Raw genomic sequence first — 144,179 nt, forward strand, 5'->3', positions numbered from 1 at the left:
GAGAGAGATGTCTGGAAATGCATAATAACCTACAAACTCATGAAATCTTCACCACAGGCCATAAGGTAAAAAGGAGAAACAATAACAGAGCTCTGACAGAAGGGGACACCGGTATGTCCTAATTATTCAGCTTGATATTAGGTACTTGGTAGACTATTTGTATTTTGCTGACATTTGGCCAATTCCTAATCAAGTTTTGGTCCATGCTAATGTAGGACTTATTCATGCATTTTTCCTGTGTGCAGAGAATCTCTTATTTTCATGTGCAAGGGATAGAGTTCTAATATGAAAAATTCATTTGTCCAAAGAGCTTTTGCACATGTAAATCCTATCACTTGTATATAGAAGAGATGTCCTCTCATTTAGGCTCATATTGTCATGGTGGAAATGTCCGCAGATGCCATGTTGGACATGGAGATAAGTGAATTATTGGGATCGTAGGGGTAGAGAAATTTCCAATAAGATTAGAGATAAGATGCTGTAGTTGAATTACCTAGGCAGAAAGATTATTCTTTTCTTTGTTACCCATCTGAAATATTAAAGCACCTTCTTCTAAAACAAACAGACAAACAAAAAACTAAACCTATTTTGTGCAGAAACATTCTTTGCCCTTTTCTCATCACTATTTCTAAAATTGGACACCTACACACGTTCCAAAATTACAGTATGATGGAAGGACATTTGTAGAGAACAGTTGTTTAATTGTAGAAAGCTCTTCAGTGATGCTAGTATGCCTATAGTTTAAAAGGGAGTGGGACTCAAGAGGTGCTTATTGGTAGAAAGCAGTCAGTGAAGAGGTCCACCTCCAGGAGCTTAGAGGGATGAGTGAAACCAAGCTGAAACATAATAAAATTAAAATTTTTAACATGCCTGGTCTTTTTGATGGAGGAAGCCTATGAAGGTTGGTTAAAACTAGAGTATTATGTTGCTACTTTATACTGGAGAGAGACCTGAGAATCAGGAAAGGAGCTATTACATAGTAAAAATAATAGTTTTCAAGGGGAAAAAATATTATTGAGAGTTGCAAAAATCAGTTCCTGAAGTAACTATGAATAAGAATTTCGGCTACCTGCCTGATTAAATACTGATGGATGTGAAAGACGTTCCTCCAATAGAAAATATGGAGAAGAGAACTACTGAACTAATAGGATCCATAAAACTTGGTGTGGATTCTATTATGAGTTCAAGACTTTTTACTGCTTTAGAAAATGAAACAGATGTTCCATTGCACAAGAGTCAGAGAAAAGAATACCCAACATATGTAAATATGCTGCTATATCTGTACAAGGTTTCCCTGACCCCAGACTTTAAATATAAGCAGTGTATTCCTACTATTCTTAAGCCCATGGTATAAATTCCATGGTATTCAAATACAGAAGAAATATGTACATTTGTGCACATGAGGTAGTATTGAAGGATGGGTATAGGTTCTGACATTCATCTTGATAATAGACTTGCCACTTGGGATTATTCAAATTAAATAACTCTGTATTCTTTCTTGTAGTACTTGTAATATTTTATGTATTAAAGGGACACTTGAAAATCCCATTTTTATAGGGATTTTACCTTTTTATGGTTACAATGAATACCTGGGCTAAAACTGATTATAGTTCAGTGGAAAAAAATATATTTGTCTCTCTCTTCCCACCTGCTCCCATTTTGTTTACTTTTCACATTCTGACTGTATTTTGTGCATAATTTGATGAATTTGGAGCTGCTCTATAAATTTATGAATACTGTATGTTGACTTGGTTATTCGGATGTTTCCTGTCTGAATACATTGATTTAGCTTAAGAGAGGGCTTTGGGGGTGGGGAGGAGTGTCACAGTTCAGGGCAACTGCACCTATATTTGCTCTCTGGGCCCTTAAGGGCACCCACTCTAAGTTCCTAGCTTCTTAACCATCAATTGTCTTGTTTAGAGACCCAAGTCTCTTCTTCTTGACTGGGGTTTTTCGAGGCTGCACAGCTTACTGCCTACATTATAATATTCCCAGCAAGCCAGACCGCCTAAACAAGGTAGCTTCTGTGCTTTGCTTTCTCTCCAGAGGTTATGAACAGTATAATGGTCCACATGTATAAGTTACCATACAGCTCTTTATAAACCAGCACATCCTTAAAAGCTTAGCAGAAGTCACCCCAGCTCCAAGCGTGGGCTCTTTTAGGTGTCAATCCTTCAAAACCCACAACTGGGTTGATCCTATGGGTACAGTTCATTACTGTCTCAGATTCAGAACCATGACTAGTTCAGTCTTCCTTTTATATAGCTAGAGCCTTTCATCTTGGTCTCATGTAACAGGTGATCAACAGATAATGGTCAACTCCTCAAGGTGTTACACAAAAGGTTGAGTTTTTGAATAATTAGAGGTGGAGAATTTGCATTTGCCTCTCCATTGATATTTCACAAGAAATCAACTTAACACTCTGAGTTCCCCCTGGGATGCCACCTGGAACTGGGGTACCACTGAGCCTTCTGACCCACCAGCCTGGCCTCCCTCTCATACTGTGCTGCTATGATAAGTTGCAAAGCCCTTCAAGCTTGTACTTTGATCACATTCACACAGGTAGGGACACATCCAGCCATCTCACCACCAGCCTCCCAGCCTAGGAACCCAGAGCAGTACCATCCTGCCCTGGTCAAATCTGGCCAGTATATGAATTTAACATCTGGTCCGCCTCTCCCTCAATATGAAGAGGACCATGCACACTTGTGGTAACAAAGCTGAGATTTTCCCTAGACACCTTAGTCAAGTGCATACTGATTTGGAGTAAAACATAAAATAAGTTTATTAACTACAAAAAGATAGATTTTAAATGATTATAAATGATCTTATATGATTTTAAATGATTATAAGTGATAGCAAATAGATCAAAGCAGATTACCTAGTAAATAAACAAAACAACAAACTGAACTTAACATACTAAATATATATGATATTAATTAACAAATTCTTACCCTGAGTGATAAACAGGCTGGCACAAGCTTCCTTGGTTTTGCATCTTGGGTTTCCCAGGTTTTCATACACCGGCAAGAAATCCTTTTTAGCCTGGGACCATCGCTTCCTACTTGTTCAGTCTTTATTCCTCAGGTGTTTCCAGGTGTATTGTTGTAGGGAGAATGAGGTCCCCCTAAAATGTCACTTCCCCCCTTTTATATCTTCTTCCCACTTTCTGGAAAGCTCTTTTGTTGTGACCAGGGTGAAACAGTTCCTATGGTGTAGTGCTATCTCTGAGTTTTCTACAATACACAGTTCCTAGGGTAATCTTTGTGCTTATATGCATTTTCTCAATAAGCCATTAACATTGTTTAGCCTTTTTACTGTTCTACCTGAAAGGCTGCTTGTGAGTCTTTTCAACCTCACAACATGTTTCAGTAACGCGTACATAACCAAACTTCATAATTTAATGTAATACAACAGCACATACAATCCAATGAGATATTAATGTCTAACAGATCAAGACTTTTAGTATGATACCTCACGAAGCATACTTTGTACAAAACATATCCTAATTATATGACAATGGTGAATATTAGGGTGCCAGGGTGTCTCAAACACTTGTTCAACAAGTCCATTCTTGTCTTGCATGTTGTTTGATATAGTCTTCTGAAGCCCCAGGTCTCTCATCTGTCATCTCCTACCTTGAGAAGTTACACACGATCCCAGCCCACAATAATACTTAAACCATGAATTTAATACAGTGGACCCAAGCAACGCTTAAACTTAATTAAACAAGATCTCCCAAGGACATTGCAGGAAATTACCATATCTGTCACAACAAGCAGGAAGGAAAAGAATGGCTCAAGTTGGCCACCCTTTTGCATATGCTTATGGGTTGCCCAAACTGTTCACTTTGAAGATTATCACTTCTCCAGCCAACCTACAGAACTGGTTTTGACTAGAAGGGTTAAGACCCACAAACACAGAAAGACAAAAGAACTGTAGCAGGATTTTAAAGAGATTTTTTTCTCTCTCTCTCTTGAGAGAGAGAGAGAGAGAGAGTTCGGTAGTTATTCAGGAGTACTAGACTAAGAGACAGGACATTGACTGGGTGTCTGAAGAAGATAGGCTGCACTGATGACCACTGTGGTGGCAAGACTTTTTCAGTAAGATGTATGTGTATATAAACTGTTGTTTTAAAATCCTCTTTTTTTTTGTCTAATACTTTCTTCCTTATGCAAAATTAACAATACTTGTATTTTAAGAAGGCTGTCTGATTGCAATATTGCTGCCATAGACTCCCTAAGAGAACTGCAGGTGCCAGCACTCTCTCAGACCTGCAGGGTAAGAATGATGAATATACAGGGTCATGTAGCCCAAGGCCCAATCTAAGAATAGGAGAATTCCACACAAGGATAGGTAAAGAGATGAGCCTAACATCTGAGGATGTGTACTCACTAAGACCAGAAATTAGACATGCTAGCTCTGTAAGCATGACAATTAGATTCACTGTTTCCCTTTATAGTCAGTTGGTTCCTCCTTGCTCAAAAGGCCATTGAAGATTTAGCAGAACATAAAACTTTTATAATAAATGATAAAGAGATTTTAAAGAATATTTATCATTTAGAGTTTCTCTATCAGATATGGATTTTTTTAAAAATTAGTCAACTTTAAAAAAAGAAAATGAAGTTGACTGTTTCACTTCAATCTTTCCAATTTGAAATATGTCCAGTACTGTGTCTTGCATCTGTGCCGAGTGAATACATTATTGAATCACCGCAGAATAAATCATTCCAGATATGTTTTGTAATGATTTTCTGGTTGCATGTAACTATTTGCATGCACAGCTACAACACAAAGTACCAGCAGAGTAAATACCTATTTTAAACTTGCTGAATTGAGACATTTGTCTCAGGAGCGGTTTTGATTTTGATAAACTGACATTTTCTGATGTAAAAATGTTTCTTCAGAAAACTCCTGACCAGCTCTAATTTGAACACATAGGTTCTGCATTTAGATCTCACGTAGTAGCTTTAGACATATTTAACTATGGTGCTATGGCTAGAAATGTGATGATATAAAATGTCACCTGTGATCTCAGTACCTTGTATGTCCTCCTATCACATCTGCTTACTTTATTGTTCAAAATATGTTTTCATTATCTTTTTTTTTCCTCCCAGTCAACACAGCTGTTGGAAAGTGAGCTATGTACTCCCCTCTTTCATAAAACCCAGAATTATTTACTAATGTCCAGTCATAGAATCCTTGACCAGCTAGAGAGACCACAGCTTGACTTTCAGATCCTCAAATGAGTTTGTTGAGCTTGAATAAATTAAAAAATATTACTTTTAAACTCAATGAGACAGTAATGCAGACCATGGGATCCCCCAGGCTTAATTTACATTCTCTAGAAACAGATCCATCCAGCTTCATTCCTAAAATGTCTGATTCTCATTATCTCTAAGCCCTAATACACATTTATGATCACTTCATGCCTTTTTCCACTCTGCCAGAGTAGTGTAATTTAAGATGAGTTTAATGTAAATGAGAATCAGGCCCAAAGAAAATCAGCTAGAGCAGTTGCTGCTAAAGCTCTGACTTGATGAGCAAAAAGGGTGTGTTTTTCAGTCATGGTTGCTCATTCAAGTTAGCACAACCTGACTGAAAGAAGTCCTGCTAATGCTGATTAAGACGCAGGATAACGTATTTGGAGCAGTATTAGTTGGTCATGTTATGTTCGGTGTTTAACACTGATGTACAAAGTCTAACAAGCAGCAAGAGGTACACAGATGGAGGAGAAGGAAGGTGCAAGTAACAGCATCAAGAATGTATTTATATAAGTTAGACAGCTATGTGCATAGCTTAATGGTTACAAACCATGTAATTTAAATATAGATTGGCAATCATGAACGATCCTCTATAGTAGTGGTGGGCAACCTGCAGCTCATCAGGGTAATCTGATTGCAGGCCACGAGACATTTTGCTGATGTTGACCGTCTGCAGGCATGGCCCTGTGCAGCTCCCAGTGGCCATGGTTTGCTGTTCCTAGTCAGTGGGAGCTGTGGGAAGTGGTGGGCTGCAAGATGTGTTGGCTGCCACTTCCCGCAGCTTCCATTGGCTGGGAGCTGTGGGACAGCCATGCCTGCAGATGGTCAATGTCAGCAAAATGTCTCGCAGCCGGCAATCAGATTACCCTGATGGGCTGCATGTGGCCCGCAGGTTGCCCAGTACTGCTCTATAGCTATTATCAGTAGGTGATTTTCTTTAAATTCTTTATGTTCATTAAATACAGATGCAGTCTATACATTAAAATAAAATACCATTGTTACCTCATATGTATCCAAAGTAAAAATATAGGTGGTTACATTTCTGTATATGTTGATGGTTGAGTTTTGTTATCTAAATTGCATGAAAACTGGACATATGTAAGGCTGGTTAGAAAAGTACTGTCATCTCTGACTAGCTTTTTGTGTGTGTTTATTTCCCCTAAATCTGAAATTAAAATGAACCTGTCACAATGAAAAAGGCAGTTATGTCATTGCAGACAATTTTCAATAATGCCCATAGGGCAAAAAGTTCTTGTCAGAATACAGAGAGAACATTCATAATTTGTCTAGCCTCTTCAGGTTTTGTAGGGGAAATCAACCAACCAACCAAAAAAAGCCAGCTCTCAAACTGTGTTGGTTTCCTATTTTGAAATTTATGAATTCTTCACAAATGCAAAATTGAATTTTCTAGTATTGTCTGTACAGAACACACGTCTGTGATTTCTGCTACTCATATTATTCTTTTGTCTCCTGTGAAATTACCGAGAGACTGTTTGACCCTTCTGGATTTGTGTCTCCTAGGCTTCCTTCCAGTTTGTTTCATAGTCTCATAAATTGAGCTCTTAAAAAGCTACCTTAAAAATATATTATTTTCAAGCAGATTTATATTGCTCATTTGTGTTTCCATGTCTCTGGCAGATAGGAGGTCGTTTGCCTGAGGTAAACAGACAGAGGGAATGCAATAGTTTCCTCCTAATATTACAGGAAAACTAAACATGTGTACAAAGAACATAGGGTAAATATAAACTATAAAAGAGAATTGACTGAGTTCCTTTAAACCTTCTATTTTTCTCAGCAATAATATTAAACTTTCATTATGAAAATAGCAGGTGTAGGGCAAATTGTCTCCTGTTTAGCTTTTTCATTATTTTGTCCAACCACTATTCTATTATAATTTCATAAAACACTTTTAGATCCACTTTCTCAGTACCTGAAAGGACGGTGGATGAAGTTGGAGAATAAAGAATGAAAGAATAACTAGGTGATGTAACAGGGATTCTGCATTATTCACATGATGAGTAAGGACTACTTGTTTTTTTTTTTTTTCAGGATCAGACCCCAAATCAATATGTAATATCAAGATTGTAAAAAATATGGCCTGTAATTTAAATCTGGCTCTTACAAGTAGGAAATTCTTTGCTTTGATGTGTTTAAAATTAGAGTTGTATGAGGACCAAGCATACTCAAGTAGCAGATTAGAGCATGGAGGAGATAAGAGTGGATATTCCCAAACACAAATGAACTCAGTACAAAATGAGTTTGTCAAGCCATCCCAAAACCATAAGATCTATACTAACAAAACCATGAGTTTAATGAAGAGAAAGTGAACATCAGTCAGTCAATCAAATCAATTGGTTCCTGTTCAGAGCCTAATCTAGATGACCATAATGAAGATGACTCTATAAATTTAGCCATTCCTCTACGATTGCTTCAAATAACTGTACAAGTTTAATGAATCTGAAGAAAGCCTTTACATAAAGAATGCTCTAGGAATTATATTACTTACAAAATGTCTGAAATGCCCATGGAAAGAATATTGCCTATTCTTTCCCCTAGTTATCATGCAACTAAAGTAAACAAATGCTGATGTATACATGTGTAATATAGAAATATTTCTTTTTGAATCAATTACTGTATGCATATAGCAGCCCAATTAACATTCAGAATAGTACCTTTGAAACATTGAGTAATTCAAAAATAATTGGTCTTATTTAATACATTTGAGCTTCATAGGGACATGACAGACTGTAACAGTTTGACTTCTACATATTTTACCCAAGACTTTATATAAGTTATCATGCTTCCCCCCCCCCCCAATGCTGCAGAATGCTGCTAACTGGTTGGTGAAGCTGCTTCCCCCCCCCCCCCCAATGCTGCAGAATGCTGCTAACTGGTTGGTGAAGCAGGACTTGCAAACTTGAGATGGAATTCAAGTAAGTGAATAAGCCTGAAAAGGAAAAGGTTACAATTTCCAATGGAATAAAAATATTATTTCACCTACCTTGAACTTTGCTATTTAATTAGACCAGAGATGGAAGAATGCAGTTTGGTTTATTCCACCTTACATCTTCTAAAAAGTGTCTATTAGTGAAGACCTTAGCTTTTAACATTTAAATTTCAGTAAATTTCATGGTTGTGAAACGTGTAGATTGAAAGCCCTGGAGAATGAAGGACTCCTTTTATACATCAAATATGTAAGAACAGTACAATATTAGTGCAAGGTACACTGTCAATATGCCTCCATCCATATTCTGGAAGGATCACTGTGACACTTCCTCAGAGTACCCAAGACTGTGTCATCTACCTCCAGTGAGAGATTTGTTTGTGCATAAGTGGGTATCAGTTCCCTGATACCTCCAGTCTGTTAGCCACCCAAACAATCTCCTCTGGACAATATCAGCCCTTACATTTGTCTTGTAGGTTAATGGTAGGTGCACTCCAGTTTTTTGTAAAAAAAACCCTCATAATTTTATCATCAAAGATTAAGATTTAAGAGCTAGTGAGTGAGAGTAATGAGAACGGAGACGTTACACTTAAAAAAGTCATACTTTCTAAAGCATTGGCCTGTTAAACCCAGGGTTGTGAGTTCAATCCTTGAGGCGGCCTTTTAGGGATCTGGGTCAAAAATCTGTCTGGGGATTGGTCCTGCTTTGAGCAGGGGGGTGGACTGAATGACCTCCTGAGATCCCTTCCAATCCTGATATCCTATGATTGGGCAACCCCATGTAGTTCACTCTCCAGTGGTCATGTTTCCTGCTGACTCAGAATGTAAATGGAGCTTCCATTGTGTTGGCTTACAATGCTTAATTTACATGTCAACAGACATACACATTTTACCTGTCTGGACAAAACCTCTTTTTCTCTTTGTTTCTTTAAAACATATTTTCAGTACATATACACCACTCCTTAAATATCATCTATATATACTGATCCTCATAATCATTGCAAGATGTAGGATATAAGCTTTTATTACAGACCTCACATGACATCCATTATGGGTAAATATCATGAAAAAGGTGTGCTAGGTGGAGTGAGTTTGTCAGGCCTATTAGGAGTTCCTGTTACACAATAGTGACCCTTTTGATGGTTGTCACTGAGGTCACAATCTCTAGTAATGAGAGGGCAGTTCAATCTCTTTTTCCATTTGTATTCAATCCTTGCCTTCTCTGCTGAGATAAGGGTGCTAATTAATGTCAAATGCATTGATGACTTAATGGTGTGGATAATTCTCTGCTGGAACTGGACTGCAACTATTAATTTATTTCAGTTAAGCCGACAAGTGTATATCAAATACTAACACATTTTGATCCTGCCTGGGCTATACTTAAACTTCTGACATTCTTTTAAAATGCTCTGTATCCCACTAACCAATCTCCCATGAGTTACTTAATTCTGTTTAATTTTTTTCTCCACCAGTATATTTATATTTATTCAGAAACTAAATGGGTATAGGTGATGTCACACACTGCAGTTTTTGAAAACATCTATTCTTTATAAGTTCTTATACTTCATCATCATCAGAACTTCTGAGTACTTTTCAGTAGTGATGTGACTGGAATCAGTCACATGTGGTTTATTGTCTCACTGTCTCCCCAGGAAGAGAACTGTGTGGGCAGAGTAATTTTTAAATAAATGTACATGCTCCTATGTACATATATTATGTCACGTGGAAGACACTTGGCTACCATAGTGGTGGTTCTAAATGTAAGATCTGAAAAAAGTGCAATGGAGAAGGAAGTTGGGAAGGGGGTGGGAGAAGGAAGAAAGTCATGGACAATGGACCCTGATAATGCATTAGGACCCCAATTCAGCAGGGCACTTAGAATGTGCTAAATTCCACTCCTGATGCACTGCCTAAAGAAAGCACATGAATGCAAATATGCCAGAATTAATTCCTATGACTTACTGTCTTATTGGATATATAACAAATAGTTAGGTTTGCATCTATCTGTGCTTAACAGGTTGAGGAAAAGCTCCACATGTTACACTAATGTTCTGACTTGGAAGGTCCTTTTTTCTCACTAGCTTTGAGCCATATTGCAGGTACACCTGAGGTGTATTTCCCTTTGGTTTTACTTTTTTCTGTATGTGGTTTTGTCTTTGAATGACTTCAGTGGGAGATCACTGTGGATTGAGGGGAGTATAAAGTCCTAAATTACACCCTGGCCTATGGACCATAATTGAACATGGAATTTGTTCTTCTGTGCCAAATGAGTTTGACGATCTTGCACCAGACCATACTGCTTCTTACCTTTTATTTCATTCCGCTGTTAACCTTGGATTGGTTATTATAAAGGGTTCATTTCTCTTGTGTCTTAGTCTTTGCCAGTTTTAAGATGTGCCAGAACAACTAATTTGGGGCTAGTCCTTTCTAATAAATAGTTCTCCCTTGCTAAACTATTAACTCTTTTTTCCCCTTCTATGACCTTCTGGAATGAAGAACAGTCTTAAATACCCTCCTCCATAGTGGTTTAAGTTAGTTTGTTATCAACTAGAATTATCTGATTCAATCTAGATTAAACAGAATGAAGTATATTTATTTGACAAAACTCTGGCTGGGATGATTTAGTAGGGCCTGGTCCTGCTTTGAGCAATGGGTTGGACTAGATGGCCCCCTGAGGTCTCTTCCAACCCTAATTTTCTATGATTCTATGAAGCTTCAACAGAAAAAGTGTGCAGAAAAGCCTTACATTTAAAGATAAAAAACACTTTGCTAATGTGTATGAAAATGTTCTGTGTGAGATCCCCTCTGGATTACAGCAAGAAAAAAAAATTAGATAGTAAGACATCTTCAGTATGATTTAAGCTAGTTCTTACTGACCATATAAACAATATAGTCTGTCCTTCAAAACATCACTCCTCCTCTCTTTTTCCACCCCTCTCCTCCATCCCACTTCTTTCTAGTTGTTGACACTTGTAATCTGTTCACTTAACTTCTTTTTGTTGCTGTTGTTCCTAGAAAATGCCTTGCCTTTCCTCAAATGCCTTATTAGTTTTACAAAATTCATGGATGATTTCTGCTAACCATTCCTGGCTAGCTGCTCTCATCCTGCCTTTCTTTGGGCTTGTATAGTGGGATATGGTCAGCAACAAAGTACCTAAATCAGACCAAAGCATTGTAGTTCCCACTTACCTTTGTTTCATATCCATTATTTTCTCTGAAATATTTGGGCCAGACCCTGACCCCCATGTTGGTGGCATAAAGAGGCTATAAAACTGACCTGATGAGGAGTCAATCAATATAGGACAATCTCCAGGGGATTTAGAATTAGTGTCACCATTAGAGTACAATAGGAAATGATTTTCCCATCCCATTAAAATTTTTGAGATTTCAATTTTTTTTTCTTGTTCTCATCAAAATATCTTGATTTCATCCTGACATATTTTACAAAAAAAAAAAAGCTCCTATTCTCTCATGAATAGCCGATAGCTTAGTGATCATAGCACTTTAACTGAGAACTGTGAGACCCAGGTTCAAATCTCTGCTTTGCCTGATTCAAACCAGGTACTTGATCTTCAGTCTCCCATACCTCAGATGTGTTCCCTAATTTCCAGGCTATTGGGTGTTCCAGGGCACGTCTGTGATACTCTTTCCAGTTGAAAATGTACCACTGGGGAAAGTCTCACTTAATCTTTCCTATTGGAGCTGTTTCACTTTGTATAAATAATTCTGTTTTGGTATAGAGACTTGAAACTGAGTCTCCCAAATCCAAATCCACTGGGTTATTGGCTACTTTGGTCTCTCTCTTATATGTTCTATCTGTTTTTGATTAGAAAGTGCTGGGCCTGAGAATCACTTATTGACTAAATTTTTTGTAGAACCTTTAGTATGTTCCCATAAGAAATTTTGGTTTCAATGATTTGCCATTTTCTGATGAAAAAATGTTTTTTCAGAAAATTCCTGACAAGTTCTAGTTGCTGTACACCCACTCTCTGCCAGTGATGCTGCAGTCATGTATAAGAATAAGTTCTGTTCATTTTTAAAAAAACACAAGAAATTATTCCATGTATGCCTAGAATTGCATGAATTCTGCAAATATTGTCCACTAAAATTGTCAAGATGCTTGAGAAGCTCCAGAGTCTGTGGAGCTAGCTGCTGAAATTTGTTGCCCTGAAACAGTCAGGAATAAGAATATCATTAACTGCAGCAAGAACATACAGGAATGTAGAAACTACCATGATATAGCTGAGCTACAGTCCGTGTTAGTCAAAAGAAAAATTGTGTGGGAATTGATATTTGGTGGGATAACTGGCTCCTCTGCATACACATTATCCTGACATTGAGAATTTCCCCTCTAGGGGAATTATACAAGAATTACACAAGTGTTCTTCCACCTGATTCATTTACTGTAGCTTAAGTGGGGAAGGGAATTTTTGGGTGCCTGTACTTACTGATGGTAATTGCCACCCAGATGGAGATGTGGCAGCGCAAGTGAGGGTGTTGCTGAGGTGCCCAGTGCAAGAAGTTATTGACCTTTGCAGAGGTGACCTCTCTGGAGGTATTTAGTGTTCTATTATCATTGAATTTACTCTTGAGTGGGGCAGGCTTTAGGATAGCTTATTTATTGAACTACTACAATACTGATGATGTAACTGGTCAATGTGTTGTGTCCCCATCTCTGCCTGACTAGAGCCCATTTGAATCTGTTACAGCTCTCTGCAAGATACTGTAGTCTTTAGTTCACGCTACAGAGACTCATGCTTTTAGTCCTCATTTCAGTTCTTGGTGTCAACCAAGATGGCACCATATGATGGCAACCTAGCCTGGCTGTATTCAGTGTTTCAGTGACTGCAATTGGTTTCTGCCTGTGTGTGTGAGACTAAACAGGATATGTGTTACTACATAATTTCATGCAGGATACATGGCAACTTTAAACTTTCTACCAAAGCTTATCCCTTCATTGCACAACTTTTGCATGGGGAAGAGGGCAGTGACCTTGGTATTCTGACGAATTGAGTAAAAGGCTTTCCTTGCCATGTAGAACACTTCTGGAAGAAAGCTTTGGGTCAGGGAGTGGAGGAAAGAATGTCACTCTTGAGCTAGTCTTTCTGCTTGGTTGTCTGCAGATTGCATAGGTAACTGGAGTTTGGAGAAGAGAAGAGAAGTCATAGGAAGTTCTAGCCTCACTCTTTCCCTTAAAATGGGGGGCTGCCTAAATCCAACTGGCCAGTCTGGGTCCTATGAAGGTAAGCCCTTATAGATGATGATGGCAACCACCAGTCCCTTAGGGCTAATGGAGACTGCCAGACAGAGAACCCATGATTGGCTGATATGGGCCCCTTACTCCCCTAGTGGAGCTAGCTAGGATGGAATATATTAGAATTGGCATTCAATATTTCAAAATTAGAACTGAAGAATTATCTTTGATTTTCTCATTGCAATCAGGTTTGTTTAGCAATCTGCATAATGATACACATTGTTGCATGTATTTTTTACAATGACTTTTTCGTCTGTTGTATGTTCTCTATTTGTATAAACATACTTAATTCATCCTAAATGAGCTATCTGAAATAAATTGACAAAGAATGTGAACAGGGGAAATCTAATTTTTGCTTAACTAAACAGCAGAAGTATGTATATATATTTTAAATTTAGCTTTGCATTAGCTCAGCTGCAACTTAAAATCTGAATCCTTTGATAGAGTGGTATTTCAGTATAAACGAGCAATGTTTCCTGCATATGTTTAATGCCATTTTAAAAGCAACTGGATAAATTGGACTGAGCACAATATCCTGCTGAGATGTTAACACTCCTGATGCTCATCTCCTCCAGAAATGAAGTACCAACAATTCTTCATAAGTTTTCATTTACATGTTAGCTTCTATGCACAGTCTTCTGTTTCTGCCTAAACATTCAAATGGCTGAAATCACATGACAGATTATTGCTGTCTCCCAGGTTTGTAGCCTTATTATTTATTCTGGGTTGTTTTCTGTTTCATGACATATATTTTATTACGAATGTCATTGCTTTAGTCAAATTCCTACTAAGCACACTGCTTGGAATGATAGTTTTGTGTTATGTTGTTATAGATGTAGGGGGAAAGGGTTTTAAGTGGCAGACTATTCTTAATGAAGAACTTTTAGAAAAAGAGTTTCAATGTGTCCTTCAGATCATTTTTCTTTTGCCAACTGATCAATTCCATAGCCCCACCGGTATATCTGAGACCTAACCTTGTATTTAGGCACCTACATCAAAGGATCAGAAAATAAGTGCACTTATTTAACTTTAGGCACCCAATTTTGCAAATTATAGTGATGGTGTTTCTCCTGAAGTCTACTATTAATTGAAGTTGACCCAAACATTGGCTAATTCTGAATTATTTTCTACTAATATAGGACCATATTCTAGCCCACCTATGAGCCTGTACATCAGCCACCCTTCCCTTTACCAGCTACCTAACTGCAGGTAGCTGTACTTTAGCAGGGGAGGGGCAGGGGAGTGAGGGGAGTGGTGGTGGAGTCCAGCCTTCTTGGAGACGCTATGCCCCTCCCATGCAGGAGTGTGGGCAGTGGTTCGGGCTTTGGCTTCATTCTCCAATGGACAGGGTAGCACAGTGGTGTCAGTGCATTGAGAGATGATGCAGAGAGAGACTGGATGGCACATATGGGCTCTCTGAGTCACAAGCTGCTTCCTGGGCTGGTCCTGGAGAAGAACATCAATACACTGCCCTGCACCAAGCTCTTGGGAAAGTCATATTTGAGGGTCTGATTCTCATTTATACTCTGGTAGCATGAAATAGTGTTAAAGATTATGTAAATTACATGTGGCATTCCATTTTCACTGCCAGTCTAGTAAATAAGAATCAGTCCTGCACCTGTAATTATTCTATTGTGAGGTTCTTTTATGTTTTTAAAATTCTGCTTGTAAAACACATACATTTCTCTTTTTATTCTTTAGTCCTAAAATACTCAACTTGTTATGCTGTTATAGTCGCATTTCTGTCAGTACGTATCCAGTCATCATCACTGTCATATCTAAGCATATACAGATTAGTTTTCATCCCGCTTCCAAATGCTTTTGAGACAATAAAGAATATAATACTGCACCACTTCCGCCTCACCCCACTGTATGCACTCAGCCTTTAGAAAGTTCCTCCTGAATATCAGGGATGCATCTACCCTCTTCCTTTTCTCATGCTGTGATAATAGTGCAGCTCTGCAGAGAAACTGAATTAGTATATTAGATAAAGACGTTCACATCGGGACATTTTGAAAGGACTACTTTGTAAGTGTCTGCTAGATCATTGTAAAAGAATGATTGATTACATGCCTATCGCACTATAAATCAAATGTGCAACAACATATAGGCAAGAGTTATTAACAGTCATACAAGTCATTGAATAGAATAAAAGCTTTTTATTAAGTTGAATTACAGTTCTTGATCAATTATAATAATGCACCACTTATTATATATTCACAAATGCTATATATCAAAATATGAAAAAAAAATCAGAGAAGCTGATTGATATGTCTTGAGCCATTTTTCACACATTTGAGTCACGCTGAAATCACACAGAGTTTCTGGGAAGCTGATGGTTTTTTTTTTATTTGTTTTTTTAAAGCCAGTTGCAATGTTTAGCTTAAAAAAAAATGTATCTGAAGACAGTAATTCTTATCCTGGCATGAGAAATTCTCACTGCTATGTTAAGCTTTGTATTAGCGACCATGGAATATTTCATAAAAATCCTCCCAATACTTAGGAACAAAGCTGTTGTTTTGGAGACAGCTCCAACTTAGCCTTGCCAGGCTGTAATGCTGCAGTGTTAATGAGAGCAATATTTGGCACAACTTAAGCTGCAACAAGAAATGCTAAGCTAAAAAAGCAGAAGTTATTTTTTACCACAGGGATCTATAAGGTTAAATCTTATGTATGTTCTATTGATCCCTGGAGAATTTACACAAGTTATAGAGATTTTTCTCTTCCTGTATTTATCTTGATAATTGTATAGCTTATTAAGGGATAATTTGACATTTTTTATTCACATAATGGTAATTTATGTCAGTTATTCTCCATTTATGATGTCACTTATCATGGAGGAAAGAATTCTAGCTATGCCCATAAAATCACCTGGACTGTAGTGAACACAAATAAGGGAAAAGGCCCAGGTTTGAATTTAGTGGTAAACATCAGAGGCTGAAATTCCAATATGAAACTTGTGTAACCTGAAAATGTTAAACTTCATCCCACTCCCACTCCTCAGCGTGACTAGGCAGCTATCACAATGTTTGCTGGATGAAATGACTTGAAACTCTTTCACACCAAATGTAGAAGCACAGTTGACTCCATTACACAGACATGGTTGATACAAGGACAGAATGGATAAAATATCAAATTCACTATTTTTGTTTAAAATAGTGATAATATTGCTAAGTGTAGAAGCATAAGCATTTTCTCACAGTAAAAGAGGATGTCCAATATAGAAGGTATGGTAATACAGGTGGCTATTGGTTATGGTAATGGTACATTCTGTTACTATACAAGTTATGTCAATAATCTATTTAAGCAGTTCATAACATTTCATCCATCTTTTTCTTAAATAGTTTATTTTAATATAATACCAGCAATAAGTTGTTCCAGTTCCTTGAATTCTTTCATAATTATTGACAATGTTTCCATAGTGGGTGTCTGGTTTTTGCTCCATCAGAGTGAAAAGATCTGCTCAGATGGATTTCACTGCAGGATCAAGGACATAGGGTCAGATTTTGAAAGATATTTAGGTGCCGTGGCACTTTTGAAAAATCTTATTTGCATCTTTAGGCATCTGAATACCTTTAAAAATCTGGCCTGTGATGATGAAATACATATTTGGGTTCAATCACAAGGATTCCAAAGAGATATCTATTCCTGTTTAATTACAGTAAATTGGTCATTTTTCCTATCATCATAACTATTTCTAAGATATATTGTCTCCCAAATACCTCTAGTACATTTTTGTTTTGTTTTGTTTACATCACTCCCGAAGATAAGAGGATAGCTCCTTACACCATGGTATTACCGCCAGAATTTTATTGTACATTTTCATTTACTGTGTTTTGTAGGACTGGCATGTGAAGATGTCCAGTCATAATTTTTAACTAGTATTCACTCCATGAGGGAAGCTATTTATTATCCTCCTATCCACTGGAGAGACTTGTTGATTCATTTCCTTTCTTCAGCCTAGCCTCACATTATAAATATTGCAATGCAGTTCAGTAAAAAGCTATATATGTAATGGGTTATGTTCAAGGCACACACACACAAAGAGAAGAAAAAGCAGCAAAGAATCCTGTGGCACCTTATAGACTAACAGACGTTTTGGAGCATGAGCTTTCGTGGGTGAATACCCACTTCCTCAGATGCATGTAATGGAAATTTCCAGGGGCAGGTATATATATGGGTATGGCTACATTTGGAATTTCAAAGCGCTGCCCCAGCAGCACTGCGGGAGCGCTGCCGCGGCAGCGCTTTGAAGTGTGAGTGTAGTCAGAGGGGCAGCGCTGGGAGAGAGCTCTCCCAGCGCTGCATGTAAACCACATCCCTTACGGGTGTAGCGTGCAGCGCTGGGAGCCGCGCTCCCAGCGCTGCTGCCCTGATTACACTGACGCTTTACAGCGCTGTATTTTGCAGCGCTCAGGTGGGTGTTTTTTCACACCCCAGTTGCAGCGCTGTAAAGTGTGAGTGTAGCCAAGGCCTATGCTAGCAAGCAAGCTAGAGATAACGAGGTCAGTTCAATCAGGGAGGATGAGGCCCTGTTCTAGCAGTTGAGGTGTGAAAACCAAGAGAGGAGAAACTGGTTCTGTAATTGGCAAGCCATTCACAGTCTTTGTTGAATCATAAATATTTTTGATGGAAGGTTGCAACATACTATTACTTTATTTCTTAGAATTCATAGCGACAACACACAAAAACCCAAAACAGAAAGGAAGGGCTTTTCCCTAATGCTGCAAGACGCAGCTCACCACAGTTTGCTTTATACTGGCTCTTTCCAGAACACCTCTGTAGACTAGACTTTCCTTCAGAGCCCTTTAGCCTGCAAGCAGAACCAAAAAACAGCCCTACTCTTATAGTGATAGCTTGCAATTTCAATACAGTCCTCAGTATATAACATAATGAATGAGGGTTTTAACCAGATTTCATTATTTTCAATTTTTTACATTGTTTACATGAACTTTACTTGCAGTAGAGGTCTATCTTCAGTTCTTATTATGATTTTGTAAAGATCTTAATACTAGCAAGATACAAAAATTCTCTATGTCAATGTCTTTAAATATTCTGTTCATGCACATGTTATCTTTACATCTTTTTGTGAAATTAGGAACAATGAGTGAAATCCTAGCCTCATTTAAGTCAGTGACAAAATTACCATTTGCTTCAATGGGACAGGATTTCTCCCAAACTGTTTTCAGTTATAAGAGAATGTTATGTTGTATGTAGATGTCAAAATATATAATAAAGAGTTCTGACATTTGAAGATTAATTTCTCAGATATACACTACATATTTTATGATGAAGCTATATTTCTAAACCAATAAATCATAAATTATATATTTGATTACTCAGTTATTTTGGTATCTTAGATGCAGTAAAAACCAGACTATTTTCTTTCATTTGGATATCTACTACAAATTAGATCTTCTGGTCATTTGGTCATGAGAAGCTTTCTACCCGAGAAGCAAATTAAAATACATCATAATGAATTGAATAAAAAACCACAAACAATATGTTTGTGAGTCCCTTATGGTAGATTTCTTAATTGCAGCATCTGTATCCCTTTTTTCCATCTGTGCTGAGCCTTCTGTAGGGGCCTAATTCAGACAATACATTGGGAAGAAAAGTTCCAGCAGCAAAGAGCTTGGTGAACATAAGGCCTTTTCAAAGATCTCATTAACCATCAACGGGCTTAGGTGGAGTGGTCCCAAGGGCCATTGGGCTTTCATCTGTACATTCATCTAACCTTATAAATATTGCAAAAAGGACTGAGTTCTGTATTCGGATAAGATAGTTTTTGTAAACATAGTTTAAAGCATTAACTTTCCATTTAACTAGGCACAGCCTAAAACAACGTTTAAAAATATATAAAATAACTACATCATAATAAAAGATTGATCTAGTTTTATCATCTGTTCTTTTAAAGGAGAATAATTCCTGTAAATATTTGTGTATTCTTAATAATTAATAACAAATAGTTCTTCAGGAAACCAAACTAAAGACTAGAGCTAGACAACATGTCGCTGGATACAAGGCTAGAGCTTTACTTTCAGACATAGCAAAATGAATAATGTTGATTCTATAAAACCATAGTAATGTGATAAAGGTCAGATATTGAACTTCTAGAGTTTGGAACACCCCAGTATTTCTTCAAGAAGTCCACTCTTCCAAATAGCTGCTTATAGGAAATAGGTGATCAGATGTCCTGATTTTATAAGGACAGTCCTGATATTCGTGACTTTTTAAAGAGATTTTATAGGAACAGTTCTGACATTGCCTTATTATGGATGCCTATTATCCCGTACCCGCTGTCGTGATGGGGATATGTCTTCAAGCCACATGGCCTCTAGGTCTCCTCCTTGGCTGCCTGTTACTGAAATAGAAAAGAATCACTCAATACACTGTTCACCTCTGGAGTTGAGGAGACACTAAGCATGCTTAATGCTTTCTTTGATATCGTGAAGGATAGAATCACAGACTCTGTCCTTATAGACATAGACTTTATGTCATTGCTTCCAAGGGAGAAGGGATTCTTTAGAATACATACAGCCTTCACAATTCCTATTGATTCTGTAGCTGTGGATCCAGTTCTGCATTGGATAGAGCCTTATAAAAGCTGTTATGCTTGAAAATGGTAGCAGATAGAAAAGCTGCTAAACAAAACACAGTGAACACAGTCAATCCTTACCAGTTCCAAGTGTAGATTACGAATCCTAGGAAATAGACCAAACGAGCCTTAACTGTGTCATTCCAAACAAATGTGGCTCATGAGAACAGAATAATCAAGGGCAGTGGAAAGAGAGACTCAGCTGCCTGTATTTAGCTAACCACTGAAATATTTGAGGAAAGATTAGGCAAATGGGATAAAATGATACAAAACAGATAATTGAATATAACTTGGGTAATATTCTCATGTTTCCATTGACTTCTGTTGGAGTTGCGGGAGATGAGAATCTATGAAAATCCGGTTCTAGATGGCTGCGTCTGGGCAACTAATTTATACAATCAAGGCTAGTGGAGACTTTAGAGAAGGATTAGCTATTGTGATGAACACTTTCTAACATATTTTTAATAGCTATTGTATCTTTAAAAAGTGGAATCATTCTCTCTCTAATTTGGATTTTTTTTTTAATTAGTGAATTGTATATCAAGTCTTTTTTGTTTTCCTTTGGGAAACACTAAGTATTAATTCAGTCACTGTGCCTAAGTTCTCTGTTCTCATGTATAAATGGATATAATTTATCTTGCAGCTGTATTGTTAGTATTAAATACTGTCTCTTATGTTTATAAAGTGCAATGAGATAATCTGATGAAAGATTTTATGTAAGTGCAAAACATTTATATTCTTACTGAAATATGAACCAACAGGGTTTATTTAAGGTTTTCCATCACTGTGGACCCAATGCAGCTGTTAGGTTTTTATGCTTAAACAACCATTGCACAAATATAATCAGCTCCTGTGTACCTAAATTACTAAAGCTAAGTCCATTTTCTTCAAATGACTGAGGGTAGGGTAACAAGGGAGAGCAGAACACACCACAGTTTACGGTATCTATTGACTAGGAAAGCTGCTCAAACCTTAACTTGTAATTTCTCTAATGAAATGTCATTAGAATTACATAGAGGTAAAATTTAAACATTGATTTTTTTTTCTTTTATCCAAAGGTGAATGAATCTTACTACTTAGATTGCTGCTGCATTTTTTTTTAAAGACTTACTAAACCATTGTTAAAAATAACCTGAGCCACTGCAAGTGAGAATTTGTTATAAGAACAGATAAGGTGCTTTACTCCAGTACAATTAGAGTAATTAAAGTATGTTTCAAATCCTATAATCTAAGACACAAGGCAGCTGCACTTTCACTGCTCTGAGCACAGCTTTCTAAACAGGTATGAAGGCTCATTCAATTATGCAGCTGTCAAGTGATATACATGCACATTTATTCTCCCTGGAGCCTCTAGTTTGCACACAGCCCCAGCTGTGCCCCCATTTGTCTGAACTCTATGGATCATATCAGGCACTGAGTTCTACAGAGCCTCTGCACCATGACTTCTACCTGATATCCTTTTATTTCCAATCTGTTCCCATTCCATGTTCAATCTGTGCAGGTGGAAGAATGGAAGCTACACACTCTGTAATCTTTTGCATTACAACTGTTCCTAGATGGTTAGCTAACTAGTTTATTATTTTGTATTTATGGAACTTGTTACTGGCTTATATTTCATGTAAATAGTCTGTTTTCTTAATATTATTAGAAATTAAAATAATAAATAGATGAAGGACTTAGTGGATAAAACGTAATTTGGTCCTGCTGTCATGTTAAAAAAAACCAAACAGTAGATCCACAGTGTCATCTCATCCGGTCTAGTGTCACAAATTATGTTATATACTGATTAGTATTAGCTAGACTGGAAAGTGTATTTCAGCCTTAACTAAGGATCAGCCGTTGTTCTTAATAATAAATATAGAAAGGGGTCAAATTAATTTCAGACAGCCATCATTCTATTACTCAGTAAAAATGTGATTCACAATCTATTTCTAGTAAGCATACAAACAGGTGATAATATAATGGCAGATTAAAGTGTAATAGAATAGTATTGTCAGTTTTCACCCATTATCTTTGAAATTTGTCTTTTTAACTTATTTGAACTATCACTTTTAAGATATTTGATATTGGAAGTACATGAGAGGATATTTAAATCTTTGTAAGAAACCAACTTCTGCTTTTGATACTGGCTAAAAATATCCTGGGATCATTTAATAAAGTCAACTTAAAATGTGATTCAGATTTTGAATTTGAGATATTTTGTCCCTGAAGTGGAAGAGACTGCTTCTATTCACAGGATAGAAGTCAGAGCTTGAACGAGCATGAAAACTTAATAAGGGCCTATAGAGACTATACTAGCATAGATATGGTGGCATAGCCCCATTATATAGATGTAGCCATCACTGACAGAAGAGATAGGAAAACCACCTCCCTGAATGAAGTTAGCTGTCGACGGAAGCCCTCTTCTACGAACATGGGTGCATCTATGCTGGGGGTTTAGTCAGGATAGCAATGTTGGTCAGGGATGTTCTCCTTTTTAGTAGCTGTGCAGATATAACTTTTCATTGTAAACCAGGCCTTGCTCTCTGGTGAGACACGTTAGAAGAATCCTGTATTCCTGCTACCCATGTCATTCTATGGCAAAACCAAAGTCTCTGGCTACAATCTGGCACAGTCATAAGTACTTATAAAATATTACCATGCATATGCTATCTGTTTAAATCCACTACAACATATCTATTATAGGCAATTGAAAGTGGCATGGAAATATTTTGTTTGACAACTTAGCTAATCGTAACTTTAATGTATTGAATGCCCCAAATCTAAATGTTCTGTATACTGTTATTCCTGGTTTAAGGCCCCTGATATTGCAGCTAGAGGGCTTCTAATACGTTCTCATGTTCCAACATGCACTGAAATCTGACATTACAAAATATAATGTATCATGAGGACAGATGATAGGGTGTGGCATGTTCTTACAGTATCACACACAGTTTTGCTAGTTACAAGTATTTGAACGAAAACACTCTTGAAACAGAATAATCACTGTCTGTTCCAGCAGTATTCACCTTTTCCAGTATAGGGAATATCTCTCAAACCACTAGAATCTTTCAAAACAGAGGATATTTAAGTGTGAACTTTGATCTTGCATGCTTCTTTTCAAGGAAAATATAATAACTGCAACACTAGTGAGTGTAGTAAGATGAAAATCTCAAATATGTGGGATATTAGGAGTTTAAAAGAGCCACTAGTCTGCCAATAATTGTCCATTCCTTAACATAACTGGTAGTGCAGTAGCGAAGGGCGCCTTTGTATCATTGTTTTTTCTTTTATCAAACTGACATCTCAGAACCACACTTCAGAAAGTACTTTGGTGATAATTCTGAAGATCTTATACACCATAAGTGCATGAGCTCTGTCCTTTTTTTAGGGTGACCAGAAGTCCCAATTATAAAGGGACAGTACTGATTTTTGGGTCTTTTTCTTATATAGGCTCCTATTACCCCCCTACCCTGTCCCAATTTTTCACATTTGCTGTCTGGTCACCCTACCTTTTTTGACATCAGGCATTCATTTGCCAGTCTAAGAGACAATCGTTTAAAATGCTTGAGAGGCTTAATCAATCAGGTTACCTACATTAATCAAGCAGTTATTCTATAACTGGCTATGGTATCAGAATGTGAATGAGATTCCCCACACTTCATTAGTTGGATAAAATAGTAAAATAAATAACGTCTCAAATCTAGCCTCAACTTTTGTTCTTTACTATGCATAGATTCATGAACATTTTTTTTAAATGCCAATGCGAGAGTATGGCATCGTACACTTCAGTGATGATGTTTGCTTTTGGTGATTTGTGTAGTCTGGGTGTATTTCTGTGTGTGTGTGGTTTTTTTTTTTCATTTCTCAAAATAATTTCCTTTATTCCTTTGTAGCCCAGCCTTACCTTCTCCTATAGTATATTGCTTGGACATAAATGTTCGCAAATACATTTTCAAACATTCCTCCAATCACATATCTTTATATGGATCAACTAAACCAGCTGTTGAGCTTAAACAGATCAATTACACCTTCAAACAACCTCACATCTCCTTGACTTTACTGGGAATTAAGCCAGGCATTTGAGGGCCCAAGCACTGTGCCCTGAATCACATGGCAGCTGCCTCCTTTTCTCTCCCTACTCATCTGCAAATTGAAGATCTATTTTCTGTAATAATAAAGTAGTTTTCCAGATGTTTCCAAACCTGATTTCAAAACAGATATATGAAGCATTAAAAATGGGATAGATTCAAAAGTCCCAGAGAAACTGAACCAGGTTGAGCTCCATGTGCTGCTCATGGTTCTGCATTAATTTTCCTATGGACACCTGTTAATATCAGTATAAATTTTAGAACTTTAGCCCTGCTTTGAAAGTTCTATTAAAGGAAATATAGCATACCACTTTTATACTTACTTATCCAATTTCCAAAGTACCAAGTCATATTAAAAAAAAAAACACTCCTAGGCAAATGAAGGTTCTATGCCAACACAGATTTGTCATCCTTGAGTGTTCAAATATGTAGCAAGAGAGTAATCAATTCATGAATTCAAAGCTGATAAAAATAGACCAGTGAAAACGAGGAATATGCAAACTCACAGAAAATGAATAATTAATTAAAAAAAAACAAAAAAACCTCAACACTGATTCTAAGTGTCTTCATTTTTTTCCTGATTGGCCCCCGAATCAGCAAATTACTTAGGCATATGTCTAACTTGAAGCAAGTAAATGGTCCTGTTGTCATCAGTCTACCTGCATGCTTAAGGGCATTAAATTAGACATATGATGTGGCTGAATCTTTTTGATCTCTGGTAATGTCAGGCAAAGGTATCATGCTACTTCTCTGCCACATTTGTTTGTAGCAATAATGGCATCAAGAGAGAATACATTGGCATCTGTAGTATCCATAGTCAAATGTCAATGTGCTTCCCTTCATACTATGCCAATCAACAAAAGGTATAGAAGTATTATTACTCAGAGTTCAAAGGAACTAGCCAATTTATATGGCAAGATGTACAGTGGTCTCAAAAGTGAGGCATTTCAAAGGCTTTTTTTTGAAATAGCCTTTTAATTTAAAAAAATGTATATATTAAAGTATGAATAATATAGGCAGATTAACCCTACATAATACAACATTTGTATTACATTAACCATACTAACTGAGTAAACACATTAGATAATTCAAACATTTTTCTAGTTCTTAGTCATGATAAAATTCTCATCCTTCAAGTTAAATGAAAATTGTGAACATAGCTTCATCTATATTAGCCTTCCTGGGAGCCAAATTATTTGGAGCAATATAGAAGTGGTGTTTATAATTAATGAGGGCAGGCAAGGAGGGGTGTATTGTAGTTGGTGGAAAAGACACCTTATGTTTATCTGAAGGACACAGTATCAAAGTAGAGAATCTTAAACAAAGGGAAGAATAGAATAGCACCACAGATAGTGAAGAACATATCATGGTAGACTAATTTTAATGTCAGCCTTACTACTACAAAATGTTAATAGCAAATGTTGCTTAATGATTTACAGTTGAGCTTTCATTAGTTTTTCAATGATGCAGCCGAATTTGCCTGACCTACATGAATAAAAGGGGTTATGACTTGCTATTTTAAAATGGTGTATGAGCTACTGGGATCATTTTTGTGAAACACTCCTCTGTCACTGATTTAATTAACTACCAAGGCCTGAGTTTATTACTGTTAATTATATCACCATTGGTCACAAAACATACCTGCGGTTAATTCCATTATGGTTTCAAGCAGCAGCCTCCTTGAAGATCAATATTCCGTTTATATGCCTGATTTTCTGCTGCTGGGTATGCATGATTAATTAACCTCTGTATCACATAATTTTATTTAATGGATTTAAAACAGGACAATTTTGGGTCATGGGGAATAGACAGCAGTTTCACTGTGCAGAGCATGGTATTAACTGAATTCAATTAATATATTAAAATGACTATGTAATAGTAAGGAGTCAGCCTTTGTTAGGCAACTGGCTCACTGTGAACTACATGAAAAATTAGGATTCTAAAAATATGCTAAGATTGAACTGTCAGTTTGGTGATTTCCAGAATAGCCCCCGTTATATATTTATTGTATGTCCTGGACCATCATCTATCACTAAGGCCTAGAGTAATTTCAATTACAGCGGCATTAATCATACTATTATTAAAAGGCAATCACCTTGACTCTTTCAAAATTATCTGACTGCATTTTTGTAGTAAAATGATGCGGTTGTGTGCGTGAACTATGACTTTTTTTAGCTTAATCCTGAAAAGATTAGCTAGCTATTTTGCTCCCATATCAATAGGACTTCACTGTTAAATTAACCATATGTGGATTCAAATATAGTGTTGTGGCTTCTTAGTTACAGAGCACTTTACTGTGTAACTAATTAATGCCTTGGGTTGCAGTAGTTTAGAAGCAACAACAGGTGAACATGCTTGAGAAAAATCCAACATTTTAGCAATGATAAACTGGGAAAGTCAGAGTAAATTTGTCTTCTCAGAATACTCATAAAAAAGAAACAATGATGGATTTCAACAGCACAGATGTTCTCAAATAAATGTAAAATGCCAAAGAGTGAGTGAGTGAGTTTGTTTGTGAAGTCTGTGCATCTCCCAAGCTGTAAAAGAAGAAATAAATTTGTTTTCACTACAATATGCCATTAACAAAACATTCCTATATTTTCTGTAGACCCTGCTACAAATACGTTCCGTTTATGGGCCTTACTAACATTCCAGCTACACTACACTACAAGCTAAGGGTGTGATTCCCCTGTTCATGTACACATATTTGTGCGAGCTCACATCCAGCCTACTGTAAGTTACAGGTTATATGACAGGAGCCCTGTACCATGTAATGGAACCACTCAAATGTCTGAAACCAGCAGGTGTGTATTAACTATGGCTGGGCTGTGCCTCCACTGCTGTGACTCCTGCTACCAGAGCTACATTGCTATCTATAATCATGCTAGCTGAAGAGAGCTTGTGTGAGTAAATGTGAGTAAATGTCTACAAGCAGTGGAATCACAACCTTAGCTAGCAGTGTAAATGTAGCCTAAGTCAATTGCATGTGTATTGGTTAATGCACTACCTTTCCCCTTAGCTAGAAATTACGTAGTCGAGTCAGAGAAACAAGGTGGGTAAGATACTATATTTTATTGGACCAAATTTTGTTGGTGAGACAGACAAGCTTTTGAGCTTACATAGAACTATTCTTCAGGGCTGGGAAACTTCCTTGGAGTGTCACAGCTAAATATGAGATAAAACAGGTTGTTTGTCTGGTTATTCTAAAAGAATGCAGGAGACATTACATATAGGTTTAATTAGGCTACAACTTTATTATTAGATGTCTGGGACTAACCCAGTGGAAACCCCCACAATTCACCTGGGGGTGGGGGTGAATGCATTTTTCAGCACCCCCTCCTTTCCGTTTATCTCCCTCCAGAAGATCCATGGCTGGGATCCTCCAATTTCAGCCATTTCTGGGGGATGAGGGGTCCACCAGTTCCCCCCTTTTCACCCAGGTCCCTCCAGCAATTCCCTTGCTGGGACCTTACCAATTCCAGACAATTCCAGGGGGGCTTACACCAGCTTTTCATCCAGATCTCTCTGGCAATTTCCTTGCTGGTACCTTACCAACCACCCTTGCTCATAGGATGGGTTAAGGTGGACTATAATGATGGGGGCTTGGCTCCCTGCTGTACCAATTAGAGAAGTCCCCAACTGCCCGCAGTTTGCTCAATTACCAAGCACCTCTCCTTAATTCCTTTTCCAAGCCATTTATCCATTCTTTTGTGCCTTAATTTATGGAGTACTTGCACTGAACATCCGCCACAAGGAGGCACCAGCCACTAGCTTGGTTACCTCCTCCCTACACCCAGCTGGGTTCCCAGACATCTCCAAATGCCCTCCTTTATATCAGCCAAAAGTATGACAGCACCTGAGTGTGACAGAAATAACTCCAGTACCACATAGAATATTCCAGGATGTGAAATTACTGTTCCCCCCAAGGGCAACAAGAATCTGGCCACTTCCCTGTTTACATACTTCCTGGTTTTGTCCATGCTGGTAGGGTTCATGGCTCCCCTCCAGACCCTGCGCTGAAGCATATCTGACCAGACAATGTTAATGCCCGGAAAAATTGCCAGGATCTCTATCAGATCCTTCCTAGTTCGAAGCATTAACTCTACCCCTTTAAGTGTTTTCAGATTTTCTCCCAGGTTTATTGCTAACATATATCCAGTGGCTGCTGCTGCCCCCGCACAGCATACAACAGCGGTATCAGCTGATCCCATAACATGCCCCTCTGTGCATGCAAACTGAGTAATGCTTCGCCACCGAATCCCAGCTGGGGGCCCTTGGGCAACTTGGATGCGTGCCTATGCACCCAAAGCACAATACTGTGCCCACAGATCCAAGCCCTAGTGTGTGTAGCTGGCTGTCCCATATCTGAAATGAGAACACAACCGATTAATGTTGATTTTCCACCTGCGATCTTACATACTTTCGGTATGCATTAGACTTGGCCTGCACAACACTGGTCAGCAAGCAGTGGGGTGGGGCTGTCAGGTTCACCCAGGGCCAGTGCAACCGTCTAGGATTTTTCCTCCCTCCCCTCCCTTCCCCTCACGCAGAGTGCGGCATGGCTGATTGGGCAACTAGGCCTGATTTAGCTGCTCCCATGTCCCCAACTGCTCTGATCCCTCTCCACGCACACACTCCTGACAGCATCCCCAGAACTCTAGACCCATCCATCCCTACCCCGTCCCCTGACAGTCCCCCCAGAACTGTGTGGGGCAGGGGCTGTGTGCTCATTAGCTTGTTTGGTTTGGCTCCACATGGAGCCAGCGGTTGGAGCGGCTTGGTGGTAAGTAGAGTCCCAGGAGGCAGTCAGGGAGCAGGAGGAGGGTTGGGTGGGTCGGGCATTCTGGGAGGGCTGTCAGGGGGCGGGGGAGGGTTGGATGGGTCCGGAGTTCTGGGGGGTCTGTTGGGGGTGTGTGTGTGGAGGGGGATCAGAGCAGTCAGAGACAGGGAGCAGGAGGAGGGTTGGATGGGTTGGGAGTTCTGGGGGCGGGCTGTCAGGGGTTAGGGGAGGGCTGGATGGGGTGTGGGAGTCCCGGGGGTCTGTCTGGGGGTGTGGATAAGGGTTGGGGCAGCCAGGGGACATATAGGGGGTAGAATCCTAGGGGGACAGTTAGGGTGTGGGGGGTCTCAAGAGGGGGCAGTCAGGGGACAAGGAGCAGGGGGGTTGGGGATTCTGAGGGGGGTGGGAAGTGGGTGGGAGTTGATGGGGCGGGGCTCGAGTGGGGCTCTACCCCCGTTCTCTTTTTTGATTGTTGAAATATGGTAACCCTAAAAAAGCGGTGCCCTGGCTTGGCAGGGAGGAGCCACCTTCTGGAGGCACGGGAGAGCCAGAGTGTTGGCTTGCAGAGGCAACCATCCCCAGCCATGGAGGAGCCGGCCTGGCACAGGGGGACAGCAGCCCTGCAAAGGCGGTGGCACTGCTAGTGGGGAGCAGTCATGCCCCCCATCCCTCCTTCCCAGACTGCGGTCTGGCATGTCCCGTCTCCCCAGGCACTCCTGCAGAGTGCAGCAGATGCATGTGGTCAGAGGCCCCCATATGCCCCTAGTTCCCCACTTGCCACGCTCGGGCTTTGCAGCTGCCGGGCATGTGAGCCACCTGGGGCAAGGGGCCCTGAGCCTGCTCCAGGAGAGGCAGTGGCAATGGTGGCTCACATGTCCGGGAAGTGGCAGTGGTGGTGGCTCAACAGAAGCTTGCCAGCCTCCCATAGGGTAACGAATGCACCCCATCTGACTTGATCAGTCTTTGACCTTTGCAAGTGTAATATCACTGCATGCTTGTGCCAGCTTATGTCGCAAAATTCCAAAGCCTTTCCTGTAGAATCCCTGATGGACCCAGGCACTAGCTCACTCATCCTGAAAGTACCAAAAAATGCTGTGAAGAATGCTGCCTTGAATAGGGACCCCTCCTGTGCACTATTACACTTGTATAACATCAAGGGTGTTTTCAGGGCTGGGAAACTTCCTTGGAGTGTCACAGCTAAATACAAGATGAAACAGATTATTCAGCAAAAGTAGTTAACACACATTTCAAGGCACCATTCTAGGTGAAGTGGCCTGTTAACTACCCTTCAGTCACAGGAAGGAAAGGAAGGAATGGGGGAGAGGAGGGAAGACAAGCAGCTTGGGTGGGGTGAGGGGTTGTTAGTGAGTGAGTGATTGTTGTAGTAAGCCATACATCCAGTGTCTATTCAGTCCATCTTTTTAGTGTCTAGCAAAGTTATGAATTTAAGCTTCGAGGCTCATCTTCTGAAAGCGCCATGCAGGTTTCCCTTGTGGATGAGGACTGATAGGTCAGACATAGAGTGATTACTTTGTGGAAAGTGTTCACTCACAGGTGATACGGTATTGTCTTTTATCATTTTCCTGTGTGAATTCATTTGAGAGCATAGTGATTGAAAAGCTACACCACTTGTGATAGGCATATGTAAGACCCATGGATCATGAAAGGTGTGTTTTCAGGGTGTTGATCATTGTAGCAGTGGAGATATGTCTGCAAGTTTTGTATCTGTTGTTTTGGCAGTCTGCTGCTGCTTTAAGTTGATCTGTCCTGGTCTGTGGGAAGCTTGCTTCTGATGATGAGCTTGGAGAGGTTCAGTGGTTGTTTGAAGGTCAGAAGAGTATGGGTTGTAACTGTTTGATGATACCCCATATGGGTTCAGTATGGAGACGTATGTGGTAACTAGGGGTGTGTGGTCAGAGCAGGTTTTCTTTCTGTATTGAAGCAGATTCTTTCTGGGTATGCAGGCAGCCTGTTCTATGATGTGATCTACTTATCTGGTGGAGTGTCCTTGTCTGGGGAAGGTGGTTTTGGGTGTGTTAAGTAAAAAATATTACCTCATCTACCTTGACTCTCTAATATCCTGGGACTGACAAGGATACAATGACTGCATAATACAGTCAGAACGACCTGTTTTCACCACTTACCATTCTGTATATGCAGCTATAATTAGTTTCAAGTCCAAAGTGTATATATAGTTTCCACAGTAGCTCCACTTTTCCTTATTTAAAACACTTTGTGCTGATCCACCAAACTCTTCTCCTCAATTCTTCTTTCTCCTCTAGCTTTGTAGTCTATGAAATATGTGAAATGAGTCACGTCTCTTTCAGTGATTAATACTGAGCTGTCAGACATGATCTTGTAATGCTGCTATCTCCATTGACAACAAGAATACTTCAGGTGATTTATATTGCTTAATTAAAAAACTCCCAACTCTTTAATTATGTTGAAATAGGGGCCCCTTTTCAAAGGAAAACAAAAACTAGATGCTGAATATTGAAACTCCACGGTGAAGAACACCTATGTTTCCATCTAGTCTTCTCTGTTGCATCTAAAACTAGCAGCCAGAGCCTAGTTTGAATTGTTCTCTCTATTTTCCTGGCATGCTCTAGACAGTCATATCAGATTTGAACCATTAGAATATATTCAACCTGACTTAATGCCTCTGTATATTGTTCATCCTGTAAAATAGTGCTGTTTCATTTAACCCTACAGGCTCTTACATCCTTTCTTCTATTACTAAGTGTTTCTTAGTTAAATAAATTTACAGATGACTTGTATGATCTGTATTTATTTTTTTGTCTTTCCTATGTTCATCTTCTCTGTAAGAGTAACAAAATAAAACATCCCTCGCTACAGTCAAAGCTAGGATCTTTTCAAAATCTTAACAAATAGATTTTTTAAAAAAAATCTACCTGTCATGTGTCCAATGGTCTTATCAAAATCCTCAGAAAAGAACATTTTTGGAGGGGAGAGGCTTAAGGACACTTTTTAACATAAAAAAGATACAGTAAAGCATGACAAATATGTCACTTTTATTTTGCTTTATAGTTCATCCTTAAACTGAATTGCATTTTAGAAATAGCCCAACACAAAATAGAGAGAAAAAGATCTGGCAAAGAACAGCAAAGATCATATTAATTAAACACCTGAATTAATGTAGGAAAAGCTCTAGATGAAAGATATCATTGCTGTATTCTGTTTATGTTAACTTCTCTTTAAACTGTTTGTGCACATTTTTAAAGACAGCTATAAAATCAGTGAATGTAGCCAATGATGATAAAAAAAAATACAGGTCAATTTAGGTGTCTCTTCAAAGTTCTGTAACATCGAGTTAATTCTTGCTGTGCTTTTACTAAGACATCAGCTGATTTAAGATGTTTCCACATGGTGGAACTCCACATTTTAAAATGCAGGAGACCATAACATACCAGATGGTGTGGTTTTGAGTGCTATCTAGTGGGATTGCTTCAGTTATGCCTTGTACACTTTTGAGACTACTTGAGATTGCTCCTAAGGACATGTGTGATGACAGACATAGCTTTACCTAGGTTCAGTTGAGAAGCAGTTCAGTTAAAAGAAATGAAAAAAAGGCATATTTTCAGCAGTACAATTAACTGGTGCCTTCATAGTAAATTTGACACTGATAAACAATTAAACACAATGTTAAATCAGTGGAAAATTCCCTGGCCATGCCATTTGACCTGAACTTCAACTGTCAACAGAAACTCTTAAGGCACGCAAGTATATGGATTATGTCTCTGAGGAAATAAATCTGAAACTCATCTCCTCTTATTACAGATGTCGAGCACATGCCAATGGGGTGTTGATGACTGCAGCCTGTGGTCAAGTCTTACTGACTTTCCGTTATTTCATACCTCTGAATCTTGTTATCCATAGCAGCTAGTTGTTGCCTCACTTGACAACTTACTTAATGAAACCAATAAAAAGAAAATCTGGGAAGGAAAGATAGTTGTGTGGTTATGGCATTGACTGGGAGTCAAGAGACCTATGTTCAATTTTTGGGTATTCCAGAGTGTCACTGTGTGATGTTGGATAAATCACTTAAACTGTCTGCCTCGGTTTCCTGATTTGGAAAGGCAATAATTATCTGAAACTTGCCGTGAGGCTAATGTCAATCATGTTTTTCAAGTACTTTGAGACTAACTGGCAGGTGCCGTATTATGTGCATAATATTAATTCATTAACATTAGTAACCTGCAGAGGCCTTTCTTATTTCAACACTAATTTTAACTTTTGAACATTTAGAAGTGAGTCTTGAGCAAAGAATATATACTATAGTAGAAAATAGAGCAATACCCTAACTATTTCAAATGTAAGTTTTCCAGAATTCAAGTATCTATGATGCTGGAAAAGAGGAAGGATATAACACTTAAAATAAATATTAAAGTTAGGAAAAATCATTCTAACACAGGGCTTAAAGTAGGCAGTCTACAGAAGTAGACAACTGCTAAGTTCCACATGTGTTCAGCATGTGATATATTGTGTTACATTGGTAATTTGTAAAAGAAGTGTTTGAAAACAGTCAATCATAGGCTGTTTTTAGAAGCATTTTTAAGTTTCTGGAATTCCTTCTCAGGTTTCTCTTTTAATCTGATCTTTTCCTCCCTCTAAATATTGCATTTTGCATTGTATTTTGATAACTCAATCACTTATTTAATTTAGGAAAACAAGCAAAACGCTCATTTGAACATGTAAAATGTTCTACTTGAAGGTATACAACACACACTGATTTCATTGACTTAATGATAATTATATTTGGCCTTTTAAATGTTTCATGCAGTAGTTTTCAACATGCAAAGCCTTTAGCATGGTATTTTTCTTAAACTATTTTCTGAAGGTTTTGATTAAGAAATAGAACAAATCTGTTTCCGTTACAGTAGTCACTACTAAATTTATGGCCCAACTCATTACTATTGGGACCAGTGTTCATGTTTATATGACTTCTCTACACAGTCCAACTATTGAGTACATTGCATTCATCAACACAAGGGAATGATCTAATAATATATTTCCTACAGACATACACCACTAAACACATGCAACACATTATAACAGTGTCTCATCAGGATGTTTCTGACATTAAAGAATGGATATTTAAAAGTGAGCAAAAGGACTTAAAAAAAAATCAAACAAGACCACAGCATAGGCGCTGACTTCCCCTCTTTCACGTGGGTGCTCGACCCACCCTCTGCCCCCAGACCCACCCCCACTCCACCCCTTCCATGAGGCCCCATCCCTTCCCCATCCCCATTCCAACCCCTTCCCAAAGTCCCCGCCCCAACTCCACCCTCTCCCTGCCCCTATTCCAACTCCTTCCCCAAATTCCCACCTCGGCCCTTCCTCTTCCCTCCCTTCTCCCCTGAGTGCTCCATGTTCCTGCTCCTCCCCCACTCTGAAGCATGCCAACGCCACCAAACAGCTGTTTGACAATGGCCAGGTGGGAAACGCTGGGAAGTAGGTGGAGGAGTGGGGATGCGGTGTGCTCGTGGGGGGGGGGCAGGTGGGGCAGGTGGGGCAGAGCACCCACTAATTTTTCCCATGAATGCTCCAGCCCCAGAGCACCCACGGAATTGGTGTCTATGGACCACAGTGAAAGTTACAACTAATCCTTTTTTCTCTTCACAAAGAGAAGCACCCTGTGTCAGCAACAAATCTACAGGAACCAACTGGCTTCCTATAGAATTGTATGTACACAGAGAAAGTAAGACAAGATGCAAGGGATGTGGTTTAGTTAGGCCAAAACTTTATTACTTAACTCAGCTGGGAACTAACCAACAGTAATTCACACAGTGAAGATCATGATTCCTTCATTAATCTTTTCCACCTGTTGGAGGGATGCCATAAGCCCTCTATCTCACCACAGCTGTGTCCCCACAACCCTTCTTTTATAAAAGAATTAAAGAGATGTGGAAATGGGGGTTTTCTCTCTCTTGTACCACACACTAGGAGCCCCAACCACCTTTCCACAACTTATTTAGAGGATGCCCACTTCTTTAAGGGGATTTCTACATCCGTGTCTTGAAGGAATGTACTAAGTCTACTTCCATTTCCAGTTTATCAGGGAATCAGACTCTCTGTGGAATGAGTACCAGAACTGGAAACCTGCCACCTGTTAAGCTGTGACATTTTGAACCTTACTTCCTGACCTACCCCCTGGTTCCCTGAGCTGCTTGAGGGAGATAAAAAATTCCAACCTGCCAATGCTAAACTGATAGGTAAAAATTCCTTCACAGTTCCACAAAATGGCAGCTAGCACAATCTCCCCAGCAGACTAAAAAAACTGGGCCTACTCTGATCCCGGGATGGGGAGGATGGGAGTTGCTGATCAGACAGGAGACAAGGGACTAAAGCTGGAGGGACAGGGTTACTATACCCTTCCCCAGTTGTTGATTTCAGACCAAATTTTTTAAATTTATCCAAGTCATTCTGAATTCTACTCCAGTTCTCTAAAGTGCTTGCAAACCCTCCAAGCTCGGTATCATCTGCAAATTGTATAAATATACTCTCCACATAATTAGTCATTAATGAAAATATTTAATAGTACCAGGCCCAGGACATATTGCTATGGAACCCTAACTGATACATCCTCCTAGTTTTACACTGGGCCTTTAACACCTACTCTCTGAGTATGGTTTTTCAAGCAGTTTTGCACCTAGCCTATAGTAATTTCATCTAGAGAATATTTTCCTAGTTTGCTTATGAGAATGTTATATTGGACTATATCAAAAGCCTTACTAAAGTCAAGATATATCACTGTTACTGTTTCCTCCCAACCCTAGGAGTGTAACCTTGTCAAAGAAGGAAATATTCTGGCTGGTTTGTTCTTGAAAAATTCATGTTGATTGCTTCTTATTATCGTATTATCTTACAGGTGCATATAAATTGCTTGATTAATAATTTGTTCTAGTATCTGGTCTACAGTTTAGTGGGCCCTCCTTTTAAAGGTATTATGTTTGCCATTCTCAGTCCTCTGGGGCCTCACCTGTCCTTCACAAGTTCTCAAAGATTATTCGTCATACATTATGTGGGTGTATTACTCAGTGGCTCTTTTGGTTCTACCCAGTCTATCTCTGTCTTCCTTATATATTTCCATTATTTGTTTTTGCAGTTTCATTCTGAGTCCAGCCCAGGTAATACTTCTGACTTACCTGTACAACATAGCCTATGTTTTAACCGTTTCGTATAAACACGTACAAGTACATAATTAACACCTAACAATCACTTCGGATTTGGCTAGTCCAATCTATCAATATCCCAATAGCACTTATAACATCTGGAATCTTTCAGAGTGTTCTCCATATTGTGCAGGGGAGGCTGTTGACAGATGTTGATGCTGCACAATGACAAGATGCCTCATTGTAATGCAGATTCAGTTGAGTCTGTAAATTTCAGTGTAGTAACAGCAACAGAATATTTAGAATGATCTATACTGAACAGTACTGAATATTATATATTTTGAAAGTTTCACTGAGGTAGATGGTATTGTGTAAATCATTCCAAATATCCAAATTTACTGAACTCAAGTTACATAGCAGATACATGAATCTATGAATACGCATGTACTTTAAAATGGCTTCTGGGATATTCAAAATAGTTGTGAATATACCATTATTTATGTCAGCATTATATCCTCTTGTGCCATTGTTCTAGTTCTATATTTCTTTCAAATGATGTTATATTCTTAACCCTATCCTGGGAAATAAATTGTGGGTTTCAAATATGACAATATGTTACTTGAGGCCAATTTAATTATTGTTGGAATGTATTTAGCACACTTATCGGTACACTTTTGTGTATGCAAAATCAGAATCTGTGTGAGGAAATACCCAATTTGCACAGACAAACATTGCTTACCTTGTGCATACAAAAGTTGAAGCTCGCAGAACAAACTCTGGTAGAAAACACTGAAGCACCCGACAATGCAGGATGCCATACATATCTTCCTAAAATAGAAGTTAGCTATGAATACTTAAAAATCATAGGATATGAGGTGGAGAACATTTCTGAGTGACTAAAATGTCACAAGCACTGTTATAAATCAATAATTCTGAAGGAATGAGCTCTTTGGGTTGTCTTATTGCCATTATGAACTGTATTTTACATGTAAATCCAAAGAAAATAGTCAGACCTGTATAACTTTTACTGGGAGTTGGACACAGTCATGATATCACTCTCATCAAATGGGAAAGTTCTAATTGGTATCCAGTCTTCTAAAGCCAATTCATAATTTAGAAGAAAATAGTCACATGAATGACAGTTACTAACATGTACAGATATATTTATATCTGTGTGGTATTGTGGGAAATTTTTTGGAAATGTTCTGGGAACAAGCTTTTTATATGTTATTTGTGTTTTCATCTTCATGGAATAAAGTTGAAAGGGCAACACAAATATATAGAAAATGGAAAGAAGTGCATATACTTTAAGATGCTTTTGAAAAATATATAAAACTCCTCTCTGATGGAACATGGAGTGAGGCATGTCCTAATTTTATCACTGATTATTTTTTAATGGAAAGATGTAAAACAGAACTGTTTAAGATTATGCATTTTAATTTAATAAATTAGCAGTAGCTAAATACAAATCATGTTTTGAAACATGAGCTAGTAACCAATTATGCAAAGTTAGATTATTTCTTGTTCAGCGCTTTCCAGATTAGTTATTAAGAACTGCATTTTCAAAATATCTGGAAAGGACAAGATGAAAAATCAAAAGTGTGCAACAGAAAAAACTGTCCAATAATGTTTTCTATCCATGTGCAGTTTCTTTCCTGGGAATTCTGTAAACACCACATAAAGCTAGGTATAGAAATGATAGTCAGGCTGTAGTAGTTAAGATTAGGTCAGAACTTCTATCAGATGTCCTTAGGAGTTTGTAACTTTTATGTAATAAAATTGTGGTGGACAGTCTGGAAGTAAATTTATTTATTTGTAGTATATAGGGGAAAAGGCTCTAGTTATAGAGCTCAACCAGAAACCTTGAATCCAAACCCTTATGTACTTCTGAGACATTCAAAATCCAGACCCAAATTTTGTAGTCGAGGACCCTCTTGACTTCAGTGTGACTTCTTACAAAGAAGGACAGCATATGTGAGTAAGAGCCTTCAGGATTGGGTGTTATGTCTATCATGGGCTGAAATCAGAATTTCAAATCCAACTACCTGCAAACTTTAATCTCATCTCTAAATTATGATTAAATGTTCACAAATACACTACCTCCCTCATCCTCCAAATGCTTTACCTTTGTCTCAAAATGGCTTTGAGTTTCAAAATGAAAGAGAGGGCTTTTTTTTTCAGCTGGACCCTGTCAGTACTAGTGCATTGTCCTTGAAATGCCTCCAAAAGGCTTACTTCTGCTGCGAAGCATGAAAAACCCTTCCTGCTGCTCAGGACTAGGCAAGTGAAGATCTGTGACTGTCTCTTCTACTTTCTTCCTTTCCAAACTCTCTTACTATTATTGGAACATGATTACATTAACTCTTATTCTTACTCACATCCCCATTCCTGACATTTTTCTTCATACAGCTACTCCCAGTTAAAACACAAAACTGAAAAAAAAATGTCAGAAAGAAAGAAAAAAAAATGAGTAACAGATCTATGTCAATTCTTTACCATAGACATTTCCTTGTATGTTATATCTCTGACTCCAGCTTTGCACCTGTTTGTGGTTTTGGACTGTAAGCCTTTAGGGACAGGGACTGTGTCTTATCTACATTTGAACTACAAGTAAAATTAAGATCTTTCAGATGCTAACATAGTATATATGTTTACTACCACTAATACTAATAGTATTACTACTAATGTACGAGTTACAAACTTAGCATGTACATTTTGAATTTATAATGAACTACTTAAAGCACATGCAAACTAATGATTGAAAGGTAATGTCTTAGAGAACTGTTTTTTGTTTTGTTTTGGAGTTTTTTTGGGGGGGTGACAACTGCAGCTGATTTCTTAGGTTCCAAAACATTTTTTCCCCTTACATTCCCTTCAACTGTCAACTTGAGATTGATAGGTCCCACAGACTGAATTTTTTTGTAGGGGCCAGGAGGAGAACAGTTGAACTATATCTCTGTCCTTCCTCCCATGACATATGTGTGGCTTCAATAAACATTCTTTAAAGAATGTTTTCAGGAAATCATAAGAAACTCCACAACCTATCTGGGAGTTTCTGACTCCAACAAGTAGGTCTTGATAGGACCTACAGGTAGCCAGAATCTTATTTAAAGAAAAACTTCCAGTCTTCTTTCATCAAATGTTGCGTGTATGCTGTAGAAAATTGACATAGGCCTCTCAAGCTGAATAAAATCAAATATTGAAATGCTACTTTTTAAAAAAAGTTTGAACATTTTACTAGTGTGAATGGCTCTAATTTTATCCAGCTGAGATTTAGCCATTGCTAGGAAATGTGGGCACAGAGATCAGTACAGACTACAAAATAGGATTGGCTGGAAAAGGGAGAAAGAGAAAGAGTGTGTGTGTGTGCATGCACACATTCAGCTGGGATGTGGGAGACCCAGATTCAAATCTCTGCTTTCTCTGTCTATTAATAGTTTCCGACACCAGAAGGGACAAGTGTGATAATCTAATCTGTCTTCTTCTATAATACAGGCCATAAAACTTCCCATTGCAACTTAGTGATTTTGAGGACGTCTGCATTATTTCTCCCTTTCTTTAAATGAAAAATAAGACAGCTTCAAAAATATAAGACAGTTCTTTTTGGAATAAAGAGAGGGATTAAACAGAAATAGGAGATAATGGGATGAAAAGCCCAAGAAGACACATAAGAAAGAACATGAAGGAAAGCACCATCAGATAAATTACAGGTTAAAACCATGCTATGTTTATATAAGAGAAAAGACCAAAGAATAGAGCATATGGTGTTTAGGAAGAATAGTAAGAGCAGAGAGGAATCATCCGTGAAACCTTTTAACCTGATTGAGAAAAGCTACAAACAAAGGGAGATGACAGACCAACCAAACATAAGAAAGAAGGTAAGAATGGACCTACTGGGTCAGACTAAAGGTCCATCTAGCCCAGTATCCTGTCTTCTCACAGTGGCCAGTGCCAGGTGTCCCAGAGGGGATGAACAGAACAGGTAATCATCAAGTGATCTATCCCCTGTCACCCATTCCAAGCTTCTGTCAAACAGAGGCTAGGGACACCAAGAATCAGGGAGTATTCATAAGAAAAAGAAGATTGTTAGCTTTATGGTGAAAGTGCCTGATCCAAGACACCAGTGGCTGGGATAAAAGAAAATTGGTCTCCTAAACCACGTACACATAAGTCCCATTAACATGCCCAAATAGACATTGGGCACAATCATTTGTTTTGGCCATCTTCAAGCACAAATGTTGGAATTGCACATACAATTTAGAGGACCACTTTTGAAACTGGAAGTTGACTTCCTTTCCTGAACTCTTTTTTATTACATAAAAGCAACTTAAGATTGGTACTTTGTTCTTAACTTTAATTGAATTTCACAGCTTTAGTTAGATCAGGTCACAAAAGGAAAATCTGCTGCACTAATTTTCTTCTGTGCAGTATTCTGAATGTTCCTACAAGAGCCTCTCACCATGTATTAAAAATGAGAAGAATTTTTTAATTGACTTTTGAGATGACTAATTTTTAAATAAACTTAGCTGAAGCTAGTACTTTGGACAGGAGTTTTGAAAGTGTCTGGCATTTAAACTGTGGAACCCTTCATAATCCTTCATTTATAGTCTTTCAACCACATCATGTGGTGGTGAGGTGTCTAATAGGGTACAACTTGAATTGATGTAATCGCTAGTCTCATTTAACATCTTCGCTGGTGATCTGAGAGACTGAACAGCTCATTGCTGAAATACATAGGTGATATTTAAATGAGAAGAATGTACTGATATCAAGGTGGTCGATAAAGTAATGCAAAGGAAATCAGAGGTGAGAAACATGGGGAGAGAAAAGATTTAGATGCTTATGTTTTTTGATTAACTGTAATCTTTTAGATGAAAGACTTTGGAAAAATGCAATCTAATCCATTCTGAGGTAAAATATTCCGAAGAGTAGGTAGCTAATGGAGAGGAGAAACCTGTGATGTATTGAATACTATATTGCAATTGTAAACTGTCAGTTTAAATGTTCAGGTTTTTCCCCAGTCTTTCTTGAAGATTAGGAGGCTGAAACAGATATTGCAGTTGTGGGCATTATCTTGCAGGGATGGGTCATGCACAACCTGTGGGCATGGAGAGAGCTTCTCAGTACTAGGGCTGAGGGCCAGACATCAGTCAGGGCCCAGGACAGGTCAAAACTGTAAAGCCAGAGTCTGTTATTAAATTGAAAATGTGAGGCAAAAATCAGGGTCTGGTCAGGCCAGCATCTTTCACAGGGGTCAGCAGTGGTCTTAAGCTAGACACAGTAAAACAGGATCATATTGGAGAGCTGAGCCTTGGTCAAGAACCACGAGTCTGGGATCAAGGTGAGTTTCAGAGAGGAAATGGCAAGATAGGTCTAAGGCAGAAGCACACTGCCAGTCTGAGTTGCTAAGAGAACTCCTAGAAATGGCTTCCTGGTTTATCAGAAGAGTGCCAGCCAGTCTGGGAATCATGGAGGTCTGTCGCTCATGCCCTTTAGGCCAGGAGTTCCTCTGGGGTATAGCCTCTCAGCTTCTCTTGGTGGCAGTCCTATCTGGGTCCCTCATGATAATGTGGAAGTGGCACCTGCCTTGAACCCCCGAGACCCTGATTCTAGGTCTGTGGGTTCTTACAGTATTTTTGGATACCATCTTGTATTAAATCTATGAATAGTTTATGTATCATCATCCTGTTCCTATTACACCTCTTAAGGGAGTGACGAAGCTCCTCCGCTCCTGTCTGTTTCTGGCAAGTCTTTCAATGGTTCCCCAGCTGTGCCTCAGGTTTTTCAGCTTGGCTTCCACAGCTCTTAGCCATGTTGTTTTTGGGTGGCCTTGTTTTCGCTTGCCTTCAGGTGTCCATCTTATTGCTATTCTGGTAATGGAATCAGTTTTCATCCAAAGCACATGTCTGATCCATTTCCAATGCCTCCTGGCAATGATGGTGCTCAGATCCTCTTGGCTACACTGTGGTAATAGATCTTGATTTGAGATTGTTCTGGGCCAAAAAATACAGAAGATTTTTCCAAGGCAGGTTGTTTGATATGAAGACAGTTTGGAGATGTCATACTTTCTCATTCCCTAGCATTCTGCACTATAAAGTAGTGTTGAAAGTAAGCAGCTCTGATAAATCTTGAGTTTGATTTTGGTGTTGTATTTTGATGATTTCCAGACTGTATTTAAGCTCCTGAAGATGTTCCTGGCTTTACTGATTTTGTTCTGGATGTCCTGGCTTCTTCCACTGTCCTGGCTGATGGTGCTGCCCAAGTATGTGAATGTTTCTACATTGATGAGAACATGATCCTCTATCTGTACTGATGATGGAGAGGCAATATTAATGGTCATGATATCAGTCTTATTGCAGTTGATTTGCAGTCCAATTTGCTGGCTGAATGTGTTGAGTAGAGTTGTTTTTTCTTGTATATGGTGTTGGGTATGTGATAGGAGAGCAACACCATCTGCGAAATCCAGGTCTTCCAGGGATGAGAAGAGTGTCCATTTAATGCCTCTTGGCATGTCTTCTGTTGTACACCACATTAACCAGTCAATGGTAATGTTGAAGAGGATTGCAGACAAGACATACCCCTGATATACTCCTGTTTTGACTTCAAAACTGAGCTCACTGGGATCAACGTTGCATGTAAAGTTGAAATAGAAGCTTTTGATGATATTGGTTATATGGAAAGGAATTCCATGTGCCCACACAGTGTGCCATAGGCTGGTCCTGTGAGTGCTATCAAAAGCCTTCTCAAAGTCTATGAAATTTATGTAGAATTGCCGTTGCCATTCTAAGCACTGTTCTATTATGTATCATAGAGTGATGATCTGGTCTGTGCATCCAAGCCCTTTCCGAATACCAGCTTTATCTTTTCTAAGAATGTTATCACCTGCCTCTGATATACGCTGGACTATGATCTTGCACAATACTTTGGTTGGCACAGATAAAAGTGTGATACCACAACAGTTATTAGAGTTTATATATGATTATGTTCTATTGCATGGGGAAGAGTCCCCACAGCTCCTACAAAAACTAAAAATAATGTGTATGGTGGTGATGGGGAAAGAAGATGATTAAGGCAAGTCACTGAAACTAAACAACTCTAGAGAGATACCATTCCCTAGGCTGGTTTGAATATATTGGTTCAGACTGGGTTTTCCAGAGACTAGCAGACAAAGAAAGGGCTTTTGGGATGAAAGGATGAGCTTGAACTGACACAGGGCCTTCATTTTGATTCAGCAAATGGTTATGATTCTCTGTCCAAGGAGAAACCCAACCCTCGCTGAAGGGTTGGACGTGGTTATTGGCCTACCAGACTCCCCAGATGGAAGATGCGTGGTTTCTAGTATGTTTACGTGTGGTTTTAAATCTGTTCATTTGTTGTTTATTTTGGTGTGTTTTCTCTGTGAGGCTTTTACCTTAAAATAAAGGTGCTTGGTTAGAAAGAGCTGTGTGGTAACTTGTGACTGTTGGTGATACATTGTTCGTAGCCCTTAGAGAAAAAGCAAAGTGCAGATGTTAGCCTTTAGGCATACTGGTTTGCTGGGCATATGAGTGAGGACGGCAGGGAGCTGTGGAGCATTCAAACTCCCTCAGTCAGAAGGGAATGGGACAGTGGTCTCTACTCAGAGGCAGGTGATGGCTGGAGACCTGACCAGGAATTCCTAGAGTGGACCACAGAGAAGGTAATACGGTTGCATTTACCCCGAATCTGTGATGGTGGGTTCTGTAGGAAAGCGTGTGATTTGGGCCTATCAGCAGTCAGTCTGCAGCCAGTCAGACTAGAGTAAAGTGAAGTGAGCTGTCTGTGCCTCTCTGTTTTAGGCAGTAGGCGACTCTGTGTGTATTTGTTTTATGGAGGTTAGTGTGTCATTGTTCTGAATTCTAAAAATAAAAGAGTGTTATGTTGCACCTTTCCATAAAGAGTGTGGTATATTTGTATCTAGTTTCTTTGTGTTGTATACTGTGAACATAACAAAATTGATGCTGAAAGAGACCTGGCATGATAGAGGGCAGCAAATTTAAACAAGAGTTTTCAGTGTGATATGAAGGAAGAAGAGACTAAAGCGATATATTTAATAGGTTGACTTTATCAATGATGCCAAGCAAGCTGCTTCCTACAGGCCAGATTGTGACTGTTACTTGCACAGATGCTGCAGGGGAGGGGAAGCGCAAAAAACCTGGACTTGTGTTACATAGGGGAGTCTTAATGATAACCTTTGTGATCTGGAGGAGTGCAAGGGCTGATTCTTCCATGCTTTCCAGGGAGCATTTGCCCAACGGGGAGGGCATGATATTGGGCTGTGTCCATATCTCCATCCACAGTGGTCCACGCAGCAGGCCAGGAGCACGATGGGGAACAAGCATCGCCATTCAAAACAATGCAGACTTTATAACCATTTAACATAGTGGGGAGCCTACAAGCACATTTTACAAGCTTTTCTACAAAAAAAATTAAAGGATTTTATAAACAGGGAAAAGATCAATAACTATTTTTAGACATGATATGGTTTACGGAATAATTAAATCAATTTTTCCACAAAGGAAAAGGAGCAAGTAAATGGCTCACTAAGGAACTCTTCCAGCTCAAATGATTGAACACATTCTGAGTGATATTTTTTTTTTGTCTCATAATTCCCCACCCATTATTAGTGTTCTTATATTCTAGGTCAGACTGACTTGTCTATAATTATTGACTCCTCCTTTGTAAAGACTGGGATTATGTTTGTTTCACTTTGGTGTACAAATACTATCTCTCAAAGGTGCTATTGAAAACCTTCGTTATTAGACTTATATTATCTTCAGAATTGTTGTCATGCGATTGACCTAAACATGCCTTCAGTGATTTCAATTGGCAAGAAATAGAGAAATCCAGGCCTGGATAAATAAAAAAGTAATTTTTAAAAGAATTGTTAGAAAAAAATAAACTTTGAATTTTAGAATTAGATTTTTTTGGCTATTGTCAGTTTCCCACAATTGTTATGGCTTTGGGGACATTGAATGTACTGTATTGTGCTCAAATGCATTTCAGAAGGGGAAAAAAAAAACTAAGAAAAGGATTAGAGAACTATGTTCTTTACATGAAAACTAATGTTTATATTATATTGGCACAAACCAGGCCTTTACAACAAATGTTTTGTTATTTTGTTATGGAACTGTAGCTAAGAGGAAATAATTAAAATAATAAGTTTTAATGCTATTGCTGATTAACTGAAACATTTTTCAAAAGTCTTAAGGAGATTAAATCAAATTTTATTTTTCTGTACCCTTAGAAAATATGTTTAATTTGTTGTTGAAAAGATGTGGCATGTTTCTGTAAAGGCAGCAGAGAGTCCTGTGGCACCTTATAGACTAACAGAGCTTTCATGGGTGAATACATGCATCCGACAAAGCGGGTATTGACCCACGAAAGCTCATGCTCCAATACGTCTGTTAGTCTATAAGGTGCCACAGGACTCTCTGCTGCTTTTACAGATCCAGACTAACACGGCTACCCCTCTGATACGTTTCTGTAAAGGAATATCAAATATATTATATGACAATTGGCTATAAAAACTATGTTAGACAATATAATTTATACTATTTATACCTTAAAGGAATGATGTCATGTGGTGGGCATTTGTGGGTTATCAGTTGTCACTTTAAATCTAGTGTCATATGGCAAAAATGTTGATAACTTCAAATCTATAAATAGGGATTAACTTTCTGAACTGAATATACCACCCCAACCCCATGGAGATTTATGGGGTTTATTTACTGACCTACAACTAAGAATCTAACTATCACAGGGATATTGAGCCAGCTATTCTGCCGTCATCAGTAAGGCTTCTTTTTCTTCTGTTGCTAAAGCAGTCAGTGGGAACAGTGGGAAGGATAATATTTTGTGTTCAAATCTGACAAAGGTTAAATTCCTAACTATAAATCCTATAGTGCATATCTGGGGAATTAGAATAATATTCCAACTTTAGACTGAGGCATGAGTTTCCTCTTCCCCGGTCCTCCACAAATACCATTCAGTACTAAAATGAAAATACCAAATCTCTTTGAACACTCAATCATTTTATGTGGAAGGTCTCAAAGACTATAAAGTCAAGTTTTACTAAAAGGCTGTCTAGCAAAAATATATTAAAGAAAACACACTGTCACTTTAATGCATCCAAACTATAGTAAATTCCTAGTATCCTTAGTAGAATATTATTTTAGGACTCTGTCTCTTCACTACTACTGGGGACCAAACAGCCACTGCTAAGAAAAACATTCTTAGCTGTGGCAAAAAACCTGTATCCTCTGCTTTAGACTTTAAGTTAAGTACACTGGAACAATGGAACTGTCATCTCCAGAAATAAGACTTATATGTACAGGAGACAGGGTGTCCTCAGAGACTAGAGAAGAACTTGTAATATTGTGCGAAACAATATTATCTGATGACCCCTACAATAATATTATCTTTCCTATCCTTTGACCGCATATACCTAAGATTCTTGACCTAAATGAAGAGAAACTTTCATCTTTCTTTTCTCCCTCTCTAGGAAGAATAAGGCTAAAAAAATATCAGATCACGGTTCACAGTCTGAAACAAGATAAAGTTTTCTTGCTTCCTTTGAGCTATGCAGTTGTTCTGAGTTTTTTTATGTTTGATCAATAGTACCTGGATTGCAAAGTTTCAGAGAGACTTAATTAAAAAGAGAGACTCCAGGATTTCCAGTGAGATTCAGTACTTGTTTCTTCCCCAGGAAGTTCCTGAGATTCTGACCAATAAATGTATTATATTTTAGCTATGTAACAAAAAGAACAGGAGTACTTGTGGCACCTTAGAGACTAACAAATTTATTTTAGCATAAGCTTTCATGGGCTAAAGCCCACTTCTTCGGATGCATAGAATGGAACATATAGTGAGGAGATATATATATACAAATATATATACACACATGAAAAGGTGGGAGTTGTCTTACCAACTCTGAGAGGCCAATTAAGTAAGAGAAAAAAACTTGAAGTGATAATCAAGATAGATCGGTACAGACAGTTTGATAAGAAGTGTGAGAATACTTACATGGGGAGATAGATTCAGTGTTTGTAATGGCTCAGCCATTCCCAGTCTCTATTCAAGCCTAAGTTGATAGTATCTAATTTGCATAGCAATTCGAGTTCAGCAGTTTCTCGTTAAAGTCTGTTTTTGAAGCTTTTCTGTTACAAAATTGCCACCCTCAGGTCTGTTATTGAGTGACCAGACAGCTTAAAGTTTTCTCCCACTGGTTTTGAATGTTATGATTCCTGATGTCAGATTTGTGTCCATTTATTCTTTTGCGTAGAGACTATCCAGTTTGGCCAATGTACATGACAGAGAGGCATTGCTGGCACATGATGGCATATATCACATTGGTAGATGTGCAGGTGAATGAGCCCCTGATGGCATGGCTGATGTGATTAGGTCCTATGATGTTGTCACTTGAATAGATACGTGAACAGAGTTGGCATTGGGCTTTGTTACAAGAATAAAATTCTGGGTCAGTGTTTTTGTTCAGTGGTGTGTGGTTGTTGGTGAGTATTTGCTTCAGGTTGGGGGGTTGTCTGTAAGCAAGGACAGGTCTGTCTCCCAAGATCTGTGAGAGTGAGGGATCATCTTTCAGGATAGGTTGTAGATCTTTGATGATGCGCTGGAGAGGTTTTAGTTGGTGGCTGAAGGTGACAGCTAGTGGTGTTCTGTTATTTTCTTTGTTGAGCCTGTTTTGTAGGAGGTGACTTCTGGGTACTCTCCTGGCTCTGTCAGTCTGTTTTTTCACTTCAGCAGGTGGGTATTGTAGTTTTAAGAATGCTTGATAGAGATCTTGTAGGTGCTTGTCTCTGTCTGAGGGATTGGAGCAAATGTGGTTGTATCTTAGAGCTTGGCTATAGACAATGGATCATGTGGTGTGTCCTGGATGGAAGCTGGAGGCATGTAGGTAAGTATAGTGGTCAGTAGGTTTCCAGTATAGGGTGGTATTTATGTGACCATCGCTTATTAGCACAGTAGTGTCCAGGAAATGGACAGCTTATGTGGATTGATCTAGGCTGAGGTTGATGGTGGGATGGAAATTATTGAAATCATGGTGGAATTCCTCAAGGGCTTCTTTTCCATGGATCCAGATGATGAAGATGTCATCAATGTAGTGCAAGTAGACTAGGGGAATTAGGGATGAAAGCTAAGGAAGCATTGTTCTAAGTCAGCCATAAAAATGTTGGCATACTGTGGGGCCATGCGGGTACCCATAGCTTTGTAGCATCACTTTTAGAGGATTATGTGTCTTTCTCTGAGCTCTGCACAGGTAGATTAATGGCAACAAGCCCCTGGCTTTAAAGGCAGAGGGGAATAAAAATTGTCCACACTAAAATCAAACAAAATATCTAAAACATTTATAAAATCCACTGTTCTGTAACATGTGGCATATGCAGGATACCTTCACACAAATGTGGGGTGGGATGTAATTGATTTTATCTGTAATCATTAAAGATGATCTGCATATATACTAAGTGGTGAAGCAGGTCATTGTAGACTTATGATAATGAAATTTACTATGCCAACATGTGTGCTCCATATAGTATTCGCTAATTTCACCATTGTTTTGTGCTCTGAACATTCTTTACCTTCTGCTGATTGGCCCCTGACTTCACCTTCTTTCTGCTCGTCTCCCTTATTGTCTCTGCACTTCAGTCTCACTCTAACTGCTTTTCATTCTTATCTGCTTCCTTCCCTCCCACCTCTTCCCATTCTTTCTTCTCCTCACCCATCTATTGTATTAATTTTGGTAGACTATGTGGGTCAAAGGTGTTACTATAACGCAGTCACTGTCCAACATTAAACTGTGTTAAACAAAATGCGGGGTTTGGTACACCGAGACCTCAGCCTGCATTAAATGTACCATTAAACATTCTTTTAACCTTTTATTAAAGATACAAAATGGACGGAAAAACCTTTAAAGCATATGAAATATACAGCTTTCAGAAAGACTTCCATTTTAACCACCTCCCTTGTTCCCTTTCCCTTTAGTTGGAGAGTTTTAAAAGGAACCTTGTTTGACAGTCTTTTAGATGGTATCAGAGGTGGTCATAAATGTCCTTCTGCAGAAAAGAGAAGTTAGTCGAGATGAGTGGAGCTGCTGCTTTGTTGCTGCTGCTGCTGCTGCTTTTAAAATCCAATCCCATTTCATCTCAGTTGTTGGTTGGGATTCAGCTGGAGCTGGAAGGGGTGACAGTGTCATCTCAATCGCTCTCTTTGGCCTGGTCTGGTCAAGACATCCCTTAGGATTAGGATGATGAAGGCCTGGGGTCCAAGAGATGGGGATGGCGACCATGATGATGAGCTTGTTTCAGTAGTCTCCGTCTGTTTTCTCTTCCGTTTTTTCTTCCTCTGCATTATTTAAGGACCCATAAAGGAAATGGTGTGTGGACTTTTGTCCTCAAATTAGGCCTAATATCCAACACATCAATTTTGGTTCATTAATGTCCAGTTCCACGTCTTCTTTTTTTACCAAGCATGATTTCAACACAGTCCTTGAATCATATCAATGTGGCCTTTTTGTTTGGATTAATTTAGTCTCTCTGTCTTGCTTTTTTGCAGCTGTTTATAACATTCATTATTTAAATCAATTTGTCTTACTTCTGTTAATATTTGCGACTATGAGTTATTGGAACATTTTGTGAACTTTCATATGCTTTTTACAATTGAGCTCACAATTAGAGTAAATTTATAGACCCAATTATCACAATATATCTCAAACCTATATTACATTTAAGAGAACAAAAATTAAGTAAAACAAAACAAAATCACCAGTTACCATAATAATGAATTATTGTTATTAAAAACAATCAATCAAAAGGAGAAAAATAATGGCAACTATCATTCTGTCCATTCTACTTGTATGTCATGTCCCTTTCAATCCAACTTTTGTATACCTTGTCAATTTAGATTGAAAGAGTCAGATTTTCAAAGTTACCTTCTTCTTCTTAGAGTATGCGCAATGTGCCTCAGGTGGCATGTGGCCAGGATTCATCACTGAATTTAATTTGCTGGTTGGATCGCTAGCTTCCCAATGTGGGTCAGGAACTGATAGGGAGTGCGACATGAATGCTGATTCATGCCCCCTCCAAGGTACCTAACAGTGCAGATAGGTGCCTAGAAGAATTTTCAAGAGTACTTTGGCACCTATCTCCCAAATTATTCTGGTTAGGTGCATTTGAAAAACCCAGTAGTGTGTCTACCTGTGTCTTCAGATGCTGATATACCTTTGAAAATCTAGCCCTAAAATCCTTGTGACATGGGTCATCTACTATTACATCTGTACAGTTCCTAGAACAATGGGGCCCTGCGAGTTCTAAGCACTACACTATATAATAATAAGTAGTAATTAAGCTTGCAACCAGCTTGCCTTATGGAAGGAACTCTACTTATAACTTTCGAAAACTGATATGGCCTGAATATTGCCAGATTTAACTCTGAATGCAAAGGATAAATGTTTCTGAAAATTCTGATGAAAGCTAGTAAGCTGTTTCTGTTATAGATCATTAAACAATTCCCTGATGTGAAATTTTTAATTTTATCTAATGTTTCTCTCTTTCAAATGATCCAAACTTTTAAATTTCCTTGAAAACTTTTTCTCTGGTTATATGTGTGTTGCCATTAATCGCCATCAGCTTAAAGTTTGTTTTTTTCTCCTAGTCCATTGTCATCTTTGTTATCCCCACTAATGGTCTAATACTGGTACTGACAGTCTGAGGAAGAGTGTTCAATGTGCATAATATTGTCAAGTTCTGGACATGGTGTAAATATAATTTATAGTACTTAGGTTTCAGTGTTTGTTTATCCTTATTAGCGCCTTTCCCAGTCCTGCTAAATGTATAGAACGTACATGCCATGAGACATGTTTCTTGCTTTTCGGGTAACAAAGGTGTAATTAAATCAGATATTGCATTGCATCAAATAATATTATATTAAATATGGCAGCAGTAAGCATATATCTGTGAATGGTGGACATTCCATACTATACTCTTTTAATGGTATGAAGAGTTTTTTTTGTTATAGACATTTATGATGAAATGCTTATGCTAGTTACTTCTTTTCAAATATAAGCATCACCACTTCAAATGTTGGTTTCTATAAATGGGAAAAGAGATTAGTCCATATAAAGGACTAGTTACATGCCAAGTTCCATTTCTAAAATAAAGTATTTATGTTGCTTGGAATACAAAGTATCCTTAATACCTTTTAATCTTTTCGCTATCCTTTAATATAAATGTAATCAAAACCAATTTTGATCCAGTTTCTTTAAAAAAATACTCTGAGATCAATCATTATTTTCATACTGAGAGGAGAGTAGATGATTTAAAACAGAAGTTTGTGTTGAAAACCCATTTGAACTTTCCTTATAATGTAGTATCATTAATGTACAGCTGTAAGAGAGAGAGCCTAGGTTTTACATGTTTAAAAAAAATAAAATTGTCCAATATTCTGGTGAAAATCAAAAGAAATTGGTTTTTTGTCCACATGAAAGTAAGAATGCTAGTATAAGCTGATACTAACACATCAGTGGAATATCATAGTTCTGAAAATAATTAGCATTTTTGTTAAATTCTTAAGTATTTGCTTGTAAATGTTTCAGATTAGTTGATGCTAAAATGCATACTTCACGTGCACACTTTGACTATTTGTCGATTTAATAAGTTCATAGTTATTAGAAAAATGAGATAATAGTTAATTACTTTCCTTTTTTCCATTCTTTCAGATTTCATGAAAATAAATTAATCCTTCTTTAATGGCCATGTTACCAATGAGTTCTGTGGCTCATTGATTACAAGTAGGGCATGTAAAGTTTTATATAATTCTCTACAGGAAGATCATAGATTGGTTGTGAGTCTTGTAATTAAAACTTTCTTCCACTGTCTTCAGTTCAGTTTTAACTTCTTTTTTCTTGACTGGCATTATGTAATATAGTGAAGGTGTAATGCCTTCATTTTTTTTTAAGACTGATATATTGGAAGGGGAATAGAAGCCTTCAGGATTCCCTTAACACCTTTTGTAAATGAATTTCTATGATACTGTTTTTCCAAGTAGGTTTATGTGCATCCTGGCAGCTGGTTGATTTAATGTTTATTTCAAAACAACAAAAATAATGAAGGCCATGTTTGAGTTACTGACAACTATTCAGATTGAGGTGTTTTATTTTCCTATGTAGTTCTCAGGAAAACAGTACAAGACACGAAATGCAAATAAGAATTTGGCTGCTATGTTAGGAGTGCATTCTGCAAGGTGCTGAGCACTATGGCCAAGATCCAGCAAAGTCTTTAAGCATGTGCTTAACTTTGAGCATGTACATAGTTCTATTTCAATTCACATGCTTAAATACTTCACTGTATGGATCACCTTGCAGGATCAACTATTCAGCAGGCAAGATGATTCTGAAGAAAAGCCAGATTGCAAGAAAATTATAGTGAAGATAAAATAAAAAAATTGATCTGTATTTTCCACTCACTAGGGGAGGGAAAATGAACAATGAAAAACCTTATTAACTGAGAATCTATATAGAAGAGCATTTTTTTTCTTTTTTAAATTTTTAAAGTTGGCTATTTGATAGATCATGATCTTCAAAAGTCTCTTTTTGAAGAACGCTAGTACAGTACTAAGCAGTTGTGGTAATCTGTTTCCCTTAAGTGAGCCCACAGGAAGGGCTTTCGTTCAGATTCTGCTCATTCTATTCAAAGTCATCCTTTTTCTTTTCTTTTCTTTTCTTTTCTCCACTGGAACAAATACCCACAGCCCGTCAGGCCAGGTAGTCTTGGTGATGCCTATTCACTTTGGACTCTGAGGCCAAATGCAATGTAGTCCATACTATGTGCCACTAATTATCAGTCAACATTCTTGAAAAATAACATGACAGACGCAGTAGGTTGCCAGAGACAATATTCAGCAGGGCTAATTTCCTCTTCAGAGTTCTACATGGAAAATACACCTTGGTATCTCAATATAGCTATTGAAATTCGCATACAAGTCCTTCTTTGGTACCCTCAAAACAGCATGTGATATGATATGTAAAATAAATTTCCATTCACACAGAAATCATCTTCCTTATTTCAGCTGAGGATTTCTAAAAACTGCAAAGTACCAGTGCTAATAATACATCACTTTGATTTTAAAGAGCCATTTTCCTGCAAGACATGTGTAACACTGAGATTGTGTGCCAGTATAACAGATCACATTTAATATTTGCTTTTAAAAAAAAAATGAGTTAAAATCAGTTAGAGATATTCTGGTAGCAGAGGTAAGCTGAAAAGTTTCTTTTATATTAAATATTTGCATTATACTCAGCTGCACATGCAAGTTGACGGGACAGGACACAAAGAGCTTCCATGCAGGTGCCGGGAACAAAGGCAGTGTACACCCTTATCTTGAAGGATGAAATCCTGGACCCATTGAAGTCAATGGGATTTTTGCCATTGACTTCAGCAGGGTCAGGATTTCACTTGAATCCTTTCCTGTGGCTCAACACAATCCCTTCTGCCCTCATCAGGGGAGCTAGTGTTCACACTGTACTGTGTCAAAAGTATATTGCTCCTGCTATCCAGGAGGCCTTATTTTTGCACAATGGCCCAGAACCCAGCCAGGGGTGTCCTTAGCATGGTTCAATTGGACCAACAGAAATCATGAAACCAAGGGTTCCAAACTTGAGTGTTGCTGTGACCCCACTTGCAAGGTCTCAACATCTAGGGTGGGGATCTGGGTCCAGCCCCATGAGACAGGAGCCCCCACTGCAGGACAAGTATGGGGTGGGCTCACTGTCCAGGTGCCTCCTCCCAGCCCAGGGCCTTCTCTCTGCACTGGGCCAAGATTAGGGTTGTGGTGCCAGGGTAGAGGGTGCTGTTGCGAGTGCTCAGTGACCCCCTTAACTACTACTAAGTTTAGTGCACCCACTGAATGGAGAGACTACATCAGCCCCTGCCAGGAGCTATTCCTTTGCCAGTAGCCTCCATGCTACTCATTGCTGCAGGAAGTACTTAAAAGGCAAAACTTGTCCCGTATGATGCAGGCATTCAGGGTCATATTTTAAATTGGTGGTAGTATCTCTTCTGTGAAAAAAAGTTTCACTTAAGCCTTTTGGTGATTGTTCTCTGTTAATACTTGTAGACTAGATAAAATTGTACTTTGGACGAAATATTGCTTGCATTATTCAGACAAATAATCCCATTATCCTCAAGTAACCACCTTAATTGCATAAGGTTATCAGAATGATAAAATATTTTATAAAGCAATTTTAAATTGTTAAAATAAATTAATTACTTTCTATTTCTTGCTCTACTCCAAATAGTCCATCTCCTGCAGTCCTTGACTTCCCTCGGTAAGGCCCCCAAGATTTGGCAAAATGTATTTTTCTGCATGAAGAGACACTTTTTAACATAATGATTTCTTTATCGAAAAGAGATGCAAGGGTTGAGGGGGAAGGAACTTTAGTTTTTGAAAAATATGCATATAAAATTTTCAGGAATAAGATGATCCTTTTTGGTGTAACCATTGCCTGAAAAATGTTATTACCAAGTTTCAACTTTAAACTAAGTTGCCATAAAATGATCCATCTTAAGATCTTGTAATGACTCCGGAGCAATGTATGACTCACCACTGTGTGTATATATATATGTGTGTGTAAAATAAGATGGATACGGAATTACTAGCCTGAATGGAGTGGCTACTGCCTTGCAGTCAGATGAAAATTTCTGCAACTGAGTTGAAGCCAAGTGTCTCAGGCAGGCTTTTAAGTTTGATTTAATAAGACATTATTTGTGTTTGTTAAATATCAATAATTATTGAAAAAGCTCAATGAGGTTAATAAGTAGCAAGAGCTGAATCTAGTTTCTTTGTCATTAACTCCAAATTACAAACACAAACAATTAGAAAGATAAGATGGGGGAGGTAATATTTTTTACTAGACCAACTTCTGCTGGTGAGAGAGTCAAGCTTTCAAGCTTACAGAGAGCTGTTCTTCGGGTTGGAGCTCTGTTTAAGCTCAAAATTTTGTCTCTCTCACCAATGGAAGTTGGTCCAATAAAAAATATTACTCCACACACCTTGTGTCTCTAATATCCTGGGACCAACACAGCTACAATAACAGTGTGTAAAATACAAACAATGACAATACATTATTAGGAGAATAAATATGCAAGAAATGTTTAAGCATTCTTAGGTCTGCATATTGCTCTAAATCTAGATACAACCCTGGATGACACTAGAAGTTTTGCCTAAATAGGGGCTTCAGGCTGGGATCTCAGAGGCCCAATCCAATTTTCTTTGAAGTTAATGACTGCAACCACTGGCTTCAAGTGGGAATTGGTTCAGGACCTGTGAGTGTTTCAGAATGTTAAGGAATCCCAAAACTTGATTATTTAGTGATGTGCAGAATTTCTAGAGATTGGGTTAAGTTCTTAGTTTTCATCAATTCTTCTTCTTTTTTTTTTTATGTAGTGCTTTAAGTAATAGCCAAATAAAGTGACAAAGCCATTACTGAAGGTGTTACCTCCCTCTCTGAAATTTAGCGTACAGATGAGGGGACCAGCATGAGATAACCCCTATGTTTATTTACCAGCTTAGATCTAGTAGCTGCCACCACCAAATAGTTTAAATGAACGTTTATGGAAGAGTCATTTGGAAACTCCGTCTTCCCCCCAAAATATCTCCCCAGTCTTTATCCCCCTTTTCATGGCAGGATTGAGACTGATTCATCTCCCACCAATTCCTGGTGAGCCCAGATCCAAAAAACCCTTGGATCTTAAAACAAGGAAAAGTCAATCAGGTTCTTAAAAGAAGACTTATAATTAAAGAAAAAGGGTGAAAGGAATACCTCTGTGAGATTAGCAGGCAAGCTACTCTCACAGACAACAGATTCAAAACACAGAGGATGTCCCTCTGGGCAAAAACTTACAGTTACACAAAAGAAACCCAATTTGATTCTCCCTCTTATGCAAAAGAAAGTCACAAAAGAAAATAAAAATAATCTAATACATTCCTTCTCTAAATACTTACTACTTTTAAGAAATGTTAGATGGCTGATTCCTGGATCCTTCCCTCCAGCACAAACTTACTGAACAGACAAAAGACTCATTTCCCTCTTTGAAAACATCTTGTCCCCCCATTGGTTCCTCTGGTCAGGAGTCAGCTAGGCTATGTGAACTTCTTAACCCTTTACAGGTAAAAGAGGAATTAACCCTTAACTGTCTGACAGTTTTGGGGGTTGGGGAGAGGGGTCATTCTCAGAAAGGTAGGACAAATATCAGTGATACTGGTGAGGGAAAAACATAGTAGTGAAGAATATTTCAGCCATCTTCCCTGCAAAGGGAAAAGAAAATACACAAATTGTGACTTTATTTAATCAATCAAAAAGCAACACAAAACAAAAAACCCTGATTTTTTTAACAAAATAAGAGTTTGTCTATGTAACCATTTAAAATTAAGTGATCACAATATGGTTAACAAGCACATCATTGTATATACTGGAAAAGTAGAAAAATACATATTAAAAATGCCTGGGTTAGAGTTAAAGCATTGTATTTGTGATGAAATGTCCTTTTTAGAAAAAAATATTCGATAAGAAAAATGTTTTTGTTTATTATGCAGGCAGTTTAAGATTTATGATGCCCTTAATTAATTTGCTGGCATTTACTGCTAGATTTTTCACTTAGTAACATTAAAAAGATTTTGTATCCAAGGCTGATAACAGAATGTTGCCTGTACGAAATACTTTAAATCTAGATTTTTAATATTTATGTCTGAAGCTGGTTGAAAAATAGAATTTCCTTCCAAAAGTTAGAAAAAAACAAAGAAAATTCATTTTTTCCAACATGTGTATTTGTAGACCCCCCTGCACTACTGCCCCGGTTTCTTCATGAAAAACCTAACACTAAAATGTCTTCAGTTGTTTTTGAAAAAAAAAGGGTGGTGGGGGGAAGAAAGATATTAGGTTTTCATTAGAAAACATGAAAAATAATGCAAGGAATGTGCATTTTCCTTGGGAAACTTTTATTTCAGTAAAAGGCCATTTTTGGTATTTAAAAAAAATCTGAAAGGAAAAATTGAACCAGCTATTTCATCCAGTCAGGTAGGAAAAAAAGAGAATACCTCAGCTGAAAAGCAGAGGCCAGATCTTTATAAACTATTATACAGCAGTCTGCTAGAGGAAATATATACATTATGCAATAGATCCTAATAGCCTGGATTAAAAACCTCCAGTCTCTTCAGTAGGATTTGTGAGTGTGTATTACCTCAGAAGATGAGGTTGTAATTTTTATAGAGCTTTTTTTAAGGCTTGCTGCCTTATGTAACTATTGAACTAACAGACTTTTTAACATCAATTCCCAGAGCTTTCTAACTTTCAAATCACATTATATATAAATTTAAGTACAAATCTTTCAAAATTAAAATCCTTACCGGTAATGCTCTCTCTTGTTCCACAAATTGCTGCATAGTTATAGTGTCCAACTAAAGTCTTTATTATACCTGAAATGTTTTAAAGTTGGAGACAAACTTATTGAGTACAAGAAACGAAGATGAATGACACTGACCAATGAAACTTAGTATGGAATATCTGCAAATAGCCATGATGATGAGCAAATGGGATTAATTTTGAATCCCATAACAATGCTGTGTTTTTTAGTGAACTGTTCATCATTGATTAGTGTTCTCGCACATTCACTTCTTATTCTGGCTCTATGTCCTCTTCATCAGATACCAGAGAATGAGACTAGAGGAAACACAGCCTAGCCACCATGAGTTGCAAGGGGGAAACTAATCACATTTATAAAGCAGGTTGTGAGTAACTTGCACATTTTTAGACTTATCCACCCTTTAAAATAGGGATTAGGTTTTCATCTGTGATTGGTAAATTCCTAGCCCAGGCTGGAAATTACCATGCACACTAAATAATTACTAAGTTATAACTGAGGATGTAGATTCAAGATATTATATGTTATGGGTAAAAAAAAAAAAAGCCTTTTTTTCCCCCAGTATCATCTGGAAAAATCAGATATGAAGACAGTAGATGTGAACCTAAACAAAATCTCTTCATGGCAGAAAGCTGCTCTATACCAGCTGAGTGATGTTAAGCCAGAGAAATATATGTCAGGTACTAAGATGTATGCTCCAGCTACACACTTTATGCACATACCTCTTGCCATAGGAAGAGAAGTTAACAACAATCAGATATCTGTTTTGTCAAACTGGAAAAGGTGCCAGGCTGTATGGAAACCTACTTCCTAAAGTAACACAGAAGAATAAGCATCAGATTAATGCTAGCGTGAATACTATTCCCAGGTTCCCTCTGTTGACACATTCACATTGTAAAGTGGATGAGATGAACTCCAGCCAATAAACATCTATATATCTTTAATATATCTGAATAGAGAGGATGGGCAATTCTGATGCAACATAATGGTTATCAACATAATTAGATCATGGCAGAAGAGATGGAATCACAAATCACTGATGGTTACTCACCAGACAGAATGGTCAGTGTCACTGGGTTCCGACAGATGTTTGAAGCCTCACCAGGAAGTCAAGGTTCTAATAAAAGGGCAGTTGTACTAAAAAACTGCAAGATTGCCTGATGTATTGGTGCAGTCTATAACATTCCCTTTAATCTGACAGAAATAATAATACTTGGCTCTTATATAACACCTTTCATCAGTAGATCTCAAAGTACTTTACAAAGGGAGGCAAGTATCATTATCCTCATTTTGTTAATGGGGAAACTGAGGCATAGAAAAACAAAGCTGCTTGTGCAAGCAGCTAGCAGCAGACCAATGACTAGAACCTACTTCTTCTGAGTCCCATTTCAGTGCCCAATCCAGTATATCAGTGATTTTCAACCTTTCCAGACTACTGTACCTCTTTTGGGAGCCTGATTTGTTTTGAGTACCCCAAAGTTTCACCTCACTTAAAAACTGTTCGCTTACAAAATCAGACATAAAAATACAAAAGTGTCACAGTACACTATACTGAAAAAATGCTTAATTTCTTATTTTTTACCATAAAATTATAAAAAATAATCAATTAGAATATAAATATTGTACTTACATTTCAGTGTTTTGTATAGAGCAGAATAAACAAGTCGTTGTATGAAAATTTAGTTTGTACTGACTTTGCTAGTGCTTTTTATGTAGCCTGTTGTTAAACTAGGCAAATATCTAGATGAGTTAATGTACCCACTAGGAGACCTCTGCATACCCCCAGGGGTACACATACACCTGGGTGAGAACCATTGTACTAGACTATGCTGTTTCCTCTATGTCAAACAAGTGCCCCACACACTGCTTGCAACACTACCTGTATGTAGTACAGTAGGCATGAATATATGCATAGCAGCATCGCCTATAGGCAATAATCATATATTCAAACATGGGTTGTTGATAGCTGGCAGATATACACAGAATATTTCTACCACTTCAGAGTGAAGGAAAAGATTAAGTGTGATGACAAGCTAATGGCACGACAACCAAATATTTGTATTATGTGACTTTGCTTGTCTTTCACTTGAATTATACAAGCCTGTGGAAGCTGTAAACATTCCTTCCACATATGTATCTGAAACATCTGAAATATGGCGCTGTTTGGGGCCTACACCTTTATTTGTTGCATTTTGACAAAGGTATTCAGGGTGTGGCTTTATATGCCCGTGCTAGATTTGTATTTTTATATAGCCAAACATATTAAGCTTCTCCTTGCTGAAGGGGTACACAGTTGCTGTGAAGCTTTTATTTATTTATTTATAATTGGTGTATCCATCACATGAGGGAGCATTCAGACCAGTGTCTAGTTAGCTAGTCTTTCTTACATTCAAAAGTGGCCACTGTCTATACCCATCGTGGTATTCTGCCATTGTGATGGGGTCTGCTTACCCTGCACTAACCTAGATAAAGTTAAGACCATGTTATTGACAATGGAAGTCCCGCCTTCCTGGCAAGACTGGGCATGCTCCAAGTGCTCTAGTAGTATAAAGAGAGGGAGCCCAGCTCATTCTGGGCTGGAGGCTGCAGGGAAAGCACCTGCCTGGAAAACTCCTGTGGAGGGCCAGCCATAGCCTCTGACTGAACCGAGAATCAAAGCCAGGGGCGGCTCTAGGCATTTTGCTGCCTCAAGCACGGCAGGCAGGCTGCTTCAACGGCTTGCCTGCGGGAGGTCCCCGGTCCCGCGAATTTGCCGGCAGCCTGCGGGAGGTCCACCGAAGCCATGGGACCAGCAGACCCTCCGCAGGCATGCCACCGAAGGCAACCTGCCTGCCACCCTTGCGGCGACCAGCAGAGTACCCCCCGTGGCTTGCCGCCCCAAGCACATGCTTGGGGTGCTGGTGCCCGGAGTCACCCCTGATCAAAGCCGTCCCCAGCCTGTCTGCACCCCAGCAACTGGAGGAACCCTTGGAGATGACTGGCCCCACCAAACACAGAGGACTCGACAACTCAGGGGAAACCCCAACACAGACTCTGATAAGAAGTGACCCGGGGAGGGTGATGGAGTGGTAACTTCCACCCTGGGAAAGCTCAGTGTGTTTCGGTAGGACCTCCTCGCTGAGTCAGTGGCAAGCCACTATGCCACTATGTTCAGGGCCCAGTGGAGTCAGGTGGGCCCAGGCCTCCCTACCAGGGCTGCCACACCCCATAAGGGGTACCCCAACGCTATAGACTCTGGACTGTAGGCCATGCTGTCCTGCACCCAAGGGCGGAGTTGTAGACTCTGGCTGCTAGGCCACGCTGTCCTGCACCCAAGGGTGGTGCTATAGATTCTGGCTGCTAGGCCACGCTGCCCTGTACTGAAGGGCTGCTTCATCGACTGTGATGGATAGGTCACGCGGCCCTGACTCTAAAGGCGTGGACCATCACAGTCATGTATACCAAAAAGAATATTGTGTGGGGTGTGCATAATGTCTGGGATTATCTTACCTGCATAGTGTGAGCAATGTACAGGAGAAACTGACTTGGAGAAGTAGGGAATTTAGCCCATCAAGGAAATAAAACATCCTACATATTAATACACTATCAAATGCACATTGCATGCTGATGAGAAGACAGAGTTGCCTGCATTTCTGAGTTTCCCCTTACATTAGGACCACAGGACTGGGCTGTAGGAAGTTTTGACTGCATGGAGGTTCTGTGGATTAGTTGTGATCATATTTTTTACAGTTGAAAAAGATTGCAAATTGTCATAAATTGTTTGAATGGCAGACAGAATCCGGTGATTTACTTTCCAACTGATCAGTGTCTTGCCCACACTTTTCTGAAATCTGCAACATTATAGTGAGTGGTGATAACTCTTTCCTTCATATTTTGCTGTAATAGGAGACACATTTGATGTTCTTGTCACAAAACCTAAACAGAGGGTTTCTTTACTATGAATACGCTATACATGTTCCTGAAGGGTATTGTTTTAAAAATGCAGATTCTGAATACTAAGGGTTTACGTCTTTGAAAAATGATCCCTGTTTGTCATCTTTATCTCTTCTGATTATATTGAATATGACATGAATATTCATAATATTCATTTGACAAAGTACACCTTCACACATGTTGCTCTATTCAGTGATAGATTTTCTCTATTAATTGTTCAGAAAGGTAATTAGGATTGATATATGTAGAAATATGCTGAGGCACTCCATAGCTGTTACAGTAAAAGAACTTTATCTATTTTTTAAGCATAATTGAGCAGGAGTAAAATAAATTAAAGACTTAATCACTGTGGTATTCTTTCCAGCACTGCCTGTTGCTTTGCATCTGGAAGGTCTTAAGAGTCTCAAAATTAATTTGCCAGGCATTTGACAGAATTCTTTCCAGAAGCTAGAATTCTTCCACTGCATACAATATTAGGCTATCTTCATTATGATGATTTGCAATTGAATGAGATTAGATTGCTTGTAGTGTCTGGTATTTTTTCTTCTTTTAATTTGATTTCTATAAGCATTAAGTGGACATTTTCAGTATATCCCCATTTTGTATCTACAATGTCCAGGTGCCAAAATGAAAAGTTGAAAGAGTTCTTATCTTTCTAAATATTAATTTTTTATTCATTTAATTAGTCTCTTGACTCAGTCAGACCTCACACTGACCTTAGTAAAAGTCAATTTGTTTATTATAAATTGAAAATGCTAATTAGATACCAGAATGAATATTCCTTCATTTGTACATTAAAATGAAGCATTAGCATGTCATATTGCTTCCAAAGACAAATATCAGGGGAACATTCATTAAGTTATCAAAACAGGAAGCAAAGATGCCCATGTACTTTTGAGGTGAAATCTAGTCTCTCTCTTGTAACATACTGTCATACTGAGTTCTATGCGATGAGAGAAATGAGTGTCCACAAAATCAGGATATTTTTTCTGAATTTGTTTGTTTGCAAAATGGATATCCCTCATATTACCGTTTTGAGCAAGGAAAGAAACTAAACAGAAATCGTGGCATCAAAGCTTACAGATCACAGAATCCCTGAAAGCAATTGTGTCAAAAGAGCAGGAAAGCAGAAGTTTCTCTCTCAAGCGCTGTGCCAATTTGTGTCTCACTGTGTTCTTTTTTCCCAAGCTCACTGAAATCTCTTAAATGCTTTAAATGTCATTCAAAGCCATTGCCCCAGTGTTACCTACTCTCTCTGTTTTGTCAGACAGAACAATTTTGATGTGTTTTCTTAAATCTCAAGCCTCTGGATTCAGGTGAATATGTGAGAATCTTAGCTTCCGTCATCACAAAAGTATGTTTCTAGCCCTCTGGTTGTGGAGAAAAGCTTGGAAAGGTGATCCCTGAAGGTTCAAATACAATAAGACATGTAAAAAGAATTTTAAAATATATATATTTTTAAATCACATTTGTTTTAGCCAGTCATAATTTTCTAGCGGGGCAGCATCATGATTTTTCAATGATTGAGGTTGGCAAAAGTTATCCCTCACATGATCTTGGATTTTTGAAAACCAAAAGGAAGCCTATTTAATTATTCTATGAAGAACACTCAGAAGGGGCAGAGTTCTGCTTTAATTAACATGCAAATCTATTGAAAGAGAATAATATGGCCCTAAGGGTTCCAGTGTGTGCATGGCACTGAAGATAGAGGACTGGGTCATCATCTAGTGTAAAACTGGTATAGCTCCACTGAGGCTACACTTATTTTACAGAGGTTGAAGATTTGGCCCAGAAGATCTATTATCATCCCTAATTAATCCAATCTGCTGTTGAGCTAGGTGTATCTGCAGAGGATGCTGACCCCTTTCGCAAGTTCCCTTCCCCATCTCTTTTTGCTTATAACAATAAACATACTTCATATTTTCACTTCTTTGGGTGCAGTATTTTCTCTGTACCTAGCTACTGGAATGAATGAACAGACTTGAATTCAACTGGCGAAATCATAACTCTGCTGCAACCCTAGGAATTGTGCATCCCTGCATATCAATGGCAGTGGAAGGGACTCAGCAATACCATTTCAGATCTAAGGTGAACCCATGATATTCTTCAAGGATGGGCAAGTTTACCAACATCTCGGCATGCCCATAGGTTTCTGTGTCCAGCAGATACCTGAGGATACCATCAGGGAGATCCTAAGAGATGTGGCTAGGATCGACTTCTCCCTACTGGTACCATGGCAGAAGATTAATGCCTTGAACACCTTCCTGATCCCCCATGTCTCATTTGTCCAGAGGGGATCTGCTATAGTGAAGGTACCTCTGAACAGGACAGACAACACCATCAGGCAGATTGGGGAAGAAACATCCACTTCTTCACTGAGGGCCAGCAATTAACTGGTGTACATCTTGCACAGGCAGGGTGGCGCCAATGACCCTCTTATGGGTGATCTCTACGACATTGCAGTGATCACTCATGCCTTCCACCTGCTGAGGTGCCCAGACACCATGGTGAGAAACATCGCAGAAAGTGCTATCCAGGATGTCATCAAGAAGTGAATCACAAGGATCCCCTTGATCAAGATGTCATCACCTACCTGAGCGGCTCACTGGAAGGCAAATTTGGAAGAGATGAGGGAGACTTTGCTTTGCTCTGGACATGTGCCCGCATCACTACATGACGACTGGAGAAGCGTATTGGCTGCCGCTGGACATGATGCGAGGAATTCTGGGATCCTGGTGACACAGGTGAAGAACACGGACCACACAATCATCACTCTGAGAGCTAGAAATATGCTAGAGAGGACCCTGAAGGATGCTATCTGCTGCCAGGATGTGGAAAACCTGAAGTGGAAGCTGGACCAGGCCAGGTGTTCGAGGTGATGTGCAAGTGGGATGCCAGAAACCACTTCCTCCCTGGGGGCAACTTTACACTATTTAACAACTGAGAGTTCATCCACAGGGCCCGTCTCAACTGCATTGTGCTGAACAGAGCCATATGCCATGGGAATCAGGACAAGCAATTCAGGAAGTGCGGCTATGCAAACTAGACACTACCCTATGTCCTGTCTAGCTGCAACTTAACCCCTGGCAGCTGCGATATAACGCCATCCAAGATTGCCTAGTCAGAGCCATCCCGCTACCCATAGGGAAGGTGGCTGTGAACTCTGCCATCCACAGAACACTTCCACAACCAACTCTCTATATAACTTCTCATGAGTGATGTACCCGAATACTTGGATGCTAATTCCTGAACTCTATTCTTAAATTTATTCACTTAAGTTTTGGTTATTGCTGATTATGCACTATATATATATCTTATGACTTTAAAAACAAATGTATTTGCGGATGATCTAAGCACCATACTCAGATATACAGACATTCTTTTCTTAATCTGTGTATTATATTATTTTTTAACATTAGCTTTAATAAAAAAATTAATTATTTGGAAACACGGAGTACAGAGCTAGTATGGCACAGTCAACTGTATAATTAAACTGCAAAAGTTGTGTGCCTACCTCCAGTACAGGGGGGGGGCTTACTCCTCAGTCAATACCTCCCATTGACTACCTTGCCTAGCCTACTCCCTGCCTAGCTTGCTGCCTTTTGTGAATGCCAGTGTTAAGGTGGCTATCTTTCCCCATGTATTGTAGAGTATCAGAGGGGTAGCCATGTTAGTCTGGATCTGTAAAAGCAGCAAAGAATCCTGTGGCACCTTATAGACTAACAGACGTTTTGGAGCATGATTTTTTGTGGGTGAATACCCACTTCGTCGGATGCATGTCATGAAGTGGGTATTCACCCACAAAAGCTCATGCTTCAAAACGTCTGTTAGTCTATAAGGTGCCATAGGATTCTTTGCTGGTTTTACATGTATTGTAGAGGGAGCGAAAGTGCCTAACTCAGGCTCTGTGAATCACAGTGGTTTTCTAGGCATCACAACTCCTATCTCTTTTCGTGCATCCAGGCTTTAGACAGTTTTAAAAATTTTCCCCGAGCTCTAACAACTTCAGCTTTTAAAATAACTACAAAGGTTGGAGTACCCTTATTTTTTTGGTTTGCTACAATTGTGGTGTGTTACATTAGAAATGAGCCTGAGCTGCAAAACCAAACGTTAGCAAAGGCAGTGGAGTTTGGGAGGTTTTGTTATTACTAGAGTAATGTATAAGTATGGTGTGTATAAAACAAAATAAGACAGTCAAGAAAGGAAAGAAGTTTGTAAGCACTTCTTTCTTTTCACATAGTTGTTAATAGCTGGCAATTAAATGTGTTTACTTTTTTTCATAATTTGTAATGGTATTAAAATCTGAGGTTCCCACATAGGCTGTAAACTGAAAATCAAAAGCAAACCACAACTATATTTGCCACAATCCTAGTTTACCCATCTCTTGTACTTCCTGGCATGGAGGTGTGTCTATTAACTGTAGGAGAGAAGAAAGTTTTATTAGGATGAGGTTTTCTAAGACAGAAAGTGGAGCTAGTCCCCCAACTGCCATTGAAAATCAGATTGTGTGCCCTAGCTCTGTACCACCTTCATAAGGGCCCAACCATAGTTGACGTTAGCTGCTCCCAGGGCCGGCGCTTCCATTTAGGCGACCTAGGCAGTCACCTAGGGCGCCAGGATTTGGGAAGGCGGCAGACTGCTCCGGTGGACCTCCCGCAGGCGTACCTGCGGACTGTCCGCTGGTCCCGCGGCTCCGGTGAGGCATCTGCAGGCACATCTGCGGCAGGTCCACCCGAGCCGCGGGACTGGCGAGCCGGCTCTGCACCTAGGGTGCCAAAAACCTTGGCACCGCTCCTGGCTGCTCCAAGCAGCATTAGAACAACTAACTAAAACTAGAAAAGGTTTCTAATGTCTCATGTCACTTCCTATTTCATGTCGCACTGAGGTCTCAGACCTTCTTTTGAGCTTATCTGTGGCAATAGATAGAATAGAAAAAAAATGCTCAAAATTTAACAAAATAATGTCTGTTTTTTTAAATATATATTTGAGCTAATTGTAGAGAGAGCTTGGTAGCAGAGCTGGTAAAAATGAATGTAAAAATGTTTTGACAAAAAGTGATTTTTTTTAGCCATTTTTTTAATTTAAATGGTAATGTCTCCTTTTTTCTTAAACGAGATCTCATTACATGTGGTTTTATGTAAGTTTGTGTGCATGTCTGAGTGCATTGGGACATTTTTCATTGAAAAATTACTGATACCCGACTACACTAACAGAATCTAGCTCCTGCTTCATAATGTCTAATAGGACAATATATAAAAGATGAGGCAAAAGCTTTTGGATATTTGTAGAGCATTCAGTTTGAAGAAACCAAGCCATGTCAGCCAATCAACCTCAGCCTGCTTTCAAACAAGGACAATTGCCACAAGAAAAAAAATGCATTCAGTGCTGGTGTAGCCATGTTGGTGCCAGGATATTAGAAAGACAAGGAAGGTGAGGTTGTCTTTTATTGGACCAAGTTCTGTTGGAAAAATTGCCACTTTACACAATGTCACAAGTATTGTAAGACAGTCTCAAGCATGAACCCTGGGTTGCACTCAATCAAGTAATAAAATGTCTAAATTAAAAATATCAGACCTTATGTCCAGTAAAGGAACCTTGCCTGCTCAAAGCAGACAGATGATTTTTAAAGAAACAAATCTGTATTCTGTATGAATTGATTCCCAACTGTAATTTTAAACTTCTCTCTTTCCCTCGGTTAACCTGGTGAGCTAGCCAGACTGACATCTCCCAATTTTTCTATCAGAACAAAACATCCAGAAAAAAACTCCTCAATGGACCAATATGTTTTAATCTTATTACTTATATAACAGCAGTTTGATACTCAGCAGCCAGTCATTCTCATTTGAGTGATCAGTGTATCACTTAGTATTGTGGTGCTGCCTAGATACTAAGGTGACAGGCACATTAGAAATAGCACGGGAAACTGATATACTTAGATGAATAAGGACATAGTTGTTCCTAGTACATTATTTGCTCCCCTTAACGTTATTCTATAGCTAGTGTTTGAGCCAAAACAGTGAGGTTGGGAGGGGCTTGGAGAATGTGAAGCTACTAAAGGAAATGGGTGGTCAGGAAGGGGAAAACATTTACATTCTTTTAGGGCTTCTCTTCCCTTCAGAGTTAATTCAAGTTATAACTTGAGGGTTGCCCCTAACTTGAGTTTTATCCACACATAAAAACCCTTAACTGAAGTGTAGTGCTGCTTGCAACTTGAAATGGCTGTTCCATCAAGAGGTATACATGACAGTTTGTGTTAGCACAACTCGTCAGTTGCTAACACCACCACCCTGCATGGCATGAGTGTTATTTCTTAGTATGCCATTCTCACGTAACTCCTCTCAGGTTAGCCTAGGTTAACTTCAGTGTAGATAACTAGAGTTAACTATTCAGTGGAGACACAGCCTTAGTGTGTAAGCTCTTTGGGGAAGGGATTATCTCTCTCTGTGATTGTACAGCACCTAGCACAATAGTGCCCCAACTTTGGTTGGTACAGGTAGGTGCTATTGAAATACAGAAAATTAATAATTCTGATAACATGGTGTCTCCAATACACACATTGCCATTTCCAGTTTATACTAAACACTGCTGCTAAAATTGTCTTTCTGGCCCATCAATTGGAACATACCAACTTCTCCTTGAATACCTTCACTGTTTCCCCTTTCTCCACTACATAAGATTTAAACCTCTTGCTGTTGAGAACTTCCATGACTCAGCCTCTTCCCATGTGTGCAGTCCAGTCTCTTATAACATGTCCATATCCATTTCTGCACACCAATGAGACAATCCTCCATTCCCTGTTTGTCTACTTCTCACACAACCATCTCATGCCTTTTCTTCATTCTGCCCCCTGTACATGGAAATCCCTTCTTAGTTTGCTCCAAAAGGCTACCTTTTCTTTTTACATCCTTCCTGAAGACCCATTTCTACCTGGATGCCCACAAGAAGAGAAACAAAAACTTATATTTATATTAATAAATCATAATATGCAAACTGTGAAAAGTGTGGACAAATTAGCGAGATTCCAGATGACAGTAAAGAAAATAATAAAAAGTTTTGAAAACCTGACCTATAAGAATGGATTAAAAAAACTGAGACTATTTAGTCTTGAGAAAAGAAGAAGGGTGGAGAAGAGGGGGGACCTGATAACAGTCTTCAAATATAGTAAGGGAGCTTATGAGAGGTGATCAGTTGTTCTCCATGTCCACTGAGGGAAGGAGAAGAATTAACTTGCTTAATCTGAAGAAAGGGAGATTTAGGATAGGTATAGGGAAACCTTTTAAGGACAGTTAAATACAGGAGGGAAGTTGTGGAATCGCTGTCATTGGAGTCTTTTAAGAACCTGTTAGACAAACACCAGTCAGGATGGTGTAGGTATACTTGTTTCTGCCTTAACATGGGGGAATGGACTAGATGACCTCTGAAGGTCTCTTTCAGCCAATCATTTCTATGATTCTATGTGGAGAAAATGGTGGAAGTCAACAACATAAGAAGAAATATATTACCACAGAACAAGGACTGTTATCTCCTTGGCGTTTGTATGATAGTTAATGGCTGAGTAGGTTCAAATTCAGTTGGTTCACTCAACATAGGATCTTTTATTATTCTTTGATACTGAGGGCTCTGTACAATGGTGTGAGGTCACTCATCCACACTCACAGACCTTCTTTCAGTTGATTTGAGAGAGACTTCTCTATTCTCTTTTGTTTTGTTGCTACCCTGTAGCTGCAGGAACCTCAGAAAAACATAACCAGTTGAGCAGCTTGGAGGGGAAATTATCTATGTGCAGGCATTCTAAAGCCTTTAAATCTGGCCCACAATATAGCTGTGACTTTGGAAACTCAAGTGCCAGCTAATGAAATAAATGGGACCTGGGAGCTGGAGTCTGCTTAGCAATGCCTCAGAATAAACCAAGAGTGAAAATAACAGCAACAACAAAATAGAAGAGGAGATGGTAAGGAAGAAATTTACTTACAGAAGGACTGAATCTCAGATATAGGTGAGGAAGTCTAGGAACTTCTCCTATTGCAAATTCTGAATATTGGAAAGTCTGTGAGCATTTTACTGAAGAAAAGAATTCTTCTCACTTTTCTTTTCAGACATTACTATTATTTTATATATTGCTGTTCATGTAGGGCCATATTCTACCTGGCCTTTTGTGCACAACATGGGGGAAGAGTGCCAAAATGTCTTTCTCCCACAGATTGCACAGATGTATATAAAGGCCAAGAAGAACTGGACTCCTTACATGTCATCCTTCTCCAACCCTATTGTGTGTACTTCTCGTCTCCTTCCTCTCCTTCCTTTATTATTTGCTGTGCTCCCCTCTCTAGCTCTGCATCCATATCACCTATTCTTCTCTCAGACCTCTTCCCCAGCCAGTGTTTTTTAGTGGCAGTAAAGGCTTTTGCAGCAGAGGTCTGGAATATGAGAAGGTGAGATCCAAATTCATTCTATACCATCCCCAATCTTCAAATCTGATTGGTTTCAAAATATGAATCTTGTTTGCGGGGCTTTACAATACCAATTGTATTAACAGATGTTGAAAAAATGAAATGTTCCAGACCCAAGTAATTTGTTTGATTTTTGCAGTAGTTTTTCCTACTCACATGTATCAAAACAATTCAGAGCATCATGATTTCCAAACTGCTAGTAATTAATGAGAGAAAGAGCTTAAGCAGTAAATGTAATTAACCAAGCAAGTAAAAAAAAAAAGACAGACAGACAGACACACACACACACACAAAATTAGAATGTATTCAGTAGAACATAAATTGCTGTTAAAAAGCTATCAGGGCTTAAAAAGGAAAACTTATTTCTATTTCCTTCTGTATTCTCTTCTTCAGGGCCTGGTTCTTTCTAAGTGCTCTGTGTCTATCTTGTGTTGATAGCCATTCTACAAACCAGTCATGGTTGTGGACCTGTGGCAGTAGTTGTTGTTTTTACCTGACTATATAAATTAAATTGTGTAAATATTGGAAGAGTCCTGTGAGAGATGGCTCAAGGAATTACCACTAAAGCAGCAGTCACCACAATATCACTATGGTAGCCATCCAATGACTACAGCATGGTGCTAGCAATAGCCAAATTTGTACTTCCAGGAAATTAACATTTTGTAACCCTGACCTATTTCAGGGGACTATGGCTATGAAATAAACTTCAAGCTCTCACTGGAACTCTGTGTGTCATCCTCAGGGCTCTCCAAGCTCCTCCCACAAGACAAGTTCTGCCAACATGAGATCCCAGAATAACATCTCACTTACAGTAAATTGTGCTGATATTAGAACTATGATCCTGAGTGCCCTATTGGGCTCCACATCAAACATCTTGGTTTGGCTCCCCCTCAGTGAGGTTTGGATTAGGCGAATAACTGATCTTTGAGATCATTGGCATTTCTGAAAAGTTGAAAAAATAAATAGAATCCAAAAATTCTGAACAATTTCAATGAATCAAAAAAATTTATTTTAGGTCAAACAAAATGTTGTTCAGTTCAAAATGTTTTGTATGCCCTTCTCACTTAACCTAGGCTAACCTGAGAGGAGTTAACTCCAGTGTAGATAACTTGAGTTAACTATTCAGTGGAGACATAGCCTTAGTGTGTAAGCTCTTTGGGGAAGGGACTATCTCTCTCTGTGATTGTACAGCACCTAGCACAATAGTGCCCACACACAGGGAGAGCTGACGCACACACACACACTCCTGTACGCCTCTCTCACGGAGGGTGGGGGTGACCAACAGACCTGACCCAGCCCTTCCTGCCCAGTGCTCTCTACCCTCCATGCCTGACTGGGCCTCCCGTGACAGCCCCGCCTCTCTGACATAACCCAGCCATCTCTGGCTACAGCATGGGCAGGATGGGGTTCAGCCCTCAGGATGCTTTGTGCACCAGGACCCAGGGAACCTGAATGCAGGGCTTCAGCAAACCTGGCCAGAGAGGGGGCTCAGTAGAGGAGGATGCCGAGGGGACCAATCAGCCCCATGTACTGCTCCCTGGGGGCAGGACCCAGGGCATGGGGAGGGTCGTGTAAAGAGGGTGATAAGCCCCTGCCCTGGGGGCTGCTGTGGACTCTGCTGGTTAAGGGCATGAACAGGCTGGAAATCGCTTCCCCCTCCCCCCTCCGCCGCCACTCCAGAGTTTAGCTGAGAGGCAGAGAGCATTGTGTAAGGCTTTTGTACATGCAGGGCTCAGCTCCTCCTGGTCAGCTCTGCAGATGGAGGGTCTTGGGCTTTCCCAAGGTGCCAGCTCAGCTAGAGGCAGTAGGGGAAGGAAGGAGCCTGCTGGACAGGCTGTTGGTGAGCTGAGCACTCCGACCAAGGGCTGATTCTCTACACAGCGCTGGGAGCAGGACGCACTCTGCCAGTGAGGATATGGAGAAGCAGTGGGGAGTGGGGAGTGAAGGGGCAAAGCAGGGAGAGGACAGCAAGAGGGGGAGTACATAAATGGGTGGGTGGATGGCAGAGGCGACACATAACCAGCCACTGCCTGGCACCTGCCCGTACTCACCAACCACTGCAGCTCGCAGCGTGCAGCCAGTGCCAGCCGGAAACAGGACAGGGAGCAGGGCCCTGCTGGCTGATACCCAGGACACAGCAGAGGTTGCGCTGACAGATCAGCAGGGGGAGCGGCCAGCCCCGTGCACTGCATCTTTGTCTCGCCATCAGCCTTGCACCCCTATTGCATCGTTGGCCACTGTACCCCCACACACACTCATCGCTGGTGGGCGGGCAGCTGGTGTGCAGGGATCTGGCCAGCAGCAGGACCCACCAGTACTGAGGTGGGGGAGACAGAAAATACGGGAATTTTTTCCCATTTGAAAGAAAAAGTTGGGACTCCTTCAGGAAAGCTTAAATATGGGACTGTCCCTTTAAAAATGGGATGTCTGGTCACCCTAGCCACTGAGCTCTGAAGGATTGTATCCTGATAGATGGGCTCACTGGTTTCTTCTCTTCCCTCCTTGGGACAGTCTTCTCCTCCGAGTGTCAATAAAATTAGTGTCGTTCCACTGCAAATCACATGTTATCCTTTTTTGGAGGGATGAGGGGGAAGGGTCTATTTTTGTGGCTACCACTCTAATTCACTGCATATGGATGAGCCCGTTTGGAGGCTAAGCAAATCTTGCAATTTACTTATTTCTGCTTAGCTTTTATTATTATGTATTTGTATTAGTGTATCACCTAAAAGCTCTAATCCTGGATCAGGGCCCCATTGTGCTAGGTGCTGTACAAACACAGAACAACAACAGATGACAGTTCTTGACCTAATGAACTAACAATCTAAGTATCAGACAAGACACAATAGATAGATACAGACAGACCAATGGGGAAGTACAAATAAGACAATATTGGTCAGTGTGACAGGCAGTGGTCTCAGCACACCACAGCTCAACCATTGTAAAGATTTTTGTAGGCTTTACAGTAAAAGAGAGTTTGGAGGATGATTTGAAGGTGGATAATGAGGTAGCTTTGCAGATCTTGACAGTGAGTGCCTCCCAAGCATGTAGAGCAGTGCAGAAAAAAACATTTATTTAGCTATCAATTCTTATGTTGAAAATGACAATAGTAGATTTAAATACATGAAATGCCAGTATAATCCTACAGATTAAACTTCTTTTTTTCTGCCAGAAGAAGCTAATATGCATTAATGATTAATTTCATTCCTATTGTATCAGGTATGGTATTTTAATTTTAAAATATTTTTGATACTTCATATACAAATATAAATAATTAAAACAGAGAAATGAAAAAAAGCAAGTTGTGATCTTATCTGCATAAAACAGGTTTATGAGCTCAATGGCTTCAAGCTAAATGGTTCTAAGGAAACCATAGATGCAAACAAATATCCTTTAGGAAAAGATATTTTACTTATGGACAGATACACAGTTCATCATAAAACTCTGAACATCGTTTAGTCAGGAACTTAAAAGCTTATAAAGCGGCCCATGAAAATAAGATTCCATTAATCTGATATAGAAGTGCATATGGGTTATTTTTTTTCAATAGAGATTAAATTAGGTTTACGTTTATTATTCATAGAATTTTCTTTCAGGTAAAAATGTATGGTGTTTTTGTTTTCTTTTGTTTACAATGTATTCTGAAAAATGCTGTTCTGCATCTGAAAAAAAAAGATTCTGCTACATTACATGCGGCATCTTGAAAATTTGCGTATAAAAGGAAAATACTTTATGAAAAATGGTCCATATTGTTCTGTCAAACAGTGGCTAGTGAAAGTAGAGTGAAGTGTACAATTAACTGAATTAGACTTTTTAATTGGAAGAGGAAAAGAGATTTAACCTTCACATGAACCAGATCTGTGTCTGTGACTTCAAGCCCTCTAAAAGCAATAATGCAACTATATATATTACCTTTACCTGTAGATTTCAAACCACTTTACAAAGATGGTAGGCATTATCATCATGTTATACATAGAGAAACTGGGGCACAGTAAATTATAGACAAATTTTGCAAGAATGGCCTTCCCTTTGCATAATTTCTCTTAATAATGCCCAGCTTGTGTTCCATTATTCCAACAGGCTGATTTTCAAATGTAGAGACCTCACAGCTACCTTTGATTGAGCATGTAATGGCCAGAGCCAACATTTTCCAAATGCCTCAATTTTTATGTGCCACCCAAATTGGGAGACACTTCTAAAAACATTGAGTATAAGACATTCTGGTCTCCTGTTTAACAGAGTAATGCCCAGTCCGGCATCATACCGCCACTGGGGTTTTTACTTTCCCATGATCAGGAGGTGTTATGTCATCAGTATTCCAAAGACGATGATCAATTACAGTCCCAGACTTTCATACATTTGCTATGAGGAGCTAAGATGAAACACATTTCTATCTTTTTAGCACCAGACTAATAAATTTGTTTATGAAAAGTGACAGGAGCATTTCTGTGTAAGAAAACCTCTGCATTACTCCATATCACTGATCAAAGATATTGGCACATTTGTTTTAATCTTAGTTATTTCAGTAATTCTGCAGCTGCTTTGTATGAAATGCCATATGTAGTTAGACACAACATAGCATATATTTATCTCTGAACTCCAAGTTCCATCTAATTATCTAACAACCCATTTCATACTGTAAAAAGAAAGTTATTTCTATGCTTTAAAGGATTCTTCTGCTGCTTTCAATGAAAAAAAAAACAAACAAAACAACAATGGATTCAATCCAATTGCATATTCACAGTTTCTGTGTGTGGTAAAAATGATGAGACCTTGAATAAGATCTGTAGGGATGCAAGGTGCCCTTTTTCCTGAGGAACCATTTATCTGAATAAATAAAATAACTCTTACTTTTGTAAGGTTGGGTGTTTGTCTTGGCACAAATGGCACTACAGCATAAAAAATTAATTCTGTTCAGAGAGAGTGTCAACAGCTGACAAATTTTGCACTAAAAATAAGAATCTGTCAGTGCAAGTTTCTTTGGCTCTAGCAGTCTTTATGAAAGACAAATTCTGCAATTTCTGTAATATTGAAAAAGAATTACGGATGGAACATTCACTTTTATAATGTGAATATTTCCTATTTATTTTATAGCTCTCCTATTGTACCTTGTGCTCAGTTCCTCTGCTTTTATGTAGTGGAAGCACTATTGTTATGCAATTGCAGCTTTACTTTCAGTAAGGGATTGCCAATGCCAACTCCAACATGTAAATGACTGTGCCAGCTGCAGCTGAGAACAAACTGTACAATAATTGCTTTGTTTATGCCTTTAAGATGGAGATGCTCACATCTAATTTAAACTGCTAAGATTGTTCTTAAATTACTTGACTCAGTCTGCATCTATGATAAACAAGTAAACCACTGGTGACTGAACTAGTGGGACTACAGTAGTGAGTACCAAAGGAGTAGTACACCTACACTAGCTATCACATGCAGTCTTCCCTACATCTACATTAGCACTCATTAGCACTATAGTCTGTTTCTATTCTGCAGTTCCCAGGACAGCTTCTCGAAGGAGGGATTTCTGGAAGTGCAAGGGAATTGTAGGAGGAGGGGGTCAAATGCTCATAAATTCCTGGAAATCTCTAGCATTTTTTAGGCATTTTGCAAAATGTAGATCAGTGTTAGAACTTACTCTGCACAGCAGGATGATTTGTTCCAAATCGTTTGAGGTGTCTCAGGTAATCCATGAGAGACGATGGAGTATATTAGAGAACAAGAGAGGAGACTCTGGATGTGGTTTAATTAGGCCACACCTTTATTCCTAAATCTCTGGGAGTACTCGGCAGATAAAAATGTACCATGCAGATAAGTCCATAATCATTTACAAATTATACTCAGGAACTGCTGGGATCCTTCCATTGAATGAGAGTTAAGGGTTGCTGTAAAGGAGGGGTGTTTGGCTCTGTGCTGAACTAGTCACAGCAGTCCTAATCCCACTTGCACTTTTTTAAAGAATACTCACTTTAAATCTTTTACCAATCCATTCTATGTGATCATCCTATCCCTTCCCTGAAGGTATGAAGGTCTGTTTTATAAAGGACTATGCTTTAACTTTTGGGTATCTGCATGGGACATGAGTATCTGCGTGGGACATAATGAATTGTAACAGCACAGCCTAACCCTGGTTTTATGTTCATCCCAACTAAACTCCACCACCTTGGCTAATCTGGAAGTGAGGGAAAAAGCTCTTCCCAGCCCCCAAGAAAGGAGCAACTAGTATAACGCTCACCATGGATCATGACAAAACCTGGAATTTAACTACTACCATGAGTGGGAGGGTGGAAGCTTCTGCCTGGTCCAGATAAAATAGGGCTTTTTCTGTCCTGGCATGGACCTAAATAGTTCCCCATCTCTTCCAGTCACTTTGGTGGGGGCAACCTGACCAGTGTCTGACCTGAGCCCCCACTCTGACTTAATCTGAATCTGCCGCAGCAAGTCACTCTGACTCTCCAGCCTGTAAAGGTGCCAAGCACCTGCTACCCGCTTAATGCGAAGTGAGGTCAATATATAAGTAAAGTAGAAGCTTTTCTAAAAATATTATTGAAATTGCACCTGTTGGCCAATGCAAAATCCTATATTTGTCAGAACAAACTGAATGAGGGAACAACTGAGTGCTTATAAAGCAATTATCTTATTCCTCTACATAAATGTGCTTTTCTTCATGTGTGAAAGTTGTGTTTGCCTGCAAAATCCCACAAATGAAAATTCAGTAATTTGTTCCCCAACCTGTAGCAATCTGAGAGTGTCTAAATTGCACATTGAAAAAGGATATGTCATCCAATTTTGAAGGTGCGTTTCCAGTTTATATTTGAAAATTTGACCTGAGGACCAGTTCTTCTCTTTCCCCTTTTATTGTAAATCCAGTTATTCTTTCAAAGTATTAATGTCTTTGTCTATTCATGATTCTCTACTCATGGTTTGCATGATTTTGGAATAATTAGCAGCAATTAACAACTGAAATTAGCAAACATGACCTACGAAGGAAGGCTGAAAGAATTGGGTTAGTTTAGTATGGAAAAGAGAAGACTGAGAGGAGACATGATAGCAGTTTTCAGGTATCTAAAAGTGTGTCATCAGGAGGAGGGAGAAAACTTGTTTCCCTTAGCCTCTAATGATAGAACAAGAAGCAATGGGCTTAAACTGCAGCAAGGGAGATTCAGGTTGGACATTAGGAAAAAGTTCCTAACTGTCAGGGTGGTTAAACACTGGAATAAATTGCCTAGAGAGGTTGTGGAATCTCCATCTCTGGAGATATTTAAGAGTAGGTTAGATAAATGTCTATCAGGGATGGTCTAGACAGCATTTGGTCCTGCCATGAGGGCGGGGACTGGACTCAATGACCTCTCGAGGTCTCTTCCAGTCTTAGAGTCTATGAATCTATGAATATTCTTTCAAATGACTAAATTTACTTTTAAAGGCATATGTATTAGCTTCCTTACATTAGCTAAACTCATCCAAAGTAAATGTTATTGTAATGCCACGTCTGCACATATGGGTAATAAATTGCATCTTGCAGCATTATTTGGAACTTTATTATTCCCTATGCTACCTTGCTCTGGTAAACCCATCATTCCTTAGTAAAGACATGTAACTTAATGTTTTATAAACAACACTGACTCTCAGTACAGCCTTTGTTTAGGTTTATCACATATTTGTTTTCATTTTAATTGTTTTATACACTTGATTTTCCAGATGTGAGTGTCTGATTGTATTTATTGCCAAGAGTCATGAGACCTATCTTTGCTAGTGCTTACCCAATATACTATAACAAAATACCACAGTGAATATTATACTGCCAATAGCAACTTTTCAAGGAGAAATTTGGTAAAACAAACAGGTGTTTGACTCTGGTTTCTGTTTTATTTTAGTTGTGATTTGTATGATTTTTATATATAATGCAAAAGATCATCAAATAGTTTCTCTTTTAAGCAATTAACTGAATCTGTTACAAATTATTTCATATTCTCTCAATTGCTTAATCAGTAACTCTTTCCCTACAATATTCAAGAGCCTGAATTGTCAATAATTTTAAGCCATTTTACTGCATAAGGCATTAGCACCTTCAACTTAAAATTTTCAATATTTTCTTGCTGTTGTGCTTAGAATTCAGCGATATTTAGTAGGAAAATGAAGAATTTTGTTGCTTTATCTGGTCTGTTGAAGTATGCATTTGAAAAAAATTCTCTGGGTTTGAAACAGGTTTTAATACTGACATGGATTGTACCTACTACTCTTCAAACATTGCTGAACTAATTGAAAAGTGTGAGGAGGACATCTTGGGCCTGATTCTCCTTTACACAAAGGCCATTTGACATCACCCTAGTCGTATACAGGAGCCTCTAGGTGGGGGTAAATATATTTTATGCACGAGCAATGTAAACTGACCTTAGAGTAAATGAAAATTAGGACCATTATATCTATTACAGCAGAAGAATTAATACTAGATTCAAATTTATTATTCAAAACCAGCTTTAAATTCTAAATCATGAACATCTGTAGATTTAAATTAGTTTTATAATTAGTGGGTTTTTTTGTTTTGTTTTGTTTTTTGTTTTTTATGGAGGGCAGGGTTTACAAGCTAAAAAAAAGTCTGAAATTAATATAGAATATTCTGAGGGTATGAAGGTCTGTTTTATAAAGGACTATGCTTTAATTTTTGGGTGCCCAACCTTTGTAAAGGTTGCACTGGCAAATTACCAAGAGACAATGAACTGCAACTGATTTTCATATAAATTTAGATCAGTTTCTATAACAAAATTGTAATTTACACAACCATAGAACTCTGTGAACATGTAGTTATGTTCTTCATGATATTAGCAGGAGAATATAAGTTACTTACTGCTTGAGTTCACAGGTAAAAAAAACCCAAAATCCTCTGAAGTAGTCATGTCCCCCAAATGACCATACTTGACCTCATCATACATTTAGCTGTTGAAAGTGAAACTGAATATAGAGTTTGAAAGAAAAGTTAACATATCTAAACATTTTGGGCCCAGTCCTGCAGTTTTCTCAACCATGGAACTCCCTTTGAAGTCAAAGGCACAGTAGTATTAGTGTAAGTGGCAAAATACTGTGGTATAATGATATAGCACTCACTAGTTGTGCAGAACGAATGGATCTCCTCTCAGTTACTCTAGTGCAACAAAGTGTAACAGAGCAGAACTTGGACTGAACTGAAACTTAAACCACTGCTTATACCTCCACAAACTGTCATGCAAGTTACACCAATCTCTTCCAGGCTGTGTTTAGCAGAACTTGACAAAGAATGTCGTATAAAGCTGCTATCCCGTGACTGTTGATGGTTTAAATTTATATTTCTACAGGTGAAAAATTGGTGATAGAACACAATTTTCCCGCCCTGGAATTTAAAAGTAAAAATCTATTTATTTAACTGTATTTTTAGAAAGTAACTTATTCTGCAAATGTATACTCAGAAGTTTGTCTTCCTTTTAAAATGGTAAATTTGTTGTACTGTGTCCAGCTACTTGTACAAAAGAATTCCATCCCAACAATAACCCGTTCCTCTTTGATGTGACCTCCTCTTCTTTTTGTCACACTCATATTCCATACCTGTTGACCTGCTTTTCCCTGCCTAGTTGACTTTCCTAAGAAGTTTTGTCATTATACAGTACAGTATTCTAACCTGGCCCTGCATTAGACCTAGGGGTTGCTGCTGTCTGTTGCATCCTTTAAGATTGCCTGTTGTGGAATCATGTCCAGAGATTAGGCCAGCTGGAGGGGGGCAGGAATCAGATAAGTCCAGAAGTTCTTCTCTTAACAGTTGACCACTTAGAAATAGTAAAGAACACTCAGTATTTGAATAATCATCTGAACTAGGCCTGGACAAATAGCCCTGGTTCTTATAAGCCTGAATTTAATTACAACCCATGATAACATTTAATTGAGTGGATATTCCAGTGAAGCCCACACTTTGGGACCTGTGGCAAAAGAGGACTGGTCACATGGGGAAGTGAATGGCCAAGAAGAACCCTGTATTCAGAAAACCTGTCCCCAGAGCATCAGCTCTACTAAACAGGCATAAAGATGTCCTCTTTATATCACAGTGTATTATTATTTATTTATTATTTATATTACAATTGCATTTAGGAACCTCAGTCTGGGATTAGAACACTATAGTGCTAGGCACTGTACAAACTCATAATATAAAGATGGTCCCTGCATCAATAGCATAATGTATTATCATGACATGGTGAGGGAGTAAGGAGATGAAGTGTCAGATACCTTCTGTTGTGACCCCTGTTAATCTCTCATTGCAATTAAACATGGGAGAGACCAAATCTGACAAGATTCACCGAGGTCACAATAGAAGTAAATGAAAATGTTGACAAAACCAGCACTCAAAATGGTCAGTTTCAATGTGGAGGAATTCCCTGCAGATCAGGAAGATGTTCTTTCTGGCATGAAAGCAGACATCATGTGCCTGCAATAGACACAAAGACAAAACAGCATCAGACATCCCTGCCATGCATATTGTGCCGACATTGAACGCAACATTTATGGCAGTGCAATACTTGTAGGAGACCAAAGACTGGTGAAAAACACTGTCGTGAAACACCAAGATGGATCAAATGTAGTTTCTGTTTATTAACCACCAGGTGAACAATAGACTTTCCCCTTCCAGAGAAACTATGCATTGTCATAGGTGACTTCAGCAGTCACAATAACTTCTGGGGATACCCCAGTAACAACAATGATGAAGTTGGGAACTGGGTAACAAGAAACAACTTGATCTTGCTCTGTGACTTTGAGGACAAATGTACCTTCCAAAGTGCACAATGGAACAAGAAGTACAATCCTGACCTAATTTTTGTCAGCAATGAAAATACAAGCAACTTCAGAAGGGAGATCATGGCAATGACCCCGGAATCACAGCATAGGCCAATGGAAGTGACAATAGAGGCTACACTACAACTCAGAAAAAAAAATTGCTGAGGTTCAGCTTCAAAAAGGTTGAGTGGGAAATCAATCTCTGAATTGAATGAATCCATTTGTAATATTACTCTGACCTATGACCATTATAGAGAATTTGTCTCACAAGTACAACACAAGGGAATGTTCGTTTAACTGGGCTTTCAGAAGAGAGACACCAACAATATAAATCAATGTTCAGAATTGTTTGACTGAAATCCCCATGTTTAAGGAACCACTGGGCTTAGTGAAAGGCTTATGTCAGAGATCAAAGTGGTGCAACAGCTGGAGTGAGTGGATTGAAACAAACCTGTTCTAACAAACCTGTTCCATAATAGCAAAAAAAGCATGGGCCACCATTCATAAGCTGCACCCTGATGGACAACAACCAAAGTGCTTCACCACAATCTCTCCCAACCAAGTTCTCAGTGGTAAACCTCATCTTCAGTCCACATCCTCAATGGTAAACCAGCCCACAAAGCAAAGCACCGACCGAAACAAGTATATCATAGACTTCGCTTACTCCTCAGAGACAGCAAAGTCCACAATGAACAGTTCAATATTTTGGAGCTGGCAATAGCCATGAAAACCCTGAAATGTGGAAAGGCAACTGGAGTTGATGGTATGTCTAATGAACTATTATTACACTTTGGTACAAGAGAAAAGAAGTGGCTGTTTGACTTCTTTATCTCTTGCATGAAGATAATGCAGATACCCAAGCTGTGGAGATAGAAGAGTGGCTGCAATAGCCAAACAACATAAAGATCCTAACTCTGCAGAGAACTACTGCCCAATATCTTTACTCTGCTCAACCTACACGCTACCTGAATCGGTGATGATAGGTAAAATAGCACCAGTAGTGGAAGGGCAGCTGACAGAGGACCATGCCAGTTTTCACCCACAATATTCATGCTGTGGCCAAGTTACAAATCTAGTTCAATACATCGAAGATAGTTTGAAACCTGCAAAAGTACATATCCTCCTTGCTTGAGAATGGATGTGCAGTTTTTTTTGTTTATCTTATTGAGGGGGTAGTCAGAAAAGTCCAGGGAATGGATTGTTTCAATGGTCAGTCCTAGCACCCTTGCTGTTTAATATCTCCACAAGTGACCCATCAGAATTCCCCAACATATAAAGATTTATTTCCAAAAGAAATGTTGGGCTACATAACACATCTCGATGAGTAGGTTGGAAACATTACAAAGAAAAACATACTTGAGCAGCTAAGCTGATAGAGTAGTTTAATGAATGGAGTACCTTAATGACTAAAGCCAAAGTTAAGATTAATTCTTCCCCTCCGCCTCCCCCCGGGAAAGTCATTGTGTGATTGCATGTCAGGAGGAAGAAGAGAATCAGAGGATTATTGCAGTGGAAACGGATTAAAAAAAAGCAGCCCAATGCCCAGACCTTTCCCAAGCCCTTTCTTTGAGAACTGAGTGATTATTGTGCCTCGAAGGAGGTTGTCAACCTTCATAGTTACAGGTCATAATGCAGACTGAGCATCAGCTCAAGGAAATTCCTTTTTATTTCCTCACCATACAACACAAAACCTTCATTGTGCATTTTGCTTGTGGAGGATGTTTAATTTGTGAGAACTGACTGTTTGCTAAGGATGCTGAGGTGGTAATTAGGGTTTTGCATTATATTGGGAGGCTGATTAATGTGAGTGTATGTTGTTACGTTGGAGGCAAAAGGGAAGATTGAGAAGATGCAGTCTGCCACTGTCAGCTGAAACATGCTGAGTGGTCAGTAAAGTGTGTTTAACAAGTGTCTCATAACTTGGCATGTACTTGCATTGAAGGGGTGTCTTAGAGGCATATCATCACACCAACCTTATTCCCTTTTTAAATGAAGAATATCTTTGGATTATCGCATATGTATCTTTCACACTTTTATTATTCATGGAACCAAGTTCTATATCATCCCCTAGAAATAGATGCAACTTAAAATTGTTTTAACGGTGTGGGGAGGGGGAAGAGGAGGATATGACATTGGTGGCTACTTCTGAAATTGTGTGTGGCCTCAAATATATATTTTTAAATGCTCAAAAAGCCTCCACTGAGAGAAGTGGAAAGGAGTTTTGTAAACTGTACCTGCTACTGGTTATAATAGTAATGGTCATTCTGGTAAAAAGCTCCAAGTAACTCAGGGACAATCATTTCCTTTGAGTCTTCATGTAAAAGGGAGTCCCCTATGCATAGATCTTCCACCACCTCCCCTAGTAATAGAGTAATAGCCTTTGTGGCAAAGATCTCTCTCCCTCCAGACCTCACAGCGGACTGTCAATACATTCAGATAGCCACACATGAAGCAAGACGGAAGTACACCATGGGAGGAGTGGAAAGGGGAGAGGCTGTATTTACTTTCTCTGAGGACCTTCTTAAAGAGGAGTTCCAAGGTAGGCACTGACCAAGAACCCTCTGGTTGTATGGGTCCATTATAGCCATGCTTCCAAAAAGAAGTGGCAGAGCGCCAGATCTGATGTGCATGCAGTGGATCCCTGAGATGTGTGTGATATTGGGGAATCTGCAGTATTTGTAGGCCAGACTCTTGCTTTCTTACTTATTTACTTTCCCCTACTCCTCAAGAAGAATTCAGAGGGAACTCAGCAAGGGAAACCTCTCTGGTCTATATGTAAATACAGTGTTGTCAAGACTTTCAGTTTTATAATTTTTTTGAGATAAGAGGTGTTTTTCTTAAAACCCAGCTCCTGAAATCATGTGAATATGTGAGACTCTCAGCTTTTTATTTTTTAAAAAACACAAGTTTATAGCCTTCAAGCAGCAAAGAATCCTGTGGCACCTTATAGACTAACAGACGTTTTGGAGCATGAGCTTTCGTGGGTGAATACCCACTTCCTCAGATGCATGTGAGGAAGTGGGTATTCACCCACGAAAGCTCATGCTCCAAAACGTCTGTTAGTCTATAAGGTGCCACAGGATTCTTTGCTGCTTTTACAGATCCAGACTAACACGGCTACCCTCTGATACTTGATAGCCTTCAAGGTTATGGAAAAAAGGATGATAACTTAAAGCCTTCAAGGATCAAAAAACAAAAGACAAACAAATAGAATTTCAAATGGATTTTTTTTTAATCATGAGATTTTCAAGAGAATTTCTTGATTTTGGGCAGGGGCTGACTCCTATTTGAACACTTGGAGTTTGCAGTATTGTAAGTGTTACATTGCAGGGGGATGACCTGGGTTTCACATTTTACTGATAATGTTTTTCTCCTTCATCGGAAGCAAGTGAAAAAGGCAGAAACATTCGCAAAGGAACTATCAACATGATCACCCCAATAGAGATACAGCAAGAAGAATATAAAAGATCAATCACACTTTAACAAATGAAATTAATATGGAATGATCAAAGACTTAATAGAAAGAGCAGTGACAGAAATGTCATTAATAAAATTGGTTGGGAATTTTCTGTCTAAATGATTTTTTCATGGGAAAATGTCCTTTTTACAAAATTGAAAATTTTCACAGGCAAGTTTCAATTTTACCTTTTCTAACTCTTTGGTGGCCCACCTGGAAGACTTGTCAGTTTTACGTATGGTGAAACATGAATTTACAAGTGTCTTTCTCGAGGGTGCCTGGCAAAAAAAAAAATCAGTTCTCCTGAAACAAACTTATTTTGGAATTTATGTGCCACAAAACAATTCAGAATTTTAATTTTTCTCCTGAATCAGGGTGATTTTTTTTAATTGAAATCTTGAAATTTTGTCTCAGATGGAAATTTTGATTTCTGGCCAACTCCACTGATATGCTATAACACAGGGGTTGTCAACCTTTCAGAAGTGATGTGCCCAGTCTTCATTTATTCACTCTCATTTAAGGTTTTGCATGCCAGTAGTACATTTTAACATTTTTAGAACATCTCTTTCTATAAGTCTATAATACATAACTAAACTATTGTTGTATGTAAAGAAAATAAGGTTTTTAAAATGTTTAAGAAGCTTCATTTAAAATTAAATTAAAATGCAGAGTTCCCTGGACCAGCGGCCAGGACCCGGGCAGTGTGAGTGCCACTGAAAATCAGCTCGAGTGCCGCCTTCGGCACGCGTGCCATAGGTTGCCTACCCCTGCTATAACACATTACCACAAGGGCTGGAAATCAGAGAATACTTGTTAAACTTAAATATTACAAATACTACTGCAAACTTTCATGAAACTGATATATTAACTTGGAGTTTCAAAAGACAGAGTGTTTGAGTCATTTTCCTAAAATGGTTTAAAATATAAATACAGTAGCAAGATCTTGTTGTTCAATGACAATGTCCCCTTGAAGTTAGATTTTTAAAAAAAGCCATTGAGGAGTGTGACCGGAGCTCTCATCTGCATAAACTTACTCCTCCTGTGATACTGGTAATGGCTTTGGTTGGAATACTTCTTGTTTATTTGGCTTTCCTGCACTGAGGAGTACAGCACCCTAGGTCAACAAACGTGATATTTACAGCCTTGCCCTAGAATAGTCATTGTCATAGAAGGTATTGGCTTCATCATCTCCAAAACACTTCCAGTGCCAGACTCTTATCTGGTGTAAATGTGTATAACTCTACTGACAGCTGTGGAGCTATATCTGTTGAGGAGCTGACTGCAGCTCTGACTGGGATTTTAGCCATTCACAGCTAAATTGCTTAATTGTTGAAGCCACTTGACAATGGCAGCCAAAATACAGGTGGTCTATAACATCATTCAGTACATTACCGTCACTTGCTATGGATCTCAAATCCAGCCTTGTAGGTTCTCAAGCAAGAGCCTTTCCTGCAGCCCCACCATGCTGCAAGGTTAGATCAGTGATTCTTCACTAGAGGAACGTGTACTCCTGGTGGTACACAGATGTCTTCCAGGTGGGACATCAACTCATCTAGATATTTGCCTGTTTTTACAACAGGCTACATAAAAAACACTGGTGAAGTCAGTACAAACTAAAATTTTATACAGACAATGACTTGTTTATACTGCTCTATATACTACACTTCAATGTAAGTACAATATTTATATTCCAATTGATTTAATTTATAGTTATATAATATAAATGAGAAAGTAAGCAATTTTTCATTAATAGTGTGCTGTGATGCTTATGTACTTTTATATCTGATGTTGAAAACAAGTAGACTTTAAGTAAGATGTAACTTGGGGTACACAAGATAAATCAGACTCCTGAAAGTAGTCTGGAAAGTTTGAGATACACAGGGTTAGGTGATGAAACTGCAATTAACAGCCCACCCCTGAGGCTACACCCACTGACTCAGATGGGTCAGGTGACCAACAGCAAACTGCTGATTCGATGGCGTCAGGCATAAAGCTTCCTGTTCTTATCCCTCCTCTTGTTTGAAGAAATAGCTGCTAGGCTTGTTACTCCCAACTGTGCTGCTGTCCTGCCCCCTGCTTGCTCCTTGTTCCTGTTACCATTCCCTGTTCTTTGTTCCTGCTTCCTTGTCCTGGCCCTTCCATCTTTGACTGTTGATGTGACTTCTGACTTTGACTCTGGCTTAATCGTTGGTGTGATCTGGCTCTGACCCTTAGGCTACGTCCAGACTACCTGCCGTATGGGCGGGTTAAAATCGATTGCTCGGGGATCGATATATCGCGTCTCATCTAGACGCGATATATCGATCCCCGAGCGCACTTATATCGATTCCGGAACTCCATCAACCCCAACGGAGTTGCGGAATCGACAGGGAGAGCCGCGAACATCGATCCCGCGCGGTGAGGACGGGTGAGTAATCCGATCTTAGATATTCGACTTCAGCTATGTTATTCACGTAGCTGAAGTTGCGTATCTAAGATCGATTTCCCCCCTTAGTGTGGCTTTGGACTTTAACTTGACCCTTAGTGTGACTCCCAGCCATGATTCTGACTCCCACGTGGTGCTGACTACTAAATCAGACCATCCCACTACAGGCTCTGACAATTACTCAGCTCTGAACTTAATAGAAGTTGAAGCATACTCTTGCTTTATGAAAAAGGCAGCAGGTGAGTAACAGTGTACTCTAATGTAACCTTCCCTCCCTTCTGTTAAACAGCAGGATTTACTTTTAAATAATGTGCCTGTTTCAGATTAGTCTAAAAATAATTGTCTTCTACACTAGAAACAATCTGAATTTTATTACACAGAAACATAGTCATCTAATTATGCAAAAGGAGCCACTAATGTCATCTCTTTCTTAGAGACTTTTGATAGATTTAGAAACCTTTATTTTGCTTATATTGGAAAGTACAAATTCTAGCTCTGAAAGTATGCAGTAGTATTACTGACAGACTTCCACTCTAGCTTTTTAAAATGAATTAATATAGATACATGCATGCCTCTTCCAGATCAATATTTTCTATCAATGATTTATTACTGAATTTCTTTTACACTTCCATTTTCATTCTCTAAATAGTATCCTTTTACTCCATTTGTAGTCAAACAAATACTATTTAGAGAATGCAAACTGCTCCCACATTGGGTTGTTGATTTGGATGATAGCTTTTGCTTTATATCTAAGCAAAGGACTACAATGAAGTCTGTTAATAACCCTGTTTTATTATTTTAATTTAAAAAGACTTGATCACTTCAGAACTGTAAAAGGCCAAGATACATGGAAATTGCCCACTGCAAACTAACAGTAAATTCAAAAACACCATTTTTGAAACAAAATTACCAGCCTAAAGCAATCACAATTTTCAGAACCCTAGTAAAAGAACATCTTAATAAATAATTATTATTTGTATGGTGATTGCCTATATAAAGTAGTTAAAATCCTTTTAGTTGTCTATTGTTTAAAAGTATTGAAAATCAACATGAAAGGAAAGTATGGGGGGGTGTGCGGGGGGAGGGTGGTGTTTTATACCAAATAAACATTAAAATGCTACTCTTTTGGCAAGTTCTGCCATATATACACACAAATATTGTAGCACTAATGGTCAATTGTTCTTTAACACAACTCCTAACTGAAAACAATTCATCCTAGTGAAAATCTAAATGCTGATAGAAATTCGTATTGATTTTTCCTGGAAGGGGTGAAGACATGACTGGGGGGAAAGAGAAAGGAAGAGACTGATGGCTTTATGTTCTGCATTCAGAAACTGTTAGAATTCAGTCATTATTTATTGATCCACTGAAAGCTGAACAAGCTAATGTGCTTAAGGTAAAATCCTCCAAAGTTGATGAGCCATAATCAATGTGAATTTGTTGGATGACAAAACAAAAAGACCCTGAAATACAAACCTGTTGAAGAAGCACTGAGGTGAACTCTGTGGCACAAGGCTTTTAGGCACACTCGCTATCATGCGAGGTAGGAAATGAGAACACATCATTAGTATATTTGATCAAAGCAACCTGCTGATCAAATGCCAGTGACTGATCCACATAGCACCATTCTCCAAAGGGTTAAGCCTAAGAAAACTTTCTTAGTGACAACTGATCACTGGTAAGTAGGTTTAAAGACAACTGAACTAGAGCTTTCATAGAGGATAATGAGACCAGCACAGTGACCTCAGGGTAGTAGAGGCTCTATCCTCTAAGGATGTAACAGTATGAAAAGCAGTCAAGTTTTGGCATCCTACAATTTCTGCAGCAATTTCTTCAGCTAATAAAATAGTCTCACTGCACTGCATTCTATATTAACTTGGCGAATTATAGCAGTGCCCTTTACCACTTCTATCGCTAGGCATCTGTAACTGTTCCATGATAAAGACTTTCATGGGTTTGTAGCCTCTTAGCTTCAAATGCTAATAATGGGGACATGCATCTGAGGAAGTGGGTATTCACCCACGAAAGCTCATGCTCCAAAACGTCTGTTAGTCTATAAGGTGCCACAGGATTCTTTGCTGCTTTTACAGATCCAGACTAACACGGCTACCCCTCTGAATAATGGGGATATCTGTTGCGGAAACAAAATTGAGGATTGAATTTGAAATAAATGTTAACTGGCTACCAAAATGTGTTCTGAAATACTATGAACAGCTCAACCAGCATTATACGTATCCATATTTTAGCCATAGGAAGTTACTTTCCCTTCCCATTATGTTACTGATAGGAATTCCAAAACAAATTAGCCTGGGACGCTGTGAAGTATCTGGTTTCAGAGCGGTAGCCATGTTAGTCTGTATCAGCAAAAACAACAAGGAGTTCTTGTGGTACCTTAGAGACTAACAAATGTATTTGGGCATAAGTTTTCATGGGCTAAAACCCACTTCATTGGATGCATGGAGTGAAAAATACAGTAAACAGTACTTCCACCTAAATTGAATTGGCCTCATTAGCACTGACCCCCACTTGGTAAGGCAACTCTCTTTTCATGTGCTGTGATATATATATTGCTTACCGTATTTTTCACTCCATGCATCTGATGAAGTGGATTCTAGTCTACGAAAGCTTATGCCAAAACACATTGTTAGTCTCTAAGGTGCCACAAGAACTCCTCATTGTCTTTGTGGAGTAACTATTGCTCAATCAGGGATGCATGTGCATAAACATTTGGACCATGTCTTAGCTCTTAGGCTCTACTACTAAATACTCATCTGTGGCACATTTTATATAGGGCTTGTGCAGAAGTGCTTGAGGTTGAATGGATCTAACTGCCTAAATAATGAATCAACAATTATAGTGTCCTGGCTATCTGGCTGAGGAAAATCAGTCTGAGGCAGAAAGGAAGACTTTACATCATGTCACTGTAACAAAAGACCATTGAACAATGTGGTGGTTAAGAGACACAAAGAGAGTGTGAGAGTTTCCTGAGGAAACCTATTTTCATTGGGAAATTGTCTTCATATACAGCACTACAGCGGCTGCTTCACTGTAGTGCTTTAGTGATGACACTCCAACACCGATGGAGTGCTTCTCCCATTGACATAGTTAATCCACCTCCCTGAAAGGAAGTAGCTATTTTGGCAGAAGAAGCTCGCTTGCTGACATAGCTCTGTCTACATGGGGGATGAAGGTAGGTTGGTTAACTACGTTGCTCAGAGATGTGGATTTTCCACACCTCTGAGCAACTTAGTTATATTGATATAGGTCTGTAGTGTAGACCTGCCTGAGAGAAGATAAAGCTGACTGGGAAAGACTCTGACAATCTGGGTCCAGGCTGGGTCTCAAAATCTCTTTGGCTTCCTAAAAGAATGTAAAGTTGGATCTGTTTTTTTCCTGTAACTCAAGAACAAAGCCTATCTAATTTAGCTTCTAGTGACTCATAAGATTGGACGTGACTAAATATATGTGGAAACTGTTCTGAAATTTTATCTGAAGCTTTGTTGCTACTACTGAAATAAGAACTTGAATTTATGGAGGTTATACATCAATCTTACTGGTCGCAAATGCCCCAAAGGGCTCAAGCAGGTGCCCAAATCCCAGTTGGCCCTGCAGGGTAATAAGTGGTTGCAAAACATGGAGCATTGTATCCAGATACTGTTCTAAGAGTGGGAGAGTTGCAGTATTCCGCCCCTAGACCTGTAAGGGCACAAGGCCTAACAGCTGAGGTGGTGCGCTCAGAGACCAGAAAGGAGACAGAGGTGCAGCTAGCCATATGTGACCAGAGGCACCTCTGTTTTCACACTCTCTACACACTACTGCACTGATATTTGTACAAAATGTGCCTTGCAAGTTATCTTTTGAAAATTAACACACTGGTCAATAATATCATTGTGAAATATATGACAATACTGTATGCATGGTTATGGATGACCGCTAATATTATGTTTTAAAGTCAATATTTGAAAAAAGTAGAAAATAAGTCTTCTCGGGATTTGAATACAAATGTAGTAGGGTTGACCAGTAACAATGGGATTGCAATTTGCAATGAAGTAAACAGAGCCATCAAAACTCACAAGGTGGCTGGGGAGTCAGCATGTCTGGATCAAAAAGGAAGGACAATTCCTAGTCAATTGGTATTGGCAATTGATACAGGGACACTTCCAATGTGGTGTTTCCTACTGCAGTTTTAAAATGTAACACACAAAGGGACACATTAATCAATATGGAGTCAGTCCTCCAAAGGAGACAAAAGATTGAAATCTGAGCGATCAGTTTGATCCTTGAAACAGAGGCTGACTTTGAGGTATAAGGACACACAGAGACTTCAGGTAATCCCTCACCTGAGGAGACAAGGAGAACCAGAGCTTCGACTCTGTGGAGAACCTGATTAAAGCTAGTCAGCCATAGATGGAAAAGGCAAAATGGTGAAGAAACTACCTTGAACAAAGACTGTAGCTTGTTAAGTTAGATCTTGGCTATTAGAAAATGTTCTGCTAATAAACTTGTTTTATTTTTCTTTGTAAGCCAATGCAGTGCTGTGTTGGAAGGGAAGTGTGTGTTTACCCAGTTATGTTAATAACTGATGCACTGATTCTTTAACAGAACAGTGAACTTTATTTTCTGGGGATGTACAATGATAGGGACTGTGCATTGCTGAGGAGCTTGTGGGCTGGAGTAAATTGATTGTTACCTTCTAGGTTACGACTGGTAGGATTTTTGAGTTACTGGTGAGGAGGACAAATTGGTGTGGTCAGGCACTGACACACAGTCTAATCTCTAGCAAAATTTGCTATTGCTGAAGCTGAGAGGTAACACAGTGACTCATAGCTCTGGCTGTCCCAAGCAGCATGTAACTTCACGTAACTGTACCAGTAATTAACACTGTTAACTAGTTCATTAATAGCCATTTTAGGGGATAAACATAATGGCATTTTTTTTTTTTACTAGTAAACTAGGTCATGTTAGAACACAATCTCTGCAAGTCATGCTCATGAACAAGAGGAGAAATACATCTTTGCAGTTGATGTAGATGTGTAATTAGTGTTTAACATCATAGCAGCCAGCCTTTACACAGGTGCACAAGGAGGCTTTTCTCCCAACTCTTCTTTAATTCCCACTACAACTGCAGTCCTTATGTTCAGGGGAGTGTTAAAGATGGAAACCAACAAAAATCTGTTGGGTCAAACAACTGTATTAAACAAGAATTCCTGAAGGTACCTCTCCTAGCGCTGGGTGCATGTGTGCAGGAGGGGGGAGAGTAACTGTAAAATATCTTTTCTACTTTCTAGTCTTTCCACAAATCCAGAGCATCCTGACATCCAGAATACTGGAGAGTCCCATGAGATCTTGGCTTCATCCCTCTCACACACATTGTTTTTCCTCCCTAGTTCCCAATACTTCCCATGACCTGCTTGGTTGGTCTCCCTTTGTTGGTACATTCCCTTGTAAGGATGGAGGGAAGCTGTCCTGCTGATGTAACAGTGTTTATACCAGCACTTTGGTAACTAAAGGTTATACAGTTATTCCTGAGTCATTGTAAATGGTTTAATTTCAGACACAAGCAAAAGTTTGGTCATAACTACTCCATTGTTAGTCAGAGTATAAACATAAGCCTTAAATTTAAATATAATTTTTAAGATGTATTCTCTTATTGAGGAAAATATATATCCTTTTACCCAAAACCTAGTACTTCATATAGCGAGCACTGTGCTGTGACAAGATACAGCAGGAATGTTAATGTGATTGCAGAGATGATGAGTTCTGATGATGTTCTGTTCTTTAATTTATAGGATATGCAGGAGCAGGGCCAGAACTTCCTTGGTAAACAGGGTTTTTAGAGCTCAATTATCCCCTCAAACACACTCATTTTAAACCAGTGTAACTCCATGGACATAAAATGAATTACTCCTGATTTACAAGTGAGAGAAAATGGAAATACTTTAGTTTCAACTATTTTCTGAGATATAGCTGTGTTAGCATGTATTTTCGCTTCATATATGCTGTATGAAATAAGTAGAGATGCGGGTGAATAACCAGGAGCCCCAAAACTTTCAGCCACACATTGAGATTTGAAACAGTTTGGTGTAACTTTTTAAAAGAAAAATCTTTCCTCTGCTATCTGGTTTGCGTTAGAAACACAGCTAACTGCACCACAATATCATGAGACGTTATCCTTATGCTTTTTCCCACAAGCCGGAAGCAGAAAGTACTAAAAATCTCCCAGCGTTTTTATCTCAGTTTTTTAGATCAAAGTTGCTCAGAACTTTTGAATGCTTATCTCAAACTGCAAAACTTTTGAGGTTCACAAATCACATGAAAGGCTACTAAAAAGACCTAAAACTTCTTTCCATCCCTGAGTATCCAGCAGTCCATTCTTGACAACCAGTATCATTACTGATCCTATTTTGGTCTAAATAACTGGCTATATTTGAGCAATGTTCATGTCTCATGTAGAACTCAGTCCTGAAGGAATTACATGAATATCTTTTACTAATCTCTGACAAAGCTTGCATTCTCTTTTTCTATGATCAGTAAAAGAAAATAATAAATAGGGCAGTGTAATATTTCTCAGAAATGTATAAAATTAAGGATAATTCTGTCTTCAGTTGATTGATTGGAGGATACTATTGATATGTTTTTGTGATAGGTTTCTGTTTTTATTAATAAGATTGTGCTATTGAGAAAAAAACTATAAATCTTCAGTTCTAATTAGATCAGCTAAAACTCATAAGGATGCTTTCGGTACTTGTCATATTACAATATTCTGTTTGCCACTATCATTCAGATCACATAACCTACTGAGAGCAATTTTGCCTATTAAAAAGACATCTGTAAATCAAACTGTTTACCCAAGTTAATCAGACTTTAGTGCAATACAACACACAGCAAACATCTACTGCACAATTAATTTAAAAATTGATAGACCCCAAGTCATTTAAATCTTCCCTCTACATCCCCTTCTGGCTTGTGGAATTCCTGTCCATGTGCATATAAGATTTGGTGACCTGTGAGAAAATAATCCTGCCAAAGCAATGACTTGGTCAAAGGTCGAATTGTTAAATTTTATTTTTTGACTTCTTTGCTGCAGCTGAAACCTGTATACATGTTTTGTCAGCAGACTGCCTCTGGAATGAGTGCAATACCAGGATTATACATGAATATTATTACCAAATAGCAAGGGTATTGGGAACCAAATTCTGCCATCTGCTACAACCCCACAACCCCACTGGACTCAATGGGTTTTCATAGATGTAATGGACGGCAGAATCTCTGTGTATAACAGAGATAAGTGAGTATTAGCCATGAGTGAATTATCTAGTAAAAATATGATATATTCAGTAACTTTTACTGCTTCTTCTGTTTGTGAACTGCTTGTAAATGGATTTGAAATTCAGAAAGCTAGGAGTTATTCACAGATATTCATGAATTTCTAAGCAGAAATGTTCCCCTTTTATGCCTAGGCCCCAAGCAGTTCCTTATAGTATTCATGAGATGTTGACTGGCTGCACAAGTCATCTGATATTGTTTCTGGTTTGGGGATATTTAATGTAAGTAACAAATACACCATGAACTGCAATTATTGAATATTAGAACAATTCAAAATTCACTTGTCTAGTATTTTCAAATATTTATACTAATCGTAAAGCTTGAGTGTAGGATTTTTCAAACTCATGCACGACTTCGGAGGATACATCCATGGGAAAGTCAATAGATTGTCTGCTCCCAAATTCCTTAGTGCTTATGAAAATCTCACTCTGAGTGCTTGAATGTTGGTGGAAAGTGAAAATGGTCCACTATAACTTTGGTTTCAAATTCAAATGAATATTCAGAGTGAAAAAAGCCTCACTATTTCTTGGTTCAAGCCATTCAATGTTTGCCTTTTTTTTTAAAACAAGACAGTTTTAGAGATGTTTCAGGATACAGTTATCCTTATCTAAATGTTCATTAAAAAAAGGAAACGTGGGAGAGGATTAAAGGTGAGTAGGCAAGGATGTGAGTCAAAATCCTTTTCTTATTCCCATGCTGAGTTTTTGATAAGGTATGGCATTAATAACACATTCGAAATAGTCTGCCATTAAAAATGATGAAGATCTTTTAGTTGAAATATGCCTCTGCAAATACAAACTCTGAGTATCAAGCCCCGAGCACATTCCTCTGAGGGAAATCTGACAGGCCTGTGGATGCACATTCTTAGAATATCTATTATGTTTTTGTTCAGAACAAAGATAGTTACTCTCTTTCCTTTACGACTTCTTAAATTTTCCCTCCTAAGAATTTAAAGCTAATGGAAAATCCAGCCTCCTCACTTTGCAATGATCACTACTTTGTTCCCTCCTTGGAGGGGAGCACAGGTTTCATATTTCAAAAAGGTGGGTGCTTCTCCAGGGCTCCAGGACACATTAGGTCTGCTGGAGGCACAACACCTCCTGTAGCAACCCTCTTAATGTGAGCTTCACACAGACTCGGTATTCACACAAAGCTCCTGTTGTTTAACTACAATCACTTTGTAAATTAACTCGGATAAAATGGTTTAAAATTCCTTTTTGGACACTATTAGCATATGTCTATGCTGAAAATCTGACATGGGATCTGATGTGTGTTTAAGTCCAAACCTCTCTAACATGCACCCACACAGATACTTGGACACATGCCTGTAGGTGCTCTTAGCATGTGCTTTCTGGGTCTTCTGAGAGTACAGGTACAAGCTTGATTTCAACTTGGTTTATATCAGATTAGCTAAAGTAAATTCCTTACTGAATTGAGCAAAATTGATTATAAGCCAACCTAAAACTGATTTAAGGGTGTCCACATGGAGGTATGAATGAGTTCAACTAATCTAGTTTAGTTGAAAACACACCATTTTTGTTATTACATGCCCAGCCGTTATCAGGTTGTGCTTTAACCTATACATTATGGAATAGATGAGATTTGAGAGGGACTTTGAAAGAAGATAGGGTTTATGACTTTATGGATTTTGACTGGGAGCTTTTCCCATTCATCTGGGCTGGCATAGAAAAAAGCACAAAAGTGTTTATTGGAGAAGTCGACTACAGAAACTAGCATCATTGGTGGAACAAAGGATGTGGTCGACCTTGCAATAAGATATTAGGGTAGATAAATAGAATGGGGCTAAATTGTGAATGGCTATGGAAAATGTAGATTTAGGACTTAAGAACATGGGAATGGCAATACTGGGTCAGACCTGTGGTCCATCTTGTGAAGTATCCTGTCTTCCAACAGTGCCCAATGCCTGGTGCTTCAAAGAGTATGGACAGAGCACGGCATTTATGAAATACTCCATTGCCTGTCATCTAGTCCCAGCATCTCCCAATTAGTTCCACAGGTTAACTGCATTGTGTGAAGAAGTACTTCCTTTTGTTTCTTTTAAACCTGCTACCTATTAATTTCATTGGGTCTCTGGTTCTTGTCTTATATGAATTACACTTTCTTATTCACTTTTCCCACACCATACACAGTTTTATAGACCTCTATCATGTTTCCCCCTTAGTCATCTCTTTTTTTAAGCTATACACTCCCAGTCTTTTTAATATCTCATCATATGGAAGCTATTCCATAGTCTTAATAATTTTTGCTGCCCTTCGCTGTACTTTTTCCATTTCTAATATATATTTTTGAGATGGGATGATCAAAACTGCATGCAGTATTCCTGGTATGGCTGTACCCTGGAATTATGTAGTAGCATTATAATGTCTTATGATCTTGCCTTTTCCTAATAGTTCCTAACATTATGTTAGTTTTGAGGTGGGATGTTTTCAGGGAACTATCTACAGTTACTCCAGGATCTTCCTTGAGGGATAACAGCTAATTTAGACCCCATCATTTTGAGTGTATATTGGGATTATGTTTTCCAATATGCATTACTTTGCTTTTAAGAACATTGAATTTCATCTGCCATTTTTTTGCCCAGCCACCCAGTTTGTGAGACCCCTTTTGTAACTCTTTGCAGTCAGGTTTGGAATTAACTATCTTGAGTAATTTTGTATCATCTGCAAACTTTGCCAGCTCACTGTTTACCCTCTTGTCCAGATCATTTATGAATATTTAAACAATACTGGTCCCAGTACTTTTCTCTGGAGAACCCCACTCTTTATCTCTCTCCATTCTTGAGTGATCATTCATCCCTATCCTTTATTTCCTGTCTTTTAACCAGTTACTGATCCATTAGAGCAGGGGTTCTCAACCTGTTTCTTTCTGAGGCCACCCCAGCATTTTATAAAAACTCCATGGCCCATGACTACTGTTTTTCTGCATATAAGAGTCAGGGACAGTGTATAGGGTAGCAAGCAGGGCAGTTGCCAAAGGCCCCACACCACAGGGAACCTTACAAAGCTAAGTTGCTCAGGCTTCGGCTTCAGCCCTGGGTGGCAGGGCTTGGGTCACTGGGCTTCAGCCCCATGTGGTGGGGCTTCAGCTTTCTGCCTTTGGCCCCAACAAATCTAATGCCATCTCTGCTTGGCGGACCCCCTAAAACCTGCTCACAGCCTTCCGGGGGACCAGGGTCTCTGATTGAGAACTAGTGCATTAGAGGACCTTCCCTTTTATCTCATGACTGTTTACTTTGCTTAAGAGCCTGTCATAGTATAATTTCCAAATCTGAACCTTAGCGTCCAAAATATGGGTACTAGCATGAATTCCCCTAAGCTTAATTACCAGCTTAGATCCTGTAGTGCTGCCACCAATCAGGACTTAGAGTAGAGCGCCTGATAGACTCTGGTCTCCCCCAAAACCTTCCCTGGAGACCCCAAGACCCAAATTCCTTGAGTCTCACAACAAAGGGGAATAAACCATTTCCCTTCCCCCTCCTTTCTTCCTCCCAGCTCTTTCCCGCCCTGGGTACACTAGGAGATCACCGTGATTCAACTCCTTGAATCACCACACAGAGAGGAATGATACCTTCCCCTAGAGGCAATCCAGATTCAAGTTCCATGAATCTAAAACAAAGGGATTCCCCCTTCTCCCCTCCCTCCCTGTTAAGTACAGACTCAATTCCCTTGAGCCTCAACAAGGAGAAAAAATCAGACAGGTCATAAAAGCAAAACTTTTAATAAAAAGAAAGAAAGAAGTAAAAGGTCTATCTCTGCAATTTAGATGATAAAAAGTTACAGGATCTGTCAGCTTATAGAAACCAAAAAGAAGCCTCCCCCCACAAATACAATTTAAAATACTTCCAGCAAACTACGCAATTGCAAATAAAGGAAAAGAAATAAAAAGACTATACCGCCTTTCTACCTTTTTACTCACAAAATGGGACTAGAAGATTAGAGAGCCTGTAGGTTGTGTGGTCACTCTGAGTCCAGAGAGAACAAAGCCAAACCCAAAAACACACACAAAGGCTTCCCTCCACCGAGATTTGAAAGTATCTTGTCTCCTGATTGGTCCTCTGGTCAGGTGTTGCAGGTCACTGTTTGTTAACCCTTTACAGGTGAAAGAGACATTAACCCTTAGCTATCTGTTTATGACAGAGCCTTTAGTGAGGACCTTGTCAAAGGCTTTCTGAAAGTCCAAGTATTTTATATCCACTGGATCTCTCTTGTCTACATGTTTGTTGGTCCTCTGAAAGAATTGTAATACACTGGGAAGGCATGATTTTCCTTTACAAAAGCTGTGTTGATTTTTCTGCAACGAATTGTGTCATAGTCAGAAAATCTTAGTATGTAAAAGAGGCATTAATATAAAAATTGCCCCTCTTACCCCTACCCCTTGAACCAAACCATTTGTCCCTCTCTCTACCATGTAGCCCCTGGCTATTATTTAGGGCTGCTTTTACTTTTTTTCTGCACTATAGATAATGACCAAAGCATAATGAGGCAGCTACCTTCATCAAGAAACTTCGTGAGGATGTTGCCTGAGCATCAAAAGAAATGAATAAATAATTGGACTGTATTTACATAAGCAGCTAATAGGATTCTTGTGTTAAAAAGTCATTATGTAGGTCATTTTTGTGGTGGTTACATTTCACTCATAGGGGTTTGCAGGTACAGAAAACAATTAAGTCTTTTATGTTTGTTTGTGGTCATTTAAGCTTGTATGGTATCGGTGTGATCCATTATAACTATAACTGCCAATCTATCTACCGCAGGAAATTCTGCATTGAGAGTGCAGATTAGTAGTGGGTACAGCAGAGGGGTGGGTAGCTGAGGAATGCAAACCGATGCCATCACCTGTAGCATTTTGGGACAGTGAGAATTTTAAGAGTTTTAAATTTTAAAAAGAAAATTCATACTGGAGTCTACCTTAGCACTGAACATTATGGCCCTGATTTTCAGTTTTGAGAGGAAGGATAGTGTAGTAGACATTGACCTAGAACATGGGAGATCTGGACTTTGCCACAGACTTTGTCACTTAGTCACTTGATTTCAGTGGAAATTAGGAATCTAAGTACTTTGAGTATTTTTGCTTTAACCTCTGTGCATCAGTTCCCCATCTGTAAAATGGGGGTAATAGTACTGCCCTCATAGGGATGTTTTAGAGGATAAATACATTAAAGACTGAAATGCTTTGAGATCTGATGAAAGGGGCTCTATAAGAGATAGGATAATATTATTATGCTAAGGTTCCTTTGCACCAACATAGCAGTAAAAAGGAGCCTGACACATACTTTGTCATTAGTATAACTGACAGTCAAATCCTACAGTTTAACAGGTCTCTTTAATACTGCTGTGATAATATGAGATTACTTAAAAACCTGTCTGATGAGAAAGGTGAAGCCATTAAAGGAAAAGTAGCTGATAGAGGCAATAGACAGCTTCTACAGCACACTATTGATCTGTGTACAAAGCGTACCAGCTGCCTCTATGGAATATTGCCAGAAGCAACATGGAGGAATTACTGCAATGAGATGTGATTGTTGAACTAATGGTTTAAGGAAATATATACGATTTGAACTATTATTATTATTTATTATTAAGTTGCTGTCTGTCTTTCCAACACCTTCCCCAATCAATCCGGGATGTGAAGTTGCTTTTGTTCCATGAGACATTACCTTGTTTGTTTTTTTTCAGTAAACTTAATATGTTAACTGAGGAAGTTAAGCAAAGTTATGCCAGGCAAAATAATGCCTATAAGGAATGGTTAGCAAGTTGTCATAAACAGATGGTTAAGGTTTAATGTCTCTTTTACCTGTAAAGGGTTAAGAAGCTCAGTGAACCTGGCTGATACCTGACCAGAGGACCAATGGGGGGACAAGATACTTTCAAATCTTGGTGGAGGAAGTCTTTGTTTGTGCTGTTTGTTTTGTTCATTGTTCGCTCTTGGGGCTAAGAGGGACCAGACATGCAACCAGGTCTTTCTCCAATCTTTCTGAAACAGTGTCTCATGTTCAAAATAGTAAGTACTAGCTAGAAAAGGTGGATTAGTCTTATGTTTGTTTTCTTAACTTGTGAAAGTGTATTTTTCTGGCAGGATTTTTACCTCTGTTTGCTGCAACTTTGAATCTCAGGCTAGGGGGGAGCGAGTCCTTCTAGGCTATTTGAATCTGAATACCCTGTAAACATTTTCCATCCTGATTTTACAGATATAATTTTTACTTTTTCTTTCTTTAATTAAAAGCTTTCTTTTTAAAGAACCTGATTGATTTTTTCGCCCTTGTTTAAGACTCAAGGGGATTGGGTCTGAACTCACCAGGGATTGGTGGGGGGAAAGGAGGTGGGGGGAAGGTTAATTCCTCTCTGTTTTAAGATCCAAGGAGTTTGGATTAGTGTAGCCTCTCAAGGTAATCCAGGGAGGGGGAAAGGAGGAGGGATGGTTTATTTCTCCTAGTTTTAGGACCCAAGGAGTTTGGGTCTTGGGTTCCCCAGGGAAGGTTTTTGGGGAACAGAAAGTGTGCCAAACACTATATTTTGGCTGGTGGCAGCGCTATCAGATCTAAGCTAGGAATTAAGCTTAGAAGGGTCCATGCAGGTCCCCACCTTTGGACACTAAAGTTCAAAGTGAGAAAAATAGCTTGACACAAGTCTACTGCAATCCTGAGATAACCTGCAGCCCAGTTCAGCTACATCCAACTAGATCTGGGCTGGAATTAGTTTTCCCATGCCAGGAAACTTGTTGAGATTTCATAGATGTTCCCATTCTGCATTGGGAGGAGTCTGTGATCTTTTGAAGTGAGAAAGCAATGCCCCCCAGAATGATTGGTTTAGTGAGTTAAGGAATTTGTCTGGAATGTGGGAGACCCAGGTTTAAGTCCATGCTCTGCTATTCTCTCACCTGCCAGGTGAATGCCTTAACTAGCAGGCTATTAGCTATTCTGGGTGGATCTCTCTCAGTCTCTCCTGTTGGAACTGTTCTATTTTGTATAAATAATTTAATATTCATTGGGCCAGCGACTTGAATAGGGATTTCCTGCATCCTGTGGGTGACCTAACTACTAGGCTATTCTGAGGTGGGTCTTTTTCTCTTTGTGTTTGAGGAGAAATTACTTCCTGGAACTGAGAAACCTTTCCCAATGAAAGTTTCATTGAGACTGGCACATTCCTGTGAAAAAAAATATAAGTTTTGAGGAACCAGCATTTTCTGATAATTTACCGCCTACCTCCAAAAAAAAGCTGAAAAATTCCTGATCAACTCTTTCAACAGCTTTTCCAGATACATTTCACTCCCTGGATGTTTCTTGTTTTCTGCCCCAACTTCATGTGGTGTCTGAGCACATGAACAGACTCTAGTCCAGAATGTAATGGACCAGAAAATCATTTGCAGATTGGGAAAAAAATTATTCTGATTAGACACTTCCTTTCTCCACCTGGTGTATGCCAGCTGCATCTTTTTTATCTTGCCCACATGCAAAAAAAAATCCTTTTGGGGCTTTGTAGTAAGGAGTTAAACTGTAAGACTAAGGGGAAAAGGAGAATATGCAGTGAAAGAATCTCCTATCCCAGTTCCCCAGGGGGCAAAACCCAACACAGATGGCAAGATATGTTTTCAGATTCAGACTAGGTGGGATTTATCCAACACACATACCATTTACATTAGGTAATCTGGATACACACCATAAAGTAGTGTCCCATGTACTCCATCAGTGTGCACCATTCATATGAGGCAACCCAAAGACTGAACTGGACTAATTGTACCATAATTGGTATCTACAAGCTTACACAGTTCTGGAGTACCCTGGGAAACACAAATTAATCTTTCCTTTTTGACAATAAGCCATACTTGTTGAAGCTAGTCATAAATAGGTGGATAGCTAAGGCAATGGTGTGCTTCCCAGAGAGTTGGTGGGGTGGATGGGAGAATATGTTACTCTGTCCTTAGGAGCGGCATAGCAGCACTGTCGTGCACAGCCTGGAAGCCTCATTTAGGAATCCTGGCTGACTCAGCCAGAACTCTACCTTGCAGTTCTCACTGCCGTATTTCCCTAGGGACCCCTTTACACCATATACCTTCAGGTGTCTTGGGTAGACTTTATTCCATAATTTGATAATTCTCCATCTACATAACCAGGAATGACTGTGATTTGAGGTAATTTCAAACAAGTTATAAATATCCCATCCTACTCTTCCCCAGGAAACATTTAGTGTGAGGATCCCAGTAATAGTAGAGACATGGTCTTTAATAAGGGACTGCATTCTTTCAATTATGTCACACTATGCCTATGAGAAATTAAGTAGAGCGGGTTGGGAATTTTCAGATGAAACTTTTTTCGTTGGAAAATAAATCAGAAACTCTTCACAGAAAAGGATCAGTTATAATAAATCTCATGATTTGATTTTGTTGTTTGGAAGATATGGGGGGGGAGTTTGAAATTGTCAAAACATTCCATTTTAATTTTTCTTTTTAAATTAAGTTTCAGTTTTCAGTTCAAAATGACTTTTTATTGACATGTTAGTTAATTAATGCTTCAAAAAATTGAAAACAATAAAAATCAAAATGGAAGCAAAATGTTTGGAAATTATCCAGACAAAATATTTTGATTGACCCACCCCCCTCACTCACTCCCCAACCCTTCCAAATTTGGGATAAGTTCATGATCATCCATGAATTGGGATGGGAAAACAATTATCGAGCACAAAACCTCTCATGGGATGGAAAAGCTATTTCCTACCCCACTCTAGAATTAATGATACTTTTGTATTAGAGTGGTATCACTGATATAACTTATGACTCTTTTCAGCGGCCTAAACTTTGCCAGGTTATAGATAATACAGTATCCCAACTGTAGTGCATTGAGATTATTCAATGTGTTCAATGATATGCTTTCCGTAATTTCTGTATTCATTGTCTGCACACTGAAAGGGAACAATTTTTGTCATTTAACTAAAGTGTCTTCCTTAAGACCCTGAGGTACGAAAGAAAAAGTAAGATAACATTTTAAATCATACTTATTGTAAGAATTGTTCTTCCACTAACATTCCTGCCTTCAGCAACTAGAAACAATTAATAAACAACAAAAACAGTTCTTTTTCTTATAACTTTGAACACCTGGGAATATCCACCAGCTGGAAAAGACTGAACTGAATAAGCAAAGGAGGCTTATTCTTCATTGCATTGAGGCTGGAAGTAATTCATTAACATTCAAGGCCCAGATCCTGAGTGCATTGTGGCTACTTAGTCTCATATTGGTGGTGATTATAGCCCAAAGGCTGCATGAAAGGATCACCCCAAGTGTAGGGGAATCCTGCAGTGAGGTAGAGCTGATGTAGCAGCTGCCACACCTCCATTGCCACTATATGGGATCTAGTTAGAAGTAAGAGCATGACAGGCTTTTCTGTGCCCCAATAATCTCTGACATCGTAATGTACTTTTTAAATTATATTGTGCCAGCCCCTTGGGACTCCTGCCAGCTGCTGTAAGTTTAGAGAAGCCTTTAGGGACAAGGGAACTCTAGGAGAAACTGAGATCTCTGTTAGTCAATATAGTGGCTCCAAGGCAAAGAACATCCACTGATAATCATAAAGGGATTTATTTAAAAGGGGGGAGGGGGACATGCTTCTTGGGAGAAGCAAAATCACTATGCACAGGATCCAAAAGCTTTATTGACAGTAGTCAGAGTACACTCTGGACCAATGAGATATAGCTAAAGTATGCTAAATTACTCAGGGGAATAGGCTTGTCTCTCAAGCAGCCTGTGTTCAAGCCACCTTTCTATCCACCTTCTCTCCAAAGATGCAGAGAGAGACCTTGGCGCATATCTATAAGGAAAAGTTGACTGGGAGTGATTCTCCTCTGCCTTGTATAATTGTTTATTTCCCTGGAAAGTGCATGCAAAATGCTATCTTTCAGTGTGAATGAGTGTGCAGGGCGCAAGACAGTGGAGAATCAGGCCCTTTGCCCCTACCTTTTTAGAACAACCACGAACGTATATTTATTCCTTGTGCTACTGTATGCATTAGAATGCTCATCATTGATGTAGTAACCTTCTCTGTCCATATTAATTTCAGATTTGATGTGAAGAACTATCACACACTAGTGACTCCTGCTGCTTGTCTTAGTTTTAGAGTATAGCCTATGGTTTTGAGTATTGCAAATAAAGCTTTGGTTCCTGTGAATTATGATTTTTCTTTTGCTGTCCCAGGAGCATGACTTGTTTTTCCTATGAGAACTGACCTAAAATGAAAGACTATGATTTATCTACAATTGCTATTTGCCTCACAGCCTGTGTGTTGACTGAGAGAGATCACATTTTGATTAGTACAGCTTAATTGCTACAGTTATTATTTCTTTTATATTTCAAGTTGACATAGATTAATTTGCATATGCCTGTGAAAGGTGACCACCATCTGTGTCTGCAAAACATAATTCCTCATTTTTGATGGATACATTTACATTAGCTGTTGTGATTCTGCATATAACACATGCTAAACGTTTTCTTTTAGCTGCTGAAAGTTTATTAGACAAGCTTTGTTGCCACTGCAGTCTGGAGCTGATGTTTTTAATGGGTGGTGCTGGTAGAAAGGTCATTGTAAATTTAGGGAAAGTAAATGTTCCGTGAACAAAATTGACTTCACTTAGCATTAAACTCTGATAAGAAGATCAATAATGTGAATTATATAAGTATGTAGTGTATTAGAACAATTTAGATACTTGAAAAGGTTTTTAAAATGCCTACTGCAGTATTTGGCAGGAGAATTAAATTTTCTACTTCACAATGTTTGAAAGACTTTCCCTTTGCTGTGTAATCAATTTCATGATAAATTAGTTCAGCTGATACTGAGTAGGTATTTTACATTATTAATAACAGTACCGCAGTGGTGACAGGGAACCTTATTTTAGAGTTTTCACTAGTGTTCCTAGAGAAGGTTAATGTCATTAATACTTTGTAATTTACCAAATGGAATGCAAATTCCCACTCCCCCCATCACACAATTTGCTCCATCTTTATTGAAAAGCACGAGAATCTGTTGACTGTGCATTAGCATTCTGTTGACAGAGAATATTGAGTCATTCTGCACTTATTAGTCTAGACTGAAGGACAGCCACAAGTGTTATCCTTAAAGTTGCTCTTGTAGTACTTGACATGAACTATCTATAACGTAAGTCTTGGCTCTCTAATTACTCTAATTTGATGTTAATAACAAAGAGATGTACATTTATTATGTTTGTGGCAAATATATTTGTTACCTTTGGCTCTTAAACATGGTTCTTATCCATGGTCAGAACACATTCTGGGTGTCCATAAGATCATAGTCTTGCAAGGGAAACAATTTATAAGGAAGGACATATAAATCTATGCTCTTTTTCATGGAGAATTCCTGGTGCAGTACATGCTGGACATTCTTCCTTTCCCACTATTTCTTATAGGCTGGGCTGGGAGACTCCGTAAAAAAACAAAACAAAACACTGCTCTTGCTCTTTGAGCTTGCTAGATCAAAGCTAGCCTGGGAACATGTGCTGCAGTCACAACACTGATTTCAATTTAAACATTCCCTAAAATGCAAATGGACTAATTTAAAACATATATATATTAAGAAGAGAAAGAAAAGATTAAGTTGAAACAGGAGAGAAAGACCTGATTATCTACTCCCACTGCTTTTACATCAACGTAACTCCATTGACTTTAGTCCGCTGACTCTTGATATACAGCTGTGTCAGTGAGTGGACAATCAGGTTCGTGGTATGTATAACACATCTAGTCTGAAGCTCTGCTAAGCTCATCTAGTTTGGTTAGAATGATTGTAAAAATACAACTGGTACTTATATTTCTAAGAGACCATTTCTCCTTTTCTCCCTCTAACCCCTTTGGCCTCCCATACTGTCAGAGTTGCATCCTTCTGGCCCCCTATCTAGTCAGTGTCTCACAGACACAGCTTCTGGTTTTAAGTGTCTTATTCCTCCTTTCCCTTGGATTCTAGGCCTTGATAGTCTGCAACCTTTTTTGATACAAAGGTGTGACAGAATTCATTTTCATATCAGGCACGCTGGTGGAGCTTAAATCAGCACTTCAACGTTGTAGTGCTTGATCAGGTGAACCATTTGGGGTGAAGTGTAATCCCTTCTATTATCCATACATGGCCTATTATACCAAAAACTTTGAAAATCTCCCTCTAACTCTGAAGATACTGCCCAGTTACTCCATTCAAAACCTAGCATTTCATTTGATTGTACTTGGATGTCAGTCTAAAATGTGAAGGCAATTGGATGATGGTTTGCATATCAATTGTCCCTGACTGGAGTTGTTCGACCAAGTCAAACTCAGTCTGTTTTTGAAATAACAAGATTTACACTCTCATATCCTTTCCTCCTTCTAGTATTTCTACCCTTTATCAAATACAATTTAACAGATGAGAACTGAAGAATATTCCAGACCTAAGAAACACAGAAAAAATAGAAGTGAAAGTGTGTGTTTGGTTACATGGATTATGTTTCTATTAGTAAATCATTGCGTAGTAGTGTTTATTCTGATATTAATTAGCAACCACATTAATCCCATCACATTCCTTCCTTTTTTAAATTATTTGTCATTTTTGCTTGTGGATTTTTTTAAATTTAAAATCATGGAGCTATTAGTACTACTTATTGCTAGAAATTGTGTATGCAGGGTCACAAAAAATTTCCTTAAATAGCTCAAGCATTAATATTATTCCTGACTACTATGTCTTGGCATTTCTATCCTGGGTCTCCTTGACCAGAGACTGCCAGTACTGCAAAGTTGACCGATATTATATACAGGTTACATAAGGTGGCTACAAGTCTCACCTACGAACGACAATAAAATTGTAACTCATTTTGGTTTGTGAATCAAGTTCAACCCACTCACCTGGTGTCCCATGATTAAACACTTATGAGTTGTGCTAGTCTGGAATTTTCCATCAATTTTTTCTGATGAAAAAATGGGTTTTTGCCAAAATGAACACTTTTGCCAAAAATACTGTCCTCAGAAATTTTAGATTCTTCATCAGAAAACCAAAACTGGAAAACTGAAATGTTTTCAGTTTACAACTGAAATTGCTTTGATTTTTGGCAAAAAACTGAAAAATGGTCAGGTTTCAGAGCTTCAATTTTGTGATAAAATGTTTAAATTTTGTATAGAAAAGAAACCAACATCTTCCAACTAAACCTACTTATTAGTGCTTTTAAAATTATTTCAGTTGGTTTTGTTTTCTTATCTTTGTCATTCTTGCTCTAGAATACCCCAGTTCTGCCCAGAGGCAATCAGTCCATAAGGGTACATTTATTTAAACTTGACTCTGATTCCTTCTTGATACCAAGTCTCTGAATCTAAAAACATTCTGACAACTGTTTCCAAAGTTATTTCTCCACATTTTTTGTGGGCCCGTCACCATATTAAATTCTCTGGTCATGGAATGGGAAAAAATACCTGATCTCAAGTAATTAATTGTAATTGCAGCTGCCCTTGTCTCATCTGTATTCCCACACTGTCCCAGTAATTCCTTTTTACTGATTTTCTCCATTAGAAATGCAGCATGTGAGATTTTTACATTTTTAATTTTGACATTTCAAGGTCATTCCCAGTGTGAGTCCTTTTGGGTTTCATGCTCATTCTGGCCAATTCAGTTTGTTTCATATTTAAGACCAATATCCCAAACTGAGTGGTGGCTGCTTTCACTCATTTACCAATATGGTTTTTGCCTATTTATTTCAATAAGGATAGTCACTCTTTTAAGAGTAAATGTCACTTAATAATATAAATGAATGGCTGCATGAATGAGGACATCTAAAATGGAGCTTGACTACAGAAACCGCTATAAGAATATTTTTAAGCCGGTGCCTTTTTTTTTTTTTAAACTGTTCTTCCTCTTAACTAATCTTGGCTCCTCAAGCCCCTTTTGCCTGGTACTTTTCTATTCTATTTAAGACACACTGGGTCTGATGCAGTATTCCTATACTGGTAAAACCTTTTAAGTCTGGGGAGTTTTTGACATGCCAAAAAATGCATAATCTGGGTTCCAGTCTCTACAAAAGAAGAAACTGCTGAATGTGAGCTTCTACTATGAGATTTTCTGCTTTTTTGTAGACACAGTCTACCCAACAAATCTTTAATTTAGCTATATGATTTATCTATCTCAGGAACTGATGTATCCATCTCTTTCATTACTTGCACTTGATCAGTGCCAAGACATTGGGAAACAATGCCTGATATGATATTCTTGGATACAATACCACATTGTGATATTTCCCACAGTGTTATATGGGACAGTACCATTCTGAAATATAGGATGAATGGGACAGCTCTAATGCTGCAAAAATAAACTGGAAGTAACAGAACTTAGAGGAAAATGCAACGGTGCTAAAAACTTCCTTCTCTACCAAAAATGCACTGGATATCAGGAAGACGGTCTAGACAGGATCACAGCACTACTTAAGTGGAAAGGAGAAGTTGCCATTTAAAAAAAATAGTTTCTGTCATATAAAAATTACTATTTTGACCTAAAACAATTAACCAAGTATTTCACTTATACATTGTTTTTACATAGTTAAAATTTTACAGTGCTCAAATCTGCTTTTAAAAGATGTTGAGCTAATAGTATTTAGGATTATTAATCTGGCAGTCCTTCAGGCTGACACTTTCTGCCAACCATTTTATTCTGCTGACCATCAAGTTGAAACACACAGAGAAGACCACAAGTGATCTTAAAACTGTAATGGCAGAGGGTGAACTTATGTTCTCCATTCCCATAACAATGATTATCATAAAATATTTATGTGGTCCCATTTTCTGCTCCCATTACAATTTTTGTCATAAGAGTAGAGTGGCAAAATTCTAATGCTTTATACATTTGGTCAATTATACGGGGGTGTGCAATATGGCTTTGACCTTTTCAGTGTTCTGTGGTTTGATTGGGTGCTCGCTGCAGTTCTCTGTTGCTTAAAGCCCACTACCCTGTAGGGAAGCAGTAGAATACTTAGCCAGTTAAAGTACAGAATATTGAAAAGGTCAAAATAATACAAAACACTTTCATACCTGAAGTATATTAAATATTTTAAAGATGTTGTAGCAATATGATAAAGGTGAGAATGTGGCAAGGAACAACATTAAATTGCATTTTATTCCCAACTCTAGACCAATCATATTTTTTTTGTAGAACTTTTATTATTTCAATATGTGAGGACACCCTGGGGATATCTGACTTCCAAAACTAGTGAATGGACTTTAGAGGTAATTAAAAGTGCATCTGTGTTTTGAAATCTTGTCCCCAATGAAGACAATGGCAAGACTCTCGCTAACTTCAGTGGGGCAAGAATTTTACTCCTGATCTCTAAACAGAGACAGTTCCTGTTAGCTGCCATCACTTCTGCTTTGGAGGCGGATTTATGGAGCAAGGAATATTATCTGAATGGGAAATAGGTAACCTAGTAAAGTTTTGTGGCTAATCAAGAAGTTATATATTTCAGGAGAAATTATCAGCTGCTGACATTCTACCTTGACTCATATTCTGTAGATAGCCTCACTGAAGTCTGAAGGGTTGCCTGAGTTATATCAGGACAGAGTTTAACCTTAAAAATGCTATGTCTATTAACTTTGTAGATATAGGCTCATTTATAGCTAAAACTGATGTCCATTTCAAATGGTGAGATAATTGCAACAAGAGAGCTGGAATTCTGCTCTTTGTAATACTAGAGTAAATTCTGAGTAACTGCCTTCACTTCTTTGAGTACAGAATATGCAATATAGATTTGAATTTGGGATTAGTGAAGTGTCATGTGGATTCAAGAGCAGGATTTTGTCCCTCTGGTTGTATAGTCTTGATTGCTTGTTGGGCACTTCAGAAACTTCTTTATTTTAATAAGACTTTATATAGTTCTACAAATTCAGTAAAATAGATATCTAATAGAAATACAAACCCATTAAAATATTTCACCAGACTTTCAAGATCCTCTATTTGTCTAAACAGTTAAATTAATTTACATTAAAATTAAGCACATAATTAAGAAGCTTGCCAAATCGACATGGGATTATTCAAATTAAGTGCATGCTTAAATGCCTTACTGAATCAGGGCCTTAGTTCTCTGTATGTATAATTGGTCCATTTGGGTTTGTGTTAATTTCTGAAATGCACAGCTGAAGTTGTCATTCCTGTCCTTCTACGGTACTGGAAAAAATGTTTATATGCGAAAGCAATTGTAGTGAAATGTGGAGTCTGATTAAAGTTGATTTAAAACTGATTCAGATTTGCATTCTCTGTTGAATCAAATGGTTCTGAGAACAAACAAAGCTGAACTTGCTTTAAATTGGTTAACTTGAGTGGTGGCTAGAACACTCAAAAGCAGCCATGGTATGTGACAGTTTTATAACTCTGCTCAGTGTGTTATCCAGCATAATGGTGGTTTCTGATAATACATAATAAGGGCTTACTATTATCTGCTGCAAAAAGATGTACAATGCTGAAAAGCCCTCTTCAGATCTGAAATTAGTATTTTAGTTGTGGATCAGCGCAAAGGGTTATAACTCAAATCAATATAATTGTAAATGCGGAATCATCATCAAACAGGTGTGTAGGTTCAGCAGTAACTGGTTCTTGGCCCTATTATATTTAGCATTTTTTTTATGAAAGACCTGTAAGATAATAAAATATTCACTGATAAAGTTTGAAGATGATAGTAGTGAAGAGGATACTACATTGATACAGAGTGAGTAAAGAGGGAACAAGCAAACCCTATGTGTTTTAATACAGCTAAAGGTAAATGTATATAACTAGGAACAAAGAATGTAGACCATATTACAGGGTGACCCTGAAAAGCAGTGACTCTGAAAAAAATTGGAGGTTGTGATGGGTAATAAGCTAAACATGAGCTCCCAGTATGATGCTGTGGTGAAAAAGACTAATGCAATCTTTGTGTATATAAACAGGGGTATCTCAAATGGGAGTAGAGGGGTTATTTTACCTCTATATTTGGCAATGGTATAACTGCTGCTCGAATACTTTGCCCAGTCCTGGTGTCCACAGTCTAAGAATAATGTTGAAAAATTGGAGAGGGTTCAGAGAAGAGCCACAAGAATGATTAAAGGATTTAGAAAACTTGACTTATAATGATTGATCTCTGAGTCTATCTATTTAGCTTAGTGAGAAGGTTAAGGGATGTCTATAAGTATCTATGTGGGGAACACCTATTTGAAAATAGGCTCTTCAGTCTATCAGAGAAAAGTTTCTAACACGATCCGATGGGTGGACATATTCAGAGAGGAAAAAAGTTGTAAAATTTTAAAAGCGAGAGTAATTAACCATTGGAACAACTTATCAAAGGTATAGTGGATTTTCCATCACTGACTATTTTAAAATCAAGATTGGATGTGTTTTCTAAAATATATGTTCTGTCAATTATTTTGGAGAAGTTCTATCTCTGGTATCATGCAAGAGGTCAGACAAAGTGATCGCAATGGTTCCTTCTTGCCTTGGAATCTAAGAATCTCTGAAAGCTGTGTATTATCAAATTCACTCACATCAGTTATATATCACAGGAACCCTTCAGTGTTTTTCCAATAGTAACACAAACGATCTGGCTTCCAGATTTTGAAGTTGTGGTAGAATTCAATTGTTTCACACGATTGTGTCATGATCTGGGAAAACTGTATGTTTGTTAAGTGAATTTCTGGTACAAAGAGGATTAGACACAGAAGATAAAGCTTCTCTTTCAGCCGCACTGTAGGATTTGGCAATACAACAAACAATTTTTATCCTTAACAGAGGTATGAAATCTCTATTGACGTGCCTTATCTTTTCCTTTTAAATTTAGCATTTTTGTTTTGCAAATTGTTCCGATGGCTATAAAACACACTTTCTGAGAATATGTTGGTATTGCATACAGATACTATTGTGACAACATTTATCCTAAATCTGGACACTTTGTAAGAAAAAGGACTTATGCAGTTTTATGCTAGATCTTTTTTCCCTGGGTGTACATACAAATATTCCTTTTAAAACCAATGGTCTAAGCAGGATTTAACATTTTTAATAGCGCAATGAGTTTAAACCTGCCCCAAACCTCAGCCTCACAGAAATAAAATATTTTCTTTTCAAGCATGGCGAAGTTTGTTTTCACGTTTTAAAACAATGTTCTTGCACTATTGCACTTACTAGTTTTGAGGTACCAAATTATCTTCATGATAGTTCCAGTCCTGTCAAATCCAAAGACCAGAGATTGGCCCCAGCTTCAAAATCCAGTGTTTGTTGTGATCAGACACTTTTATCTCTCCTAAAGAGAACTGAATATTTTGCAGAAAGTCAGATCCTTAGTATTCTTGTTGGCCTTAGTTAATCACATAAGCTTTAGATAATTTCTCAAATCTGGATTTTTATCAAAATAGAACCCAGTCATGGAAATTCAGCCATCCCTACTATCAGTCATGTACTACTACTACTTAGTAGTAACAATACTTAATATTATTTAATTGTCCATCTGTAAGAGAGGGAAACTGAAGAGTATGATTAACTGACTTTCTGAAGGCCCAGCAACAAATTGGTAGAGGATAACAGTGAATAGATCTCAAGAATTTCTGTTATTGGTTCCATAACCTGATCACACAGCCAGTGTTCCTTGACCTTTAGGACATGACTCTTGGGTAACTCATGGAACAACTTGCTGGGTCCCACCTCAACTACTGTCTGAGGGAGGTGGGGAAAATTGGAAGATTCCTGTTGTTACTAGAAGAGGGGAATGCAGGAACAACTTTCTTCTCCCTGCAGTTACTGTTGCTGCCACCCTCACCTCTCCTCTGCCCAATCTCATCCCAACCGCAGTCACAGTGGAGTTCTGACCTTTCTCCCCACACAGCACTCAACTTTGGGTCAGGAAAAGAGGTACTGCTATGGTTTGTGGAATTATCTGAAATGCTTCTGCCACAGAACTGTGTACTGTGGGAAAACACCTCCACCACCCTCATCACATCAAGCCATATACAGTTGCATCATCCTAGAGTTCCCCAGAGTCTCCCATTCCCACGTAGTTATGGTATATAGTATATTGGGGTGTATTTTTGACCATTTTGTGGATTACAAAAGTTGAGACTAGAACTGGTTGGGAATATTTAAACTAAACGTTTTCATTGGAAAATGTTATTTCATCAGATAGAGTTCTCAGGTCAAGGATGGAATTTTGGGGGTGGGGAGATGAGACAGACAGCCATATCAGCCAATAGCTCACTGTGTGGGGCACTTATGTGGGACATGTGAGACTCAAGTTCAAGTTCCTGCTCCGAATCTATTTTGGGGTGTGTCTCTCATTTTTCCATGGTGGTTTGCTTTTGTTCTAATGCAGAATTAATCCAAATCAGAATTCTTGTTTTCACTGGACCATTCTGCTTTCCTTCTCAGCCTGTCACCAAAGAGTTCCAATGACTATAAGGGTATTGTGCATGGCAGTGCTACCACATCAAAGACACATTCTGGCTAGAGTTGTGCAAATAACTGATTTTTGTTTTCAGTTTGTTGGTTGAATCTCCTCACATCCATTGACTCAAAAAATAAGTCTTAGGTTGACCCAAAATAAAAATCAGCAAAATCAACAAAAAAAGGTTTTTGGTGAACCAAAAAATTTTTTTTGAGGGGTTCACTGGAACATTTTGTTTGTCCTGAAACAAAACATTTCACTTCATTTTTGCATTTTAAAATTTTATTGAAACAAAATTCAAAACAATAATTCGTTTCGAATAAAAAAAATCGAAACAGTTAGAAAAAGATAAAATGAAACGTTTTGATTTTTTTTCACATGAATTCATTAAATTTTTAGATTGACTTGATTCTGCATGTTTCCCACGCAAAAACTGTTTCAGAAAAATTTCAATCTACACTAGTGTATCTTTGACAGAAATAACCTCAAAGGCATATGTCATATCAGCCTTAGATCCTTTGGAGGGACAAACTAAACTAAATTGTGAAACCCTATACAGATATGAGAAGAGAGTGAGTACTATTCCCTGATGGTGCTCCATGCTCTTATTTTGAGTGACTTTTGCTCTGCCTTGCACCCATGGTCACTTATTTGACATTTTCTTTGACTATATTTTCTGGGGCACAGTTTGCTGCCTCCCTCCTACTGCTGAATGTTTGGGTACTCTTATTCCACTTGTGCTTCCTTTCCACTAGCCCTTGAAAATACAGAGTAGCTGCATCTTGGTTTTTTTGTTTTTGGTTTGGTTTTTTAGGGCAAGGGCCTGTATTGGTGGCACAGACAATTTGAAAATACATCTCTTGATGTACTAACTGACCTTCATGCATAGTTATAATGTACTGCCTCTTCAAAGATGTAGAAGTTGGGGGCAGTCCTGTGGTTGCATTGGCATAAAAGCTCCTTCTACTTATTCTTTGTATCACTCTTAGAAGATCCAACACCATACTCCTTTTGTAGATTTGTGTGTGTTTGTAATTTGTTTCATGATAAGAAAGTTTGTTTGTAGATATGCTTGTTGATTCCTTCAGTAGGAGACAGGATACTGAAATATTGATATTTTTACAGAAGAAATAAGATATAAATCAGTCCACTTACAGCTTGTTTTTAATTCAGCCTATTGCCACTGCTTTCTAATGCACAAATTTGCAAGTATATTTGGTCTGATTTAGATCTCTCCCATAGATATTTTTTCTTGTTCTCTCTTTTGCAGTTTAGTGGATGAAATAATTACAATTTTAATGACTGTTTTAAAGGCGTAAATTCTGGTGTTTACCTGCACAGTACTCTGAGGGCTTTCTCCTCTGAGTTTCTAAGGCAGTTTGAGGATCAAAGATACACGTTTGAAGCATAAAAACAGAGGGAAAGCAAGCTCTCTTTACATGTTCAAAACAAGCTGTATTAATCCATACATTACAGTGAAATTTTACTGACATCCCTCCGTTATCATGCACCCATTGTGGGCCACTTTCACTGCCCAGATTTGTGAAGAATGGTCTTTATTTGATGTCAGAAACCAGCCTCTTATAACTGACTTGACCATGCATATACCCAGCTTTGATTTGCCATGCTGTTCATGGGTCCTTCTGAATCAATTTGGAAAAGGCCAGCACAATGTGCAGCCAGTCTTCACCCCTAGTCCCAATGAGAGGATCCTACATGCATCTGTGGCCAAAGACACTGTCACACATCCCTGATAACCACCCTCTGACCAGATTTGATGGTAGTCTGGCGGTTTCTGCATTTATTTGATGAGGCTGCCTCAGATTGGCTTGGCAAGCATTTCATAAGAAGTAATCATGCTTTCACTGTTAGAATGAAAAATTCTGGCAGCTAAAGAATGCAAAACAGATTGTATTTAAATATGCCATGTGGGAGGCTCCTGCTGTGACATAAACCCGAGTGTGTCATCTAGTTCTGTCTCCAGCTAAAACTGCTAGTCTTATTTTTCAAGCATTGTTGAAAACAAGCAAAGATTTTGTTTCATTAAATTTATTGACTGAAAATCTTAATATTCATGAATTTTCAGAAGAGTTTAAAAACAAAATGTTGCCCCTTCTGTCAATTTAAACCCACATTTTCTATTATTCAACAGCCTGACAGTAGCCCACAAATCTCACTCTGGCTCTGCCCAACCTGGTTACTCTTTGCAGAATTAGAATCCTGCCAGTCCTGAATTTTACCCCAAATAGTCCAACTGCAGCAACCAGTCCCTCTCACTGGACCTTTGCAGAGAAAGTGTTTAGTTTGCTGTGTCGATGATGTCAGTAAATCACTCCAGCGCGTTAGCTTTCTAGAAGCATGAACTTTATTAAACTTACAGAGCACTGATCATTTATAATGAATGCATTACAAGTTTATTAACAAAAAAAGCATGGATTAAGTGGTACTAAGTAAAAGGGCAAAGGTATAAATGGTTACAAGCAAATAAAAGTGAAAACGCATTGAAAAGATTAAAATTTAAGCTAGCAAGGTACAGTCTTTGTTCAAGATGATATCTCTCACCCACAATGTCCTTTCCAGCTTGGTTCCTTTGTCTCCTAAGGTGAAGGATAACTCAAGAGTTCTTTGCCCCTCTCTTTTATAGTCTAGTGAACTGTTGAAATGTATTCTTCTGAAGGGTATCCCCAGATAAAGTTCATTAGTTCATCCTGAGTAAAGGAGCCATAAGATCTAGAAGGTAAGGCTCCACACTGGTTCCTCTCCCTGCTGGTTATTACTCAGACTCACCAACAGGGGGCAATTGACCAGCATCCGGGCAATTTAAAAAGGACCAGGGCCCCCCAGCCACCACCACCAGCAGCACAGCAGGGCTAAGGAAGGCTTCCTGGCGGCCTTCACTCTACAGCACTCCTGGAAGCAGCCAGCATATCCCGGTGGCCTCTCGGGTGGTGGTGACCAACTGTGGCCAATGGGAACTGTGGGGCCGGTGCCTGCAGGCAGCAGTGCTCAGAGACCCCCTGAATCTGCTGCCTAGAAGCCACTGCCAGAGGGGTGTGCTGGTCACTTTTGGCAGCCACCCGAGGTAAACACGGACCCCTTCACCCACTCCCACACCCCAACCCCCTTCCCCAGCCTAAAGCCCGCACCTCAACTCCTTCCCAGAGCCCACACCCCCCCCCGCATCCAAACTGCCTCCCAGAGTCCGACCCCACACCCCTCCTGCACCTCAACATCCTGCCCCAGCCAGGTGAAAGTGAGTGAGGGTGGGGGAGAGTGAGCGATGAGGGGAGGGGAGAAGGAGTGAGCAGGGGATGGGGCCTCGGAGAAGGAGTGGGACAGAGGCATGGTGTCAAGGAGGGGGCAGGGCAGGAGGCGCGGCAAGGGTCTTTAGATTTGCATGAGTAGATAGTATGCAACCCTACCAGGTGGGTATGTAGAAGCCCTGGCTGTGCCGGAAAAGCATGCCCAGCAGTGCAGCCAGCAGCTCACTGGACACCCACAGCGCAGTCGGCAGCTCACTGGAGAGCAGCCAGTGCAGGTGCAGTACCGCTCAAATGTCAGGCAGGCCTTGTCCACGCGGGCATGTCTTGTGCATGCGTGGGGGCCCATTGACTGTTCTGCCCTGGGTCTGGAATTGCTGTCAGCAGGCCTGTTATTACTACAATGAAAACTGATCTGTTCCTGGAACCTCTGATTTGCAAATGAATAACCCATTGACTGATTACACCAAGATGGAGGCATCAGCCTTTCCTTTGTCTAAGGAAAACTTGTTTACCATCTCCACAGCCTTGTCTGTTTGAACAGATTTTAATCTGATATTTCCAGTACAACTGCACAGTCTTTTGCGGTTTACCATACAGATACCTCACAGAACATTAATGTTTAGTATGTTATTAATTTTCCAATGATAACTTATACCTCACCTAATTAGATATAGATTACAACATTAGTGAGCTGGGGTACACTTAATTGGTTTGGTCGGCTGAAACCTGCTGCTAAATACCAAAGATCCTCTTACCCTCTGGCATTGGGATGCTGGTAGGATCACAAATATATCAGCTTAAAAAGGGACTTATAAATAGCACTATGAGGAGAGGTGGAATATTAGTTTATTCTGAGCTTTGGACATTTAAATTACATGCATGTGTGGTGCCTAGCTGTAACTGAGATGGTTACATCATAAATGATTACACAGATGGATAAACTGAGCCAGAGGCTCATGTGGTGTAAATCAGCATAGCTCGATCTTCCCCGATATCTATTCTGTAGTCAATAGAATAAGTACAGCTGAGTTTATGTAATTATGAAATGTTTAGGAGCTGGAATCTTACCCATACAAGCTAATAGTGAATATTTAAACAAATTGATTAAAATAAGTCTGTTAACGAAACACCACTTATTTTCCCCACCCCCATTCCCAATGTCAAGGTGTAGGATATTAGTTTAATATGTTACACAGAATAACCTTTAAAAAAATCCCTTCACCATTACCTTTATTACTTGTTCATATACATTATTTTCCTGAAACCTTGCTATTAAGGGTAATGGAATTAAAAGCAAATGAATGATATGGTATATAAAGCATCACACCAATAAGCATAGCACCACTGCATGTGCCTTCAGTGAGAAGGATACTTTTACCAGAAAGAAAAGACAAGTTCATAAAAGAAAATATGAACTAAATACACATAGGCCCTAAACATCTTCCATCTTAGATCTATGACATAAGAGTTGCAAGTCAGACTTTTTAAAATATAGGTTTTTATCTCAAGGGCATTTTTTAAAAATAACTTCAGGAAAAGGAAATATTAAACAAGATAACAGCACATATCAACGGTCATAGTATGCATTTTACATAGTATACTTTAAACTTGGATCAGCATTATTCCTTTATTTTTCATTGATCCATGAGACATTCTAGGAAGAGTGTATAGGTCTCAAAAGTATTTGTAATATTCTACCAACTATGTTCTAGTTATGGCAGGTCACAACCATCAAATTATGACATGATCTTACATGATAAATCAGGCACTGTTACAGTTAGTCTGAGTTTGAAATCATAGCCCCATGGAAGTCAATAGCAAAAAGTTCATTGACTTCAATCTCAGGAATTCACTCTGAGTTTAGGCTGTAAACCACAGACCCAGAGCATAAAGTTATGCTGGGAGAGTGTGGCAACTGTGTCCTCCTTAAAGGATAAGTGGATGAGGAGTTTGTAGGGGACAGAGCATTACAAACTTGTCTCTTCTGCTTGCATCTTGTATAGTCAAGACCAGACTCAGTCTTCCACTAATACTGTTGTTTGAAAAGATATCATTCCCATGATGCCTTTATATGAAAGACAGCTCTCTAACGGAATCAGATTGTGAATTAATAGCCACTAAAATTGTGGCATAAAAGGGAAAAAGTATATTTGGTGAAGGAGGAGAGGGGGATAACCTAGACTGGGGATGAATTCTCTTCTTCAATTATTTTTTTTATATATTAATATAATACTGAATAATTTTATGTGCAAATAATTTACTACTTCTTCTTGGAATTTGCATTCAGGACTATTTTTTAAAATTAACCTGTTTATGGCACATAATATTTGTTAAAGTCATGTAGGCTTTTATACCTGCCTCAGTTCTATCCCATAGGTCCTAGAATTAGGTGTGTGAGGGGTGCTACTGGCTTGAAGGGTTTTCCATAATATACAGGGTTTTATAGTTTAATTCAATGGCTCTCAGCACCCTCATTATAAAAATTGTTCCAGTACCCCTGCTCTATTCCATCATTAGCACTGACTCCAATTTGTTCTGAGCTTTCGAACAAAGTACCGTACAGAAACCTAGAAACAGGTCATTTTTTTTTTTTTTAGTCACCACTCCTCCTCACCCAGTTGTTGAATAAATCCATTTGAATCCTTCCATATGAAACTGTCTTCTCTCTTCTGTGTTCTGTTCCTATGTTTATAGACCATTTGCCTGTTGCTTATCACTTGAGGCTTGATTCTGCAAACCATTGTTGCATGAAACTCTTATTAGTGTTGCCCTTGCACTGTAATAAGTGTGAATGAAACAGAAGGGGAAAAAAAAGTTTTAACTAGATCATGTCGTTTTATGAATATTATTTACTTCTCAGTGATACAGTAAATTCTAAAATTATACATTCTTTATCTATAATAAGACAGTAGATGGCACAGAATGTTTTAAAGCAATCCAAATAAAAATTAACCCCATTTTAATATCCCTTTTAGAGGAAGTAATTAATGTTTCCTTTGTTAATGCCAATTAATAACTGAAACATTAGTCCTGGGTTGGGAACTTGGGTTTCTTCATGAATTTTGAACTATTTTCTGTAGGAACAGATACAGTCTAACTCAAAGAAATCATTTTATCTTTTTAGAAACATTGCAGGAATATGTTGACTGTATTGAAATACAGAGACATTAATTCCCCCTCTCCCTCCTCCCTCACATTATAGACTACAACATTGCTGTTCACAACTGGTCTTATTTAAAACCCTTTGAAGTCACTGAAAGTTTTTCTGCTGACTTCATTGAGCTTTGGATCAGGCTTCTTATATCCCAGAAAAGTCCATTTAAAAAATTTAAATCATACAAAATACTGTTGCCAAGCTTGTTGTCCAGGAGATTGTGATAAGCAAATCTCTCTCTCATCCTCCAATCTTTGCACTGGCAACTGGTTTATTACAATGATGAATTCTTATTTATGACTTGCCAGGCTATATATAGTCTAATATGTGATGTTCTTGTATTGCTTAGTAATATATTCCCCATTACCCTTCTCAGAGGAGATTTTCTGACTAGGGTTTGTTAATTATTTATTCTATTTACCTGGGTATGGTCATTAAATGCAACAAGTAAGGGGAAGATTTTATGTTTCACAAGAAAAGACAGAGCTCTAATATATTTAAAACTAGATTTTGGGGTGGGACTAGTAAGGGGTGTTGATAGAGTGGAGGCAAAAGGGAGAGAATTATGTTACGTTAAATATCTGAAATAAAACATGTGATTTAATACACTAGTGCAAATAACTTGGCTCCTTAGATCTCTGCTTGAAGTGATTTCTTACATTTTCATTTGATGTCATTATGATGCTTTTACTGATATTCTTCCATTGACAACATGTTGAGTGTAACACTCCATAAGACCCCATGCATTTTTTATTGAAGACTTTTAAAAAATATTTTAAGATTTCTTCAATATGAAGTAGTACAACACTTGTTGAATTGTATCTTTGATCAACGGTTCCCAAAACACATCAGTCTTGTTAATTTAGTAAGCCTCAACTCCCACATGAACTATGCAAGTGTAACCAACTAGTAAAGGTCTGTTACAGGTTCCCCTTTGTGCCAATATGCAGAGGAACTGAAATATTATAGCTCCCAGCTAAGAATATCCATTCTTTAGCTAAAGTTGTAACAAAGCTCATGGGTTTAGTTGTGGAGGTCCCCCATTCAAAAGCCAAGTATGTTGGGCAAGATCTATGCCATAAATATTTTAAAGACAAGAGAAATTCAAAGGACTTGCCCATACATCTACAACAGAATAGAGCCAGTAACCTTGATTTCTAAACCTGCTCTGATCAGGAATCCCCACTCCCATACATGTCAACATATATGTATTAAATAGACAACAATGTAAAGGCAAGCAATCAACAGACTAAAAGAAAAGTGTTATCTCTTTCATCTGTCTAATCAAGGTATCCATATGGACTCAATCACAGTAATGCCTGCAAACCTCACAAATATTAATAAGGTTCTCCACAAATATTCTGGAAGGTAGACAGTCATTAAAATCTCATGTGGTTGTCATTTTGGGTCTCTTTTGTGTTACAACCTCTTTTCACTGCTTAGGCTGAATAAAGACTGCGTAATTTGGCCACAAATGCTCAGGAGACAATTTCCCTGGTGTTGGGGAACTCTGTTGGGCATTACTGTGCCATAGCCATAGTAAATTGGGCTAGGGAGTCAATATATTAAAGGGAGGGAGGGAGAGGCAGGGTTTTGGGTCTATTAAGGATACCTGTTGCAGTGGTGCAAGTGATAACTGCCTGGAAACAGACCAAAAGTGGTAAGAGCCAAAACTGGCCCTGAGAATCAGGGTCTCCAACCAGCTCCCTGACGTATTTTGTCCAGTCCTGTAGACTGATGTGTTTTGGGAACCTTGGATCAAAGATGCTATACCTCATATGGAAGAAATCTTAAAATATCCCAAAAGTCTTCAATAAAAAATGCATGGTAGTCTTATGGAGTGTGACACTCACTATGATGTCAGTGGAAGCATATCAGTAAAATAATCATAATGACAGCAAAGGAAATTTAAAAAATCACTTCAAGCAGAGATCTAAGGAGCCAAGTGGCATGCATTAGTGTATTAACCCACAAGTTTCATTTCAGATATTTATTGTCTCATAATTCTCTCCTTTCCTGCCTCCATTCTGTCAACACGCCTTATGAGTCCTGCTGAGCTCTGATGCAGGAATGACTCCGGCTCATCAAAGTAACAAGAAAGGAAAAACCATAAATCTTTGAATATTCACTTCTATGAAGACCACAAACATAAAATACTGAAAAGTTTTAAGATACTTTGTAGCATTCTATAGCTCTACAAAAAGAAGAAGAAGATGTAATAGAATAAAAGTAAAGAGAGAAACTATTAAAAAGGAGGAGTGGGCACTGAGTGTGTTGTCAGCAGCTTCCATACCCGGATTATGCCTATGTAGCATTCTGAGCTTGCCTTTTTTTTTTTTTTTTTTTTTGCTTGCCACAGTTACTGGCCTGTCTGCTCACATATAATGAAGAGAGGCAAAACAGTTAGGTGGATAATATGGTTATCCACTAGCCAGATTATTTATCGATCATGATTTCCCAGTCCTGAAAACCATTAGTAGTGCTGGAATATGAAGATACCAGGCAACCTCTTGCATAGCTAGACAATTTGATGAGCCAATCTACTTCTAAAGAGCCACAAAAAATCTATAGCCTTTTCTTTTAGAAAAGCAATAGAGGTTATTGGACAGCAGCCAAAATATTAATGGATTGTTATCAGTTATCCTTCTTCAGGGCATGAACTGATCACTGGCAAGGGAGTTGAGAAGAAATTTCTCCTAAATGTGTTGACCTGGAGGAGTTTATGTAGTGTTTTGTGCCATCCTCTAAATCATTCTACTTATGCCATTATGGTGAAAAAAAGAATTCTTTGTTCTCTTTAAAATGTGTAGGACACTTTTAACGATTCTTATGCAGATTTCTGATGACAAGGTACTGACAGCTGAAGAAAATGTTCCAGTTTGATTGGAGTACTTATTATAGCCTGGAAAATAGAAAGAAATGTTGAGTGTCTAATTCAGGTAACGATATGAAATTGGTGAAAGCTTCCAAAGTCAGCACAAATACTTGGACTTCACAACTGACTGGAGTGGAGCTCTTTCCATCTGCCATGTACCTCTAATGTAAAATGAGAGAGAAGTGACTTGAAAATAATATTGACTGATAGTTTTTGGTAATGAAGAAACAGATTTCCTCTGTCATACATCTATGAAAAGATACAGTGAAAAGCAGGGACAGACTCATTTATAGATGTGATATGAATTTTGCTGACCAGCTTAGCTGTGTACAAAAAGAATTAAATTGCTATATAAGGTTCTTATGTAAGCATAACCAAACGTTGATCACATTATTCATACCATTTTCATTTCTACAAAGCTAGCATCTAGCTAACACACATTTGTTTTTCTCATAGACTCATAGACTCATAGGTCAGAAGGGACCAATATGATCATCTAGTCTGACCTCCTGCACAAGGCAGGCCACAGAACCCTACCCATCCACTTTTATAACAACCCCTAACCCAGGACTGAGTTATTGAAATCCTCAAAACTGGTTTAAAGACCTCAAGCTGCAGAGAAACCACCAGCAAGCGACCCATGCCCCACGCTGCAGAGGAAGGCGAAAAACCTCCAGGGCCCCTGCCAATCCGCCCTGGAGGAAAATTCCTTCCCGACCCCAAATATGGCGATCAGCTAAACCCTGAGCATGTGGGCAAGACTCACCAGCCAGCACCCAAGAAGGAATTCTCTGCAGTAACTTAGTTCCCATCCCATCCAACATCTCCCCGCAGACCATTGAGCAGACTTATCTGGTGATAATCCAAGATCAATTACTCAAAGTAAACTATCCTATCATAACATCCCCTCCATATACTTATCAAGCTTAGTCTTAAAGCCAGATAAGTCTTTTGCCCCCACTACTTCCCTCGGAAGGCTGTTCCAGAACTTCACTCCCCTAATGGTTAGAAACCTTTGTCTAATTTCAAGTCTAAACTTCCTAATATCCAGTTTGTACTCATTCGTCCTCGTGCCTACATTAGTACTAAACTTAAATAATTCCTCTCCCTCCCTAACGTTAACCCCCCTGATATATTTATATAGAGCAAGCATATCCCCCCGCAGCCTTCTTTTGGCCAGGCTAAACAAGCCAAGCTCTTTGAGTCTCCTTTCATAAGGCAGGTTTTCCATTCCTCGGATCATCCTAGTAGCCCATCTCTGGACCTGTTCCAGTTTGAATTCATCCTTCTTGAACATGGGACACCAGAACTGCACACAATATTCCAGATGGGGTCTCACCAGCGCCTTATATAACGATACTAACACCTCCTTATCCTTGCTGGAAATACCTCGCCTAATTCATCCTAAAATCGCATTTGCTTTTTTAACAACCGTATCACATTGGCGGCTCATAGTCATCCTGCTATCAACCAATACCCCAAGGTCCTTCTCCTCCTCTGTCGCTCCCAACTGATGTGTCCCCAACGTATATCTAAAATTCTTATTATTAATGCCTAAGTGCATGACCTTGCACTTTTCACTATTGTATTTCATCCTATTACTATTACTCCAGTTTACAAGGTGGTCCAGATCTTCCTGAATAGTATCCCTGTCCTTCTCCGTGTTAGCAATACCTCCCAGCTTTGTGTCATCCGCAAACTTTATTAGCACATTCCCACTCTTTGTGCCAAGGTCAGTAATAAAAAGGTTAAATAAGATTGGTCCCAAAACCGATCCTTGAGGGACTCCACTAGTGACCTCCTTCCAGCCTGACAGTTCACCCTTCAATACGACCTACTGGAGTCTCCCCTTTAACCAGTTCCTTATCCACCTTACAACTTTCATATTCATCCTCATCTTTTCCAATTTAACTAACAGTTCCCCATGTGGAACTGTGTCAAACGCCTTACTGAAATCGAGGTAAATTAGATCTACCGCATTTCCTTTATCTAAGTAATCCGTCACCTTCTCAAAGAAGGAGATCAGATTGGTTTGGCACGATCTACCTTTAGTAAATCCATGTTGCAATTTGTCCCAATTACCATTGACCTCTATGTCCTTAACTACTTTCTCCCTTAAAATTTTTTCCAAGACCTTACATACTACAGATGTCAAGCTAACAGGCCTATAATTACCCGGATCACTTTTATTCCCTTTCTTAAAAATAGGAACTACGTTAGCACTTCTCTAGTCATACGGCACAACCCCCGAGTTTATCGATTGCTTAAAAATTCTCGCTAACGGGCTCGCAATTTCACGCTCCAGTTCCTTTAATATCCTCGGATGGAGATTGTCCGGGCCCTCCGATTTTGTCCCATTAAGCTGTTCAAGTTTGGCCTCTACCTCAGTTGTGGTAATATCCACCTCCATATCCACATTCCCGTTTATCATCCCTCCATCATCGCTAAACTCCTCACTAGTCTTATTAAAAACTGAGGCAAAGTACTTATTTAGATATTGGGCCATGCCTAGGTTATCCTTAACCTCCATTCCATCCTCAGTGTATAGCGGCCCCACTTCTTCTTTCTTTGTTTTCTTCTTATTTATGTGGCTGTAGAACCTTTTACTATTGGTTTTGATTCCCTTTGCAAGGTCCAGTTCAATGAGGCTTTTAGCCTTCCTCACTTTATCCCTACATGTTCTGACCTCACCAAGGTAGCTTCCCTTGCTAATCCCGCCTTTCTTCCACTCCCTGTAAGGTAAGCTTTCTGCTTTTTCCTAATCCCCTCTCTGAGTTGCTTGCTCATCCAGCTTGGCCTACAACTCCTGCCCATGGTTTTTTCCCCTTTCTTGGGGTGCAGGCTTCTGACAATTTCCGCAGCTGCGACTTAAAGTAATTCCAGGCCTCCTTCGCATTTAAATCCGCAAGTTCCTCCGTCCAATCCACTTCCCTAACTAATTTCCTTAACTCTTTAAAATTAGCCCTCGAGAAGTTGAAAACCCTAATCCCAGATCTACATTCGTTTATCCTTCCATCTAGTTTGAACTGAATCAGCTCATGATCACTCGAACCAAGGTTATCCCCTACCACCATTTCTTCTACGAGGTCCTCACTGCTCACCAAAACCAAATCTAAAATGGCATCCCCTCTCATAGGTACTTCAACAACTTGATGAAGAAATCCATCCGCTATCACATCCAGAAAAATCTGACCCCTATTATTCTTGCAAGCACTCGTCCTCCAGTCTATATCCGGGAAGTTGAAGTCTCCCATAATCACACATTTCCCCTTTGTGTTTACTTCATTAAAGACATTAAAGAGGTCTCTATCCATATCCAAATCAGATCCCGGTGGTCTATAGCACACCCCAAGCACTATCTCGGGGAAGCTCTAGTTGCTTTTTTTACCCAGTGTGATTTTTGCCCAGACAGACTCTGTCTTATCCATTCCATCGCTTCTTATTTCATTACAGTTAATCTCATCATTGATGTACAAGGCTACTCCACCACCTTTGCCTTTCTTCCTGTCTTTTCTAAACAGCACATAGCCTTCAATACCTGTACTCCAGTCATGAGTACTATTCCACCAGGTTTCTGTTATCCCTATAATATCCGGTTTCACTTCCTGCACCAGTAGCTCCAGTTCCTCCATCTTGTTACCTAGGCTCCTCGCATTAGTGTACAGACATTTTAATTTTTGGAATTTGGCGTCAGTGACATTCTTTCCCCCGTCGTGCACAGACCTTCTACCACCAGCATCACCCATTAATCTGGTTTCTACTCCACTATTCCTCCTTGGATCAATTCTTTGGTCCGCAAGGGTATCCCCTCTCACTTTGTTTACTTCCCCCTCTCCAGGTTATATTCCGGCGTGGAGATCTCCTGAACATCTCCCAACCATCTCCCCCAACTTCCTAGTTTAAAGCTCTCTTGATGAGGTCGGCGAGCCTCCATCCTAGAATTCTATTTCCCTCCTTACTTAGATGAAGTCCATCCTGAGCGAACAGTTGTCTGTCCGTAAACGCTTCCCAATGACCGTACATCCCAAAGCCCTCCTTATAACACCAATGCCTGAGCCATCTGTTGATCGCCATAATCTTGTCACTCCTTCGTCGCCCTGCTCTAGGAACCGGCAGAATCCCACTGAAGATCACCTGAGCCCCAATTTCTTTGAGCGTCTTCCCCAGTCTGGCATAATCCTCCTTGATACAGTCCAGCGAGTAACTAGCCGTATCATTTGTTCCCACATGAAGGACAATCAACGGATTCTTTCCCGCTCCCGCTAGGATCCTATTCAGCCTCATGTCCACATCCTGTATCTTAGCCCCTGGCAGACAGCACACCCTTCTGTTCTCCCGATCAGGTCTAGTTACAGGCCTGTCTATTCTTCTCAGTAAAGAGTCTCCAATCACGTAGACTTGCCTTTTCCTGGTGACAGTGTGATTCTCCGGTCTATCCCCCACACCAGCTGGCCGCATTAAAAAAAGAATTTCATTATTTTGTTGGTATTCATAAGTTTTAGAAGTATTGTTTGACTATTGATTAACATGCCAGAGGGTGACTGACTTGTGTTATAAAAGATAATAATTGCAAGAAAAATAAGCATTTCTAAAGGACAGCCTTGTCATACTGCTCAGTACAGCTTCCTTCCTTCTTATCCCTAAATCTTTTAGTTTAGAAGAATAGGTTTTAACAGATCAACTCTTTCAAATGATGTGTTTCATAGAAATGTATTGCACAAAGTGAACCATGGAAATGGACAAAACAGGTTTTGCAATTAGTCTATTATTTGTAGACAGTAAAGTCAAAATCCAAAGAGCATTCTGTGCAAGAACATTGACCTTGACTTTGCTGATTTCTTTAATAGAAATGGAAAATTGAACAGGATTTTCACAAATGCAGTACATAAGATTTTCCTGTAACTCCTTAAATTATGGCTTCATTTATAAATTTTCTATTCACATTTATGAGAATAGCTAGTGTTTAAGAAAGTATTAGCAAATCAGTTTTAAAAGGCACTATTAGTAAAAAGACTTTATAACCAGGATGCTATGACAAGTTATTATAAAGTATACAATTTAGATATTGTTAAAGCAGTGGAAAGATTTAGATGCAGTTGTATTGTTTAATAACTTCATAAAAATGTTGTAAAAAGGAATTATCAGTACAACGGTTTTATAAAGCATGCTATGACAAGCGTTTATAGTGTTCACATAGACTGTCTTCCATTTTGAAGGACTCTGTCAACTAGAGTGAGATCCTCAATTCTTATAGTGGTAGATATGGCTGGAACATGTAATAGCTTCCAAAATGAAGAGATTTTAAGCTAGGGTTTTCAAGGAACCTAAGGGAATTAGGCACCCAGCTCAGAGCTTCCCAGAGGATTCAGGGGATTCTGTAACTCCATTTGAAAATTACTGACCTTAAGTATGACCACTGTGTTCCTTGTTCTTAAAGTGGGAAACTTCTGTGGTGTAGACAACTATTTTTAATTGAAGGGAATTGAGTTAAATAATAAATCTGTTTAATATAACTTTTTAGTAGTTTTGTACCATGATTACATTTGACCATTTTTAATAAAGTGAGATAAGTGAGCTCCTTTTCCATACTCTTTCTTTTAATCCAATTCCTATATTTTGGTGAGAGTGTGTGTGTGTTGTGTGTGTGTGCGTGCAGCATAACTCTGAGTGGAGAGACACCAAGAACCAGCAATTCTTGAAAACATTTGTATTGAGACAGAAGACTGCTGTCAGGTGCTAACTCATGCTGAAGCCCCGGTCAATTCACTTGTGTATTAGTATAGATCAAAGTAATTATTAAATGTATAATACTATTGAAAAACAGGCAGGTTTTTACATCACTGCCAAGATTTGGAATGATAAAATTGTACATATATTTTACCTGCTTCAACCTCTCATAACTCTCACTTCCTTTTCTTAGCTAATAAACCTTTAATTAGTTTACTATGGAATTGGCTACCAGCATTGTATTTGATATAAAAATCGAGAGTACTAATTGACCTGGGGTAAGTGACTGATCTCTTGGGACTGGGAGCAACCTAATGGGGTTTAAGTGACCTTCCCCCATCTCCCCTCCCGCACACAAAGTCCAGTTTATCTGGGTGGCAAGACAGACTGGAGAGTCTAAGGGGACTGTCTGTGAGAGAAAACAGATGTAACTTTTGAGAACCATTAATTTGTGCAAATTTGCCTGTCATCCAAGCAGACCTTTCCATCCCTCTTCTTCACTGTCAGTCTGTTATGGACAAACTCACACACACACAGGAGCAATATAATATTTCTCTGATAATCTGTTCTACAGTTTCTACCCAAAGGCTTTATATTCATGATAATTAAAAAGACTTTGAATTTACAATTGTCTTGATCAGGGACCATTTGGGGGGCAGGAGGGGCCTTTGAGTCGTGCATGAAGTTCTGGAGAAAGAGGGATGGAATATTGACAAGGAGGGTCGGGTCTTAATTTATCAGCCTCTCGTTTGGTTTCTGTTGAGCCTTCAGGTCCTCCTTGCCTTATCAGGAGGGGCTTGTGGATCAGGCACCTTGAGGTACATGTGCAGGATAAAGTGATCCTCCTCCTTCTCCAGATCTTCTAGGGCCTTCTCCTCCACAGGCAAGTGCCAAATTGTTCTCTGAATTAAATTAGAATTCTTATGGAGTAACTCTTTTGAGAACATTGAAGTTATTCCAGAGTCAGCAAATTACTGAACAGTCTGTCTAACTTTAAGCATGTGAGTAATCCCATTGATTTTGATTGGACTAATCCCATGCTTAAAGTTATTCACATGTTTAACTGTATTGTTAAATCAGGACCTTTCAGAAGTGCAACTGAGATCAGACTCTGACCTAAACCCCTTAGTGCCTTTTCTGAAGTGTTGTTTATGAGTATTAAACTTACTCCCATACCCAGTGATATAGGACTTATTGAAACAGAAAGTGCCTTCACCTAATAAAATGTAGTATCTAGCGAATAAATGGCATGACTCGTGTTTTCAAAATGAGTCTTAATATCTTATCTTCTCTTGTAGGTCAGCATGCTATTAAAAATAATAGATGCAGTTATCTTGCCAGAAAGCACCTGAAGTTATTCTTCAAATGCTGAATAAAGTCTCAAGAACTCAAGATATAAAACATATTGTTAAAATATATTGCCTCAAATAGAGTGACACTAAACATTTTACTGTACAAGAAATGTACTACAAAAGCTTTGTATCTTTAAATCAAGTCAGGTAAAGGTTTTTGTGTGTGTGTGTGTGCAGCAAATATATCACCCTTAATCTTAAATTTCATAGAGCTATCATTAAGGGTCATGACATCTTTCTAGTTTACTTCATGCCATGACCAGTGAAGCCATTACAGTTCATGGTAACGTTTTAAATTAGGAGTCTCAAATGATGCTCTAATCCTTTGAATGATGACATCTTCCAGATTGCCAGACAAGTGGATGTTTGGGAGGATGTGTATATAGCTTCTGGGTCCACTCCTTTTCCCTTTGAAGTCTGTTCTCATGCTCCTGTTGACTTCAGGAGGAAAAAAAGCAGCATTAAGCACTATGGCTGCATTACTGAAAGGTTATTTTCAATTAAATAAAATCATTATAATATTATAAAATTAGGATTATTCCTAAATCTATTCTGTGTAACTTGTTATTAAGTTATCTCAATGGCAAATCTATTGTCACATTTTTGTTCTGTATCTTAAACTTGCTTTTTTTGTACCTAACAGTTTCCAGAGTTTAAATATACTTTTAGAGGGTGATTATATAGCTGTTTTAACCCTTTGACTTGGACTGACCTTCAAGCTAAATGAAATATTTGTCTTACTAGAGTGTATCTGTGAATATTTCAAAACAATTCTACCCACACACTTCACTGAGTAATGTTCCTGCTTCTGATTGATTTTAATTGGTTATTGATAATTTTGGACTTTTTTTTAAGTTCTATAATCAAATAGATCATCCTTTTTAATTTTTGAATGATTTTAATCTTTATTTTAAACTGTAATTATGGATATATAGTAGGACACACATTGATAGGAAACGTCAAGAGGCTGAAGATGCTAGCCAAAAGGGTGACCTTACAACCTTGTATAATACAATCAAATAGCTGACAGGAAACTTTAGCAATACTGAAGGCCTATTGAAGATGCAAAAACTTTTAGTACAGAAGAAGAACAAAGTAAAAGATAGACAGGACATTTTCAGGCTGTTTTAAATAGAACAAACCCAAGTGAACTACCAGAAATATGTGAAGACCTACCACTAGAGTTTGATATTGATTTAGGAGATATTACAATGGAAAACATTAGAAAAGCCATCAGTAAATTCAAAAATGGGAAAGCAGCTGGAGAGGATAACATTACCAGAGAGAGGCTGGTTGACAAAGTGACAAAAGAGCCTTCAAAGTTTCCTTCTGTTTCTGGTAGAATAAAGAATGAAGAAAAGAACCCAATCCAGTAAAAGAGAGGCCTTATAGTAAAATTGCCAAAGAAGGGTGACCTTACTAACTGCAATAAGATTTGTATATAGATTTACACCTTATTCCCATCTGAATTACCTTCAACAACCAGCCATTGATTAGATACTTTTCTCTGATGGAATGAAGAGCCCTTTATTAAATATTTGTTCCCCATGTAGTTACTCATAGACTGTAATAAAGTCACCCCCAACACTCCTTCTCTTCGCTAAGATAAATAGATTAAGCTGCTTCAGTCTATCACTATTTTTTCTAATTCTTCAGTCGTTCTTGTGGCCCTTCTCTGAACTTTCTCCAGTTTTTTAACATCATTCTTGAATTGTGGACACCAGAAATGGATTCAGTATTCCAGCAGTGGTTGCACCAGTGCCAATACAGATATGAAATTATCTCTCTATTCCTACTTGAGATTCCCCTATGTATACATCTATAAATAACACTAGCCCTTTTGGCCAAAGTGTTGCTTTGGGAGCGCATGTTTAACTGATTATCCACCATAACCCCTAGATCAGTGGTTCCCAAACTGGGATTTTTGAACCCCTGGGGGATCACGAAATGTTACAGGGGGTTCTCAAGGAAAAATTCCCTAATGACAGACAGAGCTTCCGTAGGGACCTCAGGCAGCAAGGGACCAGCAGCTAAGTGGATCAAAGCAAGTATATCTATCACACTGAGGAGATTTAAACTTCAAGACTCGTTATAAGAAATGGAAAGGGAGGTGGATATTTTTTGCTGTTTTTAAAATTAAATAGGCAGCTAGTATTGTTTTTTAAATTATTATGAAGAACAAGTTTAAGCTGTGTTGTTTGCGTGGACTGCACAAGCCCTGATTGCTTGTGTAGGAGGAACTCTTTGAGCTGACTTCTTAAATACCTTCATGCTGTTTCACATCTGATCAGGGCTGGCGCTTCCATTAGGCGACCCTAGGCGGCATTTTGTGAGCTCCCCACAGGGCAACGGAAGCTTCCGATTCCGCTCCCGTTGCGCCGCCGAAGAAGGACCTTCTGCTGACGTGCTGCGGAAAACAGCGGCAGGCAATTGAGTAGCTCAATGACTGCCGCTGTTGCCTGCGGCATTTCGGCAAAGGGTCCTTCTTCGACGGTGCAATGGGAGTGGAACCGGAAGCTCCCGCGCGCCCCGTGGGAAGCGCACAAAATGTCGCCCCCCCGAATTCTGCCTAGGGCACCAGAAACTCTGGTGCTGCTCCTGCATCTGATACTCCTTGACGAAACATAGGAGCCTTGTCTTATAACAGGCTTATTCAAAGTGATACAAGCTACAAAAGTGAGAAGAATGTTGCCATTTTCATCATGTCATAAAAATACTGTAATGATAAATAATAATTAATAGTGTGTAATAAGCGTGTCATAAAAACAAATGCTATATTTCCAAGATCACTGCTTTTATAATTTATACTCAGGTAAAGGAGAAAATACTTAGAAATATTCATTTTTAGGAGGGGGTTCATGAGACTTGACATTTTATTGAAAGGCATTCACAGATTGTTAAAGTTTGGAACCACTGCCCTAGACCTTTTTCAGAATCATTGCTTCTTTGGTGTGAGTCCCCCATCCTGGAGGCATGGCCTACATTCTTTGTTTCTAGATTGTTACATTTAACCATATTAAAACATATGTTTGCTTGTACCCATCTTACAAGAGTGAGTTGGATTACTTGTTATCTGTGACCTCTCCTTTTCATTATTTCTCACTCCCCCAATGTTTGTATCCTCAAACTTTATAAGTGATGATTTTGTTTTCTTCAGGGTCATTAATAAAAATGTTAAATAGCAGAGGGCCACATGAACTGATACCAGAGGTGCTGGATCTAGGGGTGCTAGGAGTGCTGCTGCACCTCATGGCTTGAAGTGGTTTCCATTATACACAGGGTTTACAGTTTGGTTCAATAGTTCTCAACACCCCCAGTATACAATTTGTTCCAGCACCCCTGCCAGTGGGACCCTACTAGAAATACATCTGCTCAGTGGTGATTCACTGTTTACAGTTACATTTTGAGACCAGCTTTAATCCATTTAATATGTGCCATGTTAGTGTTATAGTGTTCTAGTTTTTTAATCAAAGTATCATGTGGTACCAAGTCAAACACCTTACAGAAGTCTTATTGCATCAACAACTGGACAGGAATCCCATTGCTCTCAGTGCCAGGGACAACATGTTGCAACATCATCCTGGAACATGCCAGGAAACAAATAGACCTTCAACTTGGAGAGGAACAAACAGATTTTAGACCACTGAGATCATATGCAGACTATATTGTTTTTCTTACACATATTATAAAATGAAATGTGGATTGGAAATCACTTCTTGTGGTAAATGTTACAGATTTTCCAGAAGGCTTTTGAGAGGGTACACAGAGGAATAGTATTTGGAAAGTTATGGCAGACTATGGAATACCAGCAAAAATAATTAGATCATCAAGGATCTATATGATGATATTGAATGTGCAGTCGGAGATAGTAACAACATCAGCCAATGATTTGTAGTGACAAATGGAGAATGGCAAAATTGTATTATGTCTGCGCTTTTGTTTGCACTGGTCATTGACTATGTCATGAGGAAAGTAACTGAAGAAGGCAACCAAGGAATTTTATGGACAAATGATATAAAGCACAATTGCATGACTTCATTTTTGCTAATGACATTATCCTGCCTAGTTCAAGACATTGCTTAATTGAAGAAAAGACCCAGCTTTTGGTAAATACATCAAAATAAGTTGGTTTGTTCAAGAACAAGGGAAAAACAAAATATGAAGCTATCAGTGTTCCCAAAGTAACCATTAGAGTGGATAAAGAAATAGTAGAAGTAAATTAGTTTACCTAATGAGGGCATCAGATGTGCCTGGATAAGATGTCAAGCAATAATTCTGAAAAGCAACAAACACCTTTTATAAACTTGAAAAGATCTGGAAAAGCAGGATGATTGGCTCTGACTTAAAAATATGAAATTTGAATGTCGGCATCATGTGTGTCCTTTTTATGGAGGAGAGTAGTGGAAATCTACAACAGAAATTCATAGGAACATCCACTCATTCCATAGTAAATGCCCACAGAAGATCTTCAGATTTTGAGGATGACCTCCGCACCAAGTGACAGTGAGTGATACTGTGGACACTGCCTAGCAAGGCAAAAAGAGGGTGACCAAGAGAAACATTACACAGAACAATAGAGAAAGAAAACAAATACATCAACATGAGTAGGAGCAGAACTGGGCCTTTAGTCCCTTTTTTATTTTGTCTACCTCACAAACGATCTTTCCACAGCTGCAATTAATCAGAAGCCAAGGACTGAATGCTCATCGATAAGTTACTTTTTCACCCATTGAAGGGGTTTCCGTTAGAGCAGAGACATGTTACTAGGACAGTGTGGTAACCTTGCATTTCCATTGTCTGTGGTACCTCTTCTGTGAGAAACAGGCTGTGACTGGTCTTAACACAGCTTTCCAGGGGAATCAGACCTGATCCACTGCCCTCCTGTGTTAGGGTTCCATGGATGTTGGTACAGGCCTGGGAAGCAGAGTGGGAACTAAACATCTCGGAAGCAATTTTTTCCCAGTGGAAGTCAATGGCAAAACTCCCATTGATTTCAGTTGGTCCACGATTTCACCCTTGGTAATCCTGCTCTTCCCACCACCCATTGCAGGTGGATAGGAATGCAATGGCACAGTAGCAACATCACTCCCACAGGCTGGCCATTGGAGATAAGCAGGTACAAGGCAAGTAATGTATGCAACACCCAGAAAAGGGCTGTAGCAAATTACACCTTCCTTTCCAAAGAACAAGAAGTAGCGAGTTGGAGATGAGCTGTAACTCTGAGTTCTCATTTCTTCCTAGGACTCTTCCTGGGGTGCCACAGGCTACAGCTAAGTCTCATTCTGATGCCTAATAATAATAATAATAATAATAGTACCTAGCTCCTATATAGTGCTTTTCATTAGTAGATCTCAAAGTACTTTAACAAGGAGGTTAATATCATTTCCCTCATTTTACAGAAGGGGAAAGTGAGGCACAGAGTAGCAAAGTGATTTGCCTATTGTCACGCAGTAGGCCTGTAGCAGAGCTGGGAATAGAAACCAGATCTCCAGATTCACAGTCTAGTGTTCTTGGCCACTCAAATAGAAGATTAAAGTTCATTGCTGTAAATCCAGCATCTTCTGCAGACACTGAATAGAACTGATTTATAAAAATCAAACATGTACAACTTCAATAAATATTTAAATTATGTGGAAAAGAACAAACCCTGTGCTAAAGAACACTGAACTGCTGATGAAAGAGGTTACAAAGTGAAAATGATATGATATCCAAAGACCATTGAAGAAAATGATAGGCTAATTTGCAATGAAAAGATGGCAATAGGAGCTATCAGTAACATGACTTAATTAGACCTGTACAGAAAAAAATGCGCCATTGGTGGAAGAAATCCAGCTTTCAGTTTCTTCAACCCAGAATAAAATATAAAATTTTTGATTCCAAGTATGAAATAGGAAGTTTTTACAATAAAAAAAATGTTTTCCCCCCCTGTGAAAATTGGCATCCTTATGCACAAATGATAACATTTGACTCTGGTAAATTTATAGGAGAGAAATTATAAGATACAATACTATATTTCAGAAAATGACAGGATGCATTGTCTAATGGTTAGATCTCTGGGCTGGTCATTAGGAGACCTGGATTATATTCCAGCTCTACCACTGACCAACTGTGTGACCTTAGGAAAGTAGTTTTGCTTCTCTGTGCCTCTGTTCCTTTTCCTAGCATCTATTTGTCTCCCCTATTTATATAGTAAGGTTTTGGGTGCAGGGATTCTCTCTTACTTTGTGATTGTAAAGCACCCAGCACAACAGCCCCACTTTTGACTCCTTCCTCATGTAATTAAGAAGTGTGCTGTAATGCATAGCATGCGCACAAGGGGCACAGATAACTTTGTGAATCCAGCCCTCAATTGCATATTTCCTGAACTTTGAGCACTATATTGTGCAATCTTAGCATTGAATTAACATAATTTCTTTTAGTCAATACCCACATATTCCTTTTCATAGTTATGTACATAGATAAGAATATGTAACTGAGCCTTATGGCCAGGGGCGGCTCTAGGCATTTTGCCACCCGAAGCATGGCAGGCAGGCTGCCTTCAGCGGCTTGCCTGCGGGAGGTCCCTGGTCCCACGGATTCGGCAACACACCTGCAGGAGGTCCGCCGAAGCCACAGGACCAGCGGACCCTCTCCAGGCATGCCGCCCAAGGCAACCTGCCTGCCGCCCTTGCAGCGACCGGCAGAGTGCCCCCCGTGGCTTGACACCCCAAGCACACGCTTGGCGTGCTGGTGCCTGGAGCCTCCCCTGCTTATGGCACAGAACTTAGGTGTCCAATGTAAGGTTGTAGCATATAAAATATTAACAGCCTGCATTCTTAGGTTAAAAAAAATATATATGAAAAAAGTGCATGCAGTAGAATCAAACTTAATTTTGTGAACATGTAATGACATAATACTTGGAGAAATATATATATTTAGAATTCAAAAACAGCATCTTTGTGCATATTATAACAAATCATTCTTGCACTTACCACTCACTCATCTTTCAAATGCAACATTAGGATGAGGGATAGTACACTATTGAATACATTTTGTTTTAAAAACAGCAGCCCTTGCTGAGCATCTTCATCTCCTTAAGAAGTTAATATGGTTAATTGCAGATACGTGGCACCTCTGGATCAGGGCCACATTTTGCTAATGTATCTCTTTTCTTAACTATCCACCACAATTCTTCTTAGCCATTATTTTCACATTGCCTTCATTTCCAGCTGTGGTGACAACATGAGAATACAGAGGCGAGCTACTGCATGTTCAAGTATTAAATTTAAAAGTACATTCACTAACATTCCCAAAGTACCATTGAATCCTATTACAGGGCCTTACCACTGCTATCTATAACAAAATGCCAGCCAATATTATAAATGTCCATATTCTCACTGAAATAGAATATTGAAATTTGCTACATCAGTTAATTATGGCCAGCTAATTATAGAAAAATCCTGAATTTTGAAGGTGATCTGTCAGTCACCAGTCATATTTTCCAGATTTCTTCCATTCAAGTATCTGAAATGATTATAAGTTGCCAGATACAAGAAAAAAAAATCAAAATTTGACCTTTCCTATAGAGGTAATCTAAGAGTGGTCATCATATTTTTTAAAAATGTTTCTAACTCATCACATGGCCTTTCAAGCATATGAGGAATAACAATTCACCACACACAGAAAAAAAAAGATTACTTTTGTATGTGAACTAGTCATGTTGCTCCCAATTTTTATTTATAGTTTGTTTAGTGCTGACAATGTGATCAAAACTGTATATATCAACATCAAATAATTTAATGACAAGTCGAAAGACACATCAGCAGGACACACAAACAAATCCAGAGGTGCAAATGGTGGTGATTTTAGTTATAAACTCATTTCTTGGACTTACAGAAGAAATTGGATTTTAAGAGGAAATTAAGGCCCTGATTCAAGTAAGCACTTAAGCAGGTATTTACATCCCATTGTTTTTGACATGCTTCAATTTAAGAATCTCCTTAAATGCTTTTCTGAATGAGGTTGTTTTCCTGAATTGGGGTCAAATGGGGAGACTATTTCGGCATAGAGAACTGTGCTGAGGAGTGTGTTCTGATCACTAAACACAGGATGATAAAATGCTATCAGAGAGACAAACAGGCCTTCATAAAGCAGAGGACAAACAGATAAAGTACTTGATAAGAGACAAGGTACTGTAGGCTAGGTCAGTGCTGGAGTGTTTTGAAGTCAAGTATTAGAAGTATTAGAATTTTAAACTGGATTTGATATTTAAGGAGACACTTGTGTCATTCAAAGAGATTCATAGCTGTGACAAGATATATAAACCCCATACTGATGAAGGACTTAGAATGGAAAGTTTTAGATAACCTTCATATAGGTCTTGCTACTACTTCACCTATCGTAGGGCTTGATTTTATATCACTGAGGTCAATGGAAGGTTTAAAAGTAGCATAAGGCCCTTATCCACATGGAGTTCATATGGATACCTTTCACCTCCTTTAAACTCCTTCTACAGAATTAGAAATTGGACCTCCGGGATTCTTCTGCAGGGAAAGTAAGCTATGCCCTGCAGCAGAAGTGCACACCAGAAACTGAACTGGAACTTACCAAGTGTTACAGGGTGGTGCTCACCCCCCAGAGCAGATTCTTTTGTTAATGCTAGTGTAGTATATGGAGACTTGAACCAGATTAGAACTCAGAAAGGAGATATTTTTATTCTAGTAAAGGTTCATATAGACAGCTAAGCAGCCTCCATATTGAAGAGCTTCCTCACATCCCCCTACAACCTAGATGCTCATGCTCAGTACTGTAGTGAGTGCTAATAGTACAGCTGTTTAACAGTAAAATAGCTATTCTCACATTGGCCACTAATGGCAATAAATATAAAAAATACCTACAAAATTATGGCTGGCATCACCCTGCATGCTCCCTGGTGGCCCTGTGCAGAGAGATTGTGAGTCCTTGCCTCAATTTCTTTTTGTGGACTATCAATAAGTTCAATGAGTCTTGTATATAGTGAATGATTCAGGCATTTAATCAAAGGCTGCACAGATATGCAATCAAGTCTTCACCCCCAGTGTGCTAGCTGGTGCGGGGGAGTGGGGCAAGTTAATATTGGTCTGTCTTCTCCTCTGAGTCTGTTTATCTCCTCTGTCCAGTCCCTTTACCTCTCAACCCAGGCCCCTCTTCTGGAGTCAGGCCTCCTGTCATAGCCTGGGCAAGATGTTCCTACTCTGTACTGAGGGTCCCTACAGAGCTCAAACCATTGCAGAAATTCTCTGGAGCAATGTGTAGTTTCCCTAGTAAGGCAGGCCTCTTACTGCTGTCTGATATGGTCCTTTCATTGGGACCAAGCTTCCCTAGAACACTGCCTTTTCAGAATCTGCTCCCTCCATGGGCACCTTTGCTAGGTCATCTTTTCTGGTGAGCTCTTGAACCAGCTCCCCTGAGAAGTCTCTTGCCTCAGGAGCTTCTTTCACTGTGTTCTGGGCCTCCTGGCTGAGCCCTCATCACCCTTAATGGGCATTTCTATGCTTCTGCTAGAAGTGAGCCTCCCAGCCAGGTGGACAGGCTCACACTAGTCAGACTCCAGTTAGAGTACTAAAAACAGCAGTATGGATGTTGTGCTCCAGCACAGACTCAGACTAACCACCCCAGCTTAGATCCAGGTCATCAAGTGGGCCTGAGAGCCTGAGCCACAACACCCACACTGATATTTTTAGTACTCTAGCTTGATCCCTGCTAGTATGAGTCTGTCAACCTGTGGTGTGAGGTTCACTCCCACTGGCAGTGTAGACCTACTCTACTAGGCCCAGGTGTTCCTAAACTAATTAACTGCCCATCCTGCCACCTAAGCTATTAAGTACTCACAGGTGGATCTGGGTTGACTCATTTTCCTTAGTGGAGCCAGAAAGGCTGGTCCCTGACTCCCAGCTCCTGTAACACCACACTTCCTCTCCTCTGTGTGGGTTGTTCCCATATAGTTGTTCTCCAGATTTTGCAGCAGTGGATGACAGCAAATTTAAATGTAGCAAAAATTCCCAAATAAATGGGGCCCCTTCTGTATATTTAAAATAGTCCTCAACCTCACCTTGAGTTCAACTTCACAAAAAGTAGGCCCAGAGCACTTCTTTGTTGATGCTGTATGTCTGTCTCCTTGTGCCGCAATTATTCTTCATGTCCTCTGTAACAAAGACCTGATTTCATAGGTTTCTGTACATGGCAAGAAGAGATCTCTTTGTTCCCCTATCCTTTAATTATCAAGCTTAGGTGGTTATTTTTCTTTTTCTCCTCTTGGGCAGTTTCTACTTCTCATTCTGTCAGATCTCTGACTGCTCCTCTACCAGCTATTTTCAGACAGCTTTCCTCTCTCAGTGTCTGGAAGAAAACCTGTGGTCACACTTAGGCATATCCATGTATTGGCTTTAGACTGGCAGTGAGGCAGCTAGACATTACTGCTTCTGTGAATACTCAAGTATAAAGGCTGAGAGGCAAGAAGGAAACCACGTATATATGTACTGCTGAATGACTGAGGGATGGAGGCCAGTTAGCCAGGTCACTTGGGGAACGTGGGCTGGCTTGCACAGTTTAGACATTCATTTCAGGTTCAGATGAACATTCAACGATTTATTATAAACAAACCAAAGCTACAAACCATCCATCTCTAATCACTATTATATTGCTCAGAGTCAAGCAAGCTTGGTGTTACAATATAATGAAAAAACTAAACCAAAACAAAAACAATAGAATACAATTTAACTTACAATGAAAAATAATTTAGTCACTACAAAGAACAGACAGTGAAGTAAGTGTAAGAGGTTAGAGATTAAAATATTTAGTACTGTGTTCCAAAGCAAATGACAGCTTAGATCTAGATTAATGAATTCAGTTTTACTCAAGTATGTTTCTTGAAGAAAAGAAAAAACTTTGGAAGGCTGAAGTTGCTGTTATTATTGACAGATTAAAGACAAAAGATAAAGAGAAAATCTTAGTTTCATGTTTATTTATGAGCATAAAATTCTAGTGATTGATGTACCATTACATAAAGCAATCATTGTAAAGGATGAACTGCTTTATTTAATCACTATAAATTTATATTTTGCAAACAAAAGTAGTATTATTTTTCTAGCAAAGATATTTATCATCTCAACCACTTTCCGACATCCTGTTGAAGAAAACAAGTCTGTAATTCTTTATCCCAGTAATACAGATAAACCCACTTATGAGCAGTAGGAAGAAAATGAAGACTGTGTGGAAAACCACATGTAATACTTTGATTTAAAAGTTCAAGAGATCATGTACATATGAAATCATATAGTAGTTTGGCTATAAAGTCTCTCTAATTTTGGGAGAGTGCCGTCCCCCTTTTCTGTTATACTGACACAACATTAGAAGTTGATTTCCATTAGACATTATTAGATGCCAAGCAAATAAATTTCCTCGGGAGGTTGTGGAATCTCCATCATTAGGGATTTTTAAGAGCAGGTTGGACAAACCCCTGTCAGAGATGATGTAGATAAAACTTAGTCCTGCCTTGAGTGGACTAGATGATCTCTCGAGGTCCCTTCCAGTTCTATGATTCTATGATTGTTTGAGGCTTATTACTGTACAGATGCTCCCTGACTTACGCAGGCATTCCGTTCTGGAATGGCAGGTTATGCTATTGTGTGCATCCTGTGCCAAATTCATCTATGATAGAACAATAGAATTGTCCTGTATAACACATCAATATAACAATGAAATTACACCAGGGATTATTTTGGCCCATTACATGTAGCATGTGTGTCACTCATGAGATTGTAACAACTGTCTAGATACTTTTTTTTTTAAAAAAAAGCAGCCATTCTGTATTGACCTTTAGGCTCCTAGAGGTTAAGGAGATACTATCATGTACAATATGCAAATGTGGGGGAGGGACAATGTTGAAGTAACACTAAGAGTTTATTCTGAATTTCTGCATTTATGCTGATTCTTATGCTTTCTTGTGGTGACTAGTTAGACCATATGGAATCTATAATCCTTATTTTACCAGATATTAGAGCAAGGAAAAGCTAACAACAGACTTTCATACAGACGGTCATGTGCAGGTCCTTTCAATTCAACAAGAACTACCTGTGCATAACTGAGGGCTGAACTTGGTCTTTCAAGTATAGATTTTTCTTCACAGAAGCTGGATGTAAATGCTGTAATTTTCCAATGGCACTTGTTAAAACTCCAACTCATAAATAAAAACTGCTCGAGGGACTGTATCTTTTTGTACTATTTCTAAATCAACCAGTCTTATTGGCAGTTGGGTTGCTTAGTTCTTCTGCCGAGCACACTGAGTGCTTATCTGTCCTATGTCTCCTAACATTAACATCTGATGGATTGTTTCTTCAGCCTGCACCAGTTCTCTAGCATCAATGAAATTATATGTAGTATTTAAAATGGATTCTCTTAAGAAAGTAAATAACCTGTCCAGTGTGTGTGTTTAAAATGACAGTTCTTCTACCTTACTACATCCTCCTCCTCTGCTTCATTCAGGGCCGAGCCTAGACCAAATGGTGCACCCTCACATTTATTCAGCTTTTGAATGCTTTATTTTTTTATTGCATTTGTAGCCCATTTCACAATTCCAATGCATGATTTATCCCTGTCATGTAAGGCAATAAATTTGCACGCTAGGATCTGTAAATTTGTATTTATTCATGCCATATATAAGGAAATAAAAAAATATTTCCTCTAAGTTTATAGAAACTTTTTTAATTGTAAGAATAACTGAAATGTACTAACATCAAGAAATCAAACTGTGCACCAACATTGAGTGGACAAGTATTAAATAGTATTACCGTAGGTGAGATCCTCAGAATGTTAAAACTGAAGCCCAGCATCAGAGAGATCCAAAGACTGGCCAATGCCATTTTCAAGAGATAAACTACCAAGCTCTGTCAGGCTCTCATTAGCCATCATCAACTGAAGATATATTTTAATGAGCCTGAGTTCCGAAAAGCTGCACTCACCACTTGTGACTGTGATAAGCAGTGGGGGCATCATTCTCAAAGTTATCCACCCAGTAAGAAAAGTCTCTTTCAGCTCTGCATCATGAATGAATTGGAGAACTTGGAATGTAGAGTGCTTTGTGTGTTGCAAAGCATGACAGATGTTGTCCAGCTCAACATAGGGGTCTTTATCATTGGTATCCGAAAATTCCCTGTGTGTCAGTGTCTGGTGAAGGGCTGTACAGTTGTACAAGACTGTTTTTCTGTCCTCTGGCAGCTTACTAAGGTTATACAAAAGCCCCTGGTTGTTTTGTAGTACTTCATTTGTCCAAACCTTTCTTCGATTGACACTTGAGTAGTGTCAATGAGTGAGCAAAAAAACTCCCTCTTGAATTTTTCTTCCGAGGTTCTGATCACCTCATCTCTGTCCTCGTAACCAAATTGTCTCTTCCTCCAGTAAATACAAGTTTCCTTGAAGACAGGCTCAACTTCTACATTTGCTCACGATGTCCATTGAATGAGTTTGTAATGCCTTGCTTACAGTGTTTACATGGAACAGGATATCGGGCTAAACCACAACTGAGACCAGACATTTGAAGTCAGGGATCCGGTTTGCCATGCTTTGTGCCTGGGGTCAGAGTCCAGCCTCGGCTTTACTTGACTGCACCAGTTCCATCAGGACATGGTAAATCTCAGTCACTTGATACCTCACTGGCCTTATGCTGCCAATGAAACTCTCCCAGTGAATGTCACTTAGAGGCTTCACAGTCAGATTTGTAACATTGTTCATGATGATCTTCTATCTGAAAATTTATGCTGAAAACAGAATATATATCCTTTTCAGTACTCTGAGAGATACTGAATCTAAAGAAGATGACACTACATCTTACCCACCCAGGTTGAGGGAATGGCAGCTACAAGGTACAAAGAAAGCTCTTGGATTCAGCACAAGGATCCTTTCCTGGATGCCACTTTTTCTTCCCTTCATGTTCACACCACTGTCATAGCCTTGGCCGTGGCAGTCCTGAAGTTTTATTTTATTCAAAGAAAGCTCTTGGATTCAGCACAAGGATCCTTTCCTGGATGCCACTTTTTCTTCCCTTCATGTTCACACCACTGTCACAGCCTTGGCCGTGGCAGTCCTGAAGTTTTATTTTATTCTTACTCAAAATGTTCATAAACAGTTCTGTTAGGCCTTTTCCAGTAGAGTCATCCACAGGCTGGAAACAGATAAAATGTTTCTTTTCTTGGATACAGCCATCCTTGTTGCCAACAAATCTTACTGTAAATGATATATTTTCACTGTGATTAATGTTGGGAGTGCAGCCTATTATTACAGTATAATACTTTGCTTTGCTGAGCCGGCTGCATCAATATGTTATCAAGTACCTTCCTTACCAGAAAGTTAATTAATTTATGAATTGTTCTGCTGCAATAATGGTCCATAGCTTCTTTGCAGACTACTCAACATAGATACTAATGCTTGTTGTATTTCCGAAAGAGCTTTACCAAACTGAGGAAATTACCATTATATTCAATGAACAACTTATCTGATGAGCTCCAAAAAG

This window comes from Gopherus flavomarginatus, chromosome 3 (genome assembly GCF_025201925.1).
Source record: "Gopherus flavomarginatus isolate rGopFla2 chromosome 3, rGopFla2.mat.asm, whole genome shotgun sequence".
NCBI lineage: Eukaryota > Metazoa > Chordata > Testudines > Testudinidae > Gopherus > Gopherus flavomarginatus.